This window comes from Nerophis ophidion, linkage group LG09, assembly GCF_033978795.1.
Source record: "Nerophis ophidion isolate RoL-2023_Sa linkage group LG09, RoL_Noph_v1.0, whole genome shotgun sequence".
Lineage (NCBI taxonomy): Eukaryota > Metazoa > Chordata > Actinopteri > Syngnathiformes > Syngnathidae > Nerophis > Nerophis ophidion.
Genome location: NC_084619.1, coordinates 27,414,029 through 27,558,207, shown reverse-complemented (window position 1 = coordinate 27,558,207; position 144,179 = coordinate 27,414,029). Strand labels below are relative to the sequence as shown.

The window sequence follows — 144,179 nt, the reverse complement described above, 5'->3', positions numbered from 1 at the left end:
ATCTGGGCAAATTAAGGCCCGGGGGCCACATGCGGCCCGTTGAGCTTTTCAATCTGGCCTGCCGGACATTGCCAAATATTATTTTTAGATCTTCAAGATGTAAATTGTAACTGCCATTATGATGTGCAGTGATGTTTTCAAATTACCGTGAGTCTTGAATTTTGCTAAATAATTCAATGGTTGAAATCTGCTCTTTTGCATTATATACTAGTTACTATGGTAATCTAATTTTTTTCTCTAAATTTGGCCCCCAAGTTAAAATAATTGCCCAGGCCTGCATTACAGTATATCAAACAGACACAACCTGGGGGTGATGGATCAACTTTATATTTAATAAAAAAGTCAAAACAATAACAAGCTGAACTGTCCTCATTTGCAGACACCCTGCTGGTACACACACAAACACACTTACACACACACACACACACACACACGCACACTCTAGCCCTGTGGTGCACTTATAGTATGAAATCAAAAAATACCTTAACTTTAACAGCCCGGTCTTTACAATAATTACGAATACAAAATAAAATCCACTTTACTCTCGCAATTAATGTTATTTCAATGAATATTTAACAAGCTTTAAACATGTGATATGTACTTATTCGGGCTGTCAAAGTTGACGAGATAACACGTTAACTATGAGTCCCCTCAAAGACGTAAATTGTTTTAAAGCGCTTTTAACGTACATGAGTCCTGACTCCTTTATGTCGCTCAGTCCATTCCGTAACATGAAAAAATGCATGGCGTTCACTTAATGTTGAGCCACAAGCAGGAAAATAGCAATTGGAAAAGGGTACATATGTCATGATCCGTGGTTCGGATCATGTTTTGTGTTTTCTGTTTGTTTTGGACTCACTTGGTTCCTGTTGTTGTGCACCCTTGAGTTTGTTTAGTCACCATGATTACTTATGATTTTCATCTGCCTTTGTTGTTCGGGACACTCACCTGTTGATAATCAAGAGACATTATTTAAGCCTGCCTTTGTTGATCACCTGTCTCGGCTTCTTTGTTTGCTTCATGATAATGTCACGCAAGATTTGTTTGCCTCCTAGCCCCGCTAAGTATCTAGCTTCAAATGCACCTTGTTCCATTGGATGTTTTCTGTTTTGTACCTCTTTGAGTTTTTTTGAAAAAAATGTAAATATGTTCCTACCTTCCAGTCCTGTCCGGAATCGTCCGTTTGCATCCCCAAAGAACGCACACATACAAACAAACCCCTGTACATAACACCTTATGGTTTTGGTTCAGGGTCGTCTCTTTTACCTGTGTGTTTTTTTTTTTAAGAGTATACTGTACTTCATTGAAATCAAAAAATATTTAAATTGGTGCAATTTGAGGAGAAATCTACATTATGTGCAAAGATGCAGGGCAGAAACTGTATTGCATATGCAAGCTGCGTAAAAACCCAGCCATCACAACATATTTGAAATCTCAGATCCAAAGTCATGGCAAGTCGTTCTCCTGGCAAGAAAATAACATTTTATCTTTGATCACCGTTAGATGACATCACTGGAACGAAAGTCCATCCATCCATCCATTTTCTACCGCTTATTCCCTTTCGGGGTCGCGGGGGGCGCTGGCGCCTATCTCAGCTATAATCGGGCGGAAGGCGGCGTACACCCTGGACAAGTCGCCGTCTCATCGCAGGGCCAACACAGATAGACAGACAACATTCACACTCACATTCACACACTAGGGCCAATTTAGTGTTGCCAATTAACCTATCCCCATGTGCATGACTTTGGATGGAACGAAAGTGAGCTATTTAAAAAATCATTATGTTTAAAAACATTTCTTTAAAACAAACTCATTGTAATAAAAACTTGAAAAGTATCTGTCTATATACTTATATTATTAATGAAAAAGTATATCTATTAGCGATTAATTGGAATTAATTTTGATCCAACCATGAACAAAGTGCCATTAATCGCGGCTAAATATTTTAATATTATGACAGCCCTAGTTTTTTAAAGATAAAAACTGTACTACTCAAGGTATTGTAGCACATTGTCGTAGATTGGTTCATTTAAATGCACACATACAAACAAACCCCTGTACATAACACCTTATGGTTTTGGTTCAGGGTCGTCTCTTTTACCTGTGTTTTTTTTTTTTTAAGAGTATACTGTACTTCATTGAAATCAAAAAATATTTAAATTGGTGCAATTTGAGGAGAAATCTACATTATGTGCAAAGATGCAGGGCAGAAACTGTATTGCATATGCAATCTCCGGGGGTACATTTGTAACATGTGACAGTGTCAACTGTACACTGTGCATTGTTTTCTCTAAATTACAAAAAATAATGGATATTTCACAACAAAATCAATTCAGAATGAGATGTGTACATGATGGAGTCTTACATATGGACCACTGACCACAGTTGTTGAAGCTCACATGCAACTTCTTGTGTGTCAACGATTATCCCATCATCTATCAACAATGTGTTTTTTCCCCCATAATGCAACACTTCCCTACTGCACACACACACACACACACACACACACACACACACACACACACACACACACACACACACACACACACAGGGATCAATAGCATATAATCTATCAACAACTTTATTAATACTGTCTAACGTGCAAGCCACAATTGTCTATTCATTTTGGGAGACCATTGGGTGACTCTGAAGCTACATTGTTGTCCATGTTGGGGCCCCGTCAGGTGATCCAGCCACCCAGCCAGGTGCTTATCTGATGCAACGGACCATTGATCACCTCATACCCTAACAAGGAATCAAGCTGCTGTTACCTGAGTGGCGAATCAGCCACTTGGTAACTTTAAACTCACGATGTATACGACAGCTCCAGGTTTGTCAGCGAAGTCCTGTGTTGGGCGACATGTGAAGATAATGTGACGTGCACTCATTCATTTCATCCTGTAAAATACAAAATGGAAGTGGGCTTTTACTGGGGGATTCTTCTAGCAGTGGTGTGCCATCAGGGCCAGCAAGGCCTTCTCTGCTGACCTAACATAACCAGAAATTATTATGATCATTTTAGATAAAAGTATTTTTTTATTTTCTTTCTCTAAATATTCCCTATATATTCCCTAAAGCAGGGGTCCCCAACCTTTTTGAAACCAATCCAATCCACATTATTTATATAGCACATTTAAACAACAAGAACGTTTCCAGAGTGCTGCACAGCCATGTTAAAAACAATATTAAAAAACAATATTATGCTCCACAAATGACTGAATAAAAACAAAAAATAAATAAATATAAAACCATAATAAAAAAACAACAATTAAAAAATAAATATGATTAAAAACAATTTTAAAGGGTAAAATCAATTGAAACAGTAAACCAAGAGCTACTTCTTGGTACTGATTAATGCGAAGGGCTACCAGTTTGATACACACTTTAAAAAATTGCCAAAAATAGCCAATTTGCTCAATTTACCTTTAACTCTTATTGTTAATAATTAATGATATTTATCTTTGTGGAAACACTGATCATCTTAATGATTTCTCACAATAAATATATATTTTTGATGACATGTTTTAAATAGGTTAAAATCCAATCTGTACTTTGTTAGAATATAAAACAAATTGGACCAAGCTATATTTCTAACAAAGACAAATCATTATTTCTTCTAGATTTTCCAGAACAAAAATTTAAAAATAAATTCAAAAGACTTTGAAATAAGATTTAAATTTGATTCTACAGATTTTCTAGATTTGCCAGAATAATTTTTGGGAATTTTAATCATAATAAGTTTGAAGAAATATTTCACAAATATTCTTCGTAGAAAAAAACAGAAGCTAAAATGAAGAATTAAATTAAAATGTATTTATTATTCTTTACAATAAAAAAATAAATGTACTTGAACATTGATTTAAATTGTCAGGAAAGAAGAGGAAGGAAATTAAAAGGTAAAAAGGTACATGTGTTTAAAAATCCTAAAATCATTTTTAAGGTTGTATTTTTTCTCTAAAATTGTCTTTCTGAAAGTTATAAGAAGCAAAGTAAAAAAAATAAATGAATTTATTAAACAAGTGAAGACCAACTCTTTAAAATATTTACTTGGATTTTCAATTTCTATTTGAGTTTTGTCTCTCAGAATTAAAAATGTCGGGCAAAGCGAGACCAGTTTGCTTGTAAATAAATACAATTTAAAAAATAGAGGCAGCTCACTGGTAAGTGCTGCTATTTGAGCTATTTTTAGAACAGGCCAGCGGGCGACTCATCTGGTACTTACGGGCTACCTGGTGCCGCGGGCACCGCGTTGGTGACCCCCGCCCTAAAGTATTCATATTATCTTCTTGTCATATTATGCTCCTACCAATGCAGTTGTTTTTAGTTTAGAGTTTGTATCCAATCAGAAGTCAGCAAGCTTATGTTGCCATGCTGTACGAAATCTGCCAACTATGTGCACTGTAAGTGAAGAGGCACATACAGTTGATAGACAATTGCCATAGCCAATCAGATCACGAGTTGTTGTCAGTAAGGCCTTCCCACTGGCCTTACGCTGTGATTGGATACTCACTTGGGAGTCCCAAGTGAGTATCCAATCACAAGTTACGAAAACAGGAAGTGGCACCTGAGTCATAGATAGCTACAGAAAACTCGCCTGTGCTCACAAAGAAGGAGGGCAAAATGTTGATTAGGAGGCAGATATATATTTGCAAGGCCATCTTCAAGAAGGATACTTAAGAGAAACTACACCTTGTGAGACGAGGTCGGCCGACACAGTGGAGAAATGGTTTTCCTGCGACTTTCACAGAAATCAACTACGACCAACTACTGACTATGAGCGGAACCACTGGCTTATACGGCGTCGAATGGGCGCTACAAATTGTGAGTTCAAATATCTGATTTCGTAATTTGTTCATGTTGTATTTGTTTTATACAATTCTTTTAATTTTGACAGTTCCATGTAAGACAGGCGTGTCCCTAGTGCGGCCCGAGGGCCATTTGTGGCCCCCAGCTAATTTGTTAATGGCCCCCGCCCCATTCTAAAAAATACTATAATGAAAATTTAAAACATAAAAGAGTGTAAAAAAAGAGTAAACAGTGACATGTAACAAGAAAAAGTTGCAACGTTGACACTAATAACACAAAGCTGCCATGCGGACTGTTAATTAATTCACTGGAACAATTTCACTTTCAAATATTTTGGGGGGATAATATTGCATATTTTGTGCGAAACAAAGTTTTCTTTCACAAAAAGGGCATCAAACAAACAAAAAAGTATGAAAAAAATTATAAAATCTTATAATCAAGAGATCTACAGACTTAAGCGTTTACAGTAAAAAAAATATAAATATACATTTGGTTTATTTTCAAAACTTATTCTTTTTTTTATTGTTATGAATTATTGACCTATTTAGGGTTCCAATTACTTCACGTCAAATATTTCACTCTGAAATGTTTTGGGGAAAAATGTTGCATAGTTTGTGTGTTTGCCATCTAAATAAGGATTTTGACATAAAGGCCATAAACATAAAAAACTAAATTTAAAACATTTTTATAACGACAGACGGACCTGAAGTTGATCTCGACATTCAAGCATTAACTGAAAAAAATAATAATGTATGACTTACTTCTAATATTTTTATTACTGAGACCCTTCCAGAGACTGGGGACCAAACTTGAGGAAAGCCATAAAGGTAAAAAAAAAAAACACACACAACTATTGTATTGCTTTTAAAAAAGAAAAATATCAAAATGGCCCCCGCATACTTTGATTTTTCAGTCTGCTGCCCTCAGTGGAAAAAGTTTGGACACCCTTGATGTTAGATATGCTTATTTGCTAAAGAGGGTTTGTTGAATGTTAAATGCGCAAAAAAATAGACAGTTTTGTCCACTGTTGAGGGTTTTCAATGCTCAGTAGTGTGCAAGTGTGTTTCTGTATAGTGTCCATACATCCATCCATCCATTTTCTACCGCTTATTCCCTTTCGGGGTCGCGGGGGGCGCTGGCGCCTATCTCAGCTACAATCGGGCGGAAGGCGGGGTACACCCTGGACAAGTCGCCAATACATGTGTGACATAAATTTATGTCACACATGTGTGACATAAATTACGCTATTTTGAGAGGTGAAGTCGGACTAAGTAGGACATCACTGAAGGCCTAGGTGAGAAACGCACTTCCTGCTGCTGTCTTCTAGTAACGGAAATCAATAGGAGACAATTACATCATCTTTCGAGCAACACGTCCCAACACAGCATCCCGGGAAGCCTCATTAATCTCACTCTTTATCTGGGCTGTAAATATTTACTACCGCACAAATCCCAACTCCATTAGAAGAGTGTACATAACTTAAGTGGGCATATATGAAATTAAACAACATACTGCTGATTATGAGTTCCACTAAGTGCCACCATATGGTCAATGGTGGCGTTGTTAGTCGTGTTCAGCTTGTTTCCGAGACCGCTTGGCTCTCGCTGGCCTTTTTCCCCCCTCCTGACGCTGCACAGAGAGCGGTTTGTAATCCATCACAACGCTGTCACAATTGAACCGATGTGTTTGGGGTTGCGGAAAAACACCCTTTGAGAGGATGAAACAATTGTTGCCTCAACTTTTGAAATCTAAATACAGTATTTTTTTTTCTTTTCTAAAACACAGCTGCAGGGGGAAACAATCTTAAAGTTTGAGTGTGTCCATTTGGTTTATTGCACATTGGACGGAAACCATTGAAGAAAGGCACCATGTGATATCACTCATTGAAACAAGTTGATGTACTTGAATATTCTTACAATTGAACTAAAATGATCCCAAACCCGCTCGCACCACCACAGCATCTCATTTTATGTTAAGGAGCTCATTATTCACTATTCGGTCCATTACTGGTTCCGGACGTCATGGCACCAAAAAGTCTGCCTCCATAGATTGTAAGAGGCAGGGAGGGGGGTTGGTGAAGACTAAATGTTTCACTGAGCTCCCCTCAACCGGAGCAGATAGTATCAGGCCAAGAGCAGCAGCAGTTAGACCCTGAAACCTAAGCACCCCCGACTTAATTAGGCCATAATTTTACTGTATGCCACATATTGTGGTGTGGAGAGCTTGGCTATGTGGGGAGAGGGAGGTGAGCTGCACTCGGGTTTACCAGTGCTTCCAAAAGGCCCATTAAAAACATTTTAGTAGCTTTCCCGGGCTCACATTTAACCAAATACTGCACATTATTTCAATGCAGGTCAGCATTCCTTCATTTTTACAGCTCGAGCCACAAACCAAGAACTATTTTCTCGACGCAGAATGGATTCAATTGAATGCAGTTGTGCACCTAGGTCAAACACTTCAAGAATGTGAAAATGCAAATCAAGATCTCGTCCTTATGATTTGCAGCCAATCGGTCCATCGCAAAGAGAAACAGAGAGTGGACTGTTCAGCATCACTTCCATAACTTCAGGGGAACAAGGAGGGAGTGTTTGCGCACACTTGTGAGTAATTATAGTTTTTGAGCATCTGCATCTTAAAATACACAAATACTGTGCTATACCTTAGAGTTAGGAAGAAAGCCCTTCTAAAACATCCTATGATGACTATGGCCCTGTTTACACTAAAGTTATCCAGGGTAAATCACACCTAACCTTATCCATGTGGATGTGATGGGACACAAGTAGGGGATTTTATTTTGTTATGTTTCATTGCCATGCAAGTTTTATAGTGTTTTATTGCCGTGGATTTTAAATTGCATGTTTTTACATTTTAGAATTTGATTGTATTTTTAATTGCATGTTTTTACTCCATGTGAACTTTGCTGGCATTGTAAGACATTGCCCATTTTAGCTGGTTGCCCTTAAAGGGGAACATTATCACCAAACCTATGCAAGCGTCAATATATACCTTGATGATGCAGAAAAAAGACCATGTATTTTTTTAACCGATTTCCGAACTCTAAATGGGTGAATTTTGGCAAATTAAACGCCTTTCTGTTTATCAGTCTTTTAGCGATGACGTCAGAACGTGACGTCACCGAGGTAACACACCCGCCATATTCATTTTCACATTACAAACACCGGGTCCGAGCTCTGTTATTTTCTGTTTTTTTGATTATTTTTTGGAACCTTGGAGACATCACGCCTCGTCGGTGTGTTGTCGGAGGGTGTAACAACACTAACAGGGAGGGATTCAAGTTGCACCACTGGCAAGAAATCTGCCGCCAGACCCCCAATGAATGTCCCAAAGTGTCTGCACATTTGACCGGCGATGCTAAGACAGACATGGCACAGAGATGTATGGATAACCTGCAGATGCATTTGCAACGATTAAGTCAACGAAATCACAAAGGTGAGTTTTGTTGATGTTGTTGACTTATGTGCTAATCAGACATATTTGGTCACGGCATTACTGCCAGCTAATCGATGCTAATATGCTATGCTAATCAATGCTAACATGCTATTTACGCTAGCTGTATGTAAATTTGAAACTAGATACCCACATTTAATGCAAAACAAACACTTACCAATCGACCGATTTAAGTTGCTCCAGTGTCACAAGATGCGGAAGTCCTGATCGTTTGGTCTGCACATTTTACCGGCGATGCTAATAAGACAGCCATGCTATGGGCCACTTCATTAGGTACACCCACGCTATGGCCGAATAGCGTCAATAGCTATTCGCTCAATAGCTTCAATTTCGTTTTCACTATCTGCCTCCATACCCCGACCATCTGTTTCAATACATGCGTAATCTGTTGAATCGTTTAAGCCGCTGAAATCCGAGTCTGAATTCGAGCTAATGTCACCATATCTTGCTGTGGTAACCGCCATGTTGTTTGTATTGGCAGCCCTCTATGACCCCATCCATCCATCCATTTTCTACCGCTTATTCCCTCTTGGGGTCGCGGGGGGCGCTGGCGCCTATCTCAGCTACAATCGGGCGGAAGGCGGGGTACACCCTGGACAAGTCGCCACCTCATCACAGGGCCAACACAGATAGACAGACAACATTCACACTCACATTCACACACTAGGGCCAATTTAGTGTTGCCAATGAACCTATCCCCAGGTGCATTTCTTTGGAAGTGGGAGGAAGCCGGAGTACCCGGAGGGAACCCACGCATTCACGGGGAGAACACAGGAAGATCCCGAGCCTGGATTTGAACCCAGGACTGCAGGAACTTCGTATTGTGAGGCAGACGCACTAACCCCTCTGCCACCGTGAAGCCCTCTATGACGTCACAGGGAAATGGATAGTGGTTTCAAAGATAGCGAAAATAAGGCACTTTAAAGCTTTATTTAGGGATATTCCGGGACCGGTAAAATTTTGAAAAAAACTTCAATAAATACAACAAGCCACTGGGAACTGATTTTTATTGTTTTTAACCCTTTTGAAATTGTGATAATGTTCCCCTTTAACAACCAAAGTGCCCAATCCAACGGCATGGGAAATTGGACGCACGTTTAAAAGGAGCGACAGGAGGAGGAAGAAGAAGGGTCGACGCAGGGAAACGATCAACAGGCAGGGGCAGAGGAGAAGGGTCGACAGAGGGAATCGACAGGGTTTGCCAGGAGCGGGGAAGAATCAACAGGCTTTGCCGAGAGCGAGCGGGTGGACGCACGCAGACTGGGGAGAAACCCCCGGACCACACAGTAGACCCCACAGGCTACCGGAACGAACCCCAAGACGTCCACAACAGGTAGGGGCAGAGGAAACTCTGCCGCCCAAGTAAGTGCCGTACTGTTGTGGATCTGTGGGGACATCCAACTGCCTTGGACTGTGGGCTTGCGGGCTCGTGCGTCGTACGCTGGCTGTGTGGTTCTGTGGACAGGGGCGATTTGGACCCAGAGACCTGCGGCGACCCCCGGAAGCGACCAGGAGGTGGAGCGGGATGGGTACGGTCACGTAGGTCCCGCGAGTGACCGGAGACTGGCGAGGAGAGTGGGAGTACCCAATACTTGGACGCGGAACTACAGCAAAGGTTCCCCTGCCTTGAGTGTAAGTGTTACGTCGGCGCGGATAGCGTTTCCTTGGTTTTAGATGATTTTATCCCCGTGGCCTGCCTCCGTTTTAATTGTGTGTGCAGGAGGACGCCGTGGAAGTGAGCGGAGTCAAGACACGGACGCACTACGCCTGTAGTAGCAATTTTATTTAATTTGCTTTTCTCTGTAACAGAACATCCATCCATCCATTTTCTACCGCTTATTCCCTTTGGGGTCGTGGGGGGCGCTGGTGCCTATCTCAGCTACAATCGGGCGGAAGGCGGTTCACACCCTGGACAAGTCGCCACCTCGTCACAGGGCCAAGAGATAGACAGACAACATTCACACTCACATTCACACACTAGGGCCAATTTAGTGTTGCCAATCAACCTATCCCCAGGTGCATGTCTTTGGAAGTGGGAGGAAGCCGGAGTACCCGGAGGGAACCCACGCATTCACGGGGAGAACATGCAAACTCCACACAGAAAGATGCCGAGCCCGGGATTGAACCCAAGACTACTCAGGACCTCCGTTTTGTGAGGCAGACGCACTAACCCCTTCGCCACCGTGAAGCCCTGTAACAGAACAGTGAACAAATAAATAATAAAAAAATATATATACCACAGTGAGTAAACAAATATTAGAATACAAAAATAATCTTTGGTTCAATAAAAAAAAAGTGTTCAAGATGTTCATCATATTTCTTGTTCTGCATACTTTGTGAATACCTGGAGTTTGAACAGTCTCTTAAAGAGAATCATATTGGTGCGTCGTTGGATTTCTTTGGTAAACCATTTAATAATTTGATTCCACATCCTGACATACTAAATGTTTTAATTGTTTTATGAGCATAAACATGTTTTAAATTAGATTTTAGATTTTAAATTAGGTTTTTGTCTAGAACATGTTTTGCTTTATTCATTAACGATGTGTTTCTTGCTACTTTATGTTGTATATTTTTACATGAGATTTCCAATTCATGTCATGTATCATTACACCCAAAAATGTGTTTTCTTTTACCCCTTCAATATTTACTCGGTCTATCTATATTTGTGTTTGACGTTCTCGTTTACTGTTACCAAATAGCATTATTTTGGTCTTACAGAGATTCAAAGACAGTCTGTTTTTGTTAAACCATCTTTTTAATTGTTCATTTCTTCTGTTATTATTTGTATTGGTTTCTGTGTTCTCTCCTGAACAAAATGCAGTTGTATCATCTGCAAATAATACTAAATTTACATAACTTTAAATTCTTTGTAACTTTACAAATGTCATTTATATAGAGATTGAACAATTTTTTCCTAGTATTTATCCCTGAGGTACACCACAAGATATGTTTAGCTCTGTGTTAGTTAAGTAGCTTCTTACCCATTTCAAACCAACCCTCTGATTCCATCCCGTTCTAATTTTTTTATTAAGATGCTCTAATTAGTTGTGTCAAATGCTTTTGTTAAATTCATAAACACTGCAGCAGTGTCTTCTGTTGTTCTTATCTTTTGTAGGTACTGTGCAAGTCTTTTATTTTGTTGAGTCCTACACCGTCTTAATACTGTTCATTTTGTACGTATTACACACCAGCTGTTTGATGCTAATGTGCATCCTAGATGTGTTTTCCATTTCCAAATTTGGAGGTGTTGAAATCTGCATGTAAAATTGCCAATGCTAATCAGAAGCAAGTGTATGGCAAATTCAATGTAATTTAGCATCGAGCTATATCGCGCATTTTGAAAAGTGGAGCCCTACTTTTGAGTGCTTTCTCTTGGGGATGTTTGCTTTATGACATAGACAATTGCAACATTACCTACAAGCAGTCCACTAGGAATACGTCTGTTTCCCGGCCGAGTGCTTGAGCTGTTGCCGAGTTTGCAACCGGACTTAACGTCTCATGCAACCCAGTACCCGGTTAAACCGACGTAATCACGACATTCCCTATAAAAGATCACAATACAATGTCCATTCCTAAAGGTGTGTAGTATGTTTTACATGATTTCAATTGTCATTTTATTTGAAACCCCTAATAAAAATAGAGTATGTCAAATACAAACCCCATTTTCATTTGAGTTGGGAAATTGTGTTGAATGTAATTATAAACAGAATACAATGATTTGCGAATCCTTTTCAACCCACATTCAATTGAATGCACTACAAAGACAAGATATTTGATGTTCAAACTCATAAACTCTTTTTTTTTTGCGAATAATAATTAACTTAGAATTTCATGGCTACAACACGTGCCAAAGTAGTTGGGAAAGGGCATGTTCACCACTGTGTTGCATCAGCTTTTCTTTTAACAACAGTCAATAAACATTTGGGAACTGAGGAAATTAATTGTTGAAGCTTTGAAAGTTTAATTTTTACCATTCTTGCTTGATGTACAGCTTAAGTTGTTCAACAGTCCCGGGTCTTGTTGTCGTATTTTATGCTTCATAATGCGCCACACATTTTCGATGGGAGACATGTCTGGACTGCAGGCGGGCCAGGAAAGCACCGGCACTCTTTTACTACGAAGCCACGCTGTTGTAACTCGTGGCTTGGCATTGTTTTGCTGAAATAAGCAGTGGCGTCCATGATAAAGTTGCTTAGATGACAACACATGTTGCTCCAAAACCTGTATGGACCTTTCAGCATTAACGGTGCCTTCACAGATGTGTAAGTTACCCATGCCTTGGGCACTAATACACCCCCATACCATCACAGATGCTGGCTTTTCAACTTTGCACCTATAACAATCCGAATGGTTATTTTCATTGTTGTTCCGGAGGACACCACGTCCACAGTTTCCAAATATAATTTGAAATGTTGACTCGTTAGACCACAGAAAACTTTTCCACTTTGCATCAGTCCATCTTAGATGAGCTCGTGCCCAGCGAAGCCGGTGGCGTTCATGGGTGTTGTTGATGAATGGCTTTCGCCTTGCATAGTAGAGTTTTAACTGCACTTACATATGTAGTGACCAACTGTAGTTACTGACAGTGGTTTTATGAAGTGTTCCTGAGCCCATGTGGTGATATCCTTTATACACTGATGTCGGTTTTTCATGCAGTACCGCCTGAGGGATCAAAGGTCCATAATATCATCGCTTACGTGCAGTGATTTCTCCAGATTTTCTAAACCTTTTGATGATTTTACGGACTGTAGATGGTAAAATCCCTAAATTCGTTGAGAAATGTTGTTCTAAAACTGTTTGACAATTTACTTACAAATTGGTGACCCCCGCCCCATCCTTGTTTGTGAATTACTTAGCATTTCATGGAAGCTGCGTTTATACCCAATCATGGCACCCACCTGTTTCCAATTAGCCTGCACACCTGTGGGATGTTCCAAATAAGTGTTTGATGATCAATCAATCAATCAATCAATGTTTACTTGTATAGCCCTAAATCACTAGTGTCTCAAAGGGCTGCACAAACCACCACGACATCCTCGGTAGGCCCACATAAGGGCAAGGAAAACTCACACCCAGTGGGACATTGGTGACAATAATGACCCAGTGGGACGTCGGTGACAATGATGACTATGAGAACCTTAGAGAGGAGGAAAGCAATGGATGTCGAGCGGATCTAACAGGATACTGTGAAAGTTCAATCCACAATGGATACAACACAGTCGCGAGAGTCCAGTCCAAAGAGGATCCAAGACACAGCAGCGAGAGTCCCGTTCACAGCGGAGCCAGCAGGAAACCATCCCAAGCGTAGGCGGACCAGCAGCGCAGAGATGTCCCCAGCCGATACACAGGCAAGCAGTACATGGCCACCGGATCGGACCGGACCCCCTCCACACGGGAGAGTGGGACATAGAAGAAAAAGAAAAGAAACGGCAGTTCAACTGGTCTAGAAAGGGAGTCTATTTAAAGGCTAGAGTATACAAATGAGTTTTAAGGTGAGACTTAAATGCTTCTACTGAGGTGGCATCGCGAACTGTTACCGGGAGGGCATTCCAGAGTACTGGAGCCCGAAATGAAAAACGCTCTATAGCCCGCAGACTTTTTTTGGGCTTTGGGAATCACTAATAAGCCGGAATCCTTTGAACGCAGATTTCTTGCCGGGACATATGGTACAATACAATCGGCAAGATAAGATGGAGCTAGACCGTGTAGTATTTTATACGTAAGTAGTAAAACCTTAAAGTCACATCTTAAGTGCACAGGAAGCCAGTGCAGGTGAGCCAGTACAGGCGTAATGTGATCAAACTTTCTTGTTCTTGTCAAAAGTCTAGCAGCCGCATTTTGTACCAACTGTAATCTTTTAATGCTAGACATGGGGAGACCCGAAAATAATACGTTACAGTAGTCGAGGCGAGACGTAACAAACGCATGGATAATGATCTCAGCGTCTTTAGTGGACAGAATGGAGCGAATTTTAGCGATGTTATGGAGATGAAAGAAGGCCGTTTTAGTAACGCTTTTAATGTGTGCCTCAAAGGAGAGAGTTGGGTCGAAGATAATACCCAGATTCTTTACCGTGTCGCCTTGTTTAATTGTTTGGTTGTCAAATGTTAGAGTTGTATTATTAAATAGAGTTCGGTGTCTAGCAGGACCGATAATCAGCATTTCCATTTTTTTGGCGTTGAGTTGCAAAAAGTTAGCGGACATCCATTGTTTAATTTCATTAAGACACGCCTCCAGCTGACTACAATCCGGCGTGTTGGTCAGCTTTAGGGGCATGTAGAGTTGGGTGTCATCAGCATAACAGTGAAAGCTAACACCGTATTTGCGTATGATGTCACCTAGCGGCAGCATGTAGATGCTGAAGAGTGCAGGGCCAAGGACCGAACCCTGGGGAACTCCACACGTTACCTTAACGTAGTCCGAGGTCACATTGTTATGGGAGACACACTGCATCCTATCAGTAAGATAAGAGTTAAACCAAGACAGGGCTAAGTCTGACATACCAATTTGTGTTTTGATACGTTCTAATAAAATATTATGATCGACGGTATCGAAAGCAGCGCTAAGATCGAGGAGCAGCAACATAGATGACGCATCAGAATCCATCGTTAGCAATAGATCATTAGTCATTTTTGCGAGGGCTGTCTCCGTCGAGTGATTTGCCCTGAAACCGGATTGAAAGGTTTCACATAGATTGTTAGACGCTAAGTGTTCATTAACTGCTCCGCAACAATTTTTTCAAGGATTTTTGAAATAAAGGGAAGGTGAGACACCGGTCGGTAATTTACCATGAGGTCAGGATCGAGGTTAGGTCTTTTAAGAAGAGGATGAATAACCGCTTTTTTTCCTCAACTTTATCAGTATTTATTGCCACCTTTCCCAACTTCTTTGTCACATGTTGCTGGCATGAAATTCTAAAGTTAATGATTATTTGCAACAAAAAAAACGTTTATCAGTTTGAACATCAAATATGTTGTCTTTGTAGCATATTCAACTGAATATGGGTTGAAAATGATTTGCAAATCATTGTATTCCGTTTATATTTACGTCTAACACAATTTCTCAACTCATATGGAAACGGGGTCTGTATATATGACAGTGAAAAAAAGCATATTTCACATGTGATTGCAAATAGTGATTAATCATGATTCCTTAAATTTAACACTGTAATGTTGTATGTGTTACTCATTTGACAGCCCTAATTTCGATGGATCCCATGCTTACAATTGAAACACATGTTTATATTAATATTGCTAAATCTTAAACTAACCCTGCCTCTCGTACAGAGTCACCTGGGATAGGCTCTCTCTATAAAAATTAATACATTTTTTGTTGATTTACTTCAGAAATCATTACAACTGAGTTGTTGCAGTAAAAAAGTATTTGGCCTTTTTAATGGGCTAAGAAAAATATAGTTCGAATAGAGCCTCACAAATTATAAACGCTCACAAAAACAATATAATCACACACGAGCATGAGTTGAATAAGCGTCTTCACGCATATTAGCATGTGTTAACAAAACATTCTGGTGTATGTTATTGCTTACAGATATTTTGCAACTTTTCCTGCCCCGGAGCCAGAGGAAGACCAAACATCCTCCGTCATAAATTTTCTGCGAGAGCACAACCTGGAGAGTGTGCTGCACATGAAACCATTTAGAACACACACACACACACAAACACACACACGCAGAAAAATATTCTATTCAACCAACTCAAAGCAAAAGTACCAACTGTTTTGGTATAGGATCTGTTGATAATTGATTAAAAAAAACTAAGTTATAGGATAGGATAGGATATCATTTATTTATCAATGGGGACATTATGTGGTTGCAGTGCAGATACAAAAGTCCACAAAAAATAAAGTAAAAAAATATATTTTTTAAAAAAGGTAAACTTTAATGGCCACAAGGGACATAAAAGACATTAAAGGGGAACATTATCACCAGACTTATGTAAGCGTCAATATATACCTTGATGTTGCAGAAAAAAGACCCTATATTTTTTTAACCGATTTCCGAACTCTAAATTAAATGCCTTTCTATTATTCACAGTCGAAGCGATGACGTCAGAACGTGAGGTCACATAGGTAGTCAATCCGCCATTTTCTCAAACACATTACAAACACCAAGTCAAATCAGCTCTGTTATTTTCCGTTTTTGCGACTGTTTTCCGTACCTTGGAGACATCATGCCTGGTCGGAGGGTGTAACAAAACGATCAGGGACGGATTCAAGTTGACTTACGTGCATCAATTAGCACTTACCAATCGACAGATTTAAGTTGCTCCAGTGTCACAAGATACGAAAGTCCCGATCGTTTGGTCTGCACATTTTACCGGCGATGCTAAGGCAGACATGGCACAGAGATGTATGGATGTCCTGCAGATGCATTTCCAACCATAAAGTCAACAAAATCACAAAGGTGAGTTTTGTTGATGTTATTGACTTATGTACTAATCAGACATATTTGGTCACAACATGACTGCCAGCTAATCAATGCTAACATGCTATATAGGCTAGCTGTATGTACATTTGTAGCTATATTTGTATTCAGCCTTTCACTCCACCCACATTTAATGCCAAACAAACACTTACCAATTGATGGATTTAAGTTGCTCCAGTGTCACAAGATGCGAAAGTCCCGATCGTTTGGTCTGCACATTTTACCGGCGATGCTAAGGCAGACATGGCACATGGATCTATGGATATCCTGCGACACTCAATCGTTGGTTAGAAGGCGATCGCCAAATAGCGTCAATAGCTATTCGCTCAATAGCTTCAGTTTCTTCTTCAATTTCGTTTTCGCTATCTGCCTCAATACTCCAATCATCCGTTTCAATACATGCGTAAACTGTTGAATCGCTTAAACCGCTGAAATCCAAATCTGAATCCGAGCTAATGTTGCTATATCTTGCTGTGCTATCCGCCATGTTGGCATCACTGGATGATGTCACAGGAAAATGGACGGTGGCTTCACAGATAGCGAAAATCAGGCACTTTAAAGCCTTTTTTTGGGATATTCCATGAAAAAACTTTGAAAAATAAAATAAGCCACTGGTAACTGATTTTTATTGGTTTCAACCCTTCTGAAATTGTGATAATGTTCCGCTTTAAAACAGCAAAGCTGGTGCAAGTAGCTGCCACTTCTACATACAGCTACAAAGTAAAAAGTTAAGTTAAAAGTTAAAGCGCCAATGATTGTCACACACACACTAGGTGTGGCAAAATTATTCTCTGCATTTGATCCATCACCTTTGATCACCCCCTGGGAAGTGAGGGGAGCAGTGAGCGGCAGCAGTGGCCGTGCCCGGGAATCATTTTTGGTGATTTAACCCCTAATTCCAACCCTTGATGCTGAGTGCAAAGCAGGGAATTAATGGGTCTCATTTTTATAGTGTTTGGTATGACTCAACTGGGGTTTGAACTCACAACATTCAGATCTCAGGGCGGACACTCTAACCTCTAAGCCACTGAAAAAGACCAAAATCCAAAAATTAGCTATGAAAAACAGCCACATGGCCAGAGTCAGGAACAGACCCAACAAAGCAACCAAGAGAGCCAACTCCGCCCACTAGCTCTCGGCCAATGTCCAGTCTGCACGGATGAACAATAATTCATCTCAGGAGACGGAAGTGTCCGATTCATGCTTATTCAGCTTGTGAAGCTCAATTCTCGCTCCACAGCCTCTTTCTCTTCCTTCGCATCTCCGAGGGTCTCTCCACGTGGACTTCGGTGTGGCAGAGTGCCAGCAGCTGTTCTCCAGTGCAAACATGGCCGTGCCCAAAGGCAGAATCCACAGTTCATATCAAAGCACCAAAAGCAGTATATATATATATATATATATATATATATATATATATATATATATATATATATATATATATATATATATATATATATATATATATATATATATACATATATTAATCAATTGTTTTTATTTTTGTGTGTCTATTGTGTATTAACCATGGGAGAAAACAATGAAAGTGTGTTGGTGGAGACTTCTCTTTCCTTGATTGATAGTTAATCATATCTCAGGAGAGACATTAGCTTATTGCACATTTTAAAACTACCATCAATAATAAGTCATTCATATTCACCCCCATCTGATTGATGAGATTATTCTGATAGTTAAAGAGCGTGTGAATGTGTCAATGAAACTGCTGCACTGATCTCCACAAAAGCTCGCTATGCTTCCAGGCTGATATTTTTAAGTTGATGTCTTGGTGAAGACCCAATATAGTAGAATCACTGTATGAATATTGATACGAATGCAGGAGTTGTGTTTTCTCGCACACATGTATTTGTACATGTGTGAGATCTGAAAGAATGTAAAATGATAATATTTGCCTCCTTGGTTGAGCAATGCTCCAATAATACAAGTGTTTGTATAAGCATTGTAAAATTCATGCTCGCTGTTCTTTGTGTTTATTTACATTGACTGAGACAGAATTGCTTCCAGAGCATGTGAAGCTATTTGGATGACAGAAATACAAAGATACAGAAAGAAAAACTAAGAAATGTTATTAGACGATAAAAACAGAACAGCTTTTACGGGCTATAATGGCAATTTGCAAGTGTTTTTCTTTTTGCACATTGCTCTAAACCAGAGGTTCCCAAACTAACATTCAAGTCCATTCAAAGTAAAAAATAATAATAATAATATATGTTTAAAAAATCAGTCGTGTTCAGCCACGCAGGCAAATTATATTGTTGATGTAGATGTTCATAAATATATATTCCAGTACTCTGGAATGCCCTCCCGGTAACAGTTCGAAATGCTACCTCAGTAAAAGCATTTAAGTCTCACCTTAAAACTAATTTGTATACTCTAGCCTTTAAATAGACCCCCTTTCTAGACCAGTTGATCTGCCATTTCTTTTCTTTTTTTCCTCTTTCCCACTCTCCCTTGTGGAGGGGGTCCGGTCCGATGGCCATGGATGAAGTACTGGCTGTCCAGAGTCGGGACCCAGGATGGACCGCTTGCCTGTGTATCGGCTGGGAAATCTCTGCGCTGCTGATCCGCCTCCGCTTGGGATGGTTTCCTGCTGGCTCCACTGTGGACGGGACTCTCGCTGCTGTGTTGGATCCGCTTTGGACTGGACTCTCGCGGCTGTGTTGGATCCACTATGGATTGAACTTTCACAGTATCATGTTAGACCCGCTCGACATCCATTGCTTTCGGTCCCCTAGATGGGGGGGGTTTTCCACATATGCGGTCCTCTCCAAGGTTTCTCATACTCATCATTGTCACCGACGTCCCACAGGGTGTGAGTTTTCCCTGCCCTTATGTGGGCCCTACCGAGGATGTCGTAGTGGTTTCTGTTGTGGTTTGTGCAGCCCTTTGAGACACTAGTGATTTAGGGCTATATAAATAATCATTGATTGATCGATTGATTGATATATATATACAGTATATACCGTATTTCCTTGAATTGTGGCCGGGGCATTAATTAATTTAAAACCTCTTCTCACTCCTGCGCTTACCAAAGGCATGCAGTAAAAGTAAGCATGCGCTAATTATTTTAAAACCTCTTCTCACTCCGGCACTTACCAAAGGCATGCAGTAAAAAATTGAGTGTGATGTAAGCTTGGACCTTAAATCCGACTGAATAGCTCTGAATCTTCTTCCCTCTATGCGATTTCAAATTACCGGTATTGAAATCAGCTTCCTCCATTTTGAAAATGATGACAGGGGAAGTGTCACTCGTGACGTCACGAGTTTGACCAGGCGGTAATACTAAATATGCGCTAATTACTTTTGCGAAGCGAGTTTGACCCGGCAGTAATCCAAGGCAGGCACATACTATATGCCCTGCGGCAATTCAAGGAAATACGGTATATATATATATATATATATATGTGTGGGAACCCCTGCTCTAAACTACTGTCTTTAGAAGGCACTTTTTAGGCCATGAATTACTGATTCAAGCACTTTGTAAAAAAAAAACTGCATGGCACCTTTTAGCTTTGCTTTTAAATAAAGCAAATTTAGTTAAATGCTGCATGAAACTGCACTAAATGTACCAAAAGCGATTGTGCAATGGAAAATTAAACTGATTTTATTGTAGGAGCCTTTTTTATAGGATCATCACCCTGAGGCTGTAGTATATAAAGTGAGGCATAAATCCTGCGGCTGAGCACTAATTGCACAATTTCAAGCATAGCTGTGGAACACCTCACACCGGCCCCACGCTGACTTTTTGTGGATATTGTACAGGCAGGCTAGCACGTCGAGCACATGAAGGGAACGCAAAGGGAGGAGGAGGTAGAGGAGGAGGAGCTTAAAGAAATACAGGTGGCCTATAAAACCTGACTGGTAAACTACACAATTACTCTATGGGCCTGAGAGTAATTTTTGATACCACACCATACGCAATGCATGGCTAACAATTATCATCTCCATATACAGATGTTGCGATAGAGGTGAAACATTGGCAACAAAAGTCAATTTCTTCATCTACAGTAGTACCTCAACTTACCAGGTTTTTTTCGACAGGGCACTCAACTCAAAACAAGTGTGTCTCAAATCAACGCCTCTCATTGAAATGAATTGAAAACAATTCAATTGGTGCTTGTTACCCCACAACAGCACCATTTTTACATGCAAACATGCCTTTTAAAAACAAACTTTGAGATAAGAAATATTTCTATATCTAAACATATTTTTTTTTATTGACGTGCAATACTATGCTCAAAGTGCTTCCCCAAGTCCACTACACACTCGATTGTGTTTAATAATTACTTTCCTTAATTCGAGGAATATCATCCACTTTTTCTTTCACTCACTTTCATCCGTTCTATGCTTGGAACAAAAGTGTGTCGATTTCTAGCTAGAAGTTAATACTAGCCAGTACAACCAGATGTTTTGGGCAGACTTTATAGGGTTCAATGTGACTTTTGGGACTGCAATTAACAGGGCAGTGCTTATAATTCCCAAGTTTTGCTTACAACTTAAAACCTAACAACCTTATCTAAAAACACTCTTCTTTCTTTTTTCTTTTCTTTTCTTTTCTTAGTTTATTTCGAACATGACATACCTACATCAGGCAATTTAATTATTTCACAATACCTCATGTCCAAAAAGTAGTAGGAAGAAGCAAAGTTTATTTAATCCTACCCCTTTCCCACGCCAGAGCGCCCACAAATATAGACAATCATTCACTGACCTTCTTTACAGCAAAATATCAAAATAGCAAAGTAACATCCGTGAATGAGTAATACAACAGTTTTGTAATATGTACTTAATTAATTCAGTCATTATTAACATACTGAAATGAAGAATATCTTATTTTCAATAAGGTTGAAAGTGTTTCTCATAATTCTTCTTCTTTTTACTATTAATTTGAACAGCCTCTTAAAGTGGATCATATCAGTACAATGTTTAACTTCTTTACTTAATCCATTCCATAATTTAAGTCCACATACTGATATGCTGAAGGTTTTAAGTGTTGTACGTGCATACAAATGTTTTAAATTAGATTTTCCTCTAAAGGTTATATTTCTTATCTTTAGTTGAGAAGAATTGTTGTACATTCTTTGGTAGCAGGTTATAATTTGCTTTGTACATCAATTTAGCTGTTTGCAATTTTACCAAATCACCGAACATTAATATTTTTGACTCAAAAAATAAAGGGTTTTGTATGTTCTCTATATCCAAAATTATGTATTATTCTAACTGATCTTTTTTGTAACACATTTAACGAATGTAGCGCACATTTGTAGTTGTTTCCCCATATTTCTGCACAATAACTCAAATATGGTAACACTAGCGAGCAGTAGAGAATATAAAGTGATTTTTGGCCCAGGACGCATTTTGCTTTATTCATTATTGAAATGTTGAGGTGCAGCATACGTACAAACCGCAAAAGCCTAACACTATTTACCTACTTTTTTCTGGTTGTCAATTGTCTCTGCTTTAAACTCTTTGAGAAAATGTGACATCCCATCTCTTGTAAATAGATCAAGACATAGTGATGAGTTAAAAGTAACGTGACAATATCTGATTCATCACATGTTCATGTTGCTTTCTGTTAGGACAGACGTGCACCTTACTGTCTCTTTAAAAGGGAACTGCACTTGTTTTTGGAATTTTTCCTATTGTTCACAATCATTATGAAAGACATGATGACGGATGTATTTTTTTCTAATGCATTTTGATTATTAATACATGCGATCAAAAGTCTGTTTATGTCTATGAAGACCTTAAAACCCATCCAAACACCTCCATTAAGGTTTTACATACTTTTGCACATGCTGTAAGTACAGTAGTAACAGACACATTTATAATAACCAGTATTATTTAATTATTTTGATCATTTTAATTATATGCAGCGCTTTACTTTAAAAAAAACACATCTCAACGATCACTTTTTTTTTAACGACATCACTGATTATTACTCACTGAGGATATTTGAGGAGGGCAGCACGGTGGCAGAGGGGTTAGTGCGTGTGCCTCACAGTACGAAGGTCCTGAGTAGTCCTGAATTCAATCCCGGGCTCGGGGTCTTTCTGTGTAGAGTTTGCATGTTCTCCCCATGACTGCGTGGGTTCTCTCCGGGTACTCCGGCTTCCTCCCACTTCCAAAGACATGCACCTGGGGATAGGTTGATTGGCAACACTAAATTGGCCCTAGTGTGTGAATGTGAGTGTGAATGTTGTCTGTCTATCTGTGTTGGCCCTGCGATGAGAGGGCGACTTGTCCAGGGTGTACTCCGCCTTCCACCCCTATGCAGCTGAGATAGGCTCCAGCACCCCCCGTGACCCCAAAAGGGACAAGCGGTAGAAAATGGATGGATGGATAGATATCTGAGGATATCTGGGGTACTTTGCCAGCAACCAAGACCATCGGGCGTGAGAGGAAACATGACAGAAGATTATTCGAGTCAAACTCTACGTTTCCATGCACTATATTAGTCTGATTTCTGAAATAGTTTTTTTTTTTAAATATATTTTCACACCTATGTGTGAAGCCTAAGTGTCCATGCACTTTCTCTCATGGGACTATTGTTCCAAGCAGTGTGCGTCCTGTATACTGGGAGCCCTTAATTCCTTTTAGCACAGTTTCTTTCCCGGTTGACCTATATGATGTCACACTATGCGTGTGTCTAGCTATGTTGTGATGTGCGCTGTACTATTGACACAGATTACAAATATTCCGTCTCTAATGGCGATGCTGGTGTTACGTTTGTAAATAGCAGACAGCATCTAGAAATCATCTCGGATTGCACTACAAACATGACGCTACAACCAAGAATGCATCGGAGAGGAAGCAGGTCCGAAGTAAAGAGAGACCGACGGCAGAGAGTTTTTTCGAAGAAAGTTTTGGATCGAGAATCTTGAAAACAAAACTTTTGAACGTCTCGGAGTTCATTTATAAGGCAGCAAATGGAAGGAGTTTTAAATCCGAAGGAAAATACCGTTCGTGCCCCGACTGGATATTGTTCCAGATGTGGAATGCAAAGTTATTGTTAATACAGTTTAGAAATGCTGCGTGACGAGGTTTGTGTATGCTCTATTATTATTCTTTCAATTTCTGTCATTCTCTTCTCTTATTTTGTTCGGGAATCCACATTAAGTTTGCATGCAACATTTCCTTAGTCCCTCCATCCAGCCATCCATTTTCTATCGCTTGTCCCTTTCGGGGTCGCGGGGGGTGCTGGAGCCTCTCCCAGCTACAATTGTGCGGTAGGCAGCGTACACCCTGGACAAGTCGCCACCTCATCACAGGGCCAACACAGATAGACAGACAACATTCACACTCACATTCACACACTAAAGCCATCTAGTGTTGCCAATCAACCCATACCCAAGTGCATGTTTTCGGGGGTGGGAGGTAGCCGGAGTACCCGGAGGGAACCCACAAAGTCACGGGGAGAGCAAGCATACTCCACACAGAAAGACCCCGAGCCCGAGGATCGAACCTAGGACCTTCTTATTGTGAAGCACATGCACTAACCCCTATCGCACCGTGCTGTCTCATTTATTTAGTTACCCTATAAACTAAATCTGTTTCTTTTTTTCGACCATCGATGCACTTAAAAATGTTATGTCCTTTTAATTTGAGAAGCAAATAAACAGTCTATTCTTCATTACAAATGCTGCTATGGTTTTATTGAATGGTATCTGTTTCAGAGTTATATAAACTGAGCTTTGAGGCTGGCGCATGCATACCTGCCAACCCTCCTGATTTTCCCGGGAGACTCCCGAATTTCAGTGCCCCTCCCGAAAATCTACTGGGGCAACCATTCTCCCAAATTTCTCCCGATTTCCACCAGGACAACCATATTGGGGGCATGCCTTCCAAGCACTGCCTTTAACGTCCCGACAACCTCTGGTGACATCCACTTCTCCTCCATACAAACAACGTGCCGGCCCAGTCACATAATATATGCGGCTTTTAAACATACACATTAGTGAAGGCAAGGCATACTTGATCAACAGCCATACAGGTCACACTGAGGGTGGCCATATAAACAACTTTAACACTGTTACAAATATGCGCCACACTCTGAACCCACATCAAACAAGAATGACAAACACATTTTGGGAGAACATCTGCACCGTAACACAACATAACCACAACAGAACAAATACCCAGAAGCCCTTGCAGCACTAACTCTCCCGGGACGCTATAATATACATCCCCGCTACCACCAGACCCAAATTCGGAGGATTCAAGGTTGGCAAGTATGGGCGCACGTGCAAGACGAAGGGTACTTTCGGCCGCAATGTCGCCCTCAGGAGATCTGGTTTTCCAATCGCATAATCCATGTGTGTTAGTCCGACTTTTCCAAAACCAAACAAGATTGGATTAAGGTGTTTCCATGGGCTATAGGAGGCTCATTTAGAGCCTATTTGAGAAATCAAACTAATTAAGTGCATAGACACTTACTGAGTGATTCTCCAGCTTCCATCCAATGTCCTTAGACCAGTGATATTTTGCCTCTTTAGGTGGTCAAACAACGCATACAATTGCAGGCAGGTTTTATTATGCTTTCAATTTTGAAGACAGAAGAAGTGCCAGCTATATGCTACATGCTAATGCTAGTTACTAGGGATGTAACAATAGTAAAATCACGCGGTACAATATTATTGTGGTATGTTCACCTCCTAAAAAAACATATAGCATAGTTTGAGTTGAGTGTCTTTAGCTGACAATGTAAACATCCAGTGTAACAATTGCAAAACAATAATGACCACTCTAGTGTCTTATGACTTCAGAGAAACAGTGTCCTTTATAAGAGACATATTTTTACATCACTTTGGAAAATGCTTATTCTCAGAAAAGTTAGCTGAAAATGTACCATTTAATAATTTGTATACCTCACTAATTGATGCTTGGCCTTGCTGACATTAAATATGTTTTCCGGGTGATGGTTTATAAAGTTGCTTCTCATATTACTTGTGTCACCAGCAGTGCAGTGTCACCAATCTTTTTTTTCGTTTTTTTTTTTTTTTTTTGTCCCCGCTGCTGCCTGGCGCATTTCCTACTTAAAACATGGATAACAAATCCATTTATACCATGAGTCGATTCAATGTTATTGAAAACATTTTTGGGGTTAAAACGTCACAACTACTATTTATAATAGTGTTACATCACTACTACTACAAAACCCAAAACCAGTGAAGTTGGCACATTGTGTAAATCTTAAATAAAAACAGAATTAATTGATTTGCAAATGGTTTTCAACTTATATTCAATAGACTGCAAAGACAAGATAGTTAATGTTCGAACTGAGAAACTTACATTTTTTTGCAAATAATCATGAACTTAAAATGTAATGGCAGCAACACATTGCAAAAAAATTGGCACAGGGGCATTTTTACCACTGTTTTACATGGCTTTTCCTTTTAACACAACTCAGTAAACGTTTGAGAATTAAGGAGAACCATTTTTGAAGCATTTCAGGTTGAATTATTTCCCATTTTTTCTTGAAAGGTGGACTCGTCAGACCACAGAACACTTTTCCACTTTGCATCAGTCCATCTTATATTAGCTCGGGCCCAGCGACGTCGGCAGCGTTTCTGGGTGTTGTTGATAAATAACTTTCGCTTTGCATGATAGAGTTTTAACTCACACTTACAGATGAAGTGATAAACTGTAGTGAATGACAGCGGTTTTCTGAAGCCCTTGTGGTGATATCCTTTTCACATTAATGTCACGTTTTGATGCAATACTGCCTGAGGGATCGAAGATCCGTAATATCATTGCATACGTGCAATGATTTTTCCAGATTCTCTGAACCTTTTGATGATATTACGACCGTAGATGGTGAAATCCCTAAATTCCTTGCAATGGCTTGTTGAGCAATGTGTTTCTTAAACAATTTGCTCACACATTTGTTGTTGTGGTGACCCCCTCATCCCATCCTTGTTTGTGAATGACTGAGCATTCCATGGAAGCTGCTTTTATACCCAGTCATGGCACCCACCTGTTCCCAATTAGCCTGTACACCTGTGGGATGTTCCAAATAAGTGTTTGATGAGCATTCTTCAACTTTCTCAGTCTTGTTTGCAAATTGTGCTAGCTTTTTTTAAACATGTTGCAGATATCAAATTCCAAATGGGCTAATATTTGCAGAAAACAAAGTTTCCCAGTTTGAACGTTAAATATCTTGTCTTTGCAGTCTATTCAATTGAATATAGGTTGAAAAGGATTTGCAAATTCACTGGTTTTGGGGTTTGTATTTCTGGTGGTCCTAACTTGACATAGTAGTGGGATTTAAAAGAATATGATGTGTGTATTAATTTTAATTGTGTATGCGCCTGTGCTGCACGTCTAGTTGATCACTGTTGATGAGGTTTTGTTGCCACAGTGCTCGTGGAAGTAACTGCAGCACAAACACAGCTTTGTTGTTCACCATTGCTGTTGTTGTTAGCAGCTGTTGGCTGCGATCTTATTTTGTTTTTGTGGTCACATGACTTTTTTCCATTATCAAAAAGTAGTACAAACCCCGTTTCCATATGAGTTGGGAAATTGTGTTAGATGTAAATATAAACGGAATACAATGATTTGCAAATCAATGTCAACCCATATTCAGTTGAATATGCTACAAAGACAACATATTTGATGTTCAAACTGATAAACATTTTTTCTGTGCAAATAATCATTACCTTTAGAATTTGATGCCAGCAACACGTGGCAAAGAAGTTGGGAAAGTTGGCAATAAATACTGATAAAGTTGAGGAATGCTCATCAAACACTTATTTGGAACATCCCACAGGTGTGCAGGCTAATTGGGAACAGGTGGGTGCCATGATTGGGTATAAAAGCAGCTTCCCAAAAAATGCTCAGTCTTTCACAAGAAAGGCTGGGGCGAGGTACACCCCTTTGTCCACAACTGCGTGACCAAATAGTCGAACAGTTTAAGAAGAACGTTTCTCAAAGTGCAATTGCAAGAAATTTAGGGATTTCAACATCTACGGTCCATTATATCATCAAAAGGTTCAGTGAATCTGGAAAATTCACACTATGTAAGCGGCATGGCCGGAAACCAACATTGAATGACCGTGACCTTCGATCACGGTCAAAAACCGACATCAATCTCTAAAGTATATCACCACATGGGCTCAGGAACATTTCAGAAAACCACTGTCACTAAATACAGTTGGTAGCTACATCTGTAAGTGCAAGTTAAAGCTCTACTATGCAAAGCGATTGCCATTCATCAACAACATCCAGAAACGCCGTCTGCTTCTCTGGGCCCGAGATCATCTAAGATGGACTGATCCAAAGTGGAAAAGTGTTCTGTGGTCCACATTTCAAATTGATTTTGGAAATATTCTACATCGTGTCATCCGGACCAAAGGGGAAGCGAACTGCCAGACTGTTATCGACACAAAGTTCGAAAGCCAGCATCTGTGAAGGTATGGGGGTGCATTAGTGCCCAAGACATGGGTAACTTACACATCTGTAAAGGCACCATTAATGCTGAAAGGTACATACAGGTTTTGAAACAACATATGCTTATTTCAGCATGACAATGCCAAGCCTCATTCAGCACGTGTTACAACAGCGTGGCTTTGTAAAAAAAGACTGCGGGTACCTTCCTGGCCCGCCTGCAGTCCAGACCTGTCTCCCATCGAAAATGTGTGGCGAATTATGAAGCGTAAAATACGACAGTGGAGACCCTGGACTATTGAACGACTTAAGCTCTACATAAAACAAGAATGGGAAATAATTCTACTTTCAAAGCAACAACAATTAGTTTCCTCAATTCCTAAACGTTTATTGAGTGTTGTTAAAAGAAAAGGTGATTCAACACAGTGGTGAACGTGTCCTATCCCAACTACTTCGGCATGTTTTGCAGCCATGAAATTCTAAGTTAATTGTTATTTGCAAAAAATAAAAAAATAAAGTTTATGAGTTTGAACATCAAATATCTTGTCTTTGTAGTGCATTCAATTGAATATGGGTTGAAAAGGATTTGCAAATCATTGTATTCCGTTTATATTTACATCTAACACAATTTCCCAACTCATATGGAAAAAGGGTTTGTAGTTTTCTTGTCGCGTTGTCCCTTTCCCACTCTGGAGCTCGTTTCAGGCCTCCTCTTCCTCCTTTCCAGGAAATTGCAAAAAGCCGCTGCCTGACCAGGGCTCAGAAAATCTGCAGAGACTCCTCCCACCCCCACCAAGGACTTATTCCACTGCTGGACTCTAGAAAGAGGTTCCGCAGCCTCCGTAGCACAACCTCCGGGTTCTGTAACAGCTTCTTCCCTCAGGCCATCAGACCCTTGAACGCGTCAAAATAATTCCCTCAATTCTCCTGGAATACAAAGAGAATATAACATACATCCATAAATGTGGATGCATATGAAAATGTGCAAAATATTTATCTGTACAGTAATCTATTTATTTATATGTGTACCCTATTGCTCTTTTATCCTGCATTACAACGTGCTAATGCAACAAATTGTAATTATTATCTGAACTGCAAAGTTTACATTTGAATGACAATAAAAGGACGTATAAGTGTAAGTTTAAGTCTAAGTTTAAGTCTAAGGCCACCCGGTCTGCTGCTCCTGTGTGAATGAAAGGCCAAAATGATGTTGTTTCCTCTTGGTTTAACTCTTTTTTAAAGTATTGGCTAAAACCTTAACCTATTGCAAAGCCTTGTACTTCTTGGGAGAAGTTGAAAACATTTCCAAATCCTTCTCCAGCAAGTTCTATGATAAGTTTTAAAGTTTTCTCAAACCCTGTGACCACGCTTGCAGCCATGAAGGGAAGACCATAAAGTATTTTACAAGGTGACATGACATAAAAAAGAGAGAACGAGCGGGGTTGTGTGAAGGACAGAAAGGAGAGTATACCATTTAGCAGAAATGCAAAAAGACAGGAAATAATCCACAAATCAGGGTTAAAATTCATCTTCTGTGTTTTTGATTACAAATCCTCGAGTCATTCCTAGTCATTTAAAATGTAAAGACCTTTGATTGGATGGTTATTTGATCTTGATTGTGTTGGAGCGTGAATATAAAAGCATATGTGAGCCTTTTTTTTTGTTCTTATTGGTGAGTTTGTTTGAAGCTGCATGCCTGCTTGAATGGGTGGGCTGCGGAGCCGTTCCCTGTCTGCCATCACCCATGTCCACTTACACACACTCTGGGTCTCAGTGGGAATGAAGAGGGGATTATGGCCCTGACCGATCATGGAGGGGCATGCACTTAACACTACTGTAAACAACAGGGCAATTTGAGTGCTTCACACCAAGTTGAACCTTAGAGGTGAAAGCTGGGGGACAGAGAGTCAATGAGGGTGGTCTCACGGGGACTCTTGATAGTGGTGCCAGGCATCGTTTACTCAATTGCATCAATCATATGAAGCAGCCACTTTTGGAAGTTTTAATTCACTACTTTTAGTTACTTCTAGCTACTCAGTGGCCTAGTGGTTAGAGTGTCCGCCCTGAGATCGGTAGGTCGTGAGTTCAAATCCCGGCCGAGTCATACCAAAGACTAGAAAAATGGGACCCATTACCTCCCTGCTTGGCACTCAGCATTAAGGGTTGGAATTGGGGGTTGAATCATCATAAATGATTCCCGGGCGCGGCACCGCTCCAGCCCACTGCTCCCCTCACCTCCCAGGGGGTGATCAAGGGTGATGGGTCAATTGCAGAGAATAATTTCGCCACATCTAGTATGTGTGTGGGAAAATCATTGGTACTTTAACTTTTAACTTTAACTTTACTTTAACTTTAAAGGCCTACTGAAATGAGATTTTCTTATTCAAACAGGAATAGCAGGTCCATTCTAAGTGTTATACTTGATCATTTCGCGATATTGCCATATTTTTGCTGAAAGGATATAGTAGAGAACATCGACGATAAAGTTCGCAACTTTTGGTCGCTAATAGAAAAGCCCTACCTGTACCGGAAGTATGTGCGCATGACGTCACTGGTTAATAATTCACCTCAATAGTTTAGTTGGGAATAGCCCAACATTAAAAGTTATCATAACTCAACTTTTTGGTAAAATAATTATACGCAAAAGTTGAACAAATTAACCCAAAATGTTGAGTTGAAATATCTAAAATAAGGGGTTTGTCATTTTATGAACCAGCAGTTGGGTTAAAATTTGGTTATTTTTTAACCAAACATTGTTTAGTGCGCGGGTGTTCTACGAAGTGGCTTCTGCAGAATATTGAACTTTTGCTGTAATGTTTGCCTTTCCGCTGAGTAGGCCTCAAGAAAGCAACATAATTGAGATGAACATATTTGGGTTTCAGAAATGTTTTTGCGTGACACAAGTTCATATAAAAGATTTTGGTCCATATTTACTTTGGCCTGGGCAGCCAATGGAAAGGCAAAGGAATTGTATTCTGTTGGCAGAGGGGATGCATGCGGTGATGGAGAATTACCCCATGAAACATGGAGAAAGAATTTGATCGCTTCTCAGTCAAAGGGGGAAACTTTTTTTTCCATTTCATTCCTTGTTAAGCAGTGTGGCTGAAAGAAAGCAAGGAAAACCAGGAAATGGCCTCGTAGAAACCTTTACAAGCGCTTCCGGTGCAAGACTCCATGTAATCTTTTCTGTTTCTCTTACAGTTTGTCCCGAGTTTTTGTTTTCAGGGTCTCATGTTGCCGTCCCTGAACACCATGCAAGATATTTTTTTTACTTGTTTTTATTCTTAAAGATAACAATTTCACTTTGTTTAGATTAAGCATGCTGAAAAAATACCAACCAGTTAGAATTATCTCGAGATTCGGCTTGTTGGCTGAGCACGTATCCCTGAGGAGCACCAGTTTGATGGGAGTACCATCATGGTAGCAGTTGGGGGAATAATTGAGTTTGTTTCTCTGGATAATCCAAGATATGAATGCCAGGAACTCCAATTATTTGGTCCAGGGTGTTGAATGGGCAAAGTAAGAATGGGGGACCCAGGAGACTCTGCTGTACAATGAATTTCAGCCAGGGTGTTAACTTCTATAAACATAATCCGGCCCATGTGACAATAATGACCAGGGTTGGGTACCAAATTTCAGTTCCATAATATAAAGTGTAAACAGTCGTAGCCAGACAGAAAAAAGCATTAGCCATCAGCGCCTCATTTTGGTGCTGGATGAATGCAGACCCAATCCCCTGCAACAAGTGCTTGGCGGGGATATTGTGCAAGAAACGTCTTATAAGTAATGTAGCGTCCAGGGCCCGCAGAGTCTGAAGCTCTTTTTAACCGTTGCGTAGTTGTTTTTTCTAGCGAGTTTTAGCAATTTTGGGAAGTCCACTCTCAAAAACTAAAAAGTGTTATGGATTGCATTAGCATGCTGACATAATCTACAGAAGACTGGAGGCAACTTCATTTTGGGTGGTATAGTTGTACGGTATACCGGTATTAGTATAGTGTCATGATACTAATGAATCCTATTCGGTACTATACCGCCTCTAAAAAGTACTAGTCCGCCAAACCTCCCAACCCCCCCAAATTCCCCAACCAACAGAAGAATAAATGAGTATTAGATTTTAACAGAAGTGTAGATAGAACATGTTAAAAGAGAAAGTAAGCAAATATTAGTAAACGAATGAGTAGATTAATAATTCATTTTCTACCACTAGTCCTTAAAGGCCTACTGAAACCCACTACTACCCACCACGCAGTCTGGTAGTTTATATATTAATGATGAAATATTAACATTGCAACACATGCCAATACAGCCTTTTTAGTTTACTAAATTGCAATTTTGAATTTCCCGGGAGTTTCTTCTTGAAAACGTTGCGTAATGATGACGTGTACGCAAGACGTCACAGACTGTTAGGAAATATGAGCGCTGCGCACACACACAGCTAAAAGTCGTCTGCTTTAACGGCATAATTACACAGTATTTTGTAGATCTTTGTTGCAGAATCCTTTGCAATTTGTTCAATTAATATTGGAGAAGTCAATGTAGAAAGATGGAGTTGGGAAGCTTTAGCCTTTAGCCACACAAACACACGGTGATTCACGGAGGTGAAACTTTACTATGGATCAGAGTAGGCAAGCGAACATGGATCCCAACCGAATGTCAACCAGCAGGTTTCGGTGAGAAAATTGTGGTAAAAAGTCGCTTCTTACCGGAGATCAGCTGAGCTTGCCACATCCATAAAGCTGCCGTCGACTTCCCTGAGACACTGCGCTTCAAGACACCTGTGGACGTACACCTCCGACTATCAGGTACTGTTAAACTCACTAAAACACTAGCAACACAATAGAAAGATAAAGGATTTCCCAGAATTATCCTAGTAAATGTGTCTAAAAACATATAAATCCATCTCAATGCAATCACGTATTTTCTTTTTTTTTAACTTGTCGATTTTTGAGAAAATTTAAGGATTTTAAAGGCCTACTAAAACCCACTAATACCCACCAAACAGTCTGATAGTTTATATATCAATGAGGAAATATTAACATCGCAACACATGCCAATACGGCCCAGGCAAATCATATGGTGTAAAAATGCATTTTTCCATCGACAACATGACATCATCGTGCCAAGTGCGTGCTCTTTCAGTCAATTAGTGCACATATATACAGACTGGCCCCCAGCCCCCAAAAATTTGGTAATTTTGAAGAATTTATCTGAATGTGCATGAACCTTTTCTGTTCAAAAATGTTAGAAATGTCACATGTTAAATGTATAAATATTTTCTGTCAGTTTGCTGTACTGTGCCAACTGCAGGAGTGCGTATTTTCTATTGTGTGAATGTGAGTGTGAATGTTGTCTGTCTATCTGTGTTGGCCCTGCGATGAGGTGGCGACTTGTCCAGGGTGTACCCTGCCTTCCGCCCGATTGTAGCTGAGATAGGCGCCAGCGCCCCCCGCGACCCCGAAAGGGAATAAGCGGTAGAAAATGGATGGATGGATGGATCATTGAAAATAAAACAGCAAAGTCCATTTGGCTGTCATCTGTTTTAATTATGAGACACAATTGTATCAAAGTCATGATTTTTCTTTTTTCATGCTTGAAATAAGAAGTTATTAACCTATTTTTGGGATTATAAATTGCTCAGGAGTATACGTCGCACCGGCCGAAAATGCATAATAAGGAAGGAAAAAAACATATACTTCGCACTGGAGTATAAGTCGCATTTTTGGGGGAAATTTATTTGATAAAATCCAACACCAAGAATAGACATTTGAAAGGCAATTTAAAATAAATAAAGAATAGTGAACAACAGGCTGAATAAGTGTACGTTATATGATGCATAAATAACCAACTGAGAAGGTGCCTGGTATGTTAACTTAACATATTATGGTAAGAGTCATTCAAATAACTATAACATATAGAACATGCTATACGTTTACCAAACAATCTGTCACTTCTTATCGATAAATCCAATGAAATCTTCTTCCTCGATGTCACTTATTAACAACTCTGCCAACTCCAAATATATGCGCCACTTCCTCTTATTGTTTTCTGCTGCATATTTCACTACGTCCAGCTTGTAATCTGCAGTACATGATCTCCTTTTCGGTGCCATTTTGGTTCAGCCCTTCTCAGTTTTTATAAATTACCGCCAACGATGAAATTATCCATTTTAATAGCTGCGGCAGTAGCATATAGCATATACAGTAGCAGTTAGCATTCCATGACCCACAATGCACTTCTGCCATGACCCTCCCCCGCCGAATTCTTATTAGTTAACGTGGGTGTGACGATTGCTGACATTTTCTTTGTCTCTTCCGCGAATGAGATAAATAATATTATTTAATATTTTACTGTAATGGGTTAATAATTTCACACATAAGTCGGTCCGGAGTATATGTCGCACCCCCGGCCAAACTATTAAAAAAAACTGCGACTCATAGCCCGAAAAATACGGTACTGTGAGAGTTGATGACACAGCTTTGCAACATTTGATATTCTAGTTTCAAGCATGTTTCACTCAATATAGGTCATAACATCTCAGCAAAAAGCTGTAATATCTTACTGAGATCATTTAGGACCAAAACCCTTAAAACAAGTAAAACACTCGAACATAAAATCTGCTTAGTGAGAAGAATTATCTTATCAGACAGAAAATATGAAAATATCACCCTTATTTTACATATTTTATCTTACTTTTTGGAGTGCATAGTATGACATTAAGAGAATATTAATACTTTTAGATCAGTGGTTCTCAACCTGGGTTCGATCGAACCCTATGGGTTTGTTGAGTCGGCCTCAGGGGTTCGGTGGAGGTCAAGTCACACCCGACTCATCATGTCCATCAGACCTGGGCAAATTAAGGCCCGGGGGCCACATTCGGCCCATTAAACTTTTCAATCTGGCCCGCCGGACATTCCCAAATAATTTTTTCAGATGTTTAAGATGGAAAGTACAGCTGCCATTATGATGTGCACTCATGTTTTATAATGATCGTAAGTCTTGAACGATACTAAGTGTTAGGTGTAGAAGTGCGTGGACCCCAAGGATGCAGAGACATAGATGGTAGCAAACAAAGTTCGTATTTATTTGGACGTAAGGTTGCCAAATATAAATATATATATATATATAACAAAAGGCGATGGTGGAGCACAAATGAACAAACTGAAATAGTTGCTACCAAAAAACTAACCAAAAGCGCTGGACACAGCCAGGAAAATACTATATGGAAAAAGTAAACCAAAAGTGCTAAGTATAAACATAAAACGCTAGACGAGGCTAGGGAAAAAAAACACTTCTAGAAAGAAGTAGCAACAACAAACTAAAAGAGCTAGACAAGGCTAGAGATACAATCAAATCTGGCGAGGAGCACGAGTCAAACAAAGGTTTGCAAGTGAGCCGAAGGAGCGTACGCATGCGAGCAATACGGTGGTGAGACACAAAGTTCCGGCGCTCGCATGGCATCAGCACCCAGGTTAAATGGACCCCAATAATCAATTTCAGGCGTTTGCTCCTGCTTTGCACCAGCTGCGCTCCATACTGTGGACGAGAGACAGAGTAAATATGGTGTGCCAAAAAGTACAGAAAATAAACAACGGAAAAACAACTCACAACACTAAGTATTTCAATGGTTGAAATCTGCGCTTTTGCATGACAGACTAGTTACTATGGTCATCTAATTAATAACTTTGGTCATCTAAGTAACAGCAACTCAGACCTGGAACCAAGCAGTGTGGGTGGGGAGTGTTTCCAGAGCCTGAAATGCGGGTGTCAGGGACAGACGCGGAAGGACATTTTTTTACAATATATTCATATATATCAGATTTTAGGTGTTTTTATTTTTTTTTACCATTTGCATTCATATTTCGCTGTTTGTCGTATTTTTGTTGTGTTTCGCTTGATTGTAAAATATGTGGATGGAGAGGGGGTGTGAAGTTCATATGTTGTCAATATTCAGTGTTTTATCCTTCATAGTTAATATTGTAAATCCCACATTCTTTATTTTCATGTACATTCCGGGTGTCTCATTCAGAAAAAAAACGTAAAATTGCATTCCGTTTTTTAAGCCGGTCTGTCATAACGTTTTTAGCCTTGATCTGACATTATTGCAAGGTTTTGTATTAGTGTTCCTAGAAATAGATATACCGGCCCCCAGAGACATTTTTTTCTCTAAATTTGGCCGCCGAGTCAAAATAATTGCCCAGGCCTGGTGTCCATAAAAACTTCTCCCTGTCGACGTATTATGGATGCGGCAACAGCAGAAGTCAAACTGATCTGCGGGTGAGTAATTTGTTGTGAGTTCATGCACTGTGTTGGTCTTGTTCTTTGAACAAGGTGATGTTCATGCACGGGTCATTTTGTGCACCGGTAAAAAAATCATATCACTTTGTCTTGAATTTGAGAAAAAAAAAATGTTTGCCCACATCTGAGGTCCTCTCCAAGGTTTCTCATAGTCAGCATTGTCACTGGCGTCCCACTGGATGTGAATTCTCCCTGCCCACTGGGTGTGAGTTTTCCTTGCCCTTTTGTGGGTTCTTCCGAGGATGTCGTAGTCGGAATGGTTTGTACAGTCCTTTAAGACATTTGTGATTTAGGGCTATATAAATAAACATTGATTGATTGATTGATTATTTTTCACTAAAGAAGGGTTCGGTGAATGCGCATAAGAAAGTGGTGGGGTTCGGTACCTCCAACAAGGTTAAGAACCACTGTTTTGGATATTTGGGGGGAAAAAAATACTTTTATCTTTAATTATGGTCATGATTTCTGGTAATGTTAGGCCAGCAGAAAAGGCCTTGCTGGCGCTGACGGCTCACCACTGCTAGTATCGGTTAAAATGTAAATGATACCCTTACCCATCTCATATTTTGTTTTAACAGTTGACAAACTAAACAAGGCATGACCCTGGTAGCCTCCGCTTCATATTTAGTTGAGGCTGCATGTAAATGAACAATGTCACCGTTTTGTCGCATGAACTGGTCTTATCCAAAGTGTCTGTTATTCTCCTGTAGGAAAACAACCACAAACATAAAGCAAAGCACGGACAAATGACAGCAAAAAGCTACTGGTGTGTCTCAGCCTGGCATGGTTCTGGTTGTGTGCAAGAAAAAGCAGCCCCTCCAGATGGTAAAGTTGAGCCTCTGCCAGCGTCTGAAGGCCTGGCTGTTGGCCTAGAACCACAACTAGACCCTTCTGAGGCAGCACAAAGCACCTTTTTAGGAGCCCGCGTTGCTTTGCCTCCCTCGTACTGCACGGCTTGGGGCTAGGCGCCTCTTGGAGACCGGGGATGGAAAGTATACATAGGTTGCCAGGTGTAAAAGATAAAACGCAGACATTTGCAGCAACATTTACAGCCCATATCTGTTCATACATGCACTCTCTATGTGTGGCCAAGGTAGACTGCGACAGGCGCTAACCTGCAATTGAACCCAATACTCCCACAGCGCCTCAATCAGCAGTTCAGTTCACGAAGCAGACTGCTTGTGCATGCACCTCCGCACCTTGTGCACACCCATCATTGTCTTGGAGTTGTAATTAATACGAGTGTTTACCCATTGGGGGTGGCAGAAAATCCAGAGATGCACAATGTTGGATACTCAAAGGCTTTGAAGTCGGTGATTAAGTTTTGTGCTGTAATTATCCCTTTTTGCCTGGGCAGGAGAGAACAGCTCCTGTTGTTTTGGGTGTCAAATAATTCACCCGCTGAACACCTTTATTTAATTACTCTCTTGCTGTCAACAATTGATAAGGAAAATACCAAAGTATCCCATTACTTGGCTCCAGTATGTCAACACACAATCACCAAGGCTATGGAAACATAATACAGTGGTAAGGTTTTTTTGCACATTGAAAAACACTGAAACGAGAAAAGAGTCTGCAAAAGAACCAACAGGAAGTTGAAAGCATATTTAAAAGTGACAAATTGAGTTGCAGGTGGAGGGGGTGAATAGAAATGACAAGTGTTGGCATTTAGGGATTATAGTAGACTTCTTGTGCACTGGAAAGTGTGATGCAGGTGAAAAGGCGAGGAACAGGGCCTGTCCTGTTGCCCGTGTGATTAATACTCCATCTTTCACCACGACATTACCATGGCAATCATTTGGCATTCACACTGTGAAAACAGTCCACCTGACACAAAGGTGAGCGCTAGCTGAAGTGAACTCTCTCCTAAAGACCCTAGAAATGTTAACGTAAACTCTCCCGTTCAAAGGCAAAACCCAGTAACTCAATTTTGGTCAAAACTGAGCTGATAATCATTTTGGAGTTACTAGGTGATATGTTTTCCATTAGTGTATGCGATATTGTAATTTGTTCCGTAAGTAAGCTGCTTACTTACGGAACAAATTACAATATCGCATAAGCTGCTTACTTACGGAACAAATTACAATATCACATACACTAATATAAAGCATATCACCTAGTAACTCCAAAATTATTATCAGCTCAGTTTTGACCAAAATTGAGTTACTAGGTTTTGCCTTTGGACGGGAGAACTTACAGGATCAATTTTTTTCATCTTAAGTATCTACTTTCTGTGTGAGAAGAGACATGAATTTTAAGCTTTTTAATAGCGCACAAACACACACACACACACACACACACACACACACACACACACACAAATACACATTTTGGTTTTCATTTGGAATGAGGACCAAGTTTTTGATCATGACTTGTGGGGACCACCCTTTCTCCGGGTTGTGGATGCATTAAAAAAAAAAGAGGTAAAATGGCCACTGCCCAGTTAGCTCATACACGTGTTCAAATCTCTGGATTGATGAAGTAATGTGCTGATCATTCTTACTGGGGACCCTGGGAAAAAAAGTGTCGATAATAAATGTCTCACACTCAAATTAACCAGTAAACATGTTTTGTGGGCCAAAGCTTAAAAATCACTTAGGTATCTTCAGAATGGATCTGACTATCATTTAAAAAGGTTTCCCTTGAGGGGACCTGTTTTTTTGTCCCCATATCGTCAGAGGTCCCCTAAAGGTGACTGTGTAAACGGAGCGATGTCCCCATTACCAGAACACACACACACACACACACACACACACACACACAGAGAAAACAACACACCAATCTACTCAATTTTGTCCCTTAAAGGGGAACTGCACTTTTTTGGGGAGTTGTGCCTCTTGTTCACAATTAACATTAAAGGCCTACTGAAATGAGATTTTCTTATTTAAACGGGGATAGCAGGTCCATTCTATGTGTCATACTTAATCATTTCGCGATATTGCCATATTTGTGCTGAGAGGATTTAGTAGAGAACATCCACGATAAAGTTTGCAGCTTTCGGTTGCTAACAGAAAAGCCCTGCCTTTACCGGAAGTCGCAGACGATGACGTCACATGTTTGATGGCTCCTCACATATTCACATTGATTTTAATGGGAGACTCCAACATAAACAGCTATTCAGACGGAGAAAACGACAATTTCCCCATTAATTTGAGCGAGGATGAAAGATTCGTGTTTGAGGATATTGATAGCGACGGACTAGAAAAAAAAAAAAAAAAACGCGATTGCATTGGGACAGATTCTGATGTTTTAGTCACATTTACTAGGATAATTCTGGGAAATCCCATATCTTTCTATTGTGTTGCCAGTGTTTTAGTGAGTTTAACAGTACCTGATAGTCGGAGGTGTAGGTCCACGGGTGTGTTGACGCGCAGTGTCTCAGGGAAGTTGACGGCAGCTGTATGGGCGGCACAAGCGACTTTTTACCACAATTTTCTCACCAAAACCTGCTGGTTGACATTCGGTTGAGATCCAAGTTCGCTGTGATCCATAGTAAAGTTTCACCTCCGTGAATTTTAAACAAGGAATCACCGTGTGTTTGTGTGACTAAAGGCTAAAGCTTCCCAACTCCATCTTTCTACTTTGACTTCTCCAATATTAATTGAACAAATTGCAAAGGATTCAGCAACACAGATCTCCAAAATACTGTGTAATTATGCCGTTAAAGCAGACGACTTTTAGCTGTGTGTGTGTGCAGCGCTCATAATTCCTAACAGTCCGTGACGTGAAGCGTACACGTCATCATTACGCGACGTTTTCAAGAAAAAACTCCCGGGAAATTTAAAATTGTAATTTAGTAAACTAAAAAGGCCGTATTGGCATGTGTTGCAACGTTAATATTTCATCATTGATATATAAACTATCAGACTGCGTGGTGGGTAGTAGTGGGTTTCAGTAGGCCTTTAAAAAGATATGACGACAAATGTTTTTTGTTTTTTTCTTTATGCATTATAACATGTACATTAACGAAAATAAAAGTCAGCTTGCAACGGAGCCAATAGAAGGTCCTTATTCCGCCAATAAAACCCTCTAAAAACATCCAAAAAGCGCCAAAAATACAAAATTTTGTGACTAGAATATTAACCGAGTATTGGTGATAATATTATTATAAACGCTAATGCAGACAAACTATTTATAGCGGTGCAGTGGTCACTAGCGTGTGTGCCAATGTTCTGCTGCTTTTATGTTGAAAAAGTTAACTTAGCCTACTGATGAGTATTTCTAAATGGTTGATTTATATAGGCTAGTAAGGTAAAGTTTTGTATCTGACAAGTTTTGGCTACCTTGCTTCTGGAGCCTTCATCAGAGGTGTCATGCAAAAATTGTCAGGTATAAAACTTTACCTTACTAGCCTATTAAAAAAACAACCATTTATAAAAAAAATGATCGGCTGCTTACTTGTTTCCTTGCTCATCAAACTTTGTCCTTGATCATAGATAATACCGCTCACCTGGAAGGACGAGGATGTATTCTGACAAGTCGGTAAACTTTGCCAGCCAAATTATACCAAATGACGAGAACAACACGAAAAGACGCTTGGTTCCACCCCACTTTTCTTCCTGAGGATTATGAGTCATTCTTCATCTAAATAAGAATACATGAACATTCTAGCAGTCGGCATCCTAATGACAGCAGACATTGTACAGTAAGTGATGAATATTATGTTTGTTGGCCTTCATAACGTCTGCAGTGATGGAGTTGAAAAAAAAAAGGGAATGTCATGATACATTTTTTTCTTAATATGTTGGGGCGTGGCCTGCGGGCCGCGCAACGGGGTGTGTCAAGACTGGCGTTGAAGACAGTGACAGGTGCGTTGATGGCCCAGGTGGGCCTTGTTATCTAATCACCAGTCGCCTTTATTAGCAGCAGCCAGAGTTGAGACACGAAGTTGGAGTTGGAGGTGCTGCTGAGCAGACGCAGGACATTAAGACATTTTGCTGGAAAACAAAAGCCTCTCCACATTTATGAAAATAAAACAGTTATACCCTGAATTCCGGGCTCTCCTGGCAGTGTGGTGGTCCGAAGAAATAAAATAAGTGTAACATAAACATTAAATGTTATTATAAATGTGCCTGTTACTGCATTACATATATACTTACATCATGTATATAAAACCCTAATTGATATGGTTAGAAGTTTTATAGGCAGAATTTGTGAATGTTAGAATTTGTGAGAAATTGTTGTATATTCTTGCGTAGCAGGTTATACTTTGCTTTATACATAATTTTAGCTGTTTGCAAATGCACCAAATCGTTGAATTTCAATATGTATGATTTAATAAATAAAAGGGTTTGTATGTTCTCTATATCTAACACTATGTTTTATTCTAATTGATCTTTTTTGTAACACAGTTAGTGAATGAAGCGCACATTTGTAGTTGTTGCCCCATATTTTGATGGGTGTTCTATGGGATTTACAGGTTTGATACATAATTTCTCAGAATGGCAATATCCGTCCGATATTTATCGAGCAACCTTACTAATAACACAAAGTTGACAAACGAGCTGTATTTTTATTTATTTATTTTTCAAGTCTGTATATATATTGTATGAAAATAAATATGTCAAAAAGGTCCCCACATCCTTTAAATTGTTCAGTGTGCAGCCCTGAAGGGAAACCGTTTTGTCACCCCACTTTTCACTGAAAATGACCAATGGGAAAAAACAATTCTTATAAGGCCTAGCAAGTAGCAGCTTTTTCCTGGAATTTCCGGCTTATTGGAACATTTGCCGGGCATCTGTTTGCTGAAGAACGCTGACGAATGGAACACACTTCCAGTTTTTTTACACAGCCTTAGTGTTTGAACAAGTCGGGTGGACAGACTTTTTTACCATAACAGTTTAATATTTGGCCGAAAGTGTTGACTGAAAACAACCAAGTCTGGAAGGTATTAGAATATGAAAAACAGTCGTACTATTGTACCAACAAGCCGGATGACCAAAGGACTCGACAATCTCATTGTTTGAGGATACTTGCCGAAATTGAGGAGGCAGGAAAACGCGTTAAACAAAGGTAACTCACATTTAATATTTGATATTTAGTTTGTTATATGCTGAGAAAGTAGTCAGTGACTCGCCATTTGTTGAGTTAGCCTCAGGCCTTGTTAGCTGAATGCTAATGCTAACAAGTTAACGCCATGGTATCCACTCTCTGCAGAGAGTGGTGAGGACAGCGGGAATGATGATCAGGACTCTTCTTCCTCCTATCCCGGAAATCTCAAAAAGCCGCTGCCTGACCAGGGCTCAGAAAGTCTGTTGAGACTCGTTCCACCCCCACCAAGAACTGTTTTCACTGCTGGACTCTAGAAAGAGGTTCCGCAGCCTCTGTAGCAGAACCTCCAGACTCTGTAACAGCTTCTTCCCTCAGGCCATAATACTCTTGAACACATCATATTAATCCCCTCAATTCCCCCCAAAAATGGATTAACTCGCTGGAATATAAAGACAGAACAACATACATCCATAAACGTGGATGCATATGCAAAAGTGCAATATATTTAGCTGTACAGTAATCTATTTATTTACTTATATCGGCACCTTATTGCTCTTTTATCCTGCACTACAACAAGCTAATGCAACGAAATTGTGTTCTTATCTGATCTGTAAAGTTCGCATTTGAATGACAATAAAAGGAAGTCTAAGTCTAAAGTGTTCATGCTACCGCTGTGATAAACACTGACATTTACTCTTTAAATATTTTCGTGGGTGGAGAAAATTGTATTTTTGGCACGCCACTAGTTTCAAAGGACTCTTAAGGCAAATATACAACCCTCTGCTTCTTTTACAACAAGACACGCTTGAACATACTTGTTTATTAGCTTACCAATAGGTTGTATTCACCTGACGTCACGTCTGGCTCGTTAAATATATTTGGCTCAAAGTGGTGGTCAAGCGAGCATTTGTTGTCATGGTATACTGAACGGTGTTTTGGCGTTTTCAAAGAAAAATGCCGTATGTGTTACGATCCGTTACTCGGATCTTCACATGTTGTTGTTTGCTTTTCCATCTGTGTTTTCATTCTCCGTTCTGACCCGTTTACTTCCTGTTTTGTTCGTTTCCATGGTCACTTATTATTTCCTCCTGCTAGTCTCGGTTCTCGCACACCTGCTCTTGTAATCACTACCCTTTATAAACCAGCCTCTTCTGTTTATTCTTTCTGGGACTCTAATTTGCTCACATGCAACAAGTAACGTCAGGTATGTTTTTCTCGCTAGCTCATTAGCTAAGCCACTTTATTGTCATCTTTAGCTCACATGCTAATCACCTTTGTTTTTACTTTTTGTGACATCGTGCCAAGTCTTAGTTCTTTATATTTCCTAGCTTTCAGGCTAGCGTCTTTTATTTCCCTTTTTATTAGCTCCAGTGTTTTTGTTCAGAACTCACTTTTTGTTAATAAATTTGTTAGATCCTACCTTTGTTGTGTTCTTCGTTTGACGCATTCTCGAGGGAATCGAACCCGGTACCACGATGCCGAACCTGCGTTACACTATGCTTGTTATTTGTTAAAGGTTTGTTTGATATACTTTTAACTTTTAGTATTTCCCGTTTAAGTAATAGCTTGATATTATTTGTATTTGATCTTGTTTCAGAGTTCTTAAAACAAATATGTGTTTCATAAAGCGCCGACTTGGGGAGCCTAAATAAATGAGAGTAAATGTGAGCAACACCCTAATGCGTTCAGCTTTTACCAAAGGCAGCGATCATAAATGAAGCTTTCAGCACATACACAATGTTGACACCCATAGTTATGTTTTGATAAAGACTTGGAAAAACATGCATAACAAAACGTGCAACAACAAGAACGCCGCCCATGCTGTTACAGTGAGCTGTGGTCACTTCTCCAACTTCTTTCACAACCAGCCAGATCTTCAATGGTGTCTCTGATTATGTTTAAAAGTGGTTAACATAATGGAAAGATGAAAAACAGTGATTCAAGGCTATCGAGGGCTACTCACAGTTTGTTTATAAGGACGTGTCCTTGCAAAACGCCAAGTTAAATCATGAAATGCAACCTTGCCCAAGCAAAACCAACGCACGATTTACCCGGGAGAGTCTTTTAATACGAATTTCCAACACACAAAGAAGTTGTATGCCTCCATTTTTTTCCAAGTTTTCATCTGTTTTACTGTGTGGAGTGAGGTCTACAGCACCAGATTGTTCGACATGTTCTTTAGATCAATCAATCAATCAATCAATCAATGTTTATTTATATAGCCCTAAATCACAAATGTCTCAAAGGACTGTACAAACCACTACGACATCCTCAGAAGAACCCACATTGTCAGGCTTGTCCCTGACAGTTTTGGTCTATGTCTTGGTTTTTCCTCTGCATTTGTCTTTAGCACTCTTATTTTGGTTCTGTTTCCTGTTTGTCTCCCTGAGTGCTGTGTAACCCTCAGCTGTGGCTGATTGGCACCTGGCCACACCTGGGATCAATGACCCAGCCACTATTCAAAACCTGTTTTCTCCTCCAGTCATGGCTGAATTATTGTCGTGTCAATGTCATTTTCTACTTGTCATTCCTACTAGTCGTGTGATTGCAGCGTAGCGGTAAGCTATATTTGGTAGATGTTTGGAGCTTACTGTTTTTTGTTCCCTGCTAGTTTGTTATATCCGGCCACGTGTGTGCTTTTTGTTTGTACCCTTTGTTTGTTCTAGTTCTAGTATTTTAAATTAAACTATGTTTTCCTGCAAAATGCCTCCCTCCTTCTCTGCATCTTGGAGTTTGACATAAAATAACAAAATAACACAAAATAACTCCCCTGTCCCGTCTAGGGGACCGAAAGCAATGGATGTCGAGCGGGTCTAACATGATACTGTGAAAGTTCAATCCATAGTGGCTCCAACGCAGCCGCGAGAGTTCAGTTCAAAGCGGATCAAAGACAGCAGCGAGAGTCTCGTCCACAGGAAACCATCCCAAGTGGAGTCGGATCAGCATCGTAGAGATGTCCCCAACCAATACACAGGCGAGCGGTCCATCCTGGGTCCCGACTCTGGACAGCCAGTACTTCATCCATGGTCATCGGAAAGGACCCCCTCCACAAGGAAAGGGGGGGCATAGAAGAAAAAGAAAAGAAGCGGCAGATCAACTGGTCTAAAAAGGAGGTCTATTTAAAGGCTAGAGTATAAAAATTAAAAACTTTTTTTTTTTATAAAGTACAGTGAACTATTTCATTGCATATTGTGATGTTTATTTTGTTTTTCTTGTACCTGCTTTTAGTGTAAGATCTAGGCCTCTTGTGTACTTAGAGGGTTCACACAGAGTATCAATGTTGGTTTAGATTGACCACCACTTTGTTCACCGGAAGTAAACATCTCAGAAAAAGTCACGTGACTGAAGACAAGCAATATACAATGCTGCCATTGAGTAATGGAATGTTTCAGATTCACAAACCTCCACCTACCAGGCTGTGATGTAGATGTCTTTTTACATTGGTCACAGCCATCACAGTCCTTCCTATCCACCGTGCAATGAATTCGCAAGCCAGATCAGACATGGCCTTTCCAAACCGAACTGCACCGCTTGGTGCATGCATGGTTTTAAGCTTCCTCCTCTTCGTCCCTTTTGACGCGTCCTGGGAGCCATTGCTCTGACGAACTGCTCTCCTGCACAGTTTCAGTTAAACATCATTTATGAGGACGGTTTGCTTTTACAAGTGTTTTCTACTGGCTGGTCTACAGAATGTTTACTCCTGACATTTGGCATGCAGTGGGATCGGTTAAATCCAAGTCTGTCTCCTGACATGTAGTCGATGGTAAAAGGATTATTCTTGTATAGTGCTTTTTTATCTTCAAGGTACTCAAAGCGCCTTGAGACTATTTACACATTTACCCATCCACACAATGATGGTGGGAGCTGACATGTAAGGCGCTAACCATGACCCATCAGGAGCAAGTGACTTGCTCAAGGACCCAAAGGACGTGACTAGGATGGCGGAAGCTGGAATTGCATCTGGAAGCCTAAAGTTGCTGGTATGGCCGCTGTGCCGTATGCGCCACGTCGCCCCCTCAATGGACCTAACTGACTTTTTAAACCCACACTTTTCAGACCCTCCAGAATTTCACAATGTTGCGCAAATTTGACCAATCCCTGCACATTGTGCACGGCCTTTTAACGTTGTCCAAACCCCACACATGTTGGTCAATCGTCATCATTTCACTAATGAAATATTTCCTTGTATAACCGGTCCAATATGCTCCACTACCCCCATCCTCATGTCCTTGTTTACATTGACAGAGATGTCAATGTGTTATGATAAGCTCTCATCGTCCACCATTAAGAATCACCGCCATGAATTGATTAACGTGGACCCCGACTTAAACAAGTTGAAAAACGTATTCGGGTGTTACCATTTAGTGGTCAGTTGTACGGAATATGTACTGAACTGTGCAATCTACTAATAAAAGTATCAATCAATCAATCAGGTCCCCCTCAGAGCTTCCGTCTGACATAAGCCGAGAACAGAATACTAATTCACTAAAATAGCAAAGCCCCCTGGTGGTAGAATGGAGACACAACTCCCGATGTGTTCATCAAGTAGAACATAAAGCAGGGGTTTCAATTATGGTTGCCCTCAGAGGGCCGCTTTTAACTTTGAGTAATATATGAATATACACATATATATATATATATATATATATTAGGGCTGCGAATTTTTGGGTGTCCCACGATTCGATTCAATATCGATTCTTGAGTAACGATTTGATAATATATCGATTTTTTTCAATTCAACCCGATTCTCGATTCAAAAACGATATTTTTCCGATTCAAAACGATTCTGTATTCATTCAATACATAAAATTTCAGCAGGATCTACCCCAGTCTGCTGACATGCTAGCAGAGTAGTAGATTTTTTTTAAAAAGCTTTTATAATTATAAAGGACAATGTTTTATCAACTGATTGTAATAATGTAAATTTGTTTTAACTATTAAACGGACCAAAAATATGACTTCTTTTATCTTTGTGAAAACATTGGACACAGTGTGTTGTCAAGTATATGAGATGCGATGCAAGTGTAAGCCACTGTGACACTATTGTTCTTTTTTTATTTTTTTATAAATGTCCAATGATAATGTCAATTAGGGATTTTTAATCACTGCTATGCTGAAATTACAACTAATATTGATACTGTTGTTGATAATATTAATTTTTGTTTCACTACTTTTGGTTTGTTCTGTGTCGTGTTTGTGTCTTCTCTCAATGGTTTATTGCAGTTCTGAGTGTTGCTGGGTCAGGTTTGGTTTTGGAATTGGATTGCATTGTTATGGTATTGCTGTGTAGTGTTTTGTTGGATTGATAAAAAATAAATAAATAAATAAATAAACGAATAAAAAAATAAAAACAAAAAAATTCTATTTTTAAAAAATGAGAATCGATTCTGAATCACACAACGTATTCGAATCGAATTTTTCCCACACCCCTAATATGTATATATATATATATATATATATATATATATATATATATATATATATATATATATATATATATATATATATATATATATATATATACACATATATATGTATGTATATATATATATATATATATATATATATATATATATATACAATAACATTTTTTTTTTTTTTTTACATAAGCTGCAAAAAAAATATTTAGATTTTACTTTAAAAACTGCAGCTCAGTCACCAGAATGTTACAATAAAAGCAGTGGTATTTTTACAGCATATAAAAAAATCTAATAAATGGAACAGAATGGAGAAACAATACCACTGTTTTAGTGGTAAAATTCAAGCAACAAAGCTGCCAGTTTTTTGTTTTATTTACCGTAAAATCTTGTTTTTTTGGGTTGTTTTATAATGTTTTGATGTCTTACTGTTAAGGGAAAAAAAACAGTACCAATGTTGATTTTACGGTTAAAAAAAAAACTTAATCGACAATTTGATTGATAATTTGTTTTGAAATCATAAGACAAGAAGATATTTAAGTCTTATCTGTAATTTAACAAAAATATTTTTGGAATACATGATAACATAATATTTACATTTTGATAACATTTAAATTTAAAAGATATGCAATTTCATGCAGTACAAGTACAAGATTTTTAATGTCAAAAGGGAAAGAACAAATATATTTAGTAAGAAAAGATGAAGCATTTTAACAACACATATTATTTCCAGACTTTTGCGGGCCACATGAAATAACGTGGCGGGCCAAATTTGGCCCCGGGTCTTCAGTTTGACACCTGTGACATAAAGGCTCCTAAATACAAATAAATTGCATCATGTGACCATTAATAACATTGTGTCACAGTTACAAAGAACATTGATAACAAATGTGTAAACTCAAAAGCTAATGCAACATTATTGAAAAAAATAATGTCCAGCTTTTCAAAAAAGCTGCTCGGAAATCTTCTATCCTCTTTTCAGCACCAGTCTAAGGTACAAACCCCGTTTCCATATGAGTCGGGAAATTGTGTTAGATGTAAATATAAACGGAATACAATGATTTGCAAATAATTTTCAACCCATATTCAGTTGAATATGCTACAAAGACAACATATTTGATGTTCAAGCTGACAGACGTTTTTATTTTTTTGCAAATAATCATTAACTTTAGAATTTGATGCCAGCAACGCGTGATACAGAAGTTGGGAAAGGTGGCAATAAATACTGATAAAGTTGAGGAATGCTCATCAAACACTTATATGAAAATCCCACAGGTGTGCAGGCTAATTGGGAACAGGTGGATGCCATGATTGGGTATAAAAGCAGCTTCCATGAAATGCTAAGTAATTCACAAACAAAGATGGGGCGAGGGTCACCACTTTGTAAGCAAATTGTCGAACAGTTTTAGAACAACATTTCTCAAACAGCTATTGCAAGGAATTTAGGGATTTTACCATCAACGGATGTTAAATCATCAAAAAGTTCAGAGAATCAGGAGAAATCACTGCACGTAAGCCATGATATTACAGACTTTTGATCCCTCAGGCGGTACTGCATCAAAAACAGACATCAATGTGTAAAGGATATCACCACATGGGCTCAGGAACACTTCATAAAACAACAGTCAGTAACTACAGTTGGTCGCTACATCTGTAAGTGCAAGTTAAAACTCTACAATGCAAAGCAAAACCCATTTATCAACAATATCCTGAAACGCCGCCGGCTTGGCTGGGCCCGAGCCCACCTAAGATGGACTGATGCACAGTGGAAAGGTGTTCTGTGGTCTGACGAGTCCACATTTCAAATTAAATTTGGAAACAGAGGACATGGTGTCCTCCAGAACAAAGAGGAAAATAACCATTCGAATTGTTCAAAAGCCAGCATCTGTGATGGTATGGGGGTGTATTAGTGCCCAAGGCATGGGTAACTCACACAACTGTGGAGGCACCATTAATGCTGAAAGGTCCATACAGGTTTTGGAACAACATATGTTGTCATCCAAGCAACGTTATCATGGACGCCCCTGCTTATTTCAGCAAGACAAGTGTTACAACAGCGTGGCTTTGTAAAGAAAAAAAGAGTGCGGGTACTTTCCTGGCCCGCCTGCAGTCCAGACCTGTCTCCCATCGAAAATGTGTGGCGCATTATGAAGCGTGTTGAACGACTGAAGCTCTACATAAAACAAGAACAGGAAAAAAATTCCACTTTCAAAGCTTCAACAATTAGTTTCCTCAGTTCCCAAACGTTTATTGAGTGTTGTTAAAAGAAAAGGTGATGTAACACAATGGTGAACATGTCCTTTCCCAACTACTTTGGCACGTGTTGCAACCATAAAGTTCTAAGTTAATTATTATTTCCAAAAAAAAAAAAAGTTTATGAGTTTGAACATCCAATATCTTGTCTTTGTAGTGCATTCAAAAGAATATGGGTTGAAAAGGATTTGCAAATCACTGTATTCCGTTTATATTTACATCTAATTCAATTTCCCAACTCATATAGAAACGGGGTTTGTACTTACTGTATGTGAGGAATGAACTGCAGGTTTTCCTGTGAAGTTTGCATGTTTGCATATAGGGATGGGAAAGGATAACATGTGTATGATTCCGATTCCATTTTGGATTCTTCTTAACATTCAGTTCTTTATTCATTCTTATTTAAAGGGGGGAAGCAGAACAAACAGGTTGTTTAGCTTTGTTTAGTTGAGAAGTAACATGATCGTATAAACCCACCAGTGAGATCATTGTTATTGTAAGCGCTACTACTTTTCTTGCATCGTGACACATTGCCTTGCTCAGGCTGCTTGTCCGACAACTTAAGAGTAGCCAGCTACTAGCTGGCTTGAGCTCCTAATAACTGGTTGCAACCAGATAAATAACGAAGAAGGAGCTTGAGCTGCTTCTGCTGTGTTGCCTTTGAGTTAGTAAAAGTTCATGCTGAATTATAAATCATGCATTACACATGTACAGTAGAAGGTTGTGGTCAACTTTGAAAATACACACCCTGCCAACTTGATACTATATGGATCTCAGCTTGGCTATCAACAAAATGGAATGCAGCATAACCATCACTCAGGAGCATTCTTTATTAGACGACTGAGGATTATTCTGAATTTGGCAGCTCATGGAGAGCACAAGTGCTGAAAGATACAATATCCCATCCGTCAGCATTCCAGTGTGAGCGGACATTCTGAGTCACTGTTTAATGTTCCTATTTGAATCGTTTATCAACAGTGGTACATAATAATGCTCTGAGGCTCACACAAAGGCTGCCATTAGTGCGAGCAAACACAGAATAGTGCATGTTTGCATATTGCATATTGTATGTTGAAGTGAAGTAAAGTGAATTATATTAATATAGCGCTTTTCTCTAGTGACTCAAAGCGCTTTACATAGTGAAACCCAATATCTAAGTTACATTTTAAACCAGTGTGGGTGGCACTGGGAGCAGGTGGGTAAAGTGTCTTGCCCAAGGACACAACGGCAGTGACTAGGATGGCAGAGGCGGGAATGGAACCTGCAACCCTCAAGTTACTGGCACGGCCACTCTACCAACCGAGCTATGCCGCCCCACAGAATGTGCTCTCTATGTTGTTGTTGACATTGATTTCACAGAGCGCATAGCAACCAACGCTACCCTTGCTCTGTGCTCTGTGAAATCAATGTTACCAGGAAAGATATTTCGGTTGCCTTAAAAATGCCAAAAATACAATAAATATTCTAAATTATTATGAATGTTATATGTAATACATTACATATGTAGTTACAACATGTATACAAAATGGTGTTGGAGGTTTTTTAAAGTGCTATATTTTGTAGTCTCATTACCTGCATTGTTAGCCGCTTTTTGCTAGCTGTTTTTCATTATATAGAATGCACAGAAAAGGGAAAACCATGTGTCACATAAGGATTGTGGATAATAGGCAAAATTCCCCCAAAAAGTGTAGTTTCCCTTTAAGTTCTTGCAATTCCTACTTGATTGCAATGACACTATCGACTGCAATGACGATATTTTGGATGAATATGCTTGGATTTTAGTACTCCAGGCCAACACTCCCGTTCAAAGGCAAAACCCAGTAACTCAATTTTGGTCGAAACTGAGTTGATAATAATTTTGGAGTTCCTAGGTGATATGCTTTACATTAGTGTATGCGATATTGTAACGTGTTCCGTAAGTAAGCTGTTACGTGCATGGCAGGACCTAGCAACTAACACATAACCGCGTGGATACAACAGAAAAACCTAGTATCTCAAGGGACCAATCGGAGCTTCTTTGTCAGTCGCCTTATTGTCTTTAATGAAACATTTGCACGAATGGGGGCCGACGGTCAACCTGATTATGTGATATTATGGCACGAGTGGATATTTGGAAGATTGGCCCAGGACGTTGCAAGCACCTTCATTAAATGTATTGTTCTTGATTCTTCCCCTTGCATACTCTTTTGGGCAGATAACTGTGGAAGTCAAAATAAAAACTGGACGCTGTACACGGCTCTTGCCCAATGTGCAAACGCAGAATGGGGCCCACCCGAGATTGTGATAAAATATCTGGAGAAAGGGCACACGTTCATGAGAGCAGATTCAATCCATGGCTCAATCGGCAAGAAAATGAAAGCTCAAGAAAACATCTATATGTTTGATCACTTTGTAGATCTTTGTAAGACAGCATCAAGATAAATTGGTTTTCCTTTGTTTTCTCAAAATCAGCTAGAAGTGAGTTACCAGGTTTTGCCTTTAAATGGGAGAACAGTAAACTGCAGAGAGTCACCCTTCCAAATGCTAAAGTAAGTTTTGGGTCAAACATTTTTTTGTTAAGATCATTTAATGACAGATGCACTCTCATAAATTACAATTTGTGTTTGTGCAAGCAATTTATCAAGACGATTAACCACATGAAAGTCTGTGTTGGACACATTGGCTGAGTATCACCCATCTACGTCACGGTTTTTAGGCTTCGGCAGTCACGGATGACATCATCATAGCAGGACAATTTGAAGGGGAGTGAGGCTGACGTTGGACTACAGTGTTGTCCTTGGCACCGCAGCACACCAAACATTATGACTAAAATGGTTTATAGAACACACCCAAAGCTGTAACACATGCCATGAAATCCCAATGCTACGTGTAACAGATCAGCACTCATAATAAATAAGTGTAGTAAACACTCTTAAACCGAGACACATTATTATCCACCGATCTAGTCAGTCTAAATACTGCATTAATGTGTTTGTTCTTCAGACCCGGATTGTTATCTTTCTCCAAAACAGTTTAATTCTCACTCTTCCTTCCCCATTGATTACTCACACAGAGCTCTTACTTCAGACGTAGTCCTGTCAGCTTATAAAGCAACTCAAAGTGGGACGTGTCAGCAGCAACTGTAAATGTTTAGAAGTTCCCAAAGGGCAACAAAGCTCGTCCGTCCTTACTCACACATGTAACACAAACATACTGGACCAGGTTGTCCTTTCATGCGCGACCAGACGTGGTGTCTTTGAAGTCCACAAACACACACTGACCTGGCGTTGAACCATTCAGTACCTGCTGCCCTATGCAAATATGAGGCTGAGGAATGCGAAAGTCTGATTTCACAGACAAAGTGTTCTTACATTCCAACTTATAGTCAAGATGAAAATATTGATAATTGGCACGAATAACTAATGACTTATTATAAAAGCATAACAGAACTTCTCTTTTGTGATGAAGGTCAACTTTTCAAGTGGTTGCTGCTCATGACACTTGTTATAATGTGCAGACAATCGTTCAATGTGAAGCACAGTACGTCTGACTACGGGAGCCGTAATGCTCCGACAATCCATCAAGCGGCACGGCTTCATAGCTTACCAAAGTTGTACTAAAACATTTTGACAGCTTTTCTATATTCTGAACGGAACATGTAAGTTTTGGTGTTGTTTACTGGCGTCATCTAGCAGTCAACACGTATCTCTTATGTGTGACTACCATCTACTGTTCACACTTGTCATTACACAATGTACCAAATAAAATAGCTTTGAAATGGGTAATCACAACCAAAATTTTTCCGTACATTAGGTGCACTTGTCGATTTTTGAGAAAATTAAAGGATTTTAAAGGCCTACTAAAACCCACTACTACCCACCACGCAGTCTGATAGTTTATATATCAATGATGAAATATTAACATTGCAACACATGCCAATACGGCCTTTTTAGTTTACTAAATTGCAATTTTAAATCATTTTTTTTTCTAGTCCGTCGCTATCAATATCCTCAAACACATATCTTTCATTCTCGCTCAAATTAATGGGGAAATTGTCGTTTTCTCGGTCCGAATAGCTGTTTTTGTTGGAGGCTCCCATTAAAAACAATTTGAATATGTGAGGAGCCATCAACATATGACGTAATCCTCTGCGACTTCCGGTAAAAGCAGGGCTTTTCTGTTAGCGACCAAAAGTTGCGAGCTTTATCGTCAATGTTCTCCGGTAAATCCTTTCAGGAAAAATATGGCAATATCGCGAAATGATGAAGTATGACACATAGAATGGACCTGCGATCCCCGTTTAAATAAGAAAATCTCATTTCAGTAGGCCTTTAAGTCCGCCTTATAGTCTGAAAAAAATATGATACAAATGTAAGTGAAGCTAAAACTATACATTAATACAAAGTACGGTACATGTAACCAAAAAGATTATGAAAACTATTGATGGTTAAAATGCAAAGCTAATGTATTCTTATACAGTAGGCTTTGTACTTGGAGCAGACGTACAGGATGATGATGTCGCTTTTATCGTCACCAAGTGTTAACGCCATTTCTTCCCCCGTGTTGTTGGCTGCAGCTGAGTTGATAAAGGTGCCAAATGCTGGAGTTGCAACCGCACGTCTAACTAAAATCTGCACTCTTCAGCCATGAGAAAAATCCTGTGTTTAACCGGGTGCTTCCTCAGATTGAAGTATTTCTGTCACTTGCCTTGATTTTTACGTCACAAACACTGCAGAGAGCGTAATTTGCATCAGCATCCCATTAGGAAAAGACAAGACACACTTTAGAGCGTTTTCTATATGGCATGGTTAGGTTTTTTTTGTCATGAAACATTGATGCGTTGCAAGATTACTAAGAGCATGTCCATTTCAAAATCGCTTATTTTCCTCTCAAGTGCGAGGAAGTACTCGCCACTCGCAAGTGCTGATTCAAAAATAGTGTCATTACATATGTAGCAGGTCTATCTGAGAAACTAACCAACACAACTTCCCAGTACACTTCAAACCAGGCAACGCCCTCAGACAGAGACTGGTGCATTATAAAGACTGGACACCCCACACCCACAAAAACAATTTGCACACAAACAAATTGCACACATCTGCTGCTATATCATAAGTATTTGCACTACTGATGAAACACTCATTGTTTACAGCCATATCCTATTTAAAAACAACAGGAACTATATATATTGTCATTTTAGTAGGTAGACATATTTACGTTGCACTTTACTGTTGTGTTTTCTTTTCTTTTTGTCTACGCATAGGAGAGTGCGAAACAAAATTTCGATTCCTTTGTATGTCTTTACATGTAAAGAAATTAGCAAATGAAGCTGACTTGACTTGACTTGACAATTTGATGAATGCTATCCAGTGTAATGATGAATGCACTGATTCATATATTGGGGAAACAAAACAACCACTAAGCCGACGCATGGCACAACATAGACGGGCAAACTTTTCAGGCCAAGACTCAGCTGTCTACCTGCACCTCAGGGAGGAAAAACACACCTTTGAGAACAAAAATGTACAGATTCTGGACAGGGAGGGCGGATGGTACGGAAGAGGAATGAGGAAAGCCATCTATTCTAAGGTTGAAAAATCATCCCTGAACTGAGGAGGTGGTCTGTGACACCACCTGTCTCCCACATACAACACTGTCCTTTCAACCATTCTTGAAAGACTCTGCAACTCAGTCTCAAACAAATAACAGGAGCTGGAATGCCATTTGTACCATTTGTTTACAACTGAATGGAATGCAAACGTGGGGGATTCCAACTATTTTGGACTGGCAGTAGTCGATCCACGGCGATCGTTCTGCCACACAATACCTCAATGCTAACGAGGGGAAATTAAACTTCGACTGTCAGTAGGATTGCTTGTTTGCATCAGTTTTTTTTATCACTACAATAAGACGAAACCATCCTTGCCCAGGCACACCCTCCTGGTTTTAGAGTACAAATATTTGGGTTTTGGCACCAGCCGCTGGACTAGATCTGACCAATCTAAGTCTGAGAATAGATCTGACCAATCTAAATTTATGAGCATGAACTGATGAAGCCTACTGAGGTATTGGAACTAGCTGCTTGACTCGATCTGACCAATGTAAGACTAGATCTGACCAATGTAAGACTAGATCTCAATCAATCAATCAATCAATGTTTACTTATATAGCCCTAAATCACTAGTGTCTCAAAGGGCTGCACAAACCACCACGACATCCTCGGTAGGCCCACATAAGGGCAAGGAAAACTCACACCCAGTGGGACATCGGGGACAATAATGACCCAGTGGGACGTCGGTGACAATAATGACTATGAGAACCTTAGAGAGGAGGAAAGCAATGGATGTCGAGCGGGTCTAACATGATACTGTGAAAGTTCAATCCACAATGGATCCAACACAGTCGCGAGAGTCCAGTCCAAAGCGGATCCAACACAGCAGCGAGAGTCCCGTTCACAGCGGATCCAGCAGGAAACCATCCCAAGCAGAGGCGGATCAGCAGCGCAGAGATGTCCCCAGCCGATACACAGGCAAGCAGTACATGGCCACCGGATCGGACCGGACCCCCTCCACAAGGGAGAGTGGGACATAGAAGAAAAAGAAAAGAAACGGCAGATCAACTGGTCTAAAAAGGGAGTCTATTTAAAGGCTAGAGTATACAAATGAGTTTTAAGGTGAGACTTAAATGCTTCTACTGAGGTGGCATCTCGAACTGTTACCGGGAGGGCATTCCAGAGTACTGACCAATATAAGACTAGATCTGACCAATCTAAGTCAATAAGCATGAACTGATGAAGCCTACTCGGATGAATGGCGAAACATTTTCTAAGACAAACCAAACAGTCCAGTTGCAATTGATTGAATGCCCTGAGATTACAATGACCTGCGATGAGGTGACGACTTGTCCAGGGTGCACCCCGCCTTCCACCCGAATGCAGCTGAGATAGGCTCCAGCACTCCCCGGGTCCCCAAAAAGGCACAAGCGGTAGAAAAATGGAAGGATGGAGATGACAATGACCTGGAAGAATGAGAACAATCATAGACACATTGAATGACGCGATGGACCACATGAAATGACGTGGCGGACCATGTTGAATGATTTGGTGGACCACGTCAAATAAAAAGGAAGACTATATTGAATGGCGTGGAAGATCACATTGAATAACGTGACGGACCACATTAAATGATGTGGCCACAATAAATCATTGAATGATGTAACGGGCTGTGGAAGACCACGTTGAACGACGTGCTGGACCACATTGATTGATGTAGCGGGCCATCTATTTGAAAAGGCGAACCACCCTGAATGATGTGGAAGACTACATTGAGTGCGGGATAGACCACATACTGTAGAATGATGTGGTGGACAACTTTGAATGACTTGGAAGACATACATTACATGATGTAGCAGGCCATTTAAATGACGCGGAAGACAGCATCATTAATGTGGAAGACAACATTAAAGGGGAACATTATCACAATTTCAGAAGGGTTAAAACCAATAAAAATTAGTTCCCAGGGGCTTATTTTATTTTTCGAAGTTTTTTTCAAAATGTTACCCATCACGCAATATCCCGAAAAACTGCTTCAAAGTGCCTGATTTTCACCATCGCTATATCCACCCATCTATTGTCCTGTGACGTCACTGCGTGATGCCGATACAAACAAACATGGCGGATAGAACAGAAAGATATAGCAACATTAGCTCAGATTCAGACACGGATTTCAGCGGCTTAAGCGATTCAACAGACTACGCATGTATTGAAACGGATGGTTGGAGTGTGGTGGCAGATAGGAAAAACGAAATTGAAGAAGAAACTGAAGCTATTGAGCCATATCACGACGGAAAACGGCAACGAGGACGAATTCGGCGATCGCCTTCTAACCAACGATTGCATCTTTTGACAACTGGTGCAACGTGAATCCGTCGATTGGTATGTGTTTGTTTGGCAGTAAATTTGGGTGGAGGGAAAGGCTGGATGCAAATATAGCTACAAATTAAGCATAATGATGCAATATGTACATACAGCTAGCCTAAATAGCATGTTAGCATCGATTAGCTTGCAGTTATGCCGTGCGCAAATATGTCTGATTAGCACATAAATCAATAACATCAACAAAACTCACCTTTGTGATTTTGTTGACTTTATCGTTGGAAATGCATCTGCTTTGAGTGTCGCAGGATATCCACACATCTCTGTCGTAGATTCGCTATCGTCGGTAGCGATGCTACGACAGAACAGAACAAACGAGGGACTTTCGCATCTTTTGACAACTGTTGCAACTTGAATCCGTCGATTGATATGTGTTTGTTTGGCATTAAATGTGGGTGGAGGGAAAGGCTGGATGCAAATATAGCTACAAATGAGGCATAATGATGCAATATATACATACAGCTAGCCTAAAATAATATGTTAGCATCGATTAGCATGCCGTGACCATTGATATGTCTTATTAGCACACTCCACGTAAGTCAACTTGTCCCTGTTCATGTTGTTACACCCTCTGACAACACACCGACGAAGCATAATTTCTCCAAGGTACGGAAAACAGTCGAAAAAACGGAAAATAACAGAGCTGATTTGACTTGGTGCGTGTAATAAGATTGAGAAAATGGCGGATTGCTTCCTGTTGTGACTTCACGGGTGAAAGGTCATTGCTCCGACAGCAAACAATTGAAAGGCGTTTAAATCGCCAAATTCACCCTTTTAGAGTTGGGAAATCGGTTAAAAAAATATATGGTCTTTTTTCTGCAACATCAAGGTATATATTGACGCTTACATAGGTCTGGTGATAATGTTCTCCTTTAAATGGCGTGGAAAACACCAGTTAATGACATGACGGGCCACATAAAATTATTTGAAAGACCACATTGAATGAGGTGCTGGACCACATTTATTGATGTGATGGGCCAAATTATTTGAAATGGCAAACTATGATGTTGAAGACCACATTAATTGATGTTGAGGACCACATTAAATGAATTGATGTTGAGGACCACATACAATGATGTGACAGGCCAGATTTGCCCCTGGGCCTTGAGTTTGATATCAGCTCACTGAGCTGAAGTCTGACAAGGTTTGTAGAGGCCTTGCGTGACGTCACACACGATGATGTTGGACAACCAAGTTTTAGTGCAACCTTTGAAGCATGTCTCCCGAAAAATAATGTTACCCTTTCTCAAGCCCAGCCCACTAAACCCCAGCCTCCGCTTGGTCTTTGGTTAGGTGGGGTCTTATCTGCAGTGGATTTGGGCTCCTCAGGCTTTATACAAAGCCGTGTGTTGACATTCCAGAAGACCAAGATTTGTGCAAACACACCGGGCCCACCAGATGGCTGCGCAAGGGAGGACAAGGCGAGGGTGAAGAAGACCGAGGAGGACTATGAAGGACAGGAAAAAACAACACGATAATTTGTCAAACTACCCTTGTAGACCCCAGGTTTAAAAAACGAAAAGTATCTTTTACACTGACAAACTTTGATTGAGCTAAAGAGTAAAATTCAAAGAAATATATACACACAACATATTGGGGCTACTGACCCTAAGGACTATTAAAACTAATATTGGGGTGGGGTCAAAGGTTAATCTCGGCAGCATATGGAGCCAAAAGCTCTTCAAATGAAAAAGTAATTTAAGGCTTGGAGTGACCGTGGTGGGTCATGTTTATCAGATCAGGTCAAGGAAAATATCACTGCTTGGGAATTTGAGGAGGGAAGAAAACATCAGAAAAGAAGGACCGCTGACAAACATTCAAACACATTCTTGCAGCTTTGGATTGGTTGTCAATGTTTGTCATCTGACAATTCAGCTTTCTTTCTTTCCCAATGAATGGAATGAGGTCATGGCATCCACTCTATCTCATCCTACATCAAAATGTAAGCAACAGATTAAAACATTGCTGACGTACTGATCAAATCAAAATAACAATGGAACAATCCAATCCTCTCTCACCACTTCTCCTGCCATCGGACCAACACGCACTCGACGCCCATGTTAATAAAAGTGTGTGCGGATATACGTCTTCAATGAGTGTGTGAGGTGCAGGTTTATCATGACACTTTTGTCCATTTCCTCATTTCAGTTCCCCCTGCAATCCTTCAGGGCTTTAGCCCCTTTCTTCTTTTATTCAATGGAATAAGAGGAATGCTTTCACAGTGAATTTCCCCTCCAACCTTTTTTTTTTTCAGGTTCCGGAGACATGAGGAGGCACGTCCAGTGGAAGACTTGCCGCTAGTTTGTGTTCTGAGATGGGACCTGGTGATAGGATGGATAAAGAAGATGTTTTTTTTCTTCTTCTTGTTGTTGCCCTAAATTTCCCAAGTTGAGTGTGCTGTTTTCATTTAGACACTAAATGGACATTAGGTGTACTTGCAGTCTAGACATGGCGTGAGGAGGCATTGACTTTCAATTATTGCGCTTTAATCAATGTCAATATATTTTTTCTTGTTAAAAAGGGTGACAAGAATAATTTACTTTAAAAGCCTTTCTTATGCTGACAATGTCATGTCTTTGTGATCATGTTCTGTTTAGTTATGTTCTGTTTTGTTTTTGACTCCATTAGGTCCTGTTTTTGCGCACTTTGGTTTGTTTTAGTTTCCATGACAACCATTAGTTTTACCTGGCTCATTTGTTTGGACTCACACATCTGTAAATAACCACAGCAATATTTAAGCCTGTAGTTGCCAGGCAGTCAGCCTGGCGACATCACCCTCTACACACCCTTGATACCTGATTGCTCACTTCTTGCCGTAGATTCATGCTTTTTACGTCACAGTAAGTGTTTTCATTTTTGTTGTCCATGGTTTTGCCATTGTGCGAGTTTTTGTTTTCAGAGCCAAGTTTTGAACTTCTGCTGAGAGCGCCTTTCGTTTTTTCCTTTTTTTGAGTTAAGATTAAAAAATGGCATTACCTTCATGCCATTCTGGTCCAGTCGATTTGCACCACGGGAAAACCAATCACACCAAAGTCCAAGTCATGACAGACAACATTAACACTTATTTTATAAAACTGGTCCTAAGAATTATGTGTACAGGTAAAAAAAAATTAAAGTTAAAAGTTAAAGTACCAATGATTGTCACACACACACTAGGTGTGGCGAAATTATTCTCTGCATTTGACAGATCACCCCTGATCTAGACACAATAGTTTTTTACGCTTGTTTTCTAACAAGTTTCAGCACATTTTGGAATGCCCACTTTCAGCCCAAAAATGTGGGGCCTGCTGATGTCACCTACAGAGGATTTACGCAACTTCATATTGCTTAGTACAGGTTTTGGTAGCATTTTCATCTGAATCATGTTATTTTTTTATGCGGGAGTTGAAGGAATTATCAAATATGTCTGGCAGATGCATAGTTGCTGGTTGTAGCAATACAACTAAAGAAGGGGTCAGCCTGCAAACATTTCCAAATAATAGGAATATGAGGAAAGTATGGACCTCTCCAGTCAAATTGCCCATGCAAGAGGAGTGTAATATGCAGCCAGCATTTTAATGATTCTGACTATGAAGAAGTTTGGTCAGCGTTTGGATGGAAACAAAACACCCAAGCCTGAAAATTAGGAGCACTATACAAGAGAAAAAGACTGAGTCAGAGCTTATGGAAAAACGGAGAAAGAAGAGCAGACCATGAGAAAAAAAAGAAAGAAAGATGCTAGTATTCTATTTTGTGTCCTCTTCTACTGATGTTTTCCTCAAGATGCTTGAGGAAATGCTGAAAGAGCATGGAGGAAACACAGGCTATTGTGTCTATGTAAGAGGAGATTGAAGACCATGGAAGTCCAAAAATGGCAATTATTTTGTATTATTTTATTTTCTTATTAACTATGTCTGTTTTGAAGGAATCATGAACCAGGACGACAAAAAAATGCAATTCAGTGATCAAAATAATAGTTTTACATGCCTTTTATCCACACTGTCTATTAGAGTTGTGAATGTTTGGGCACCGCATGATTCAATGTGATTAAATTTTTGGGGGAAATTATTTGAATTCTCGATTCAAAACGATGTTTGATTCAGAACCAATTCTTTATAATAACATTGGATGCCAGTTTTATCATTAAATACATTCCTTCATAAAATAGATAAAACTGCTGTGCATATATGGGCATCGACCTCAACATAATGATTTGCCTGAGTGGCTGGACAGGAAATATATATATATATATATATACATATATATATATATATATATATATATATATATATATATATATATATATATATATATATATATATATATACATATATATATATATATATATATATATATATATATATATATATATATATATATATATATATACATATATATATATATGTATATATATATATTATTTATTATTATTTTTTTTTTTTTATGTTTTTTTAAATATATATACATATATATATATCATTATGGGAATGACTGACGGATTCATTTTTGGCAGCAAAAAATAGATTAAAAAAAATGTATATATTATACATATATATATATATATATCATAATGACATATATATATATATATATATATATCATTATGGGAATGACTGACGGATTCATTTTTGGCAGCAAAAAATAGATAAAGAAAACTTGTTAGTAAAATGTACAAAAAAAAAAAATATATATATATATATATATATATATATATATATATATATATATACTAAAAATGTTTGGGGGGGAAAAGTGTCTATGGTGGGCAATGGGCTCCAGCTTTGTCGATGACGTCACACCAAGAGGCCATGGAAAAGGGGGCGTTCCAAGTACACTTAGTTATTTACTCTTCGAACTACCTCAAAAACTAATATATATTATGGGAATGACTGATGGATTCATTTTTTGCAGCAAAAAATATATAAAGAAAACTTGTTAGTAAAATTTCAGTCCCCTGGATGTTTCATGTAAAAAAAATAAACAAAATAAAAAATCTATTATTTCTTAATTGCATTTATATACATTTTTTGACTAAAAAAAATATTTGTGTTCTTACCTTTATTTGTATAAGACGTATATGTGTCTATCCTTTATGTGTTATAATAGTCTCAGTCACGTTGTGATATTGTTTCACTCTTCAATCAATCAAACTTTATTTATATAGCATTTTCATGCACAGCCAAGTGGCAACATAAAGTGCCTTACAGAAAGGAAAAAAAGGGAAGAAAGAAGAGATGAAAACACACTCACACACCTCCACGCTGCACTATTAACAATAACAAAACAAAGCATGGCACTAAGAGTTGAGGAGGAATGCGATCTTTAAGGCGTCCACACTGAAAAATAAGTCAAATTAACGTAATTTAAAAATACATTTAAAAAAAAATAGTATGAACTATGTTATAAAATATATTAACAAATAAAATATAAATCATATATGAATAAATAAATAAAAACAACACATAATAGGCCCCTGCGAACGGACAAGCAGTAGAAAATAGATGGATGGGTAACTCTGAGAAAATAGGAGTATGAATAATTCCAAATTAAAATTAAAATATAATTTAAAAAAAATAAAAATATAAGACGTGTTTACCATGATCAGTAAAAAGCCTAATTTAAAAAGGTGTGCCTTAAAACTTTTTATTTTTTATTCAAATGTTCTCTGCAGTTCTGCAGCTCTCCAGGTTGTCCCACAGGTGGGGGCCATGGTGGCTAAATGCAGCCTCACCTTAGGTCTTTATTCTGGTCTTTGGTAAAGATGCACTTTGGTGCCAGAGGACCTCAGGATCGGCAAGGGTTGATACAGTAAAGTCAGGTCAGCTAGGTAAACAGGCGCAAGGCATTTAAGTGATTTAAAAACTAATAGAACGTAAAAAACAACCTCGAAGCGAACGGAAAATCAATGCAGTAACTTTAAAACTGGTGTAATGTGCTCATCAGAAAATAAATAATAATGTCAGTTTCATTAAAAGGCTTATTCAGTGGCACTTATCTAGCCATTAGCTTAGAATATTTTGGTATGTGCTAACAAACAAAGATGAATAATTGATTAGACTAGATAGTACTTTATTTATTCCTTCAGGAAAATTAAAATTTAGATTCAGAATTATTTTTTTCTACTGCAACTGTGCTGCTCATTAGGCTAACTAATTAACGTGTGCCCATTGAAAAGCAAGAACAGGCCCAGTGCTGAAAAAAACAAAATATCATTTTTCATGAAAACAAAGGACAGTAAAAATAGTGTTAATAAAAACAAACAATAGCATATTTATTATTTAATGATATCAGCACTGTAGTGCCTAATACTTGTATGGGTGTGTGCTGCTTCATACCTAAAGTAAAGCAGTCAGTATCTGGTGTGACCACCATTTGCCTCATGTAGTGCAACACATCTTCTTCACATAGAGTTGATCCGATTGTTGATTGTGTCCTGGGGAATGTTGGTCCACTCTTCTTCAGTGTCTGTGCAAAGTTGCTGGGTATTGGCATGAACTGGAACACGTTGTTATATACGCCGAAACACAGCATCCCAAATTCCTCTTTTCAGCTTCCAGGAATTGTGTACAGATCCTTGCAACATGGAGCCGTGCATTCTCATGCTGCAACGTGAGGTGATGGTCTCGGGTGAATGGCTCAATAATGGGCCTCAGGATATTGTCCCGGTGTCTTTGTGCATTCAATGCCATCGATAAAATGCGCTTGCGTTCGTTGTCCGTCACATACGCCTGCCCATACATACCATAACTCTGCCACTCGATTCACAACGTGGACATCAGCAAACCGCTCTTCCACACGACGCCACACACACTGTCCACCATCTGCCCTGAACAATGAAAACTGGGATTCATTCGTGAAGAAAACACCTCCCCAACGTGCCATACGTCATCGAAAATGAGCATTTGCCCACTCAAGTCAGTTACGACGACGAACTGCAGTCAGGGGTTGAGAACCAGATGACGCAGACGAGCATGCATATGAGCTTCCCTGAGACGTTTTTTCACAGTTTTTGCAGAAATTCTTTGGTTCTGCAAACCAATTGTTGCAGCAGCCGACCGGGTGGCTAGTCTCAGACGATCATGGAGGTGTATCTGCTGGATGTGGAAGTCCTGGGCTGGTGTGGTTACATATGATCTTAGGTTGTGAGGCCGGTTGTATGTACTGCCAAATTCTCGGAAACGCCTTTGGAGACGACTCATGGTAGAAAAATGAACATTCAATTCACAGGCAACAGCTCTGGTGGACATTCCTGTGGTTATCATGCCAACTGGACGTTCCCCAAAACCTGCAACGTCTGTGGCATTGTGCTGTGTGATCAAACTTTCCAGAGTGGACTTCTACTGTGAGAAGCCTAAGGCACACCTGTGCAATCATCATGCTGTTTAACTAGCATCTTGATATGCCACACCTGTGAGGTGGGATGGATTATCTTGGCAAAGAAGGGCTCACTAACACAGATTTAAACATATTTGTGAACAATATTTGAGAGGAATACGTATTTTGTGTATGAAGTAAGAGGAACAAAAGTGTTGTGTTTATATTTTTGTTCAGTGTAGAACACCCACGGTGGATAGTAATGGGCCAGTAGTGCCACCAAATCCAATATCGCCTCCCAATAAATCAGTGTTGATAAACGTGACTGACTGCTTATAAATGCAAGACTCACTCTGTAGAATTAAATCAGTTCTGGTAAGAGCAAACAAAACCAATCAGCCAATTAGAGCACTCATTAGCCTGCCAAGTAACTAACAATGGCTCTTTGTCTGACAGCAGATCAGGACACGGAGCGATGCTGCAATGACAAAGATGACTCCTTTCTTCATTAACAAAATGGCTTTGACCGCTTGCATACATTCGCTATCTGACCTGATTGTGTTTACTGTGTGCCTTGTGCTGAGCTTTGCCTTTAAAAAAAAAAAAAAAAAAGGTTAGTATCAGTACTTTAAGATAACCCCATCTCCTAAAGAGAGTAATGTAGTCTTAAGTAGCGATACTACAAAACATGCCATCCTTCCAGCTTGGAAGCTTATACACGATGGCAATTCCCTTACTTCGCACAGCAAGAAGAGCATCAAAGCATACGCAGAATACATTTACAATATTAGGCAGTCAAAAGTAACAAGTTAGAGCATCCAGAAAGCAGTCACAGCACTCCACTTTTTCTGCATTTTGTTATGTGACAGCCTTATTTCAAAGAGGAATAATCCATTTTTGTCTTCAAAGTTCTACACACAATACCCAATAAAGATCATTTGAGTTGCAAATGTATTAAAAGTTAAAAAATTTTTTTTTTTTAAAACACACATACATCCTTTGCTCAAAATATACTGGGCGGTATAGCTCGGTTGGTAGAGTGGCCGTGCCGGCAACTTGAGGGTTACAGGTTTGATCCCCGCTTCCACCATCCTACCACTGCCGTTTTGTCCTTGTGCAAGACACTTTACCCACCTGGTCCCAGTGCCACCCACATTGGTTTATATGTAACTCAGATATTGTGTTTCACAATGTAAAAGCGCTTTGAGTCACTAGAGAAAATCGCTATATAAAAATAATTCACTTCACGCCACTCAATACTTTGTTGATGCACTTTTGGCAACAACTACAGCCTTGAGTCTTTTTAAATGCGATGCCAAGCTTGACACACCTATTTTTGGGCAGTATTGGCCTCTCAAGTTCCATTAAGTGGATGGGAAGCCATCCAATCATCCATCTTTTTCCGCTTATGCAAGGTCAGGTCACAGGGGCAGCAGCCTAAGCAGAGAAGCCCAGACTTCCATTTCCCCAGCCACTACGTCCAGCTCTTCCCGGGGGACCCTGAGGCGTTCCCAGGCAAGCCAGAAGACATAGTCTTCCGAAAGTGTCCTTGGTCTTCCCCGTGGCCTCCCACCAGTCTGACGCGCCCTAAACACCTCCCCAGGGAGGCGTCCAGGGGGAATTCTGACCAGATGCCCAAACCACCTCATCTGGCTCCTTTCAGCGCCTCCCGAACGACAGAGCTTCTCACCCTATCTCTAAGGGAGAGCCCCGCAACCAAATGGAGGAAACTAATTTCGTCCGTTTGTACCCGTGGTCATAACCCAAAGCTCATGGGGCGACATAGCTCGGTTGGTAGAGTGGCCGTGTCAGCAACTTGAGGGTTGCAGGTTCGATTCCCGCTTCCGCCATCCTTGTCACTGCCGTTGTGTCCTTGGGCAAGACACTTTACCCACCTGCTCCCAGTGCCACCCACACTGGTTTAAATGTAACTTAGATATTGGGTTTCACTATGTAAAGAGCTTTGAGTCACTAGAAAAAAGCGCTATATAAATATAATTCACTTCACTTCACTCATGACCATAGGTGAGGATGGGAATGTAGATCGACCGGTAAATTGAGAGCTTTGCCTTGAAACTCAGCTCTTTTTCATCCATGACGCTGTGCCATCTCCTCCCCAACCCGTCACTCCATCCTTTTCCGGGCGAGAACCATGGACTCAGACTTGGAGGTACTGATACTCATGCCAATCGCTTCACACTGGATTGAGAACCGATCCAGTGAGAGAAGATCCTGGCCAGTTGAAGCCATCAGGACCACATCATCTGCAAAAAGCAGACCTAATCCTGCAGCCACCAAACCGGATCCCCTTAACGCCCTGACTGCGCCTAGAAATTCTGTCCATAAAAGTTATGAACAGAATTCGTGACAGATTTTAGTCAAGTCAGGCAGGTGACCAAAAATCCAAAGGTCACTGTGTCAGAATTAGAGAGAAGAAAACATTCCAAAAGGACAACCAACACATCAGAAATCCACCACTCAGACCTGTATGGTAGCATCCAGAAGGAAGCAATTTATTAGTAAACAAAAAAAAAGTTTGCCAAAATGCACCTGAAATACTCTCAGACCCTGAGAAGCAAAATTCTACGGTCTGATGGGACAAAGATTGAACTCTTTGCCAGGCGTCACATTTGGAAGAAACCAGGCACCGCTCATGCCATCCCTACAGTGAAGCATGGTGGGGGCAGCATCATTGGAGATTAGTCAAGATAGAGTGAAAGATGAATGCAGCAATGTACAGAGACATCCTGGATGAAATGAATGGGTGAGACCGCCCAAAGATAGGTGTGACAAGCTTGTGCCATCGTATTCAAAAAGACGTGGGGCTATAATTGCTGCCAAAGGTGCATCGACAAAGTATTGCGCAAAGGCTGTGAATACTTATGTGCATGTGTTTTTTAAATTTTTAATTAATTTACAAAATTAAATTAAATTAAAAAAAAAAACTTGTCTATAAAATCTTGAGGCCAAAAATTAATTTATTCAATTTTGGAATACGGCTGAAACATAAAAAAATGTGGAAAAAGTGAAGCACTGTGACTACTTTCCAGATGCACTGCAATTCATTAACTATGAGAAGCAGCCAAATATTTAAAGCGATAGCAGCAAATCAGTCTATTCCTAGTCTATAAGTGTAATCACTCATATTTGCAAAAGTATACTTTAATACGTGTGCCAAATTGAAGATTGTGCTAAAATGTAACACAAAACAGACAATTATCATTACAATAAATCGGAAGAAAAATATATTTTTCAATTATTTATTTGCAAATGCGACATGAACATCTGCACAGAAACAGCTTAATGTTGGTCCTGTAGAAAATAAAACCACTTGAATGATGTCATACTTTTGTGTTCGATTGAGTGGAGAAAACTTTAAAAACACATTTGACGTAGAATTTACACGAGGCAGCGGCAAAGTAGCGTCTTTAAACCAGTAACAGGTGACAACTCTGATATCCTAAGGTCATGCTAAGAATGTGTTAAAGGTCAGGGTAGAAATGCCTTCGCTGATACACGAGAAAGGGATTAGCTGGCTATAAAATGTACACATTTAACTTAATATTCACATTCATACAAAAAACTTACAAAACATGATTCTGTCAATCCCACTAGAAATAGGACATGTTCTTCTATAACTGCCGAGGGATCATTTTAAATACATTTCATGAATTATTTAGACATTATTAATATTATGATTTTTTTTCTCTTCAGACTTTCTGATTAATACAAAAACAAATCACAAATCAATAAATTAACATGCTACCTTAGTCCCTGAAAGCCAATATTTAACAGTTTGTTATTAAGCGAGTGTAAAAACAGGGTTTTAGGTGTGTGTATGTGTATGTAAAAAATATGTGCAATATGTACTCCGAATCGGGTAAGGGGAGTGGATTAAGGTGTGGGGTGAGTACCTTTTTTTGAGTCCATACAAAAAATAATTCATTGTAAATATATAATATATATTTATACATATTTGGAGATATTTACAAATATACCCAGAACTACACATTATATTGCATTATACTGTGTATTTTTTCTCTCTACAATAATCGGGAAAGAGAAGTAAAAAAGAAATATTACAAAATAAACAGGGAAGCCATTTCTATGCATGCTCTCCTCTATTACTCTCTTTTTTTTGTTAGTCAAAGCTTTTTCTCTTTAGTCCTCTTCCTATTTATAGTCATCTGCTTTAAGTTCACATTGGTCCATACCAAAAAAAAAAAAAACAATCGTGGAATGGCAGCCGCTGGAATGATGTCTCCAGACATCATCCCAACCTCTTGTGGACAATCTGATATGATTAACGTTTTTGTTTATATGACAAAAAGAGAGAGAAGGAATGTCAGTTCATTCCGTCCGTATAAAAGCTCAGCTTGTATAAGGTTCCTCTCCTTTCCTTAAGATACGAGGGTGTGTAGAATGTAGCGTATGCAAATGGCAGTGCAACAGCGCTGCTGCCAGCCTGGTCCCGAAGTGGTCCGAAAGTCAGCTGGGAGCCAGAGGGGGGACAAAATGGGGAAGAGTTTGGCGTTTGGGTAAAGGGTGTTGGGGGGCGGCTCATGTTTTGACGTTGCCGTTGATGGGCTGATACTTGGGAAGACAAGGTTCGTCCGGTAAGGGCTCGTGGGAGAAGACACTGTCGTCGCCGGAGGAGCAGGAGCTGCGAGTGTCGGGGAAGATTGGAGAATACTGCTCTGTGGGCGTGCACAGGTCCAGGTACTCCTGAATACACAAGGATGACATCATATGTACATGAAAAATTAAGACCAAAAAAAGGTTAATAATATCACATTGTATACAACTTCACAATGCATAGGACTTTAATCTACCGTATTTTTCGGACTATAAGTCGCAGTTTTTTTCACAGTTTGGCCGGGAGTGCGACTTATACGCAGGAGAAACTTATGTGTGAAAATATTAACACATTACTGTAAAATATCAAATAATATTATTTAGCTCATTCACGTAAGAGACTAGATGTATAAGATTTCATCGGATTTAGCAATTAGGAGTGACAGATTGTTTGGTAAAGTAGAGTGTAATATTAAAGTAGTGTGTAATATTGTAACACTTTCAAGATACATTTAAATGTGTGGCTCTTTGATAAGTATTGCAAATGAAATAACACAAAGTAGTAACACAAATAACAACACAAATTGAATGCAAAAGACTTAAATAAAATGTATTTATATTGTTTATGTGTACCTAATATTGTGGCCAAATGATTATATACTGTAAACATAGATGGATTTGCAAGAATTCCTTAAACACGTGCAGAATTCAGTAGCTGCAGGGTTAACCTATGTGACTGCTTTTAAAAAAAGTATGCATATGTCGAGGAAACATTTTTAGATCTTTATAAGCTTCACATTTTGTCTACTAAGGACCACGCACAGTAAGATTATTGGACGTGCCAATTTGATACATTTTGCACATTAAAGATGCTAAAATCAATCCAATTTATCTGACAACATGCTAATCTTTCGGACAAAACATCTTAGTTTTGTGTTTATATTTGACAAATCAAATTAGTCTAGTATCTAATCCTTAGGGCTGTGAATCTTTGGGTGTCCCACAATTCGATTCAATATCGATTTGATTCGATAATATATCGATATTTTTCCGATTCAAAACGATTCTGTATTCATTCAATACATAGGATTTCAGCAGGATTTACCCCAGCCTGCTGACATGCTAGCAGAGTAGTAGATTTTTTTTAAAAAGCTTTTATAATTATAAAGGACAATGTTTTATCAAGTGATTGCAATAATGTACATTTGTTTTAACTATTAAACAAACCAAAAATATGACTTATTTTATCTTTGTGAAAACATTGAACACAGTGTGTTGTCAAGCTTATGAGATGCGATGCAAGTGTAAGCCACTGTGACACTATTGTTCTTTTTTTAAATTTTTTATAAATGTCTAATGATAATGTAAATTAGGGATTTTTAATCACTGCTATGCTGAAATAATAACTTATATTGATAATGTTGTTGATAATATTCATTTTTGTTTCATTACTTTTGGTTTGTTCTGTGTCGTGTTTGTGTCTCCTCTCAATTGCTCTGTTTATTGCAGTTCTGAGTGTTGCTGGGTCAGGTTTGGTTTTGGAATTGGATTGCATTGTTATGGTGTTGCTGTGTATTGGTTTGTTGGATTGATAAAAAAATTAAATAAAATATTTCAAAAAATTATCGATTTTTTCAAAAATGAGAATCGATTCTGAATCGCACAACGTATTCGATTCGATTCATATTCGAATCGATTTATTCCCACACCCCTACTAATCATGTATATCATTCAAAATACATTAGTTTTAAATGTAGAATATGCAGAGGGTCAATAAAAAGTAGTTGCAGGACCCCGGGCCGCACTTTGGACACCACTGTGATCCAGTATAACTTGACAGTGCTCTGAAGTTCATCCCCAACTAACAGCAATAGGAAAAACGAACACATCACTTGAAAGAAGATGAAACCACAGACGTCCTGTTATTAATTCTATCGCGGCCCATCAGAGAAGACGTTTTGTTCTGTCTTTGCCTTGTCTTTGATGACCGTTTCTGGGTGGACTTGTGAGAGAGACGCCTTTACTGGGGTTTGCTCGAAACAAGCACTGGCTTCCATTTTCTCCAGCTCACATTCCAAAAGACCTCAACATCTGCCAGCGGTTTAGGGCAGAGGGAATGGTGGGTTGGGGGTTTATTGCATTTCAAAAGTTCAAAATGAAGGAACTTGGGCTTTATTGGCTTGAATTCAACATCTTCCAGAGGAGATACGAGTTTTGACAGCTTTCCATCTCCACAGCTAAGCCAGCGGATACCGCAAAAGACAGGAAGGGGAATGGGGCGCAGCATAGGGAGCATGGTTGCAATGATCGGTCAGCGTTGCAGAGTGTTGGCGTTCATGGTGGGCCTGGATCAAATCATTCGGAGTGTTTTCGTGCGCCAGTGGGGGTGACTATTAGGACCTAGTACCAACAACGCTGAGGGAGCTCCTAAAACTTCCAGCAACAATCGGCTGAACCCTGCATGCACTTGTGGGAGGTTTGGGTTGGATGGAAACTCATGTTACGCAGTGTAGGAATGTATCATATTATTCCTTTCTATTTTCATAAAAGGGCCAAATTCCCTTTGCCGGGAAACCATAACATTAGCGCAGTATGGCTTGGAAGCACCGTAAATTATTTTAGGAACTTTGTGGAAAACTATTAAAGCCGCGCCAACCTCATTGGTGTTGAGGGTGAGGATGCGATCCAGATCCTCAACGAGCTGCTTGAACGTTGGTCGATGGGATGAGATGGCGTGCCAGCAGTCTTTCATCATCATGTAGCTAAGAGACACAAAGCGGAAAAGAGAAACAAAGTGTTATTAAAAGTATTTTTCTATTTTGACATTGCTTTTATTTTAGTGCCCCAGCAGACAAAGAGGGCGCAAGCGAATTGCTTGTCTCCATACACAGTGTGGAGCTGCTCCACTAAGCTAATAATAATCACTACCATTATGGAAAATAAACTGCATTTCTGGTATCTTAAGTAGCATTATCAAGTATTATTATCACTGGAGGACAAGGCTATACCCAAAGAGAGCAAGCGCGGCACAGGGATGTTGATAGATAAGATAATTGCTAATCTAGCCTGAAAATACACCAAGAAATAAGTGCTTAATAAAGTTTAAGAAGTGTAGATGGAACCTGGATGCAGCACAAAGTATGCAGATGCAAACAGGAAATTAACAAGTAGATTAATAAGAATTAGAGAGAAAAACAACAAATGTCAAAGTCAGTACACGACAGGTAAGAGGAGGGCGGATTGATCCATAAATTGGTGGCGTCGATACCACCTCAGTATATGATTAATCTGGAGCGATTAGGTAGAAATGTTTTTATTTTCTCAAAATCCTTATTTTCTTGTTTTAGTTAATATTTAAAAAACTTTGGATGAAGTAATTCCCTAAGCATAATAGGAAAGGTTTTAATGAGTAGTAAATAGTTTAGTTATAGCGTACTATTGATCAAACAATTGTCAGTAATAAAAGAGAATAAGGAACTACTTTAAATATTGTGTTGGTATTGTTAAACGGTCATTAAATACTCACGATAAATACATTGAAACTTTTACAGCTAAAACATGTGATTGGTATCAGTATTGGTATCAGCCGATCTCGCACATGGATGATCGGTATTTGAATCGCCAGCAAAAAACCCTGATCAAAACATTCATAATTTCTATGCTGAAAACATCAGCAATATCCAATTTTTATACTGTGAAAAGGTTTTCTGAAACCTTCAAATACTATTTTCCTCTGCTTCTGCTTTCTCTTTAGATTTCCACCAACACTTAGAAAGCTGTGCTATCGTCCTCAGTGTGAAACACGGATAGCACTCAGTAGCAGCTGTGACACTGACAGAATGGACAGAGGAGACCGAGTTGGTGCAAAGTCATAGATCTGATGGTAGCCGCAAGAGGACCAGTGCGTTTGTTGCCTCTTGAATGCTTGGCAGACTTACAGCTCGTTGGTGCAGTTGCCAGGCTTATCCATGCGATGGCCCTCTTTGAGCAGCTTGAAGAGCTCCTCAACTGGAATGCCAGGGTACGGGGACCCCCCGAGGGTGAAGATCTCCCACATCAGCACCCCAAAAGACCACCTGTGTCAAGAAAACAATATAAGCATGTTTAGGGATAAGCAATCAACTATAGGGCGAATTTACTTAATGAATCAATTGCTTTCTTAAAGGCATGGGCGAATCAAATCTTCTTCTGAATGTTCTGGACTCCTGTTTCCACACTAATGTCAAAATAAATATAAAAATGTTCAATAATGGAGGTTTTGCCAATGTCGCTCAACTTCAGATAATTGACATGTGCATCGTTAGGCAGCAAATCAGCAGCGCCGCTGCTGGTTGCAGCTGAGTGCGCTCTTATTTTCCCATCTGCCATTTCACTTCAAGACACGATTAACACAAAATCAATTATTAAAATGATCAATGACTAATTATGAAATTGTTACCCACAACGCAAAGCATGATAAAAAAAGAAGAAGGATGAAACAGCAGATAAATTGTGGGGCCTGTTCCTTTACTTAGAATATATCAATCAGGGTTTGATGGCGACAAGTACTTTTCACATTTGAATCAATTTAACATGGAAGTCAAAACTTGTGGGTGTAAATGTTGATTGTTTAAAAAAAAAAAAGTACTAAAATATTTTAAAGGGGACCTATTATTCAAAACAAACTTATCGTATTTACTTGTCCCTGTTTTTGTGTGTTTAAGATCTGCATAAGTCAGAAAACTTGAAAATCAAACCATGTAGGCATAGCGGAGATATTTATAAAACAATATCGGCTTCCTTCATACTTCCTAAAAAACTGGCTGTTTAGAATTTGCCCCCTTTGTTAAGTCAGCGGTAATGTCGGTAATGTCAATATATGGTTAAGTTTTACCCAAAGAGGTTTGCTTGAATCCACCATTGTTGTCCGCCCTGGAGTCATAAATTCCTTCCTTTTCTCTAATTTCTTGTTGCGTTGCAGACAGGCTCGTACATGCAAATGCATTCTGCACTGTTGCTAGTTCTAAAACAAAGTAGCATGTAGTTCAAACTTATATCTGGCAGTAGGCATGCTATGGAAGCGCTAAAAACTACAACATGGCTGATGGGGAGAGGAAGCAGTTGAAGTGGAGGACTGTAAACAAAATCGCCCACAAAATGAGGCATCCTGAAGAGACGGAACAGAAAGCAGCTTAAAGATAGTCTGCAAAAACTAATCTACGAACCACCACTACATATTATGTAGACCACGAGAAATCAAATCATAATGTCACCCATTTAACTGTGATAGTAAACGGTGCTGTACACATGTTTTATTCTTTTCTTACACTTCTGTGACAGCACTGCACTGTACTACATTTTATAATAATAACAATAATAATTATAATAATAATGGATTAGATTTACATAGCGCGTTTCTTTAGACTAGATACTCAAAGCGCTCACAGAGAAGTGAGAACCCATTACTTTTTGATTGATTGAGAAGTTTATTGACATCTTAAAGAATTGAATCCATGTAATGATTTAAAAAGGCAAATGGATGGCACAAAAAGCCAAAAGAATTGTTTCCATTGTGGTCCATTAAATATTCATCACATTTAATACATTCAATAATAAAATGTATATACCCTGTAACATGTATATCAAAAATTAGGTAATTTTTCTTTATAAATTATGTACATATACACTGTATACATTTCAGGGGATTTGAAAAACATTATATACACAAAATGGGGGGAGGGGGTATATACACGATGTACATGACACTATGTACATGAATATGCACATGTTGACTCTAAGAGTGTGCAAAACAGAATGAGAATATATACATACACTATAACCACATATAAACCTGTTTGATGCTTCCAAGAGTTGATGTTGATCAATATTGGTTTAGATCAGGGAAAGGTTGAGCTGAATTATTCATTCACTCTACATTCACACTTAAAGTGGTGGTAAGCTACATTTGTAGCCACAGCTACCCTGGGGTAAACTAACGAAAGTGTGGCTGCCAATTAACGCCTCAGGCCCCTCCGACCACCACCTATTATTCATTCACCAGTGTGAGTGGGGAGCAAGGCTCAAGTGTCTTGCTCAAGGAAACAACAGCAGTGACTTGGATGGCCAGAGACAGGAATCAAACCTGCAACCCTGAAGTTTCTAGCACGGCCGTTCTATCCACCATGCCGTATTACAGACTTTGCATGCAGTTGCAATTCCGATAAGTTTGATGGCAGTAGTGGAGAGTACAGTATGCTGCCTAAACCAGGCAGCAGTCTTTGCCATCAAGTTTAATGTGCCTGTCTTTTCTTTTGTTGAGCCTACAAAGTCCTTATGCTGTAAGTATTGTACCTATCACCAACTGTTTGATTGTAACATGCATCTTGGTTGTGGTTTTGATTACCAAATTTGGAAGACACAAAATCACCATGTAAAATGTAAATCGTAACATTTCTATAGCAAATCCAATGTAAATTAGCATAGAGCAAGCACATTTTGAATAGTGAACCCACAGTCTATTTTCGAGCGTCTACTTTTCGCTTTGTTGGCTTTGAAAATTGTAACATTTCCGGGAGACAGTCTGATGCAATTTGTGCTGAATGCTTGGTTAAGTGCTTGAGGCGGTGTCGTAGATGCAACTGGACGTGACATAAAACCTTGGTCCGTACCCATTCCTAGGGGTTGAGCAAGACACTTAGTTCTTCCTGTATCTTAAATTCTTAATAAACTCGGCTTCCAGTTTTGATCAATTTGATGTAAAAGGTCTGGAGAGTCCGTAACTCAAACAAACAACTTTGTGATGAACAAACAATGAAGGTTCTCTCATCAGACACAGCCAATATTGCTGGCAATTGAAAACCGGTTCTTTTTCAGAACATGTTCCCAGTGTATCAAATCCTTGGAATCGCTTGCCATTTTTTCAAATGATTCCCTTAACAATTCTTGCAGGTGGGAATATTGTCATTACACAACATGTGTGGTGACGTCAGACAGCAACATGGCGACCAGGTCGCAGAAACACTCCAAAATTTGGCAATATTTTACAAGAAAAGATTGCAACAGGACAACGTGTAATAATTATGAGGCTGCTATTTCAACAAGATGAAATGTGAGCAATATGCTGAAACATTTGAACACACGGCATGCAATAACTATAAATGAATGTCACGTTTTTGAACTGCGCAATCTCATCCCAGCAGCAGTAACGCTAGCACGACATCTGAATGGAACAAGTATTAACTCACCGCGTATCATGTTAGCGCTATTGTCTGTTAAATCGAAAGGAATGCCTTTTCATTTAGATGCAAATAACGAGAAAGACAGATTCTGACTGGCTCCCAAGCGGGCAGTACTCGCTCCAGATCACGTCTGCCGCTAGATTAATGTCACCGAGCGGGGACTAAGTTCGTGGTCAAAAGCTTGCATGTATTTGCTACAATAGGTGAATTTTCAATTGTATTCAGAGAAAAGTTGCAAGTTTTCCTCCAACCAAATGTTCACAGTCATTTCCATTATACATGTGAAACTCATAAAATTAGAACATTGTCTAAAAGTCCATTCATGTCAGCAATTCAACTTAAAATATGAAACTAAAAATGTATATTAACTCAACTTTTAATTATCCTGGGGGAACTCTCCTGAAGGAATCAATAAAGTACTATCTACTGCAGGGGCGCTCACACTTTTTCTGCAGGCGAGCTACTTTTCAATTGACCAAGTCGAGGAGATCTACCTCATTCCTATTTATAATTTATATTTATTTATTTATGAAATATACATTTTTGTTAACAAGTTAATGATGTTTAATGATAATACAAGCATGTTTAACACACATAGATTCCTTTCTTTCATGAAGACAAGAATATAAGTTGGTGTATTTGATTCTGATGACTTGCATTGATTGGAATTAGACAGTGGTGCTGATAACGTCCGCATTTTCAAATGGAGGAAAAAAAAAGTCCTCCTTTCTGTCCAATACCACATGAAAGTGGTTGGATTTGGCATCTCATTTGTCCAACTTGCATACTCGTTTTTAAACACTTTGTTATGAGAGTAGCATATGTGTGTGGCCCTTTAATGTCTGGCAGCAGGTGAGTGACGTCAGTGAGTGTGTGGGCAAGCAAGTGAGAAAGCGGTCGCTGAGGGCGGGGGAGAAATACGTTGGCATCAAACTCCGTACCTTGCTAGCTTGTGCACGCTAGCTTTCTGAGACTCTTATTTTGTTAGCACAGGCAGGATGAAACAGGTCTTTTATGGTGAAGACAGGAACTGTGCAGCCGGTCTTTAGAGTTTTGACAGTAGGTACGGAGTCTCTAGAAATAAAATGTGTTTCTCTGCGTCCGCCCTGTTAGTGATTCTTTTCTTAAATATGAGCTCGCAGCAGCCAGCGTCATCTCACAAGATCCTCGGGTGCCGAGAATGTCAAACAACTGACGAAAGTGAAGTCTTGGTATGATTGATGATTGCTCATTTTTATGTATATTTTTTAATGCCTGGCTTGAGATCGACTGACACACCCTCCGAGATCGACCAGTAGATCGCGATCGACCTAATGGGCACCCCTGATCTACTGTATCTAATACATGCACAGTGAGATATGACAATCCTTTATTATAATTGTGATGATTATAGCTTACAGTTTTTGAAAATCCTTTTTTTTCTGAGATTTTCAATTCAAGGTTTTTAGAAGCTGTAAGCCATAATCATCAAAATGTTAATATATAAAGGCTTGCCATATCTCACTTTGCATCTTTTGACATTTTACTAAATGTTACATTCTTGTGTAATGTCCATGTTTTATTTTGTTGAATTCTACAGAGGAATATTTATATATTTTTAATATTTTCAAAAAAGTAACTTTTTTCTATGCTATGCGCCTCTTAAAGTGGAGCTGCATATTTGGGGGGGAATTTTGCCTATCGTTCACAATCGTTATGAAAGACATGATGACGGATAGATTTTTTTAAATTGCATTCTAAATATTAAATAAATGTGATCCAAAGTCTGCTTACAATGGAGCCAATGGAAGCTGCACTATTCTGCCGATACAGCCCTTAAAAACATCCAAAAACCTCCTTTAAAGTTTAAATACATGATGTGAGCATATATATACAAACCCCATTTCCATATGAGTTGGGAAATTGTGTTAGATGTAAATATAAACGGAATACAATGATTTGAAAAACCATTTTCAATCCATATTCAGTTGTATATGCTACAAAAACAAAATATTTGATGTTCAAACTGGTAAACTTTTTTTTTTTTTTTTTTGCAATTAATTATTTACTTTAGAATTTAAAGCCAGCAACACGTGACAAAGAAGTTGGGAAAGGTGGCAATAAATAAGGAACAAGTTGAGGAATGCTCATCAAACACTTGTTTGGAACATCCCACAGGTGTGCAGGCTAATTGAGAACAGGTGGGTGCCATTAATGGGTATAAAAACAGCTTCCCAAAAAATGCTCAGTCTTTCACAAGATAGGATGGAGTGAGGTACACCCCTTTGTCCACAACTGCATGAGCAAATAGTCAAACAGTTTAAGAACAACGTTTCTCAAAAGTGCAATTGCAAGAAATATAGCGATTTCAACATTTTTGGTCCATAATATCATCAAAAGGTTCAGAGAATCTGGAGAAATCACTCCACGTAAGCGGCATGGCCGGAAACCAACATTGAATGACTTTGAACTTCGATCCCTCAGTAGGCACTGTATCAAAAACCTACATCAATCTCTAAAGGATATCACCACATGGGCTCCGGAACACTTCAGAAAACCACTGTCACTAAAAACAGATTGTCGGTACATCTGTAAGTGCAAGTTGAAGCTCTACAATGCAAAGCGAAAGCCATTTATCAACAACATCCAGAAACGCCGCCGGCTTCTCTGGGCCTGAGATCATCTAAGATAGACTGATGCAAAGTGGGAAAGTGTTCTGTGGTCTGACGAGTCCACATTTCACATTGTTTTTTGTCATCCGGACTAAAGGGGAAGCGAACCATCCAGACCGTTATTGACGCAAGCCAGCATCTGTGATGGTATGGGGGTGCATTAGTGTACAAGGCATGGGTAACTTACACATCTGTGAACCAATATGTCGAAATACGTCCTAATTCTTCTACTATCCAGGTGGGAGGCATGATTTATGATCTACAATAAAGTTTGACGAGCAAGGAAATAAGGAAGCATCTGATCAGTTGACCATGTCAACACAGCCACACAAGCTCGTGATCACGGCGCCGCTATAAATAGTTTAGCGTTAGCGCTTGTAATAACAATATCACTAATATTTGGTTATAATAAAGTCACAAAATGTAAATGGAGTATAGTTGGAGCTTTTTGGATATTTTGTATTAGATTTTAGGGGCGGATTAGAGGACCTCAGTGGTTCCGCTGTGACTTTGTTACAGTGCATTAAAAAAAATACATCTGTAGACATGTCATTCCTAATAATTGTGAAGAATACGCAAAATTAATTTTAAAAAAGTGAATTTCCCATTTAAGGCCTCACTTTTGGCTTTGTAAAGTCATGTTGCTTCTAAAGTAAACTAAATTGATGCCAATCCACCTCGTTGTTCTCTATTTGTCCGCGCTCGTGGTAGAAGCATGGCTTGGTTGGTAGAGCGGTCGTGCCATTCCACCTTATCGGTTGTGGTTGGGGCCTTGCATGGCAGCTCCCACCATCATTGTGTGAATGGGTTAAAGTGCAAATAGTGTCAAAGTGCTTTGAGTGCCTTGAAGGTAGAAACGTGCTGTACAAGTACAACCCACTTACCATTTATGAATTACCATCCCTAAATATTACACATTCTCTTCTTGGTGAATGAACAAAAGCTCCCACAGAAACCCCAAAATCGTACCAAAAGGAAAAGCATACAGTATTACTGAATTTCAGGGCATCCAGTCTTTATATGTGATTTGCATAAGGTCATGTGTGAATGGCGGTAGTTTCAGCTTGTGACACCGACCCACTCCCAGTGCAATGGCGCTCAACAATAGCTTTTGTGCCTGGCAGTGTGGTCACACAGTTTGGGCATTGTCCACTCACACCACACAAAAACAAACTGGGCCACCCAATGAGAGAAAAAGGAGGAAAAGGCAACCAATTTGTTTACGACAAAACTATTATTGACTTCCCTTTTGTAAATATTAGGGACGTGTCAGCCACCATTGCCAATTAATGACTTTTAATGCCGATCACAAAGCCAATCCCCTACTGTATGTCTTATTTCTAATCCCCCGGCTGAAAAGCTAACAGCTAATTAAGTGCTAATTAAGTGTCTCCGTCTAATAGAATACATTGTTAAACAATTCTTTTTTTTTTGTTGTTGTGTTTTTTAGTAAAGGTTTATTTTAAACACAAAAGTCAAAGCCTGTGTTTTAATCAGTAAATGTGACTAAATGTATGGAAAAATAAAACCATCCTAATACAGTATATTGTTATATAACTCCGTTTTTTTTGGGGGGCTGTGGTTTGTTGTAACGCTTTTTTTCAAACACTAAACTCAAAGTGTATCTTATATGTATAAAAAGTGAATATCAATAAAAACAAGAGCAGCTTACATACAGTAGATGCGCAAAACCATAGAAATAATTATATTGTTGCTTTAAATCAGAAATAATATTTATTGATGTAGCCTTCATATGCTTTTTACTAAATGACACAGCTATAATTCTAACTTTTATGTTAAAACAATAATAAACAATACAAAAATTTAGAAAAAGCCATTAATATGTCTCTCATAAAAGACTAACCATTAAAGACTTGTGCACCGGATAAATAAGGGAGAGAAGTTACCGCATCTAACGTAAACAAAACCAGAAACGGAATCGACAGTTTCAAAATAAAAGGTCTCAAAATGAGAATGTTACGCAAAAAAATTAAACATACATTTTTAGCTCTTGCGGGCCACATACAATGATATGGTGGGCCACATTTGGCAAGCAGGCCTTGAGTTTGATACATGTGCTCTAGTGAGATGATAATATAACAACCACTGTTGTTGGTTTGTCAGCATTGTCACAGTCAGTACACAAAATGAAAAGGGCAGATCAAACCATAATTGGTGGGGTTGATACCAAAGGTAGTATCAGTATATGATCGATACTAGAGTGACGAAATCGATATTTTTATTTTCTCCAAATCATTTTTTGTTGTTTTTGTGCATGTTTACAAGTTTAGACAATAAGTCCTTGGACATAGTAAGACTTTGGGGCAAAATTATTTTAATGAGTAATTGAAATTGTATTTTGATTTTGTTTAGTTATTTACAAGAGAATAAGGAACTTATTATTGCTGATATTGTAAAACTTTCAATAGCACTCACCTTAAATGAGGTGAAAAATAAAGAGTTATTACTTGTAGGTATTGGTCGATCTCTCTCATGGATGATCGGGATCGGGTTTGTCAGAATGGAACCCTGATCGGAACATCCCTTGTAAATATGTACAAACCCCGTTTCCGTATGAGTTGGGAAATTGTGTCATACCATCACAGATGCTGGCTTTTGAACTTTGCGCCTATAACAATCCGGATGGTTATTTTCCTCTTTGTTCCGGAGGACACCACGTCCACAGTTTCCAAATAGGATTTGAAATGTGGACTCGTCAGACCACTTTTCCACTTTGCATCAGACCATCTTAGATGAGCTCAGGTCCAGCGAAGCCGGCGGCGTTTCTGGGTGCTATGGATAAATGGGTTTGGCTTTGCATAGTAGAGTTTTAACTTGCACTTACAGATGTAGCGACCAACTGTAGTTACTGACAGTGGTTTTATGAAGTGTTCCTGAGCCCATGTGGTGATATCATTTACACACTGATGTCGGTTTTTGATGCAGTACGGCCTAAGGGATCAAAGGTCCGTAATATCATCGCTTACAAGTAGTGATTACTCCAGATTCTCTGAACATTTTGATGATTTTACGGACCGTAGATGGTAAAATCCCTAAATTCCTTGCAATAGGTCTTTGAGAAATGTCGTTCTAAAACTGTTCGACAATTAGCTTACAAAGTGGTGACCCTCGCCCCATCCTTGTTTGTGAATTACTGAGCATTTCATTGAAGTTGCTTTTATAGCCAATCATGGCACCCACCTGTTCCCAATTAGCCTGCACACCTATGGGATGTTCCAAATAAGTGTTTGATGAGCATTTCTCAACTTTATCAGTATTTATTGCCACCTTTCCCCACTTCTTTGTCTTGTGTTGCTGGCATCAAATTTTAAAGTTAATGATTATTTGCAAAAGAAAAATGTTTATCAGTTTGAACATCAAATATGTTGTCTTTGTAGCATATTCAAGTGAATATGGGTTGAAAATGATTCGCAAATCATTGTATACCGTTTATATTTATATCTAACACAATTCCCCAACTCATATGGAAACGGGGTTTGTATGATTATGAGCCGGTTGCTGCGGGTCTAAATAACAGACTGGACCCACATAGCCACTCAGTCTTTTAGTGTTCACCTATAACAAAGGCATGCTGATGAACACGGGGGGATACAAGCAAAGTGCTAGAAAGCAACACGCGGGTGAGACTGGTGTATATCAGTTCCTTCATCTGTTTACACAAGCAGCTCCATGTCTATGCTGGTCTCTCCTCTTGTTGACACACTGGTCTCGCCTTTCTGGGCTACTTTGTAAATGCATCTCAGTACTGTGTCGCCCTGTTTCCCCATGACCATGTGCACCAATCCTTTACTCAACAAACAAACATGCTTTGGGTCACTTTGAGTGCCCTGCCACCTGACCTTTCGTGTATTTTAGCCAACAACAACAATCTATAATCAATTGGCATATCGGCAACGGTTCAATGTACAAAACCCAAATCCAGTGAAGTTTGCATGTTGTGTAAATCGTGAATAAAAACAGAATATAATGATTTGGAAATCCTTTTTAACATATATTCAACTGAATACACTGCAAAAACAAGATACTTAATGTCTGAACGGGTAAAAGTTGTGTTTTGCAAATATCAGCATATTTGGAATAGATACCCACAACATGTTTCAACATAGCTGGCAAAAGTGGCAAAAAGACTGAGAAAGTTGAGGAGTTATCATAAAACACTTATTTGGAACATCCCTCAAGTGTGCAGGCTAATTGGGAACAGGTGGGTGCCATTATTGGGTATCAAAGCAGCTTCAATGAAATGCTCAGTTATTCACAAACAAGGATGGGGCGAGGGTCACCCTTTTGTGAAGAAATGCGTGGGCAAATTTTTGAACAGTTTAAGAACAACATTTCTCAAGGAGCTATTGCAAATAATGTGGGTATTTCACCATCTACGGTCTGTAATATCATCAAAAGGTTCAGAGAATCTAGAGAAATCACTGCATGTAAGCGTCAATGCCTGTGACCTTCGATCCCTCAGGCGACACTGCATCAAAACTGACATCAGTGTGTATCATCTGTAAGTGCAAGTTAAAACTTTACTATGCAAAGCGAAACCCATTTATCAACAACACCCAGAAAAGTGAATGTTGTCTGTCGATCTGTGTTGGCCCTGTGATGAGTTGGCGACTTTTGCCCGAATGCAGCTGAAATAGGCTCCAGCACCCCCCGCGACCCGGAAAGGGACAAGCGGTAGAAAATGGATGGATGGACGCAGAACCACCTCTGGCTTTGTTGGGCCCGAGCTCATTTAAGAAGGACTGATGCATAGTGGAAAAGTGTTCTGTGGTCTAAGGAGTCCACATTTCAAATTGTTTTTGAAAACTATGGACGTTGTGTCCTCCGGACCAAAGAGGAAAAGAACCATCTGGACTGTTATAGGCGCAAAGTTCACAAGCCAGCATCTGTGATGGTATGGAAGTGTATTAGTGCCCAAGGCATGGGTAACTATCACATCTGTGAAGTCACCATTATTGCTGAAAGGTACATACAGGTTTTGGAGCAACATATGTTGCCATCCAAGCACCGTCTTTTTCATGGATGCCTCTGCTTATTTCAGCAAGACAATGCCAAGCCACATTCTGCACGTGTTACAACAGCGTGACTTTGTACTAGACTGGCCTACCTTTAGTTCAGACCTGTCTCCCATAATATGGCGCATTATGAAGCGTAAAATATGACAAGGAGACCCCGGACTGTTGAAGAACTGAAGCTGTATATCAAGCAAGAATGGGACATAATTCCACCTGAAAAGCTTCAAAAATTGGTTTCCTCAGTTCACAAATGTTTACTGAGTGTTGTTAAAAGGAAAGGCGATGTAACACAGTGGTAAAAATGTGCCTGTACCAACTTTTTTGCAATGTGTTGCTGCTATTAAATTATAAGTAATGATTATTTGCAAATAAAATGTAAGTTTCTCAGTTCAAACATGAAATATCTTGTCTTTGCAGTGTATTCAATTGAACATAAGTTGAAAATAATTTGCAAATCATTGTATTCTGTTTTCATTTCCAATTTACACAACGTGCCCACTTCATTGGTTTTGGGTTTTGTAATATTTACATATTTTGCTCATTTTAAACATAGAGTGGTGCATTGTTTTAACAGACGCATCACAAAGTTCACTTTTTCCTTCAACAACAACTATCGTAAATTGTGGACTATAAGTCGCTACATTTTTCCCACGCTTTGTATCCTATTTTATGACGGCGATAAAGAGAATCATGAATATGGATGACCTAAAATAATTCAGAACATTTCAGAAAACAATGGATAATTGAAGTCTATATAAAATGGGATTAGCCAAGAAAGCCTCTCTCTGGCATTGAGCTGCATCATTTTACATATGACAGCAAGATTTGTCTGCCCAACAAGGGATGACTTCCATTGTAATTCATGTATTCATTTAATCTGATGTCATATATGGATCTTCTGTGCCTCTGTTGTTGAGTAGAACACCCCCCTACAGCCTGCCTTTTGCTTTCATTTGTTATATGAGAGAGAAAAAACTATTACCTAAAAGTAAGTGATGGACTCTAATTAACAGTGACTGTTTTGATTGAATATCACTGCTCTGTGGAACGGTATGTGCACATATTGTGTAAAGCACGCTAGCAAATACAGATGCCGACATAAAAGAGAGCCTCAAAATAAACCTAATTGAATAAGCTTGTTTAGACTTGCTACTGGTGCATGACTTAAAGACGCAGGCAGAATCTCTTTTTCCAGAGGTCAGCATGCAAGGCATGCATCTAATTGCCACATACACCCTCTGCCGCTTGCTTCTGGAGCTGAAACTTCAAACAAGGCTGTCAGGTCGCATACGACTCAAACACCAAAAAGAGAGTAATGCTCTTCCTTTGTTCTCTTTTTAGAATGAGTGGTCTTGAACTTTTAAAAAAAGCGAGACAGCGACGGGTCAGCAATTCACATACCAGATGAATGAAAATAAGAATGGTGGGGGTGAAAGATTCAACGAGGGATTATTTTGAGCATCTTCAAAACGATGAGCCTCATGTTCAAAGTGAGTGGAAGGAAAGGGGTTCAAGCAGGAGGAGGACTGCAGCTTGGTCGCATTTAGACATGTGCGTAGGGGGCCCAAAAAGAGGGGAGACTTCCGAGTTAGGCCGGAGGAGCAAAACCTGAATCAGTGGGGGAGGAGGTTCTGTCAGGTTCTGGGCTCCTTCCAGGGCCCTTTGAAGCTACTCAGATTAGTAACACAGCATTGGTTACAAGTCTAGCGTGAAATCCTCACTTTTGCCCCAAACTGGCCAGCGTTAGCCCCCTATAGGCAGCAAACACTCCGCCCATCTAAGACTGCATTGTCGTCTACCTATAACCCTGCAGTTTCAGGCCACAGCCACAACAACAGCCACGTTAAAGCTCCAAGTAGTGGATTGTGTGCATGACAGTGAAAAACTGAGTGTAAAACTATCACTAATGCCTGTAGGTAATTGCATTGGCTGTTTTGAATTACTTACACATCACTCTGGTGAGTGTAGACTCGGTCAAAAAGCGCTTCGGGAGCCATCCACTTCACAGGAAGACGACCCTGTAGACAAAAGAAAGGAGAGATGTCAAACAAAATAATCAATTCAATTCAAATTTTTAAATTAAATTTTGTTTGTCCTCGCTCTGCTGGGATGTTTGAGAAAGACCGATATATGCAAGTGGCATTAGGGTAATTCCCTCAGGAACTGTTTGTTCAAGCAATAAAGCTGATGAACAAGTATTGGATAATGTAATTTATTTTGTGATATTTAAGCAATAGCAGGAAGGCAAAGGCAGCCACAATCAATATTTGTTTGGTGGCTTAATGGTGACTCATGCTTCAGTTAAATGATCTCTAAATGAAAAACAGATGTGCATAACGTTTATAGTCACAAGAGGGAAATCGAGAATGTCATGTTTCTATGGCAATGTCAGAGAACTAAACAAGAGCAAGAGCAGCTCACCGATGACGACTGTCTATATCAGGGATCTCCAACATTTTTTCTTCTGAGCGATACTTATACAAAATAAAAAAGGCCAAGAGTTACTTGTTTTTGTAATGTTTGTTGTCATACCTTATTTCAACCCAATGGAGGCTGTAGACTTTGTTTGCCACAACAAAAATAACATAACAGTTTGCATTTATTTCTAGTTCTTTGTTTTTTAAATATTGTTAGTTACTTTGACAAAAACAAAATATTTTGGGCCTGAGCAAGGTTTCCACGTCTTAAAACACATGCAAACTTGATAGCGTGCGCAAACTGATTATTGCGTCTCTTAAATAAACAAAATAAAGGAAAAAAATAAATTTAGCATCTGTCTTTATGAATACGCAGAATATATGCTGATCATCAGAATTCCCACAATATTTTGAGGAGAAGATGCAAATATAATTATTTAGCACAGTTAGTGTGATTGAACAAGGCTGAAACTTGCCTGAAAGATAGTACGTTCAAACTGATAGTTCCACAGAAATGGCTGTAAAAAAAGAGGTGATCACACTATAGCTCCATCCTACATATAGTATGCTTGTCAACATATTTGGACGGTCGAAAATAAAAATATTAGACATTGTCTATTCAGCAATATCCTTTAATAATTTCAGAGCTACTTAAGGGGCCGATTAAAACAAATTCAACTAATAGTTTTTGGTCTCTCTTAATTGAGTTAGTTTTTTTTATTTATCTTCATATGAAAAAAATCTTATAACATGCCTTTTCCTGCGTTTGGATAATATCCGATGCATAAATGCGCTGCGGCGTTGTAATGGTTCACCTCCTCCTTGTAGATCGCATCTTCCACGTGCAAAAAATTGTTTCTCCTGTCTAAATTGTGATTCTATACTGCAGAAAAGGTGTAACAGATTTGCTTACAAGATGTGCTTCTTGTGCAAAATTGCCAAACCCTACAGGTATTAGCATGATAACATGAATGTGGAGGGAAATTAGTGTTTCCATGGGCACACGGTGCTGATAGAACATGCAAAAACCTGATTCAAAAAGGACAGTCCACCACTTTTGCACTTTTTATCAATTGTCCACAAAGTCTTAGTTGATCACCCACAACACGGCCACTAATAGTACACCCATTTTATAGTTTGCACACACTGTTGTATTTAGCGGGTATTATTTGGATCTTAGTAGATCCGGCCCTTTGTGTTTTATTTAACTGGCAACATTTAAATTGTACTTTAATTAGGAAGCAGATCTGCACTCAAACAGTGAGGTCACTATTTTGTGATAAATCATTACATGGCATATTGTCTGAATTGAACAGTTACACAAATTCTGAGAGTTCAGACAAATATTTTTTTACCTTTTTGTGAGCTACTCAAAAACAGCCTGCGAGCCAACGATAAACTCACAGGGTACTTGTTGAGAGACCTCTGGTTTCTAGATTTAACAACGTAAGTGTTCGTCACTGTCAAGGCAGCCATTGTCCTAATCATCATTACTCTCAACATCGCTGCATATTGTTGTTGTTGACAGCGTGTTCTCTGCAAGATGGTGCATGCGATGAAAAGGCAACCATGCATACAAAATGAGGGTGTGCGGACCTGGCTGCTCCGCTATGGGAAAGAAAGACACCACTGGGCTGCTATGGAGTTGTCAATTATATTTAAACCGCTCCCCTGCTTGCTGCATCTCTTTTGCTGTCTAATTGTATAAGTGCCTATGAAACTAAAAGGAGAGGGGTAAACAAGGCAGCCTCCAGAATCCCTACATTCACAGGCTGCCTGGGAACCTGCTGCTGCTGCCAAGACACAACTTCAAGTAAAGAGTGAAAAAGAAAAATTTGTGAATTAGAGGGATGGGTAAATCACACTGTGTGGCTCCACAAACATGATGCGATGTTTGCAGGAGGCAGGGTGATTACTCACATTGGTCGTCTTTTTATAGTAGTCGATGTTATGGACATCGCGGGCCAAGCCAAAGTCAGCTATCTTCATGACGTTGCTTTCTGTGACCAGGACGTTCCTGGCTGCCAGGTCTCTGTGTATACACTAGGAAAAGAGAGAGTGAGAAGTGAAAAATGCCATAGGGAAAGAGGGAAAAGGGAGGGGGTCACAAAGCGGAAAAATGAGGGCAAAAGAAAAACAAGACATTTACGTCATTCTACAAATAAATGAAATCGTCTGACCACAGGTAGCACTGCTGCACTAAATACCATCACCTCATTAAGTCTGTACTTGTAAGTATATGTCTGAATAAGTCCTCAAAGCTGGACTCAGAGCTAGAGACCATGCATGTGCAAGAAAGTGTGTGTGTGTGTGTGTGTGTGTGTGTGTGTGTGTGTTTGTGCGTGTGTGCGTGCGCAAGTGAGTGTCACATTCCAACAGTGAGCAGGAGCGTGAGGCTGTATCTAGACAACATGGCTGCACCACTATTGTGAAAAAATGACAATTCCTTCACACAGAGAGCCTTTGTTGTGAAATGAGACACAATGAAGGGGTTTGGTAGGGGCTGAGATCAGTGTTTTTAGGAGATAGAATTCCCACAGTGACGCACAAGCACAGCCTGTCACAAAATCTTTCCTAGATACAACACAATCACTTTGGCACAAAAATCTCTTTTAAGTCACCTAAACGAGACGGGGTGAATTGGTGTGTTCATGTAGAGTATGTGTACCCTCTTACCTTTTGGGATGCTAGGTACTCCATGCCCCGTGCCACTTGATAAGTGCATGAGACCAGATCTTTGAAAGTGAGCTGTTCATCAGAGACACGGCCAATGTCGTAGGAGTACTCCATCCCAGGAGGTCGGCGGGCTCGGAGGTACTCCCTAAGGTTACCTTTGGAAGCATACTCCACTATCACATACAACGGGCCTGCATGGGAGGAATAATTCTAATCACTGAAAATGGCACAAAGGAAAAAAGGACCTACAGTACTTTTAAATATTAAAAACAAACAAATACTGTACATAGCTTGATTTAAAATGGTATATGATTTAATTATGACATCTTTACCATCTTGTGTGCAGGCCCCCAACAGATTGATAATGTTCTTATGTTTGCCAATCATCTTCATCATTTCCATCTCTGACACCAGGTCAGACAGGTCCTTTTCGGTGGCGTCATCTAAGGAGCAGAGGAATGATGGAAAGTTGCTTAGAAAAACAAACACGCCCACATCCTGCCTCCCTTCTAACCCTCGACTCACAGCTCATTGGCCACCAGTCAGACAGCACCTTGTTTTGTAGGGTGCTTCTGATTAAATGCAGCTGACAGACAATGTGGCCTAAAGTTACAGCAGTGAGGGGAGCTCCTTGTGCGGACTTCAGAAGCACCCTTTCAGTGCCAAAGGGAGGAGAAATGAATGACTTAAAGATGCTCAATCTGGATTCATTATCTGTGGCAAAGGCTCCCTTTTCATAGGACAGAGAGGTAGAATGGCATTGTCTGCATTCTTCTGCACTGCTATAGCTGAACTAAAGACCATTTCTTTGGACAAGGTTGGTCTGCCGCACTACCTGATCTACAGCTACCTTCATTAATAACAGCAGTGTGACTCGCCTCTTTGTGTGGGTGCTGAATGAGCCCCAGCCAGCTGCTGCTCTGGGGTCAGCTATGTGACCGCCCCTAACCCTTACCTACACTAGCCGCCTTCTCCATAGGTGTCACTCAGCAAGCACCAATAATAAATAATGATGACCACAATAGGCTTCACCTTGCCCGGTTTTTAACTGTCACTGGAGAACATATCACGTGAAATGTGCTCAAGTTAACCGCATACATCATGTATTGATGTACAAACCCCGTAATCATATGAGTTGGGAAATTGTGTTAGATGTAAATATAAACGGAATACAATGATTTGCAAATCCTTTTCAACCCATATCCAGTTGAATATGCTCCAAAGACAACATACTTGATGTTCAAACTGATCAACATTTTTGTTTTTTGCAAATAATCATTAACTTTAGAATTTGATGACAGCAACACGTGACAAAGAAGTAGGGAAAGGTGGCAATAAATACTGATAATGTTGAGGAATGCTCATCAAACACGTTTTTGGAACACCCCACAGGTGTGCAGGCTAATTGGGAACAGGTGGGTGCCATAATTGGGTATATAAACAGCTTCCCAAAAAATGCTCAGTATTTCACAGGAAAGGATGGGGCGAGGTACACTCCTCTGTCCACAACTGCATGAGCAAATAGTCAAACAGCTTAAGAACAACGTTTCTGAAAGTGCAATTGCAAGAAATTTAGGGATTTCAACATCTACGGTCCATAATATCATCAAAAGGTTCAGAAAATCTGGAAAAATCACTCCACGTAAGCAGCATGGCCGGAAACCAACATTGAATGACCATGACCTTCGATCCGTCAGACGGCACTGTATCAAAAACCGACATCAATCTCTAAAGAAGATCACCACATGGGCTCAGGAACACTTCAGAAAACCACTGTCACTAAATACAATTCGTCGCTACATCTGTAAGTGAAAGTTAAAGCTCTACTATGCAGAGCGAAAGCCATTTATCAACAACATCCAGAAACGCCACCGGCTTCTCTGGGCCTGAGATCATCTAAGATAGACTAAAGGCAAAGCGGAAAAGTGTTCTGTGGTTTGACGAGTCCACATTTAAAATTGTTTTTGGAAATATTTGACATCGTGTCGTCCGGACCAAAGGGGAAGCGAACCATCCAGACTGTTATCGACTCAAAGTTGAAAAGCCAGCATCTGTGATGGTATGGGGGTGCGTTAGTGCCCAAGGCATGGGTAACTTACACATCTGTGAAGGCACCAATAATGCTGAAAGGTACATACAGGTTTTGGAACATTTGCTGCCATCCAAGCGCCGTCTTTTTCATGGACGCCCCTGCTTATTTCAGCAAGACAATGCCAAGCCACATTTAGCACGTGTTAAAACAGCGTGGCTTCGTAAAAAAAGAGAGCGGGTACTTTCCTGGCCCGCCTGCAGTCCAGACCTGTCTCCCATCGAAAATGTGTGGCACATTATGAAGCGTAAAATACGACAGCGAAGACCCCGGACTGTTGAACGACTGAAGCTCTACATAAAACAAGAATGGGAAAGAATTCCACTTTCAAAGCTTCAACAATTAGTTTCCTCAGTTCCCAAACGTTTATTGAGTGTTGGTAAAGGAAAAGGTGATGTAACACAGTGGTGAACATGGCCTTTCCCAACTACTTTGGCACGTGTTGCAGCCATGAAATTCTAAGTTAATTATTATCTGCAAAAAAAAATACATTTTATGAGTTTGAACATCAAATATCTTGTCTTTGTAGTGCATTCAATTGAATATGGGTTGAAAAATGTTTTTCAAATCATTGTATTCCGTTTATATTTACATCCAACACAATTTACCAACTTATATGGAAACGGGGTTTGTACATCACATCCCAGTCGTCCCATTGTTGGACCAAATCAGACACTGTGATTGTGAAGCAGGATCTACTTACCTTTCAGCATCTTAACAGCGACAGTTAAAGCCTCCTTGGGTTTGTCTTTATCGATGCCAAGAGCTTCTGCCATTACTACTTGGCCGAAGCAGCCCTCACCGAGGGGTTTGCCCAGGGTCAACCTGCAGTCACCACACAAAAAAACCCCAGAGGACTGATTAGGAGCTGAAGTACAATTGAAAACAGTCCACAACTGCTGTGGTACAAGTGGATACATATTATCCAACACATTGTGCACTCTGTTTCAATCAGTATGTGAGTGTGTGTGTGTGCTGTATTGGCACGTTGACTGTAGCCAGAGAAGCTGGTAGGAAAGCAAGCATGGCACCGATAAACATCTGATAAAGCAGGGTGAAGACACTTGCTTCTAAGCTGTTTACCTTGCTTTGGCAAGTGCTAAAGTATATAATTACTTGTGCAACTGGCTTTATATCAGCACAGACACATTCATCTTTGATGAGAGATTGCTGATAAGCAGGTTTGTGAAGAATTTCACATTTCTATTCAATACATTTGACGAATTTGAATTATTTTGAATGTACACCACAGGACAGATTGATGAATTTGAATTACAGGATGTCAAATTAATTAATCACAGTTCAGAAAAATTCCATATTAACAAATAACAGGAAGACTTTGTCACATTTAACTAAAATATGGGCTTGAATAATACAAATAATTCAATCGATCGCAACCGAACTGTGTGGTTTGTCATGAAGACATTTTGTCTATCATCCAAGTAGGCTTCAACAGTTAATGATCATAAACTTAGGTTGGACTTACCAGGCGAAACGGCTTCTAAGACAAACCAAACAGTCCAGTTGCGATTGATTGAATGCCCTGAGAATACAATGACCTTGATGAATGAGAACATCCATTTTATGCAAGTACTTTCCCACCAATTTCGAAAATTTTAATATATTTAAATAAATTATCTCTTTTTTAGAATGTGTGTCAAACTCAAGGACCAGGAGGCAGATCTGGTACACCAAATAATTTTATGTGCCCCAAGAAAGCCTATAAATAATGTATGTTAATAAAGCAAGTCATCTTTTCTACTAAATGTTGTCATTTAAATTTTGACAGAAAATGTGCATGTAGTGCATTATTGCATAACTTAATATCTGATCATGGAACAGATATTACACTACATTATACTATTATAAATGCCAAACATTTTGTGTTAGCATAACTATGAATACTTAAATATCTGCTAATCATAGTAACTCATGATTTCAAAGCAAGGTATCAATCCAATTGTACATACCAAAATAATGATCAAATGCATAGGCTATTGTGTAAGGTGATTTTATTTTTGTATTCATTAGGGGTGCGATTTTTACAAAAACTCACATTTCAGAAGCGATTCTCATTCAACACAAATCTCAATTCAAATTGATTCTGGCAACATATTTGGTCTAAAAAATGTAAAACCTTTTCAAAACAGGTTACAAAAGCTCCCATTTTTGCTGATGTATGACATACAGTATAAGTGTAGCGAGTATGCACAAAGATGGCCAAAAAATATTTTGTTAAAAATGTGTTCCTAAAAAACTATGAGTAGATTTAGAATTGTAATAAATAAAAATAGGTTATTCGTATAAATACATTTTTAGGACCCCTAATATTCATACACATTACAAGCAGCCCTCTGAGGGCAGCCATAACAGCATTTTAGAATATTTTTTCATTCTTGAAGGAACCATATGTAATAATTTCATGTCAAGTCATCAATAAACGGCCCTGTTATGTCAAAAGGCATTAATAAAGCATGTTCTTTTCGAATACCTCTATAACTGATAGCAGTAGTTCAGCCGGGATATGCTCATTTCAAACTTAGATTTACAAGCTCCGAAATCTTCATTTCGATGTCCTGCCTTCTTCTATCGTTTGACCAATTAGAAAGTCCGTGAGGGTGTCACATCCAGGTTGCCACTTAAGCACCGCCCTCTTCGTCTGGCTACTGCCATTGGAAAAGTCATTAAACATATCAGACGTTAATAAATCTAAAAGGTGTCGTTGCGATTCTCAACTTATTCATGACAAAGCCAGGAACAAAATAAGGATTTGTATCGAGGGTGCCTTTGAAAGATGGAGACGATTGAAGGCAGAGAAGATTTTTTTATCTGATGCCAAACTTGATCATTTCCTCCTTCATAGGTAAGTAAGGCCTTTATGTTTTCTTATTACTTGCAATAAATGGAAATGGCCATTTCGTATGTAAACTATATTGTCCAATACAGTCTATGATGTAAGACTATATTGTACGAATGCTTAGTGTGATGGTGCTAAGTTCGTACTGTAATGCTTAGCATGCTTAGCAATGACACATCGGCATACAGGTTAACGTGGAAAATACTGTATATGCGTATTAGCCTGTATGTCAATGTGTATTCAAACTGACAGGGCAAAATATATTTTCGACAAATAAAACCTATGTGGCTATGGGTAGTGCCTATTTTGTTTTCAATATGCTGATACGCTGAGGAAATGGGTTCCAACATTAGCACGGCTTTCATCGTAGCAATGTGAATCACATGATAAAATAATTCCTCATTTGTGTAGCCTATAGGCATACCTTGGTAAAATGTCCCCTCTTTAGTTTTGGGTGTACATTAGGCTGCTAAGCATGCTCTACTTATTTTCACCAATATAATCATTGCCAGCAATGGTTGTAGTCTGTTTAAGTCTGTATTTTCTAATAGTACTGACAATAACCATGTGATTACTATTTATTGTAATAATGTACGCAGGCATGAAAATACCCCAATGTCTGTGTAAAATGGGTTGGTCAGACAATTGTTATTGACAAAACGCTTGTCTATTCAGCTATTATGGTCCCAGCACCTAAACCCTTAGTAAGAGGCAGTGGAAGTTTGAAGTTCCTTGGAGTAGCCCAGTCGATCGAGCTGGATTCGACTGCGTATCTGGTATCATTTTGACTGTGTTTGTAGTACCATTTCTGGCCACCTTCTTACATATGGACCCTTTAGTTGTTAAAGAAAAACTTTTGCTGTAGTTAAATGTGCATATGAGGTTTACAACAACAATATGTCTATGAAATATATAAATCCATGTGGAATATGGTTTACTGCAAAGCATGATTCAGAAATAACTTGTGAGACATTCTCAATACATTTCAACTTAGAATTCTGCACAAGCCAGCTGCCAAGTCCTGTCATACTTTTGGGGCTCATTTGAGTACCAGATGGAGATGTCATTATTTTTGTGTGTTTAGTGTGCCATAATGTAAATGTAAACATTATTATAGTTAAGCAAAAATTGAGGGTTTACAGGCTTTCAGTTCAGAGTCAAGATGTAATTGGAAAAATAATATGATATTAACGCCCAACATGTCTGATAGTAAATAGGCAAAGTAGATAAATGTCAAGAAACTGTCGAATACATTCCATCCAACGTTCCCTCTAAGGTACGCGCCTGTGCAATTGCACACTGCTCACGCGTCTTCTGCGCACGGCAAATTTAGGCCGCGCACAAAATCGAATAAAAAGATAAGCGCATAACAGTGTGCACGTCTGCCGTCGCTCACATGTGCGCTACTGAATGCTCAAGGAGTTTCGGCGTTTGCTCACACATATGAAAAACTGGAGGGAAAATCGATTCCATCCACATTATAAAGCATCTATATGGACACTTATTACCCCTATATGTTAAGCTAAATGTGTCAACACAATCAGTCCTGCAAGTTATCTTTCTTGTTTGATTGAATGTAATGTTCCAAACATGTCTGGTAGTTGACTTCTGCAAGATAAATAGTCAACAGTCTACCATTCACAATCACTGCATATTCTAGAACTCATTACTAGTTTTGTTTGTTTTTGTTTAATTCCTCCTTTATTTGACAAGTTTCGCTACCTCCCATAAGTTATAGCATCCTGGCTATGTAAACTCTCAATGCGCGCCGGGAGAGGGCCGGGACCTGCGGTCGGCGCCCTGCCACAGTAACACAATCCCCTATCTGTCCACACACACTCGCCACACTCAATGGCAACCATTCTGTCCGTCCAGCCGCACATAATTGATGTTATTTTTCCTCCGCACAAGCCACAAACGTTTGCATTCCTCGGCACTCTGCAATTCCGACATGATCCCTCAGGCACTGGGTGACAAGCGCAGTATAAAGACCCAAAGAGAAATACACCAAGATGAATTCAGTCTAAAAATACATCTCAATTAAATTCATAAAATGCTAAGAGACCTTCTTGTTTGGTTTCAAGGGACTCCAAGTGAGTTTTTCATTACTAAAAACGTGATTGCTTTATTGAACACAAGCTTTAAATGGACCACCATTAATTAAGTCGATCGCTTCTTGATGAAACGCAACTTGTAGGTAAATGTTGATCCTTCAGGAAGGTGTTTGTGTAACAATAGTGAGGACAGAGTGCTACAGAGTTGAAGCCAATACTCAAAAACAACACTTAAAGTTCCATTAAAAGCGTTAGTGCAATATCACTTTTAAATGCTGTTGTAAGAATATGTGTCAAAGATAAAAATACATATGGTCACCTGTCTCTCGAGAACTCCCATCGTGGATCCTCAGGAAGGTCATACTCAGGAATCGGGTCATCGTGTGCTGAACTCCTCCGTGTGGTGATACGTACAAGAGGTGTGTTGGAGTTCATAGAAGCGCTGGAGTCAGCTGACACCTATAGGTAAAAAAAGATTGGCTGATCACCACTATCTAGGTTCAACGGTCAGAAAGCCTAAGACATGAGAAGAGGAGTCACTTAAAACTGCGTCTGTAAGACTTATATTGACATTACCATCAATATTGGCAATTTGGCACACTGATATGCTTGATTTCTAAAATGTCTGTTTTATCTTAACAGATATGAATCAATTTTGATTACATTGAGCACAAGGAATGTGTGATGGATAAGCAGCCTTGCATTTGTCTTTTTTTCCACCCTCACCTTACCTCCACACTGGACTCAGTCTGCATGCAGGGTGCAATCCAACACTTTTTTGATTTCACTTGAGGGGAAAGCATGACTTAAACACACACACTTTATGAAAATCTAGTGTCATTTTATGTAGAAGAGTTGACTTTGAAGTGGTGTTTCTAGCTTAGAATATTTTAGGTTTCACCAGTCATGCATCTTTTTTGAAATTATTAAAATGTTGAATATTTCATACTGTATGATTTATAATAGGTTACTCTACATCAGGGGTCGGGAACCTTTTTGGCTAGGAGAGCCATACAAGCCAAATATTTGAAAAGGTATTTCCATGAGAGCCATATAATATATTTTTTAAGACTGAATACAACTAAATGCGTGCATTTTTAAGTAAGACCAACATTTTTAGAGTATAATAAGTCTGTTATTCTTTTTAATAACATTGTTATTCTGAAGCTATCCATCCATCCATCCATTTTCTGCTGCTTATTCCCTTTGGGGGCACTGGTGCCTATCTCAGCTACAATCGGGCGGAAGGCGGGGTACACCATGGACAAGTCGCCACCTCATCGCAGGGCCAACACAGATAGACAGACAACATTCACACTCACATTCACACACTAGGGCCAATTTAGTGTTGCCAATCAACCTATCCCCAGGTGCATGTCTTTGGAAGTGGGAGGAAGCCGGAGTACCCGGAGGAAACCCACGCATTCACAGAGAGGACATGCAAACTCCACACAGAAAGATCCCGAGCCCGGGATTGAACCCACGACTACTCAGGACCTTCATATTGTGAGGCAGACGCACTAACCCCTTTTCCACCGTGAAGCCCTGAAGCTAACTAGCAATAAGTAAAATACTTCTTACCATTAACGCGACTTCTTGTACAGGTGCTGTAGAAAGCGGATGGGTGGATTAAAATGCATGAGAATGTTTTATATTTTGAACGTTATTTTTGACAATGTGATTACCAGCGGAATTATTCATTACTTACCGTGTTGAGCAATGTCAGCTAAGATTTATCTGAGAGCCAGGTGCAGTCATCAAAAGAGCCACATCTGGCTCTAGAGCCATAGGTTCCCTACCCCTGCTCTACATCCTCCTGAGAACCAGCTAGCTCTGCAATTTGTTTTTGGTCTATTTTATCAGAGAAAAAAACAGCCTCAGGGGGACATGCTTTAATGCTATAGTATTTTTATTAAATGTGACTGATGTGCTCCTCTAGAGGTGTTAATGCAATCAAACTCTTTATCTACTTTCTGTTACCTGGCGGCGCAGAGGGATCTGTTTGCTCAGTTTGTGAACTGCAGGTTGGCCGCCAAAGTCTGGTTTCTTGGCCGTGTTCCTCATGCGGCACACCACCACGATGCCCACCATGCAGGCGATGAGGAAGACGCCTGCACAGTAAATAGCAATCTCCACATAGTCGGGTGGAAGGGGCTCTGCGTTTTTCTCTGCAGCTAAGGCAAATAAAGGAAAGACAGTGAGATGGATTACTTAATTGGAGGAAGAGATATGATGGATGTTCTCCATTCAAATAAACACACATGGGTACAAGATAGACAGAGACAGATGCCACAGTGGTGATTCATGTGTAAATTAACCTTAAACTAAACTGTCACTCTTCTCCAGGTACCAGCACGCCAACTGTATCATGTGAGAGATGAGCTAATGTAAGCACACCAAGAAAAGGACAATACCTGCCTCACTTAATTTCATGCATGAGAGATTGCAAGCTCATGGATGAAAAAACAAAGAAAACTAGCTTATTTTGTGGGCATTAGTGCTCTAAATATGGGATGCGCCATAATGTATGAATCCTCAAAATCACAAGCATGCTGTTTTTTAGTGTGCGTCTAATCAAGAAGTCTAGTGGCCATGCAGATGGGGTGAGGCTACATGTGGGAGCCTTATGAGCCAAAAGAAAAAAAATAAGGCGTAGGCTTGTGGTGGATATAAAGCCTGTTGAGGGGTAATAAATATTACATATTACTCCCTGAGTGAGTGTCTTATCGAAGCAGTATTTGGATTAAAGGTAAAATTAGGAAATAACTGACAACCGTCACCCTTCTCTACAGACCTGCAATAAAATATTTATTTGAAACACTTAAAACTAATGAAAAGAAGAAGTGGAATGTGTCCTTGTTTTTTTACTTATCTATTTCAATACAAATTACACACTTTCATGAATTAAACATCTATTCTCGTAAAATCAGAACTTTATTCTTATTAAATATCGTACTATTTTTACTTAATGTGATTTTAATGTCATATGAGCAACAATCTAGCATTAAGAGGGATCAACAGTAGTTGTGTATTGATTGCTGTGGAGTTCACTCAGTCAACTACTGTCAGTGAATTTGAAGCCATGACAGGACAGGAATCCAACCTTCCATCTTGATGTGAAGCAAAAACACTCCGTATTTTAGTCTGGGGTAAGCTGCTAAAACCTACTCAAAAATTGTCTACATTTGATCCTCTGGTATGCATAATTGCAGGCTTGTTGTCGAACAATGAGCTAAAATAGTATGACAAGAAGTTGATAAATGAACACAAACAAACAGACATTAGCATGCATGTGTTTTTGTTTAGAAACTGAAAATTGCTGGCTCTTGATAATTGAGAAAGCAAAACCAACTTCATGCGCAGGTTGAGCTTTAACTTTCCTCCTTTATTTCTATTTGAAATAAAGTTTCAAAAACCGACAATTATCATAGCCAGGAGAAGAGTGAAGAAAATGTGCTGCACTCAATTCCAGAGCATAAAAGAAACTCATGCATTGAGATATTTTGCATGTTAAATTGGAAAAAAATGGTACTCCTCAAGGAACAGGAGAGAGATGTGACAGAGGGGAACGTGGAAGACAAACCCTTCCCTCCCTTTGGAGTCTGTAGACACTCAAGCTGCTCTGGGAGCTCCACTTCCGTCCCTGAGTTATAATAATTTGTCTGCAAACGAGCCTCTTATCTACGTTGAGGTTTCAACAGCTCTCCAAACCAGACAATATTAAAGAATATATGCCCCTTGATGCTCTTGCATGACATTATCTTGGATTTTGACCATGCAAGTTCATTAGAGTAATTGACAATTGGAGCCGTGTGCCTTGTGCTCCAGAGGGAGGAAATGTTTGACTATGCTGATGGAAGAAAAAGAACAATAGGAGAGTAAAATAGTGTATATACCTGGAAGCACCGTCAACCAAGCAGTGTGATAGGAGATCCCAATAGAATTACCCGCCAAGCACGTATACTCCCCAGCAGCTTCAAATGTTACATTGGGCAAGTAGAGAACTTCTATCTCCTTATCTGTGGTGTTTACACCCGCGGTCTGGGGAGAGGAAGAAGAAGGAGGAGGTGGAAAAGAAGAAAGAGAGGGTAAAAGATAAGAGATGGGGAGGGTTGGTGGAAAGCAAGGTCACAGAGAAAGATGGGGGAGAACAGAGAGAGAAAAGAATACAAATGAGACCCAAAACACCAAGAAAGAAATAAGGGTGGCGTCCATCGTTGAATCCCTTCTATCGGGTGGGCGTTATGGGATGGCGAAGTGGGGTGTAACAAAAGACATGGAAAGCCCAATGTGTCACCAAAACAAGGGAATATAAAACCAACAAAAAAACTTCCCATAGCCATAACAAGAGACTAATGCTACAGCAGTCTAATGCGTACATTAGACCAAGCACATGCACACACAAACATACAGAAAACTAGTACATCAACTATATATTGACACAGCCTACAGGTGAGGAAGACAGAAACAAAATAAGTGTTGTGATGAATTTAGTGTTAAGTTAAACAGCTCCGCCTCCAAAACTGAACCAGCCTCAGCAACTGAAACACAAATGTCTAATTAGGGGAGAGACGGTTGTGAGGACCCAGGAAAGACACCACCAACAGGACCGCCACAGCACAGCAGGTCAAGGATGAAGCCCAGGAAACCACACCAGGAGAGGAGGGGTGGGGGGTGGGTCACGTCTTTGGGTTACCTGGTATGACCGTCAGCCAGCCTGACTGACTGGCTTCGCCTATATAATTGGAGACTTTACAGATATACTCCCCAGCATCATCGTCCGTCACGTTGGAGAGGGTGAGCACCTCCACGTCAGAGCTGTTAATGCCTGAACGCTGAAATCCAGATTATTACAGAAACGGGTCAAAACCTGAAGCATACAGACAAGTAATATGACGACAACAGCTACAGGAATGCATTAACAGGACAAGGTAGAAGACACCAGGAACCACTACAGAAAAGACCTGTTAATATAAAGGTGAGGAAAGAGTATCATCATCATCATCATCATCATCAGTTTGCTGCTGTCACTAGGGAAATAATGGAAAGAAAGGGTGGAGGACTTAGAATAAAATCAAAGGAATGTACCTTGAGCACTTTGACATAAGGGTTCCCATCGGGACCATTGCGACTCCCATTTTGGGAGATGTGTTTCAGCCACTGGATATGAGGTTGGGCATCACTGTACACTTTACAGACAAAACGGGCGTCCTCTCCAACATAGACAGTTGTGTTGGCAGGCAGGCCAGCTTGAAGAATGGGCCGGTGAGGCGACCGCTCTGTGGAGACAGAAGGGTCTGTTGAGTTGAGGTGCATTTTTTTAGATGTGATTTGCCTAAAAAGAAAAGTGAAAAATCTTTGCAATACTATAATTGGTTGCAGTAATTAGATACCTCTACTTGTGTAGAGTGGAACTAACTATCACCATATCAGTTTATCCATCCAAAACACATCTTTCTGCACCATGCAATGGGTGACCGACCTAAGTGTTAAGATGAACTTAATTTTTTCTAACTTATAAATGGTGTTACAAAGATGGATCCTTGTGTTAAACAATGCCAAAGCACAAATCAAAAGGTTCATGCATTTTGGCGTGAGCTTGCACACAGTTTTGGACACCTCTGTTACCTGGGTTTTGCAGTGTGCCTACATTTTGACATTACAGTGAGGTGGACATTCTTATTTGAAGTTTACGTCAAGCTCTCAATCTATCTCTTCCCTCTCTACTTCAGGCAATTAGGAAACAAATTAAAAAATAGAATAAAAGTATTATATTTGTCTAATCGTGGAATGCGCACAATAACAGCTGCTAAACAGGTCTAAATTGACTGGAGAGTCTGCAAGTCTACCTAATGTTGTGACCGGGTTAATCTATACATTATTATGTACATTTTTGACCGTGTCTAGACAAAACTAGTGGTGACAACTTTAAGATATATATTTAAACGGTTTTCATTTTCTAAAGATACAATATGACACCTTTGTAAAGGATGGGCATGGTTTCATTTGCAGTCTAAAAACGCCTCCAGAAACAAACAACTTGCATACAGACTCAAAAAAACGGGTTATAAATGTGACTGTTGAGTTAAATTTACGCTAAATTTACACCAAAGCAAATCCAATAGATACTATCTAGACCACAAGAAAGTGTTTTAAATGTAGTTTAAAGTTAGAACTGCCTCTTTTTTAGCAATAGACCACTACAGTGCCTTACTATGTGATTGTTGTTTATCAATGTTGGCCTTTGGCTATATGTCTTCCTTTATGACTTGGTCTTTGGCTATATGTCCTCCATTATGACTCCTCCTTTGTAGAACTAAATTGAGTGTTACACTCTGTTGGAGTGGTGTACTGACACTATTTAAATTGCTGACGCAGTTATACCATTCCACCTATATGCATTAAATGTCTGTACACCATATGGATGTCCATTGTTTTTACATGTTTATAGTGTTTCCAAGAATTCTTAACGTTGCAAAGATTTTCCAGCAAACTCAGACATGTACAGTAGAAACATGACAGTTCTCATCTTATCTTAAAATAATTTGGCAAGCCTCACACTACAAGGAGGTGGACATATATCCTTTAAGGTATTCAGGCTGGAGGAGGACGTCCATTAAGTTAGGTGTTTATATTGCATCGGAGTAGCAGAGTATGCTCACATAATTGAAGCACCTTCCCTGTACCCCCAATGTCCTGCTATTTGCATTCCCAAGCAGGCAAACGTTTGGCCTATGAATCCAAACAGAGCGAGACCTGTTGAACAATGCTCCCTTTCAAACAGCGCCAGACCGTCACAAGCGCGTTGAGGAGCATACCAACCCCCACACTGACAGCGACCACTCGCTGCCATCACTTACATACAACACACACACAATGATATCACCTACAGCCTGAGCCTGAGGCACTGTGATGCCTATTTAAAACAAAGCCTGAAAGTTCGTTCTGTGAAATGAACTGTGTGCATGTATGAGCATGTGCATCTATGAGTTGGGTGAGGCTTATGGCTAATGGTCAGCGTGTGAAGATGTGGTGAGAGCTACAGACTGTCAGACTAAAAGACAAAATTAATTAGGGGACTGAATAAATGAAGAGTTGTAATGAACAGTGCTTTTTATATTACTTATATTCTCTCCCTTTAAATCTTTTACAGAGCTAGGAGTTCAAAAGGTTCATCATACTTTTCCAAAGTTAATGTAAAACGGCTAGCAATAATAAAATAACTGGCAAAAGCCGAAGAAATTGTCACCATCTAATGTCCTGTGAAAGTATGCTCAACCGGAACATTCATTAAGGGGGTCATTGGCAAGACATCCCATCCTTCAGGGGGGTTATACTGAAGGAGGGAAGACGTCAATTTCATACAGAAACCCAAATAATTTGAGAAAACCCTCCCTGAAGCATGATGGTGATTAATTTCCAGTATGAAAGGAAACAGTACATTCATTGATCAATTATTAGCGGGCACTGTTTATTTAAGAATTTGTTTGGTCATCACTAGAAATGTGCTTGCTCCTAAACAGGCTGCTTAAGAGATTACGGTAAAAGTAGAAGAGAACCAGGCGACGTTTGTTGTGGCTCGATAAGAAGCTATTATTTATTGTTACATTTAAAAATCTTTTTTTAGATATTTTTCAGTAAATTACATTAATTATTTGTTTAGTTTATATTTTTTTATGAAAATGAGACAAAGACCAGGTGAACACTCTGGCACAGGACAACAAGCAAAAACCGTCACAGCAGCCAGTGTGTGTGTCCTTTTTGACAACCCCTTCCCCACCCATCACGATATATGTCTTTTAATCGTGCATGTTCCTAATGGTTGTCCAACTGCTGTCCTTTCTTAAGAGGGCCAGTCTGAGGCAGAATTCACTGGTTTCTCCTTGTTTTCACAGCTTAGACTGATAAGAGCAGACCTTTCTGTCTATTTCCCCTCCTTTTCTCTTCCAAAGTCTCTCCCCTCCCTTTGTCCACAACACTATAAAGGGGTAAAATGAAGCAAGAGGTTGCAGGGGGGCAGTGGCTGTGGAGCCAGACATTTAAAGGCTTTACTGCTCAGCTATAAAATGAAACAAATACAGAAATATGCAGTCTAAAGCAGAGATTTGGCTCACTAGCGTACCAGAGCAGGGGGCCTGAATTAGGGAGCATGAGCGTGTATGAATGTGTGTCTGGCTATACACTCATTGTGCAAGAAGCCTGAAGTATTTAGTTTGATAAACCTCTGCCTGATATAGAGAAATACTGTTGAAAACATGGTCTGCTAAGGACAACGGTGAGAGTTTGAGAGGCATGTATGACTAGTGGAACCTTAAACATCTTTATGAGTATCAAACATTCTACTAAACACCATCTCACTTACACTGTATGTATTATTGACTTTTCGTCAGCCAGATAACAAAGTACATATGCTCTGATTAATGGTATCGTGGGTTAAGCAAGTCCAAAGTAGAGATGATCTTCACTCTAACATACAGTACATACACAAATTGATCCACTATCTTTATCCCAGTGTCTATTGATTCTGCCTACTCGGCAGAAAAACACACTTTGCTTTGTGTGCTCCAAAGGTCATTAGAAAGTGTGGACTAAGTTAAATGTGAACTGTGTGGTAGTAATAATTTGAACGCGCCGGCTGTAATGGAATCAGAGAGGGACATTGAAGGGGACCAAAAAATAATTTAGTCTTTTCTGACTTATAAATGTTATTACAATGTTGGATACTCATGTTAAACACTGCCATAGCATCAAATCATAAGGTACATGCATTTTGGCGTGAGCTTGCATGTAGTTTTGGATTCCACTGTTAGCGAGGTTTTGCAGTGTGGCTGCGTTGTGACGTCAACGTGAGGTGGACATACTTATTTTGATATTAAATCATGCTCTCAACCAGTGCGGGAGGAGTAAAGGTAGAATAAAGTATTATTTTCATCTAATCTTGGCATGCACATAATAACGATGACGTGCGACATGCGGTGGAATAAATGCTGGAGAAAGCAGCTTTTTTCATGCAGGTTTGATACGATCAGAGCGTGTGCTAATATACCTAATGTTGTGAATGGGTGAATCTATATAATAGTTAGGAAGTTCATTTTTGACCATGTCCGAAAAAGAAATAACAGTGACATCACTAAAATATATGTGCATGATTATCCATCCATCCATTTTTAGTCACTTGTCCCTTTCGGGGTCACGGGGGGTGCTGGAGCCTATCTCAGCTGCATTCGGGCGGAAGACATGGTACACCCTTGCCAAGTCGCCACCTCATTGCAGGGCCAACACAGATAGACATCATTCACACTCACATTCAAACACTAGTTTAGTGTTTGAATGTTTAGTGTTGCCAATCAACCTATCCCCAGGTGCATGTTTTTGAAAGTGAGTGGAAGCCAGAGTACCCGGAGAGAACCCACGCAGTCACGGGGAGCACATGCAAACTCCACACAGAAAGTTCCCGAGCCCAGGATTGAACTCAGGACTTTCGTATTGTGTGGCACATGTACTAACCCCAATACCACCGTGCTGCCTGATAAATATTCAAACACTTACCAGCGTCCCCGCGACCCCAAAGGGAATAAGCGGTAGAAAATGGATGTATGTATGTATATATTTAAAAGATAAATTATGACACTTTTGGAGGGGTTTGGATGTAGTTTCATTTGCAATCTTGGAATGAACATCTTGCAGACAGACTAAAAAAACGGGTTATAAAAGTGATTGTGGAGCAAGATTTACAACAAAACATATACACAAACATTACTAGACCAGGGACTCTTAACTTTTTTGACGTCGGGAGCCCAACTTTTCCACTATGAAGGGCCCTGGGGTCTACTCAAAATGTGTTACTGAATTAGTCTTACACTTGATTTTACTTAAATTAAATAATTAAATATAACCTACTTACTACACCTATGTGAAATCATATGAAAGCATGTGTTAAATAAATAATATTTTTTTGTGATTAACACAGTAACATTAGGCTTAGGTCAGGCTGATTAGAAAAATAAGTACTAGAAGAACTTTAAAAGAAGTGACTAATAAATACTGATGAAAAATAATTGTTTACACAATTATATAGTGCTAAATTTTTTTTTAACTAAACAGTAAATAAAGTATAGCTCAAATGAAAATACAGCTTCACCATCCTTTTTTATCGTTTTTGTGCTTAAGAAACTTCTCTATGTGATTAGCTTAACACTTCTTCTGTTTGTTTGAGATTATTACTGCCACAAGTGGTGTTAAAGTTAAATGATCATTTAATATTGAATTCATGAAAACCATTTGGAATTGTTCCCAATCCATCCACCCATCCATCCATTTTCTACCGCTTGTCCCTTTCGGGGTCGTGGGGGGTGCTGGAGCCAATCGCAGCTGCATTCGGGCGGGGTACACCCTGGACAAATCGCCACCTCATCGTAGGGCCAACACAGACAGACAACATTCACACACACATTCACACACTAGGGCCAATTTAGTGTTCCCAATCATCTATTTCAATTGCTTACTCAAATGATTATCATGCTGGGATTTCAATAAATAACTATAAAAGTTGGTGCTTATAACATGTTGATTAACACTGTTATTTTCGCAACTTTGTCCAAGAGTCACTGATTGATCAAATACACACTCATTTGTCATTGCCAGAATTCTTTCTTCCATGGCTTCCCCTTCCTCCACCCTTCTGTGTGAGCTCTAAGATTTGTATGTTTGTGTTGCTACTGACCCACAACATCCAGGGTGTAGGTGTGGTTGATGGCTCCAAACTCATTCTCCACCAGACAGGTGTAGTTGCCCTTGTCTGATGGAACCACACTCTCCATGATGAGAGTCCAGTGCTGGCTTCGTATCTGTAAAAACAAGGCAGTGATTAAGAACATAATAATTAAACATTTTGAAAAAGCTCATGTGCAAAGAAGTATTCCAATGAGCGCCCAATGGTTAGACAGACAAAATAAAGTAACACAAAACCATTAAGGGTAATCTTGCTAATACAAATCTCACCATTTATCTTAACCTCCTAGGACCTGACGTCCACATATTTTATGTCAAGGCTATTCAACTTCATAAGGGCAAGGGTTCAGAGACAGGACATTGAAATGTGAATGTTTTGTCAGAAAGAGCCTACACTGGTTATCTTTCAGCATGTGCAACAAGACAGAAAGTTAACAGCATGAAGAAAAAGAAGATCCAGAAGTTTTTTTGAGGATTGATGTTCCTTCTTTTTAAGTTATTTTCCTCCCTAGTTTTATTTATTTACACTTTTTCCTTCATTTAGGTTTGTAAGACTAGAACATATAACACAAAATAAACATTAAAAAAGTATATTTTGTATTGTATACATAAATAATGTCCATTGTGTATTTTACATAAATAAAATTGAAGGTTTAGTATTAATACATTCACAAACTAAAATATGGATGTTTACGCGTATAGAAATAAAAAACATCCACAACAAACATCCATCCATCCATCTTCTACTGCAAACATGAATGTGGCTAAACACAATTTAACCTAAGGTGTAGCGTTATCTCACTCTACTGGTAAAATTTTGCGCTACAGGTATTAAACGAGCTTTGCGCGCCAGAATTACTCAGACACATAACATGACCACGAATACTATAGACATCACAAAGTCATACATTTAATATATTTACGCATTACAGCTACTTATAAAGATCTGACCAAGTTTTGTGATGAAGCTTACACTTGTGGATTTCTACCGTTGTTGCTGGTCTGAAACAGTGTTCGCCACTTAACATGTCTAGCAGAAAACAATGACTCAAGCAGTGGCTTGGAGCAGAACTATAGTAATTTGCTGTCCAATCGCTGTTAAAAGTCGGAATTTTGCCATTTATTTTGATTTTTTTCGAGTGCAAAGTGCCATTTATTTGAGTATTTTTCTTTTCCTCATCTCATTGCTGCTTCATTGTGACACATTTGCCTCACTGTTTCTCCCTGCCGGGTGACAGGTACTGCATATATGAGCCAGCCTGGTTTTAATGGTTTAATTGGGTGATGTTCAGCGGGCCAAATGAAAAACTTTGGTGGGCCTTATGTAGCCCTCGGGCCGCCAGTTGAAAAGACCTGCAGTATGTGGACCACAGTGCAACATTTTTCTCTACAAAACCTTGGTTTCGACTTACGAGGACATTACACTGTTACGGCTCAGACCCTTGCCAACGGTGCTCATCTGTCTGTGCGCTCCAGTGAGCGCACCTTAGGACACGCCCAGGGACGCGCCGCGCATGTCTCCGCCCTGCAGCGGACACCAGCTGTTTTCATTCAACGACAATCACCACACCTGCCAGTAATGAAGGACCTGCCTTCATAAGCCGGCACAACTTGGCATGCCGGCACAGGAGAATAGCCTTCCGTACCTTCCCTGTGTCCATCCTCGAGTCACGCTGTGTCGTGTGCTTCCGTATCTTCCCTGTCTTCCTCGTTCTTTTCTGATTTTTGACTCCTTGCTCGCCCCGGACAACGACGACTCGTTCCTGCGTCTCTACCCCGCTTCCACCCATGGACTACCCTGCCTGTCTTGCCCTTGTCGGACTGCATCGCTTCTCTCAACACGCACCTCCAACACTTAAGGTAAAATCCCTCCAGTTAAATCCTGCACATAGCCTTACACCATACATACTTTTCGATCTCGTTCACACTCCATTTCCCTAATTATATATATATATATAAATATATATATACATATATAAATATATATATACATATATATATATATATATATATATATATATATATATATATATATATATATATATATATATATATATATACATATATATATATATATATATACATATATAAATAATCTTTGGACATTACTGCCACCTGGTGTCCGTTTGCCGTCACACTCCTCTTGTTAAACCATAACAGTATACTCCGGCCAACTGATTAGGGACCTGACGGCACAGTTCTTTAGCCCCGCCCCAGTGACTTTAGCCCCAGCCCCATCCTCGGTAACCTTTTTTTTTTTCTTATTCTTTTTTTTTGTTGTGCCCCTCTCAGGATGTCTTTTTCTTTTTCCTCCACCCTGGACCATTTTCCTAGCCCTCAACACTCCTTCAAGGGACTGTTTAGCAGCGCTGTAGGGATGGAGGAATTTACCCGCCGCCTGGCCACCCACCTCCCACCCTTAGAGACTGTTCCTTAGACAGCAGGAAGCGTCTGGCATCCGCTTTCGGAGGGGGGATGGTACTGGTAGCTGTACTGGTGTGGTGGCGCAGCTGCACCCAGACAGGCTACCCCCTGCCAGACAAATCCTACCTGTCTTCCACTTTTCACAGCCGCAGCCACCAGCCCCTCGGCTAGCTCCCGAGCTAGCACTAGCCCCTCGGCTATACCCCGAGCTAGCACGAGCCCCTCGGCTATCCTCCGAGCTAGCACCATCCACCAAGCTAGCCTCTGAGCTGGCACCAGTTCCCTGGCTAGCCTCTGAGCTATCACCAGTTCCCAAGCTAGCATCCAAGCCAGCACCTGTCCCCAGGCTAGCGTCCAAGCTAGCACCAGTCCCCAGGCTACCATCCGAGCTATCAACAGTCCCCCTCGGCCAGCAGCACTGGCTTCAGCACTTCGGCCAGCTCCTCAGCTGCCCTCCTCATGTCCGGTGTCGACGACGTCCGCTGCTGCCTCCACACCGCAGATGACGTCTGCTGCTGCTTCCACGCCGCCGATGACGTCCGCCACTACTTCCACGCCGTCAATGACATCCGCCGCTGCTTCCACGCCGCCGATGACGTCCGCCGCAGCTTCCACGGCGGCGATGACGTCCACAGCTGCTTCCACGCCAATGACGACGTACGCTGCTGCTTCCACGCCGATGACGTCTCCTCCTCGTGTTCGGCGGGCCGTACCACGGCGCCGTCCTCCTCTTCGTTGCCGGCGGGACGCACCACGGTGCCGCCATCCTCCCCGTTTCTGGAGAGACGCACCATGGCGCCACTCACGTCCGCCTCCCCGACGGCCAAGATGGTGGCCATTCCTTGGTCGCCCGCCTCGCCAGCCTCAGCGGCATTCTACTTGCCGCCGCCACCAAACTCGTCCCCGGTGGATTCGGGGACATGTGGGCTAACGACCCACTACCCCCTACGCCCCTCCGCCCTCCCTTGACTCTTGTTCCTGTGTTTTTTGTGGTACGACCTGTGGGACATTTGGAAGCTGTCCATAAGGAGGGGGGTACTGTTACGGCTCAGACCCTTGCCAAGGGCACTCATCTGTCGGTGCGCTCCAGTGAGCGCACTTCAGGACATGCCCAGGGACGCACCGCACGCGTCTCCGCCCTGCAGTGGCCGCCAGCTGTTTTCATTCACCAACAATCACCACACCTGCCAGTAATGAAAGACCTGCCTTCATAAGCCGGCACAACTTGGCATGCCGGCGCCGGCGTATAGCCTTATGTACCTTCCGTGTGTCCATCCTCGAGTCACGCTGTGTGTCGTGCGCTTCCGTATCTTCCCTGTATTCCTCGTGCTTTTCTGGTTTTTGACTCCTCGCTCGCCCTGGACAACGACGACTCGCTCCTGCCTGTCGAACCCGCTTCTGCCCATGGACTACCCTGCCTGTCTTGCCCTTGTCGGACTGCACCGCTTCTCTCAACACGCACCTCCAACACTTAAGGTAAAATCCCTCCAGTTATATCCTGCACATAGGCTTACACCATACATACTCTTCGATCTCGTTCACACTCCATTTCCCTAATTATATTATATATATATATATATATATATATATATATATATATATATATATATATGAATAATCTTTGGACATTACTGCCACCCGGTGTCCGTTTGCCGTCACACTCCTCTTGTTAAACCATAACATTATACAGCCAGTTATTGATGGAGAAAGTGTATGCCACATCACATGCTAGATTAAAGATGGCTAAAAACTAGGGGTGTAACGGTACACAAAAATTTCGGTTCGGTACGTTACTCGGTTCAGAGGTCACGGTTCGGTTCATTTTCGGTACAGTAAGAAAACAACAAAATATAAATTTTTTGGTCATTTATTTACCAAATTTGCTAAATCTTCCACCAAAAATATTTTTCTTAGTGGAATATTTTATGTGAAGTATTTGGGACCTTGGCTAGGTCAATAATTCGTAATAACATTGATTTTGATTCAATATTATGTTTTGAGCAATGACAGTTTGAAAGAAAAAAAAACAGCTTTGTTTCATTATTCAGCGTTGCAACTTTTTCTTAATTACATATAGCCTTTAAGCTTTTTTATTTCACTTTTGTTTATGTTTTTCCTTATTTTAATAGTATTTTTAGAATGTGCCGTGGGCCTTTAAAACATTAGCTGTGGGCCGCAAATTGTCTCTGGGGCATACTTTTGACACCCCTGCTAAAGATAATAAAAATTAAAATCTGATAAATCTATGGGTAAAAAGCAGAGCCTGGCAAAGCATGCGCGTTTATCATAACTCTCTCGCTCTCTCTGTTTCTGCCCCTCCCTCACGAATGCTGCTGCGTGCACAAGTTGTCTTGTTTTAATTTAACCCCTTCTTAACCCTGAACGTACATTGAAAATACACGCAACCCTAACTTAAAATGCCGGACATTTGAGGCATTTAAGAAAGTCCACCCAGACAGCTCCGCAAAAGAGGACATGTCTGGTGAAAAGAGGAAGTATAGTCAGTCTATCGTAGCCCGGTTGCTGCTAACATGTTGTGTGTTGTGCCTTGGTGTGTAATGTTTACACAACGTGCGGTACGCTACTTAATATGTCCGTGTGGAAACTCGTTCGGTTGGAGGGTCTTCTAGCTCTGGCTTTTACATGTTGTCCTAGTCCGGTCGCTGCTAGCATGTGTACTCGTTCGGTACACCTCCGAACCGAACCGAAACCCCCGTTCCAAAACGGTTCAATAAAAATACACGTACCGTTACACCCCTACTAAAAACACGTCCAAAAGTTCAGATGGCAATTTTCAACTTGTTTTGGTTTTTATACTAATTTGCTTCGATTGAGCGCAATTACTCAATATAAATAAAAAATGCATGCTACAGACACAATGCTTCTTCCTACTCCTTTATGGATATGTAATGAGAAACTGTAATTATGTGATGCACCCCATTGTAACTCTATATATGTACAAAATAAACTAATACCAAAGACGTTTCATACATATTATCATTAGAATATGCAAAATTCACATAAACAACCAAACAATCAAATTATTTCGATCAACAAGCAGAGACTGTTGCAAGACAAGCCCACATTTCACACAAAGCGGAGATTATTCCACAGGGTTGGGCTCAGGTATAGCTTTTGTCTAACATTTGTTGACAAAAAAAGGAAATAAGCTACCCGTGTTTTTTTCTAGCAGGCTGACTGTATCATTTTTCGCCTGGCTGTTTTTGTCTACATTGTGAAAAACCTGCAAAAGGCGGAGTAGATGCAACGTTACCAGTTTCATTAACACAATCTACACCCTATACTCTCCTGGCAAGTATCTTGGAAGAAGTTGTCTGTGGAATTATTCTTATGACAAAGTAAAATAGAGCTGCCACTCCCAGGATGTAAAAGGTCATGTTCCTGCTTTGCAACAAGAAACCTAATGTTTTCATAATTGTAATGGATTAGATTTATATAGAGCTGTTCTAGACACGCAAAGCGCTTTACGGAGAGAACTGAGAACCCATCAGTCTTTCACTCCACAGTCACACTTTGATGGTGATGAGCTACATTTGTAGCCACAGCTGCCCTGGGGGAGACTGTTGGGGTAGACTGATGGATGCGTGACTGCCAATTTGCACCTACACCAAATATTCATGCACATTCATACACCAGTGTGAGCGGCGCTGGGAGAAAGGTGGGTAAAAAGTCCTGCCCAAGGACACACTGGCCGTGACTAGGATGGGAGAAGCTGGATTTGAACTAGGAGCCCTCAAGTTATTAGACGGCTACGCTGCTATCTGAGCTCCAATTGTTAACCTTATTCTAATCTTACAATTACACACAGTTGCTTTGTCAAATGCAGGATCAACAGAAACCTCCTACAGATTAATCATTAACTATTAAGTGAATCACACGTAATAATAGAATTAGACACTGTAGTCATAGACATACCAAAACTGAGTGGGACCTGTTTTCCCTAAATTGAGTTACCTCAGCAGTCTCATCTCAACCCTGACTCAACCTCATTTTTCTTTACTGTCTGTGGGGTGTATTTAACCCTTAGGTCCCACGCCTATCTCACTAATAGTTACAGTCAGAGACTCTGCAAAGTATCCTGGTGAGAAGCGGCTCAAGGATGAGCAATTCCAATTACACACCGGAAACACTTCCCTTGTGTCGCAAGCAAAGCGTGAAAATGAGGATAAGGAATAGTAATCAGAATCATTAGAATCAAGACTTTGACACCAGTGAAGTGCACAATCACCAATAGCTGGAATTATTCGTAGCACAGAGATTAACAAGTGTGACATCTGAGATTCTTAAAAGTCAGATTTGTTAGTGTTTGTCTTACCTTATAACCTCCCATGCGGTCCTCCTGGCGGAAAGGCCTGCTGTTTTTAAGCCAACTTAGCTTTGGTCGGGGGTTGCCTCCTGCAGCACAGCGGAACTTGACTGTGTTGGCAGCTGGAACCGCATGCAGCTTCTTTTCCATTTTAGCCGACGAAGTCCAGTACGGGGAACCTACAAAACACAAAGCAGTTTGTGTTCAGTTTGGCTAAAAATCCTAAAAATGTCCTCAATGCAAACGCTTCAGGACCTTGACTGTACCAGCCAACAAAGAACACTCCCAGACACCCATCCTGACAACACTAAATTACCCACTGTCGGAATGATACCACACAGAGCTGCACAGTTTAACAAAAACACAGTCTTTTCCTGAAAGTTCCACTCGGTGTTACACAGTACGAAAAAACATCGCCTCTAAGGGGGAATGGGCGTTGCCAAGAGGGTTACTGGACCATCACATTCAATTTCATCTCATTCAACTTAGCAGCTTTTCTTTCTCTCTTGACTTCCTCCAATTCCCATAGCTCCCATGTTTATCTGCCCGTCACTTGGCACGATGCAGACAGCAGGAGTACGGATGCTTATCACCCTTGGGAAACCATTATGTGCTGTCAGAGACCAAAACAGAAGTTACCAAAAAAAGAGCCCATTAGTTCAGATTGACACTGCTAGCATGTCCACTGCTAGTGTACCAAACACTTTTGATGAAATCTGACAAATTTGCTGTGTTGTTTGTTTTCCCCCATTTTTGTCTTTTAGACAGCTGGATTTCCCTCCCAGCACCCCGCCCACTACTTTCTCCCAGCACCTGGTGGCGTGATTACCAAAGCAGATGGGATTGAGAGGGAAAGAGAAAATTGAACAACAATGTAAACGGCCTACCACGCCATCACTTCCTCTCTTGTACAGCAGACAAGCAACAGAGGGAATTCCCACTAATAAGTCCACAACTGCCGTCAAACATATGTTTATGGCCCAAGAGAATATTTACTCTCTGTAGAGCCTGTCCAGTCTGCGTACTATCATATTTTTTTCTGGGATCTACACCCAGACAAGAAGCACATACTTGGATAGTAAAGTCAGTAAACAGCATTCTTCCTTCCTGGATAGGGGCATACAGTGTATGCTCAGTGCTCAAACTATAATTAGTCATTCCTCTAAAATACCTTCACCCTCACTATCTGTATTGCTCTTCCTCTGTATCTTCACCCCTAACTGTCTTCAATTCCACTCTCCTTGTCAGCAATGCTTCCATTCCCACAGACTTCGATTAGGTGAAGACTGTCACATGCAAGCCTGTCTCTCCGAAGCGACCTTTGACCCTTAAGTGGCAGCCAGGTTAGAGGATGAGGCTGAGAAATGAAAGGTGAGCGCTGCTGTTTCCCATGCCCTCCATCCGGAGGGGCAAAACTTCAAACGAGATGACCCTCCAACCTCTCACCGGATGAAGTGGCCAACTGCTGTGGCGCCCAGGACCCCCTGTTCCCCTGATGCGCCATGCATCTGGAGCCACAGTCATGGCTGGTTATCCAATGACGGCTCGGGGTGAGCAGAGGTTATCTAACTCCTGGACTATGAGTCAACCTTTTTTTCTTTCATATGGTCCTCCTGAGAGCTAAGTCACTGCAGTGTTTCCCACAGGTCAGGCATCTATTTGTGGTGGTGTGGTCGGTCAGCGGCGGTGGCGGCGATGACCAAGAAGAACACGGAGTTGGAATATAATTACAACACTTTATGTACATATTTATATAATATTTACATATTTATATAATATGTAACTACAAGCTCCATTCATTCACAGACAGAGTCCCATTGCTTTTATGAGCGGTCGAGCGAGTCCAAAGCCGAAAAAAAATAATAATAATAAAACAATTTTTTTTTTTTATTTGTGGGAAACCCTGCACTGTTCCAAAGTCGTAATTCAGTGTTGTCATATCCCATATCTGGTCAGGTTGCACAAATCACTACTGTACAAGCTGAACATATGGCAAAAAAACCCCATCCTTAGTACCGTTTCAATTCGAAACTATGGGTAATCTTGGGTGAAAAACAAGTATCTGCCACATAGAAAGTTTGTTCCTGTTTTCATCTTTTAGGAAATATTCTTTATCTACTCCAAGTAGTGTTCAAATGAAGTGAGAGTCTATTCATCCATGAAAAAAAGCACAAAAATTGGGGAAATGTAGTTTTATTTGAATTGCTGTATTAACTTCCTGCACATCCTTTATTTTGCTCACATTTTCCCCAGTGTCAGAGAAAAAAATATTGGCTATTCTTTTAAAACTGTTTGCAGATTTATTTAAATGGGAGGCCCACCAACAGCAAATGTAAACCCTAATGAGGATTTTCGTCAACAAGAGAAATTGTAACAAACGTTTAGCTCATTGACTTCTTGATGATATCAGCGTGAGCCACCTGTACTTTCCCTAAAAGTCTGCTTCCCTCAAGTGAAGAGGCTCCGCATGTCTCCTCTAAAATATACGACTGCTAACCAGAAAAACTCTCCTTTTATGTCTTTCTTAGACCGAGATTTTTGCTCAATCTAACTTATTGAGTGGAATGAATGAACTTTTCATGATTTTCCAGAAATAATTAAAAGCCATGAACAACAAAAACAACAACAACAAAACAGGCCCATTCTTACCATGCCTACAAGCTCCCACTCTGCTTCAGGCCTCCACTTGGGGTCTGAGCGTCATACTACGCTCAGAGAAAGCGTTTTTTTTTGTCCAAATAAAACACCCTTATCTTGCCTCCACCATCTTCTCGCTAATTTGTTTAATAAATAATCTCATTTATGAATATTCAACCCCACATAGCAAGACAATGTATTTTTGGAAAAACATTACTTGTGGTTTATTACCAACAGAATTATTTTAATTTTCCCCTCTACTGTGTCCTTGCTGGGTTTCTTCCATATTTTAAATGGTTTTCAAGCAATTATGGTGAGCCCGAGAATAGAGGCGGAGGAGCACTGATGGTATAGCGTGGTGCGTGTGGAGAATTTTAAGAAGATGTGGAACCCCTAATTTTCTCTTCAGCCCATTTTTGAGAATGTGTATGTGGACATTGCATGTGTGTGTGTGTGTGTGTGTGTGTGTGTGTGTGTGTGTGTTTGTTTGTGTGCATGTGTGAGTGTGTTTAGCTCCGTAAACATATTACTAGCACAGACACACGTGGATAAAACCTTCCCTTCTCGTGCACACAAACATTCAAATACACAAGTTCATCAGGTGAGTAACTGGGTCCACATGGGTCTCTTCTATAATAGATGAGCCCAGCTGACTGACTGGCTTCGTGGATGGGTCCATTGAGGCCTGTCTACCTAATGGAATGTCAGGAATCTCCGTATTCCCTGGAGCATCTCACACTCACACACACGCCCAGCATAAGTCTAGACAAGAATGGTGAGCAGCTAAGCGGGTGCACACGTTTTGGTGTTACAAACTTCTGCTCATTGTAAATCCCAGTACAATTAGGCGGCTTAACTCGTTGTCTTTCCTTAACCATGATCCAATGAGCATATTACTGTATGAACTACAGTAATAAAACACTGCCAATATTGCTTTCGTTGAGTATGGAAACAATGTGTAGTCATTTGCTTCGAACAGTTTTAAAATTATAATCAACTTAGCACGATTGGGTGGGGGCGGTCAATTTTTTACTTCAAAATAATACAATAAAATGTCTTAGTGGGAACAGGTCAGGACACTTAAAAAAACAACAATAATAAAGGAGATTGATGTCACCTTTCTTTACTTTTGAAAAGTTGAATACAGTACGGAGGCCTATTTTGACCTTAACCCTAAACCCTAAAGGGGACTGCGAGGCAGCAAGAAAACGGACCTGTTGCAGCATGGAGCTTTCATGTTCAAAGCTTCACCTTTATTGTTATTTTTTAAGTCCAAATAACCCCATATTGCACTTCACGCACTCTTTACGAACGAGAAAAATTGCCACTCTAGGCATTCTTCCTCTTTACACAGTTTCTGCTTGTATGTGCTCTGTGTTTGCGTGTTGACACACTTAACATGCGCCTCGGCTCTGTATACAGATGAAAATAAAACTGTAAAAGACCGTATAGTACCTTTTTTAATTAATTAGCACCGCTGCACTATATCAGTACCGCTATACCGGACAACCCAGAGCTTTTAAAGTAAAGTTAACTGCTGACAACAACTTGGTCGTTTAAGCACTAACAGTAGTTAGTGGATGGATATATAAGTAATTTGTCCCTTCCATACTCACTCAGCTGTTCTCCATCTGCCCCTGTGTCTTCTGATCGCTCGGTATCGTCTTCATCATCCCCCGACGAGATGGCATCTGCACAGAGTAACTAGGGTTACCGCCACCCTTACTCAGGCTGTGGACTTCTGAACACACATATGGTCATATGTATGCGGCCACATTGCAATTTGGTAGAGTTGAAGGATATTATTCAGTGGGAAATTGTCTTTAAATAGCTTTTGTCCGATACTATTGTGAAATTGTAGTGATGATACACACAGAGACTGACAGCAACACGTTGTCAGTACCAACCGAACCTCAAGAAGGAATCCACTCCTTGGACACTTTTTGAATTCAAAGTCTATGCGTCTAAACTCTCAAATCCTGTCCCTTCTCGCCTAGTCCCTGACTCACCTGTGACATTGACTATGAAGCAGACCGCGTCTTTGCCCACGCTGGTGCACGCATACAGGCCCGAATCCTTGGACGTGGCATCACGGATCTGCAGCACCTCCTGTTCTATCAGTGTGCGGTTGTTGGTGCCCAGAGAGCTGCCATCTTTGGTCCAGGTGATGATCCCCGTTGACGGCAGAGGGCAGTTCAGCTTCAGAACCTCCCCCGGGTGCACTGAGCACACCGTGGGCTTAGATATTTGGTATTTGTTCGATGCGTCTGGAGAGCGAATGGTGGAGGAAAAGGAGAAGGGGGGGAGATGATGGATGAAAAGGATGCAGAGGTGGGAGAGGAAGAAACAAGCCAAAGTGTAAGAAACAAAAACACCACAACACCACCAACTGGATGCACTTCCTTAAACGTATGCAGGCAGTACAAAAAAACAGAAAAGGCCATGTTCCCTAAACACCAGCATAACATACCCACAAAATCCCAGTGAGTCATTTGAAATGGAGCCCTTAGAAAATACCAGCCGTACCAAAACAAAGTGCAAAGTGTGATTAGCATTTACGGGTGGAGAGCATGCAGTTAAAAGCCAAAGCTATTTGTAGATTAAACAATATATATCAATAAAATGCATTGTTAGCAGGTAGTAACTGGATATTGGGTTTTGAGAAAAAGCCTCTTCATCCAATTAACCTTTGCTTAGACGCCAAGCAGTGTATGTGTGTGTGTGTGTGTGTGTGTGTGTGTGTGTGTGTGTGTGTGTGTGTGTGTGTGCGTGTGTGCATAAGAGTATGGGTGAGTAGGACTGGCGGACAGACAGCCTACAAAGAGGTAATATAACCCCATTAATGTACCTATAAGAGTTAAAAGCAGACAGAAAGGTTTGTGATGGAAATTGTCAGGAAGAAGAGGGAAAAATGGGGTGCTCTGTTTTGTTGTTTTGTTTTAGGGAAGTTTTTCTTTGTTTCTGTCTGTCTGTCTCAACTTCTAGACACTGAAAACTATCAGTGGCATGGCTTCTTTGTTTTCAATATCTCCGAACGTTGTCTGTACTTCGATGTGGAATAATGGATGTGCTCAAATATAATTTGTTAAAACCCTTTACAGCTGTGAAACTCGAAACTAATTGTGCAATGTAGCACAAAAATGTATATAAGTCCACAGGGAAAGCAGGAGGAAAAGGGAAAATAGGGTAATGGAATTGCACGGAGATAAAAGTATATTTTCAGCATTTGGCAACAGGTCGACATGTATAATTATGGAGGCTGTGCCACTCCTAGCCTTTCCTGTGGCTTAATACACCTTTTTAACTACATTGTACCCACATTATGTCTGGCTGTGTGTATATGTGTGTTAAGTATAATGTATACACATTCTAACCTCAACAGGAAGGGAAATTCTGCTGCAAGCCAGCGGTGAAGGCATGTGTGCATGCCTCTGAATGTTCCCCCTGGGCGAGTAAACACACACAGGTACAGTTCCTGTATTGTACTTTTCTCTCTCTCTCTTTCCTTTGATTTGGAAATAATTAACCCCTCTCTCGCCCACCTTGAGCTGCATGTGTGGTCTGATATGCGGGTGGAGCTCTTTCGATAAATAATTGGATCTGCCTCACACTTTACAGCACTTTTCCATGCTTAGCCCTCCAGCTTTACTTTAAAAATTTTAGATTGTTAAAGATTTTGTGTTTATATATGTGCCCTGCGATTGGCCCTGCTAATTTTCAATTGGCTTGTCTATAATCTTGTCCATTGTACGTTAGCATAAAAGGGGAACTACATTTTTGGGGAAATGTTGTCCATCATTCACAATCATTATGAGAGACAAGAACAAACTTCTGTGTTTTGTTTAAGACTTTAAAGATGATAAAAAGTATTTCAAGATGCGGCAAATGGGAGTCACCATTGTAACCTTCACCACACAACCCTCTAAAACAACTATAAAACCATAAAACCCTCCATCCATCCATTTTCTACTGCTTATTCCCTTTCGGGGTCGCGGGGGGCGCTGGCGCCTATCTCAGCTACAATCGGGCGGAAGGCGGGGTACACCATGGACAAGTCGCCACCTCATCGCAGGGCCAACACAGATAGACAGACAACATTCACACTCACATTCACACACTAGGGCCAATTTAGTGTTGCCAATCAACCTATCCCCAGGTGCATGTCTTTGGAGGTGGGAGGAAGCCGGAGTACCCGGAGGGAACCCACGCATTCACGGGGAGAACATGCAAACTCCACACAGAAAGATCCTGAGCCTGGATTTGAACCCAGGACTGCAGGACCTTCGTATTGTGAGGCAGACGCACTAACCCCTCTGTCACCGTGAAGCCCATATATATATATATATATATATATATATATATATATATATATATATATATATATATATATATATATATATATATATATATATATATACATATATATATACATATATATATATATACATATATATATATATATATATATATATATATATATATATATATATATATATATATATATATATCCATCCATTTTCTACCGCTTATTCCCTTTCGGAGTCGCGGGGGGCGTTGGCGCTTATCTCAGCTACAATCGGGCGGAAGGCAGAGTACGCCCTGGACAAGTCGCCACCTCATCACAGGGCCAACACAGATAGACAAACAACATTCACACTCACATTCACACACTAGGGCCAATTTAGTGTTGCCAATCAACCTATCCCCAGGTGCATGTCTTTGGAAGTGGGAGGAAGCCGCAGTACCCGGAGGGAACCCACGCATTCACGGGGAGAACATGCAAACTCCACACAGAAAGATCCCGAGCCTGGATTTGAACCCAGGACTGCAGGTACTTCGTATTGTGAGGCAGACGCACTAACCCCTCTGCCACCGTATGTATATATATATATATATATATATATATATATATATATATATATATATATATATATATATATATATATATATATATATATATATACAGTATGTATAATGTAGTAACAGACACATTCAAAACAATATGTAATATTTACAATATTTTACCGATTTTGGTCGATTCAAGCAATCCCGGAATTTATTTTCTCAGCGCATTTATTTCAGTTTCTATAACAGCACAATTTAAACTTCCAGCAGCAAATGTGTGTTTTTACTTCCTGAAACAAATGCAAGTGTTATAATCATGACAGACTTAGCAACAGACAACGAAGATGACTATCCATCCATCCATTTTTCTTCCGCTTATCTGCGGTCAGGTCGCGGGGGCAGCAGCCTAAGCACGGAAGCCCAGACTTCCCTCTCCCCAGTCATTTCGTCCAGCTCCTCCCGGGGGATCCCGAGGCTTTCCCAGGCCAGCCGGGAGACATAGTCTTCCCAACGTGTCCTGGGTCTTCCCCGTGGCCTCCTACCGGTCGGACGTGCCCGAAACCACCTCATCTGGATCCTCTCGATGTGGAGGAGCAGCGGCTTTACTTTGAGCTCCTCCCCAGATGACAGAGCTTCTCACCCTATCTTTAAAGGGGGAGCCCCGCCACCCGGCGGAGGAAGCTCATTTTGGCCACTTGTACCAATGATCGAAGATGACTATTTTCGGACAAATTCACAACTTTATCCTTTTCAACTTGGAATGGATGTACTGCTGCTTCTATTATTATTATTTTTATTTATTTAAATTTTTGCGACCACAAAGAGAAAGCGGACTCGGAGCAGACGGAAGCCGAAAGAATGAGGTCGGAGTGACTAGATGCTCCAAATGTGTAACTTGGAGCAAAGCTAGGCCAACATAAATGGCCCAAGATCAACTGGAAATGTACCCGGCCGGCGATACCAAACAGACAACCGTCCACCGAGTAAGTCACTATAATATTGATCATGATACATGCAGCACATCACCGCACAGCTAAAGTAGATAAACTGTCGAGCTAGTTGTACAAACAAAACATGAAATGTGGACTAATACTTTAAAGATACTGTAATATGATTGTTCACGTTTTTCAGTCAATATTAGTATGGTATGGTATAGATTGATGTCCTATCGCGTTGTATTGTGCATTACAAACGCCAAAGCCATTCAGCTGCTGATGCAGGAAACTAGTTTACCGGTTACTGTACCTTTTTTTTGGCTAATCCTGAAGCATGTCGTCACAAGGCAATGTGTTACTACGCTACATAAACAGTCAAATAACAATGTCGCTACAGCTTGGTTATTATACAGGTTACGCAACGTAAATGAAGTATTGTTGGTAGTTTTTGAAAGCATTTTCAAAGTGATTTGAATGCAATATGGATTGCTCCTAATTGGCTGCATTGCTAGCCACCTAGAATGAGCAGATTATTACAAATTAGGAATGCCCCCCCCAAAAAAACCTTTATCCTCTTGTCTCTCATAAGGATAGTAAACAATAGAAGAGAAAAAAAAAAAAGATAAGTGTAGGTCTCTTTTAAGCTGGCAGCATTAAAGCCAAACTTCCTCCTGTTTAATTGTGTTGGGTTTTTTTCAGTTTTTTTATTCTAGATTAATCAGGTTACCTTATCTCCTACATGTATGTGCACTTGATGTGTATATCGATGTACTTTCCTTTGTCTGCATAGTTTTACAGTGACTTCATTATGAAGAATGTCAACAAACTCCTCAAGTTGTTTTCCATCTTTAATTCAAAGGACTGTTTACAAATTTGGCAAACTAAATTCCAACATTCAGGAAGGGCAGAATATACTGCAGCCTGTGTTACATTTTACAATACGCATTACAGGGGAACTGCGCTTTTTGGGGGGAATTTTGTACATCTTTTACAATCTTAATGAACAAGAAGACAAAAGGGTTATTTTTTTTGCATTGTATTATTCAAAAATCGGTTTGTTCTTGGTGGCTTGGAATGCAGCTGAAGGTAGCAATCCATTCTGCCGCTAAATCACTTTAAAGGGGAACTGTAATTTTTGTGGAATTTTGCCTATCGTTCCTAATCATTATGAGAGACAAGAGGCCAAAAAGTTTTTCTGTTTTTTATGCATTCCAACATGTAAAAATTGGCTCGTTCTAGGTAGTTAGCAATGCAGCTAATGGGAGCAATCAATTCTACTTCTAAATCACTTTAATATGCATTCAAAAACCGTCAGGAATACTTAATTCACATTCCGTAACCTGTACAATAACCAAACTGCAGCGACATTGTTATTGTAAGAGCGAACACTGAGGAACTCTTTTTATATTGTAGTGACACATCGGCGTGCATTGGTATTAACCGTAAAAGCTAGCTACGGCAAGATATAACCTAGCTTATACATCAACGCGAAAAGCGTTTGAGTTTGTAATGCATAAAACAAGTCAATCTGTGTTGACTGAAAAACATGAACAATCATATTACAGTATCTAAAAAGTATTAGCCCACATTTCATGTTTTGTTTATACACAGCTAGCTAGACAGCGTATCCTGTGATATACACGCACGATGTTCTGCGTAAATCATGATCAATATAAAGTGTGACTCACTCGATGGACAGTTGTCTCTTTAGGCCAGCTGGCCGGTATATAATTGTTATGCTTTATTTGGGATCGGCACATCATTTATGTTGAAATAGCTTGTCTCCAAATTCCACCTTTGCACCATCGAGTTGCTTTCACCTCACGCTCTCAACATCCCTCTGCTCCAACAATTCACACTCTTCTTCGTGCTCGTTTCTAGAAGCAGCAGTTCATCCTCCGTTAATTCAGGTTCAAAAAGATAAGGTTGTGAATCCTCATTTGTCCGCAAATAGTCGTCTTTGTTGTTTGTAACCAAGTCTACCATGATTAAAACACACACAAACGTTTTGTTTCTGGAAGTAGGAACACACATTTGTTGCCAGAAGTCAGATGTGCGCTGGTATGAAAAAAAAAATCAATGCGTGGAAGAAGTTAGTACCGGCGTTGAATAAAATGATCAAAGTACGGTAAATATTGAACATATTGTTCATATTGTTAAGAACGTGTCTTTTACTACATTATATTGTATATATATACTTGCAGTGTGTATACAAAACATTGCTAGAGGGTTGTGAAGTTGTGTAAGAGAGCTTGAAAGGCTACAACAGTAAGTCCCATTAGTCGCATCTTCAAGCCATTTTTTATCATCTTTAAAATCCTAATAAAAAAGAAACAAACGCAAGTGTGTTTTAATCATAGCAGACTTGATAACAGACAATGAAAACGAATAGTTTTGGGCAAATGAGGATTCGACACTTTTCTACAGTCAGCCATCCACACACACACACACACACACACACTTTCACAAATCGATGGTGGGAGCTGCCATGCAAGGCCCTAACCACAGCCCATCAGGAGCAAGGGCGAAATATCTTGCTCAAGGACACAATGGCCGTGATTAATATGACGGAAGCCGGGGATCCAACCAGGAGCCCTTAGCTTGCTGACATGGCCGCTTTACGCTGTCAATAGTACTGATGATAAAAAATTAATAAATAAATAAATATCCGGTGGGAACAATCCTGCACAATAACTAAACAAAAGCAAAAACTACTATGTATTACTTTTTAAAGTTATGTTTTGTGCACTTAATGTCCTCCTGTGTTAAGGGAATTATTTCCCAAGATTGTAAAAGTTAACAAAAAATAAAAAATATTTTGAGAAAATGAAAATATAGATCTGACCACTCTTGTATTGATATATATACTGATACTATCGTAAATATCAATACCACCAGCTTTTGGATCGATTTAATCCTACTCTTACAGTATGTGTTTTTATATAATCCTTTCTCTAAACTCTTATTATTCTACTTGTTAATTTCATAGTAATAGCTGCTTACTATGTGTCTTGGCCCTGCGATGAAGTGGCGACGTGTCCAGGGTGTACACCGCCTTCCGCCCGAATGCAGCTGAGATAGGCTCCAGCACCCGCCGCAACCCCAAAAGGAACAAGCGGTACAAATAAATGGATGGATGTCTGCTGCAATGCAATTACATCTACACATCTACAAAACACTTATTTCTTGGTGTTGTTTAAAGCTAGGTTAGCTTAGCTCCTAGCATGCCTGCTCTTGGCTCTCTCTTGATGTGTGACATGTTTAGCCTCGTCCTCCAATGATAATGCAACTTGATAGGGATACAAAATGTACTAAGAAATTCAGTCTATTTGTCGTAATGGAGATAATTATTATTAGTTTAGGGGAGCAGCTTCACAGTGTGTATGGAGACGCTTACTTAGCTGTTTGTCAGCGTATCAGCGTTTGTGATCGGTGTTAAGGTGCAGATCAAATACTTTCTCCCAAAAATCATCCAATACTAATGGGTGGCCGGTTAATCAGCAGAACCCTAATTATTACAAGGTTTTAGTGCCATATTAGCGTTTCTCAATACATTATCTCCTTTGGCATTTATTATTCCATGTAATTTCTAACATGTTGCATGGAAAAAAAAAAAAAAAAAGCCACGGTCTGCAGATGCACTTTAGACACAACTGGGTGACATTGTTCACTGGAAAAGGTGCAGTGTTATCCAACACAGAAAAAGTCTGAATACTTTCTAAGTTGACAACACTGATACTCCTACTTTGTCTTTGTATTCTCTGGCAGATCAGGTGTGTATGAGCTCTGTCAAGAAGTGACGTTACAATTCATACTGTCACCTAACAGGTTAAGCCAAATCTATTTGTGGCAGTCCAAATGTAGTGAAGTGAAGTGAAGTGAATTATATTTATAAAGCGCTTTTCTCAAGTGACTCAAAGCGCTTTACATAGTGACACCCAATATCTAAGTTACATTTAAACCAGTGTGGGTGGCACTGGGAGCAGGTGGGTAAAGTGTCTTGCCCAAGGACACAACGGCAGTAACTAGGATGGCACAAGCGGGAATCGAACCTGCAACCCTCAAGTTGCTGACACGGCCACTCTACCAACCGAGCTATTAAAGGTAGACCACCACAAACAAAGTAACAGAAACACTGCCTGGGTGTTACGATATCTTACATCAACACTAACAAACACAAATAAAAATCCAAACTTCTAAATATTTGAAGACAAAAGTTGTAAATTTTTTCATACAACCATTCATGTATATCATTATGTGATATTTCAGTTGATTACACAATACCTCAGTGTACCTTAAAAGAAAGCTGAGTTCAGACAGCATCGAATGACTGACTGCAACTTTTTGCTTTTTCCTTACCCATCAAGACAATGGATGTTAATAGAAGAATAAGTCCTGTGAAGGAGCGAACTCATTACTACCCTTACTATGCATTGTCACTTACAGCAGTGGTCCCCAACCTTTTTGTATTCGCGGACCGGTCAACGCTTAATAATTTATCCCGCGGCCCGGTGGGGTCCTTTTTTTTTTTTTTTCTTTGTCATGAAAAAGGGACGTTTTTGTCATGAAAAAGGGAGCTTTTTGTGGTTGGTGCACTAATTGTAAGTGTATATTGTGTTTTTTATGTTGATTTAATAAAAATAAAAAAAAATTAAAATATATATATTTTTTTTTTTTTTTTTTAATAAAAAATTCTTCTGCGGCCCGGTACCAATCGGGCCATCGCCCGGTACCGGGCCGCAGCCCGGTGGTGGGGGACCACTGACTTACAGTATGTATTAACAAAGTACCAGACAGTGTTTTGTAGATTTCAGGTTTTACAATAGTTAACCTTTTTTCTGTGACAAGTTGAAAATGACGTACAGAAATAACAACACTAAAAAATTAGATTGCTGCTTAAGGGATCTTGTATATTTATCATGTAAGTTGTAGGACAGTCAACAATGTTCAAAGACGGTCAGTACAAATGTCAAATACTTCCTGATGGTGACAGCTTGACTCTAGAACAGATTAGTTCTATTTTCAATGTTTCCTTTGGGAAATATTTTTTTCGACATTCAAACCAAATGTCACCCAGTATCAGAATGGATTGTGTTTGACCTTAAAAATTCCATTTTGCATACAGTCGTGGTCAAAAGTTTACATACGCATGTAAAGAACATAATGACCACAGAACTTTCCTCCAAAAGGGCTTATCTTTGTCCATGTGATGTCAGATGAAACTAAAATTGAGCTGTTTGGCCACAATACCCAGCAATATGTTCGGAGGAGAAAAGGCGAGGCCTTTAATCCTAGGAACACCATTCCTATCGTCAAGCATGGTGTTGGTAGTATTATGCTCTGGGCCTGTTTTGCTGCCAATGGATCTGGTGCTTTACAGAGAGTAAATGGGACAATGAAAAAGGGGGATTACCTCCAAATTCTTCAGGACAACCTAAAATCATCAGCACGGAGGTTGAGTCTTGGGCACAGTTGGGTGTTCCAACAGGACAATGACCCCAAACACATGTCAAAAGTGGCAAAGGAATGGCTAAATCATGCTAGAAGAAAGGTTTTAGAATGGCCTTCCCAAAGTCCTGACTTAAACGTGTGGACAATGCTGAAGAAACAAGTCCATGTCAGAAAACCAACAAATTTAGCTGAACTGCACCAATTTTGTCAAGAGGAGTGGTCAAAAATTCAACAGAAGCTTGTGGATGGCTACGAAAAGCGTCTTAATGCAGTGAAACGTGCCAAGGGACATGTAACCAAATATTAACATTGCTGACCCAGCAGATTTGGTCACATTTTCAGTAGACCCATTATAAATTAATTTAAAAAAAAAACTTCATAAATGTTTTTTGTGACAAACAAGTATGTGTTCCAATCACTCTATCACAGAAATAAGAGTTGTAGAAATGTTTGGAAAATCGCGACAGCCGTGACATGATGTTCTCTACAAGTGTATGTAAAATTTGATCGCGACTGTAAATTTGATGTGAGTGGGAAGGAGGAAAATAAATACAAATAAGGGGGAGGGTTGGGGTTCCAAATGGTGTGTTTAATTAAAGAAAGCATTGATGTGTTAGTTCTGCCTTCATTGCTTGTCTTATCTCTGCTGTGTCCATCTGTCCCACTCCATTAAGCCTACCTCCCGCTGCCCCTCCATTTCTCTCTTTCACCTCCCTTTCCGTTTTACCTTCTCCTTCCCCCATCCCAAACATCCCCTCAACAAACATACACACACACCCGCTCTCACCTCTGACCTGGCTGACCTGACCATTTTGACACTTCCAGCATGCCTGACTGTTCATGGGAACCTATGTCGTATGTGAGCAGGCTGAAACATACTGTGAAACCATCAGCAGCCCAAGGTTGAGCTGGGGTTAAAACCACGACTGCAAGGATCAATAGATGCAGCACACACAACTGACACAAACAAATAGGTGTGTGCTCAGTTGAAGAGTTGAAACGACAGATTTTTCATCTCAGCAAAGCTGCACCCCACTCTGCGCCATAGGAGGGGGCGGGGAATCTCCCCATTCTCTAACACACACTCACACACATCATTTTTCTCAATATCATTCAGCTTTTTTTTTCCTGCCGTCCACATCATCTATCAGTAAAATGGATTAAAGTGGTCTTCTCCTTTTCTCTCTGCATTGTAAAAAAAAAAAAAAAAAAGTGCCTGGCCAGTAATTCTGAAAGTGTCTCTTTGCCATTCCGTCTGCCTACCTGTCTTTGTGTCGGCCAGCCTCAAACACTCAGACTGAGAGGGGATGTGGGCAGAGTGGAAAGTGTTGAGATTTCAAACAGCAATAACTACCCGAATATAATTACGGTCTTTATGGTTTAAGTTTATTTCGAACAAATTATACTTCACATATTTCCAGTTTCTCTTTACATGTCCAAAAAGGAGTAGAAAGAAACAGAGCTTGTATATTTAGTTCTGAAGAAAGACTTGTTCGTCACAAAGTCTACTTACCTATTTTCTCATTGACCTAATGTAATGTAATGTAATCTCATCTCAGCATGCACACACAGTCCAAATCAAATTATCTCTCCTTCCTTTTATTCTCTCACATCCCTTTTAAATCCTGCTCACATAGCAAAATCCCAGACTTTTCTTTCCCTCTTCTTCTGACGTCCTTTCTCATTCAAATCCATTCTTTGCTTTTTATGCGATGACAAAGAGAGAGGCTCGTGAACCGGCCCCCCCACTAACACCCATGGCAACAGCTCCTCATTTTGCCCACCGCTTCACCCCTACAATCAAAGCTTGCCCTCAACCTCACCTGACCCCTTTAACTCTGAGTGATATGTATATCTCTCTATAGATTAGGATGATCAGCCCTTCATAATATCTTACACTCCTGTTTTAATGGGACATTAACAGAACCGTAATGCTCATTCGTCAGATGCAACATTAGGCACACCTGCACACATCCATTAGATTCAATAAAGAGCTACACTGTAAACATTTTCATTGTAATTCACGGCAAATTACTGGTGAATAATTGCATTACTTTCACCATAACATACACAGCAATTTTGTGTGATTTTTATAACTGCAGAGCTGTGATTTTACAGTTAATTACAATAAAGTTGCAACTATATTTGTAACTTCACACTTGTATTGTTAATTATTCCCTTGTTTCAAGAGCCTACTGCTACCTACTGTACAAGAGTGTGCAACTTAGTTAACAGAACCCCTAAAGAGACAAATTGGTTTGAATTTACATTGGTTAATTGCTGTGAAATATGAGGGTATTGTAATTTTTACAGTTCTTTGTCTAACGCAGTTGTTCTTAACTTTGTTGGAGGTACCGAACCCCACTAGTATCATATGCACATTCACCGAACCATTCTTTAGTGAAAAATACAATGTTTTATATATATATATATAACATTGTATATATATATATATATATATATATATATATATATATATATATATATATATATATTTTTTTTTTTTTTTTTTAATTCAAGACAAAGTCATATGTTTTTTTTACTGGTGCACAAAATGAACCGTGCATGAACATAATCTTGTTCAAAGAACAAAACCAACACAGTGCATGAACTCGGGAACATTGTTTGGGGGTATACATAATACTTAAACTTCCTTTTTATTGTCATTCAAATGTTAACTTTAAAGTACAGCTACGCCAATAGGGAGAAGTTTTTATTTACGCGATTGATTGATTGATAGATTGAAGCTTTTATTAGCAGATTGCACAGTACAGTACATATTTTGTACAATTGACAACTAAATGGTAACACCCTAATAAGTTTTTCAACTTTTTTAATTAAGTCGGGGTCCATGTTAATCAATTCACAAGTCTGGTGTGTCTTGACCGCTGCGGTGGAGACTCTGCCGAACCCCTGAGGCTGACTCGCCGAACCCCTGGGGTTTGATCGAACTTAGGTTAAGAACCACTGGTCTAACGTTACAGTACATTTTGATTACAGTATTTTACTGAGAAATAATACTGTTAAATGCTGGGAAATCCCGGTCATTGTTTTACATTGTATATGAAAACTTTTGACACTTAAAAGAAGGTAAACTCCCACTCTAGATCAATATTAAACTGTGCACCTTCAACGTAAATAGCAAATGTTAACGCAACAGACATATGCAGAAATAGCTAATGTTTTGGCCAGGTGGTGTATGCATGATTGCATTTTAAGTGACTCAAAAAAAAGTGAACCATACAGAAAAAGGATGATATAATGTGAATGTGAAATGCTGATATTTGTGACATGTATGTGTTAAAGCAAACTCCATTAAGTAATAATTTACACCGGTAAACGCTTTCATTGTTTTTATCTGCCTCCTGCTGTGGACTTTTAACACATCAGGTGTTAGTTTGGAGTTCAGGTCTATTGTCAAAAACACAGTCACCCCACCCCCGCTCTTCCCTCATTCTCCCAAGCAAACATTCGCTCACACACACACACACACACACACACACATTATTCATGTCATTAGTGATTTAACTGACACTTTTATCCTTTTACAGCTGCCCTCCTACTATGTAGATTGAGCAGTGTTACAAAATAGTAATGAAAGACGGAACAACTTTTGCATCTTCAGACACACACACTATTACGCAACTTCAGTCATTTGGAAGCCGTAACCCAAATTACAGACCCTTAATCACAATCTTTGTGTGTTTGCAACCTCCTGACCAGGCGACTAACCTATAAGCATTACATTTATAAAAAAAACATGGAATTTGTTGCAATAGGGCGACAATAGTTTTCCACACAGTCAACAGTATAAACAGTGTCAGTATTCAACATGAAAGACTGGACTTAGCTGTCTCTAATTATCTAAGCATTCAACTATTTGGAGAAGTCGGTCTCCCTGCTGCTCAGAATGTTTTTTTAAAGAACAAAGTTTGGCAGCGAGAGCAGGACGAGGGCCAAGTCATGAACCGACTTTTGTCAGCTCCATTCTCTTTCAGGCCGTCTTCCAGTTGTGCCGCTTTTATTCTACAAAAGCAAAAAACCTGATCTGCAAACGAGACAGAACCGATGTAAAGGACAGTGTTTGCTGTCATTGTCAGACTATTTCAATCACAGTGCAATCGGCGCACGCCTGGACAAGGTAAACACGCTCCCACAGATACCGCAGAGGCCTCAGTGACAACAATGGCTCTGTTGTGGAAGCCTTAACCACCACGCTGGCTCGACTACAACTATTACTGCAGGTAGACAAACTAGCAGAGCCACACAGGCTCTACAGAGACAACACTGATATGCAATCTCATCCAGCATTAGCTATTTTACTCCCATAGACACACCCATACACACATGCACTTACGTAGCGTGGCTGCAGGGCACAGAGCGCTAAAGGGAATTCCAAACATCTCCGTAGGGGGGTGTTATTAGGACTGAGAAGGCGGTAGCAGCAGTCACACTGGCTCGCTAACATGTACGCCCTCCAGGTGACACCCATGGAAGCAAGACTGAGTTTGAACCATGATCTACATGACCAAGAGCCTCTGATGTCTCATGGTCTGTCTGCTGGCTATTTAAATGAAATCTCAGTGTTTAAAGAATGAGTCAAATATTCACAAATCCCCCTGGAATGTATAAAAGGTCCCTCCATCTGGGACTTGGGATGGGTAACGTAAGTCGGTTTTATAGTGGCACAGGTACTGTAAAAACTAAACGAAGAGAAGGAGTTATAGGTGCCTAATGTTAGTACTTAATTAATGCAAATCCAGCCACACGCAACAAGTGCATGAAAGAGAAATTGTGCAAGAAAGTTTCTTCATAAATAATGTAGCATCGTCACACAAAATCTAAAGAATATTTATTGGTGACAATGTTTAAATTAAACACATTTCTCCGTATAACGCTTCCTCATTGTGCGCCACTCACAGTAACGGCAAACGACATGCATTCACCAACCCCGGATTTCAACACATCAACATAACAACAAAAGCATGCCGTGTTTAGGAACATTGTTGGTGATCTGTATTAATGCTGGTTTTATTGCATTTCATTTTATACTGCATATTTAGTTACTTGGGTATCATTTTTTTATATCATTGATGTATTTAAATTACTTTTCTGTTTGACTTGCATGTAACAAAAGTTATTTTTTTAAACCAAATGTATGTCTTATCCATTTTTTAAGTGGCTATTCTGGCAATGTTTAATAACCGGCACCTATCTCTGACACATCAGCAAAATGAGAGAGTCTCTCATCAACACAACAAGCAATCATTCTTAACCTGTTGATGGTCAAAACATACAATTAGCATAAGAGGATAAAGGCTTTGGAATGTTACTTAACACAAAAACTCTGAAAAACTACTTAATCAACAGACACCATGACAAGAAGAAAAACAATGAAAGACCACAGACCTCTACTAATGCCAACACTAAATAAATACGTACTGTACCTCCTCCATATACAGTACAATTAAGATTATAGCAATATTAAAATGTTGTCCCTTTCATTTTTGCCTAAATCCAGGCAGACAGGGCAGGAGAGCGACACCAGACCAAACACATTCCTACCCACCTGGCTTTCACTCTCAAGTACAATCTAAAATACAACAGGCATCTACAATTTGATTTATCAGTGGCTCATGTTTGAGAAGGCTCTGATCCCATCACCCATCTGCTCTGTCAAAACAAGTCCAACAAAAGGTTCTGACATCCTGATCCGCCTTCCTATATGTGCCATCCAGCAACAGTTGCTTACCTTCGGGTTCCAGGGTGGCTTCCTCCTCCTTGGTGGTGGTTAGGGGCGGTCGGGCCACGCTGACAGTCAGCAGAGACAGCAGGACGGCAGCTAGCAGCCAAGCCCACGAGGCCATCCCGTTATTTGTTGCCAGTGCTCCCCATATCCCCCTTCTCCACCGCCTCCTGGACACTGATCCCATCTGAGGGAGTCCGCCCAACCATCAACTGCTGCCGGGTCCGCCTGTCACACAGTGGAATTCACCCGATCTGTGAATAAAAAAATATATATTAGTTTGTGAATTGGTGATATGACTTTAGGACTTCAGTAAGTTATACAGTGTCAACACAAGTGCAAGTTTTACAATGATGTCAAACAAGCTGGTCGTATGTATAATTAAGTGCATCCAAACAACACCATTAAGTAAGACGCTGTCTTCCTAAATAATCTAAACCCAAGGTAAATTACAAATGCATTATCCTGTGGTTCTGGGATTTTTTTTTACCAAACATTACGTCAGAAAACACTTGGTTCTTCAAGTACCACCATAATGATTAACATTAAAAATCAATAGCGTAGTAGGCTTAAATATATGAAAAAAAACAAGGCAGAGTTTTTATTTACCATGCATATTTTAGCCACTGTAAAATTACACACAATTTGAACAGTAACACTGTGTTTGAATACTTAATTGAGTGATTATTTGGCATACCACTAGATAGAGCCCGAGTGTTTTAGAATCACTGCATTAACCAATTATATATCCACAGAACACAGCACATATTTAGTTTCAACCAATAACCAATAACCACTTAACCGTGTAATTTTAATCCATTGGATTTGATATTTACCTGGCAAACACAAATAACGTGAAATTTACAAAACATTCGATGCAAAGATAGAGTCTTTTTCAATAAGTAATACATACAATGTGCAATTGATCAGAAAAATTGTGCTCAATCCTGTTGCTTTCCTCCACACTTCATTTAAAGCAGATTTTGAATGAAATTTCTTGGCGCTGATTGAATTCCTATTGGGATGCAAATCAGTTGGCTTTTCCTCAATGGGGGGTCATTTGGAGCTGCTCAGTGATTTAGGGCGCCGGCACCAAAGCGGTGGAAAAACAACTGCGGCCACTGGATAATTGGCACCATAAAGGCGATGTAGAAAATGAAGCATAGTAATAAATAACCAGGACGCATGCTAATGGTGCAAGGTGCCGTATAGTTCTGCAAAAACAAACAGGTCGATTTTTACTATGAGGGGGAAATAATTAAATAATAAAAATGTATAGTAAAGTTTTAATGTGTTTTGGTGCATTTCAAATTCGGAATACATGAATGCAGAATGACTTTAAAAATAATTTGATCATAAAAAGAACAAAATGGTCCAAAAAAAACTTACCAAAGCGGGCTAAAGTGGTAGAGCTTTTTGTTTTGGCATGCACAGTTAAGAAGGGAGGACAGAACATGAGCTCAATCCAAACGTCTCCAACTCCTCAATGCACCCAAAAATGTGTTTGGATTGGACTAATCCACATTCAGAAGAAATCACAGAGTATATTCCAAGTTCGATTCGCAGAGCAGTCCGCTGCCATGCAGGAGAAAATCCCACTTTTAGGTGTTTTATCCGTGGAAGTGGGGCTCCAAAAAAAAAAAAGAAGGCACAACGAAGTAGCCCCGAAACTTTCCTCCTCGTCACCAATAGTTTCTCCAACAATCCAACTGTGCACTTGTCAAGTAAAAAGAAAGTCACTGAAAAAAAAAGAGCGGTGGGATTACGAAGTTCGGGGAAACGTCTTAATATCCATCAGCGTGTGTCCTCTTCTCTTTGCCGACAGCAGACGCTTTGTCAGGTTTACTAGCGTCTTCTCCTCCTTACGTCTACACTCGCACACACTGCCCTCCCTCTCGCTCCCTCCTCCGGGGTGTCAGAGGCCCCCCTCCCGCTGTAACTCGAGTCGCTTCCTGGCCGCAGTGCCTTTGGGCCTCCGCCTTTCTCCGCCCATGCGAGCGCGTAAAAAGGGGCCGTCTGGCTGCTCCCGTGGCCGCTCTCAAGTCCCTCAAACTTGGGGAGCCACGCTGAGAAAGGAGGGGCCCTGGCTCCGCACCGCGGATGGAGCGCCCCCCGGTGGCCAAGAAGCGCTATCTCCCTCTCAAAGGGGGGCAACGAGATTTCTGGGTGTCACGGGGGACGCACGAAAAGTCGCAAAAACACAACACGAAAGCAAACAAACATGTAAATGCATGCAAGGTTCAACTTGAATTCGGATATAAATAGTATTTTGTTTCGTGAGCCGTGTGTGGGCGCCACACCAGGAAGTCACCTACCTGCCACTCCCAGCCAGTCACAGCAAGGTGTGTACATGTACATCTTTATTTTATTGCCACGCAGTTCCACAAATGCACATTAAAATATAATTATATGATAGCACAGAATGAAAGGTTATCACCCAAGACCTCTTACAGCATGTGATACATTTTCATTTAAGGGCCTACTAAAATGAGATTTTCTTATTTAAACGGGGATAGCAGGTCCATTCTATGTGTCATAATTGATCATTTCGCGATATTGCCATATTTTTGCTGAAAGGATTCAGTACAGCACATCCATGATAAAGTTCGCAACTTTTGGTCGCTAACTGAAAAGCCCTGCCTTTACCGGAAGTTGCAGACGATGACGTCACCCGTTGATGGCTCCTCACATCCTCACATTGTTTTTAATGGGAGCCTCCAATAAAAAGAGCTATTCGGACCGAGAAAACGACAATTTCCCCATTAATTTGAGCGAGGATGAAAGATTTGTGTTTGAGGATATTGATAGCGACGGACTAGAAAAAAAATTCAAAAAAGTTTTTTAAAAAAGTTTTTAAAAAAAGTTTTTAAAAAAACGGACGGATTAAGATGTTTTTAGACACATTTACTAGGATAATTCTGGGATATCCCTTATCTTTCTATTGTGTTGCTAGTGTTTTAGTGAGTTTAACAGTACCTGATAGTCGGAAGTGTGTGTCCACGGGTGTCTTGACGCGCAGTGTCTCAGGGAAGTCGACGGCAGCTTTATGGACGGTTGCAAGCTCAGCTGATCTCCGGTAAAAAGCGACTTTTTACCACAATTTTCTCACCGAAACCTGCTGGTTGACATTCGGTCGGGATCCATGTTCGCTTGACCGCTCTGATCCATAGTAAAGTTTCAACTCCGGGAATTTTAAACAAGGAATCACCGTGTGTTTGTGTGGTTAAAGGCTAAAGCTTCCCAACTCCATCTTTCTACTTTGACTCCTCCAATATTAATTTAAAAAATTGTAAAATATTCAGCAAGACAGATCTCCAAAATACTGTGTAATTATGCGGTTAAAGCAGATGACTTTTAGCTGTGTGTGTGTGCAGCGCTCATATTTCCTAACAGTCCGTGATGTCACACGTACACATCATCATTACGCGACGTTTTCAAGAAGAAACTCCCGGGAAATTTAAAATTGCAATTTAGTAAACTAAAAAGGCTGTATTGGCATGTGTTGCAATGTTAAGATTTCATCATTGATATATAAACTATCAGACTGCGTGGTGGGTAGTAGTGGGTTTCAGTAGGCCTTTAAATATTAGCACAATTGTATGTGCGTTAACCAGTAGTACACTCACAGGCAGGTATGAAGCCAAACAAACAATCATTCACACTTAGGCCATGTCTACACTAAGTCGTTTAACCCCTTAAATCAGGGGTAGGGAACCTGTGGCTCTCGAGCCAGATGTGGCTCTTTTGATGACTGCATCTGGCTGTCAGATAACGATAACTAATGAATAATTACTAATGACAGTGTTAAAAATAACGTTTAAAATATAAAACATTCTTATATATTGGGTTTCAGTATGTAAAAGTGCTTTGAGTCACTAAAAAAAGTGCTATATAAAAATAATTCACTTCACTTCATGCATTTTGATCCATCCATCCTTTTTTTACCGCAGCTGTTCAAGAAGATGTATCAATGGCAAGAAGTATTTTCTTTATTATAGGTTAGCTTCAGAATAACAATGCTATTAAAAACAATAAGATACTTATTATACTCTAAAAATGTTGTTCTTACTTAAAAATGCACACATTTAGTTGTATTCAGTGTTAAAAAAAATATTCGATGGCTCTCACTGAAGTACATTTTTAAATATTTGGCTTTCAAGGCTCTCTTAGCCAAAAAGGTTTCTGACCCCTGCCTTAAATTAATAATTATTTACCCTAAGCCCCGTTTCAGCCACACTAAACCTGCATCATATAAGGTCCACCTCCTCAAACAAATTTTTACACGGGTAAGTCAGCCGCGTATTTCTTTAATCTTCGGCTAATAGCTTTGTATGGACTCATTGATCATTTACAAAGTGAGTTCAGAGAGGAAGTGACGCCAGAAAGACCTCGCCCAGACAGGAAGTCACACCAGAAAGAACGCGCCACAGCCAGCTTCATACAGCGGTTTCGTAGCTCGGAGCTAACCACTGCAAATATGAAGGCAAGCCATCCGAACATGCCCGTGTTTCTCATTCTTCTACATGTACAGACGCTTGTGGAAATCACACTTGAATACCTTAAGAGAAAGCGATTGCAGCTATTTGAGATACAACCAGTGACGTGCAGTAAGGGGAGGCAGGTGAGGTGGGGCCTCACCTGCCATCATGGAAAGAAAAAAATGTAAAAAGAAAAAAAATATATTATATTGTTATATGTATCCAGTGACTATACTATAAATTTATTTTCCATTTTCAACTTCACCTGTTTTGAATTATTTTTTATTCAAAATCGCCTAGTTCTCACATTTGCCGTTCAAATACTGAGAATTACTTGCGGTGAGTCACAGCCACTTGAGCCTCACCGTGGACTGCGCAATTACTCAGCTAACTGCTGGCTGCTGTGCAGTGAGACCATATTGCTATATGAATTATAATATACATTTCCACAGTTTAGTTAGCTGAGGTATATAATGTACAGTGTATTTTGTCATCAACTGTATGTGTGTAACGTATTTCTTGTGCTGGGCAATCATAAAACGGCTGCAAAAACCCACTATGTGAGGCACCTGTTCTGCTGCCTCCTGGTGGTAGAGGGCGCTAGTGATCTGAGATCATTCTTGCACTACTCGGCTAGGCCTGGGGACATCTGAAGCCGGTATGTTTTAAAGTTGCAGTTTGAATGCATATCGTAAATACAACCGTCCAACATTTTACAACTAATTGTAAACTTATAGGTGCCGACCATCAGGGCCGAGTTGCGACGAAAGAGTGTGTCGATGTTGAGATATTAAGCCGAGTTGGTAAGTGAATTTGTTTGCTAATAATAGCTACTAGCCGTACCCATGTATTTTCTATGGGCGGTTAGCATCAGGTTTTAATCCCGTTTCCTCCAATGTTTCTGATCCGATTAAATTTCTTTATTTTGGGTACTTAAATATGGTGATTGAGTATTGTGGCGTTTTAAGGCCATCTGCATTTTTTATGCTACAGTAAAGACAATGAATGAACACGGCCGCTGGAGCGCGGTTACACCTGTCATAGTGACAACACTGTGTACTGTCGTGTTTGTTATTTTCTACATACATGTGATTGTTTAATATTGTTAATGTTAGCAGTATTATCGCTAATGATGATAATAATAAGTGTAATTTATTTAGACTATACAATACTAGCTAAGGTACCTGCTACATTAAGTTAAAGTACCAATGATTGTCACGCACACACTAGGTGTGGTGAAATTTGTCCTCTGCATTTGACCCATCCTTTTGTTCACCCCATGGGAGGTGAGGGGAGCAGTAAGCAGCAGCAGCCGGGAATCATTTTTGGTGATTTAACCCCCAATTCCAACCCTTGAAGCTGAGTGCAAAGCAGGGAAGAATGCTGGTATGAGCTTTTAAACATAACCCGTTAACTGCTGCCAATCAAATGGTGAATAAGATACTCTATAGGGTTCAAATGTTTATAAATCGGACTGTGATGAAATTAGTGCCTCACCAGCCATGAACCTCACCGCACGTCACTGGATACAACACTACTCAGATGGCAAGAGAACTTTCTGATGTCAGCTGTGATTTTACTTAGCGAAAAACTTTGTCTATTTGTCGAGGGAGAGTCAACGAGAATGTGAGCTACCGTGGATGCGATTAAAAAAAGGTACTTTGTATTACCTGGCCATCGAGGGAAAACTACGGAAAACAGCGAATGCATTTGGACTGGCAAAACAGACTGCATCAGTTATTTTCCGCCATGTATGTCGCGGACTCAACGTCTAGGTCCAGAGTATATAAAGTCACCAAAAACGAATGGACAATGAAAGTGAAGGCAAAAGAATGAGAAGTGTCCTGTCCACATATCTTGAATCCTAGTTTGATTGATGTAAAATGTTCTTTATCACATTGTTTATGTGCCTAATAAAGATTTGATTAATTGATGATGGCTCAGGTGTGATTCACTACAATAGTGCTCCACAGCACACTGGATTCCAGTTAATTTGAATACCACAACACTGGATATTGTTCCGATAAGTAAAATTTAAGAACTTGCTCACAAAGCAACACCGGAGATGACTATGACGAGCACATTTTCCGCGCATGCGTACTAGGTCGCGTTGCGCCGTTGGACGTGGGTGGGGGTTTTAAACGGTGGCATTGTTGTGTGTGGACACGGATAAGGTTAGGTGTGATTTACCTTGGATAGCCTTATCCGGCTTAGTGCAAACGGGGCCTTAAAGGGGCTGTTTCTAACCTTTACACCACAGGTGTCAAACTTAAGGCCCCAGGGCCAGATGTGGCCAATGGCCTGCGATGGCCTGGAAATAATTTGTGTCAATGACGTATTAATCTGCTCTTGTACTTTCTAAGGAGGCTGAGGGTCCACGGTGTGGAAAGCAATATCATGATGTTGTTTTATAAGGCAAACATTGAATCTGTCGTCCGTTATGGCATCTCCACATGGTTTGGATATCTGTCTGGCAAACTCAAAACCCAACCTCAAAACCTTATCAAGAAGGCTGGTAAAATAATTTGTTCCTTTCGAGAAATATTCGACTAGACCATGAAGAAGAAGGGTGTTAAAATCCCCCGTGAACCACACCACATACTTCATAGTGAAATTGTGTTGATGGCAAATGGTAAACGGTACAGAACAGCAACATACAAACTCAACAGGCATAAATGTTCCTTTGTCCCACTGGCGATCAAAGCACTTAACAACAGAAAACTACTGTAATAACCTCATGCAATAATAAGAGAGTGCAATATTGGGATAGTGCAATACGGGAGGTGTGCAATACAAGGGGAGTGTAACGTGTGATCTCATAACTAACGACCTGCGCACTGTTCACTGTCGCCACTGTATTGTCGGATGAACTGTATGTATGTATGTATGTATGTATGTGTGTAAAATGCTGTGGCTTGATGTCCAAGACAAATTTCTCCTGGGAGACAATAAAGCTATTTTTTATTATTATAAGTATTATAGCTTTTCTTACTAAATGCATTCAGTCTTTCCATTCTGACAGACAAAAATAAATGTACTGCATGAAATTCCATGACTTTTGAACTTCAATATCATTCAATATTGCAACAAATAATATATTTTCATAATTTCCAAATAGTTTGTTTATTAAAATAAAAATAAAATACTTAAATATCTGCTTGATTTATGATGTTAAGTTGCACACTGTAAAAATGACATAAGATTTTAAGGTCAAATTTTTACAGCATATTACTGTAAATTTAAACAATTGCCACCATTGTTTTTTACAGTAAAATTCTGTCGACTGAGCTGCCAATTTTTTACCGTAAAATCTTGGGTTAATGTTTTTTTATGATAAAAACTGGCAGCTTAGTTGCCAGAATAAATAAAAAACAGTAGTACTGTTTTTTTTTTTTAAGTGATATGTTATAAAAAACGTTTACTGTAAAATTCAGGCGAATAAACTGCCAGTTTTTTACTGTAAAAAAAGTCTTACTGTTTTCCATTTCCTGTAATATCTTGTAAAAACACTATATTTTACATTAAATCTAAAGATTGTTTTTACATTGTATATAATAATCACATGCATAGGGAAATTCATTTATTATTTTCTGTTACAAGCGGCCCTCTGAGAGCAGCCGTAACTGGGATGTTGCCAAGTTTGACACCCCTGCTTAATGTGGATGATAAGAGGGTGTAACTTTCCAAAGTGTTTTCAGCATATTATCTTAACTTCTTTCGGCTTTCAGCATGCAATGACATACGTAACTACACTCGTATGTAACATCTTGTGAATTTGCCTTATGTGTTGTTAGCTAAAGATAGTGATTTCGATAGCTAACGTTAGCTATCATTGAATGCATAGCCTATCGTAACAACAACCAACTACAAATTGTTGGTTCCTTCTCTGGAACTACTTTTGTGTATGTGCACACAAACAAATTCCCTGGCGCAACAATATTTTTTCATCCAATATAATTAGTAATTGTGACAAATACAAACACTTTAAAAACAAATTCTGTATCAAACCAATTATGGTAACATAGGCTAGCCATTGGTTGTCTTTTTAGATTCTTGGTTTAAAAATGTAACTGTAAACAAGTTGCAAATTAATTGTAAATAATCTGTATTTATATAGCACTTTACTATAACTGCAAGATACGCAAAGCGCTTAACATTATACTTCACATTCACCCATTCACACACTGATAGCAGAAGCTGCCATGCAAGGCGCCAACCACGAACAATCAGGAACAAGGTGGGCGAAGTGTCTTGTCTAAGTTTGTGGGACGGCCGCTGTAACATCTGAGCCACGCCGCCCCAAACAGCCCCTTTAAACCTGGATAATGCTCCCATGTATGCTATGCCGGCTCACACCCCCTCATTCCGAAACCTACTGCACAGCTTGACTTGGCCCCCAAAAATCCTTGTGCCGTGTGTACTCAGCCCTACAAACATTTTCAAACTCTCTGCTACATTTCTTAAAAATACTCTGAAAGAGACACAAGAGTGGGTGGAAAGCTGTAATTCCCTAATACTTAATATTTTCTTCCACAGTTGAAGCACGATTCTTTAAAACAGATAAGTACAAATCTTCTTTTAATTTTCACATAGTGACAAACGTTTCGCCAGTTAACAAAGCATTCTAACCTTTCTGCCTTTTCCTCCTCCTTCTGCGTTTCTCTTGCAGTGGAACTATAAAGTAATAAAGAGGCAGTTGTAGATTCGGAGGGAGACTTTCATTGACACGAAAGGCTTCCACTTTTTATTTCCCTTGCAGAATTTATTTCCCACCGTTGTTTGAGCGTCCCACATGTGGGGGGTGGGGGTCATCAAGCAGAGTCTCATTGGGCCTTTGACTGCAAACTCGATGGAGTCAATGCCCGGCACTGTGGCATCCATCAACTTGTCATTGATGTTCTTCTACAATCTTTTATTCAGTTTGCTTGCTTCCTCAGTCCTGCTGGCACACTGTTTGAAACAATGAAGCCACTGAAAGGAAATGAACATGGCCATGCAATCTTAGGAACATCCGTAAGCAACATATTGATTTTCTGTTATTTTTCTTCTGTTGAATCATCAATGGAAGGCTAGCATGTAAGCATGTCTTCAATGTTTATACTCTTCTTTCTCTCTGTGGTCATGAAGCATCCCTCCTGCAGTAATGCAAAATGAAGATGCTGTTGGAATGAGCTAATGAATAACTAGCTTCCCTTTGTCCTTAGACCAGCTACCTCTCTGTTCTTGTTGAGCAAGTAATAATAACTTACTTGGAGCTGTACTAGAATTCAATCATCAGAAAGTATTCAGACCACCCCTCGCTGGCAAAGCACATGATTCTAGAAATTGTTGCTAATGTATTTGAGCCTCAGTGCTGACAAAGCACATCAGAGCAAAAAAGGAGCAGTGAGTTTGAGAGAACTTAGAGATTTGTGATTCCAGTATGGCTACAGAAAAAAAGATACTATTCTGAAGAGCACAGGGATTTCTATAATTCATAGACGACAGAAGTTTGGGACAACCACGACTCATCCGAAAGCTGACTACCAAGCCAAACTGAAGTATCAAAGGAGAACTACGGTGCAAGAGGTGACCCAAAACTGTTTAGCTGAACTCCATCCATCCATCCATTTTCTACCGCTTATTCCCTTTGGGGTCGCGGGGGGTGCTGGTGCCTATCTCAGCTACAATCGGGCGGAAGGTGGTGTACACCCTGGACAAGTCGCCACCTCATCGCAGTAGCTGAACTCCATAGATCCTATTTAGAGATGGC

At 39.9% G+C, this 144,179-nt stretch overlaps 1 protein-coding gene across 6 annotated transcripts; it reads right to left on the bottom strand.

Annotated features, from left to right (window-relative positions):
* Nucleotides 1-68,527: 68,527 nt before the first annotated feature.
* LOC133559198 (fibroblast growth factor receptor 2-like) lies at nucleotides 68,528-135,922 on the bottom strand. Of its 6 annotated transcripts, none has more exons than XM_061910720.1 (18): nucleotides 135,339-135,922; nucleotides 133,956-134,203; nucleotides 118,982-119,239; nucleotides 118,589-118,663; nucleotides 114,345-114,514; nucleotides 107,577-107,700; nucleotides 101,942-102,132; nucleotides 100,750-100,894; nucleotides 98,828-99,027; nucleotides 97,173-97,312; nucleotides 92,646-92,767; nucleotides 90,186-90,296; nucleotides 89,854-90,044; nucleotides 89,098-89,220; nucleotides 86,708-86,778; nucleotides 73,795-73,932; nucleotides 72,513-72,618; nucleotides 68,528-70,006 (listed from the first exon to the last, which is right to left on the bottom strand). In XM_061910720.1, exons 2-18 carry the CDS (start codon nucleotides 134,134-134,136, stop codon nucleotides 69,842-69,844), a joined length of 2,511 nt encoding a protein of 836 aa, XP_061766704.1. In that variant the 5' UTR covers nucleotides 134,137-134,203; nucleotides 135,339-135,922; the 3' UTR covers nucleotides 68,528-69,841. The 6 variants fall into 6 exon arrangements, with proteins under 6 accessions (XP_061766704.1, XP_061766706.1, XP_061766707.1 ...); XM_061910722.1 differs by lacking the exon at nucleotides 100,750-100,894 and adding an exon at nucleotides 101,550-101,688 and having other exon boundaries at nucleotides 135,339-135,921; XM_061910723.1 differs by lacking the exon at nucleotides 100,750-100,894 and adding an exon at nucleotides 101,550-101,688 and having other exon boundaries at nucleotides 98,834-99,027; nucleotides 135,339-135,920.
* Between the last annotated feature and the right edge of the window lie 8,257 nt (nucleotides 135,923-144,179).

What these genes read in the sequence shown, in the direction of transcription:
- LOC133559198 (XM_061910720.1), bottom strand. Translation starts at nt 134,136, where the DNA reads ATGGGATCAGTGTCCAGGAGGCGGTGGAGAAGGGGGATATGGGGAGCA. An exon ending in CTCTGCGCCGCCAGGTAACA is followed by an intron (nt 97,313 to 98,827) that starts GAAAGTAGATAA and finishes TTTTACCTATAG; the next exon opens with GTGTCAGCTGACTCCAGCGC. An exon ending in CGCTGTTAAGATGCTGAAAG is followed by an intron (nt 90,297 to 92,645) that starts GTAAGTAGATCC and finishes TCTGCTCCTTAG; the next exon opens with ATGACGCCACCGAAAAGGAC.